General features: G+C 43.2%; 9 protein-coding genes across 13 annotated transcripts; 5 read left to right on the forward strand and 4 right to left on the reverse strand.

The window, feature by feature from the left end:
• Window positions 1-1,911: 1,911 nt before the first annotated feature.
• Window positions 1,912-12,346, reverse strand: LOC114768558 (hyaluronan mediated motility receptor-like). The gene is given in 19 exon segments (XM_028960912.1): window positions 1,912-1,937; window positions 2,023-2,173; window positions 2,649-2,824; window positions 4,768-4,892; window positions 5,024-5,199; window positions 5,331-5,476; window positions 5,798-5,933; window positions 5,986-6,165; window positions 6,210-6,514; window positions 6,856-6,907; window positions 6,909-6,931; window positions 7,014-7,079; window positions 8,475-8,586; window positions 9,966-10,052; window positions 11,035-11,223; window positions 11,335-11,412; window positions 11,490-11,563; window positions 11,713-11,808; window positions 12,179-12,346. Coding segments are annotated over 19 exon segments (2,226 nt in total). The 5' UTR covers window positions 12,225-12,346; the 3' UTR covers window positions 1,912-1,929.
• A 1,203-nt stretch (window positions 12,347-13,549) lies between these two features.
• Window positions 13,550-14,069, forward strand: LOC114768191 (insulin-like). The gene is made up of 2 exons (XM_028960349.1): window positions 13,550-13,736; window positions 13,830-14,069. Exons 1-2 carry the CDS (start codon window positions 13,550-13,552, stop codon window positions 13,970-13,972), a joined length of 330 nt encoding a protein of 109 aa, XP_028816182.1. The 3' UTR covers window positions 13,973-14,069.
• A 2,272-nt stretch (window positions 14,070-16,341) lies between these two features.
• Window positions 16,342-41,983, reverse strand: LOC114767991 (cytoplasmic FMR1-interacting protein 2). Of its 2 annotated transcripts, XM_028960002.1 has the most exons (29): window positions 41,771-41,979; window positions 35,006-35,154; window positions 34,237-34,326; window positions 32,784-32,861; window positions 31,779-31,880; window positions 31,187-31,368; window positions 30,342-30,438; window positions 30,051-30,179; window positions 29,843-29,947; window positions 29,644-29,732; window positions 28,716-28,953; window positions 28,168-28,460; window positions 25,946-26,093; window positions 25,356-25,509; window positions 24,989-25,145; window positions 24,399-24,495; window positions 24,229-24,305; window positions 24,045-24,153; window positions 23,815-23,934; window positions 23,523-23,722; window positions 22,844-22,931; window positions 22,356-22,499; window positions 22,149-22,239; window positions 21,475-21,605; window positions 18,971-19,043; window positions 18,732-18,826; window positions 17,943-18,181; window positions 16,996-17,143; window positions 16,342-16,509 (listed from the first exon to the last, which is right to left on the reverse strand). In XM_028960002.1, exons 2-29 carry the CDS (start codon window positions 35,120-35,122, stop codon window positions 16,342-16,344), a joined length of 3,759 nt encoding a protein of 1,252 aa, XP_028815835.1. In that variant the 5' UTR covers window positions 35,123-35,154; window positions 41,771-41,979. The 2 variants fall into 2 exon arrangements, with proteins under 2 accessions (XP_028815835.1, XP_028815836.1); XM_028960003.1 differs by lacking the exons at window positions 16,342-16,509; window positions 16,996-17,143; window positions 17,943-18,181; window positions 18,732-18,826; window positions 18,971-19,043 and adding an exon at window positions 20,205-20,878 and having other exon boundaries at window positions 41,771-41,983.
• Window positions 41,984-43,602: 1,619 nt separating this feature from the next.
• Window positions 43,603-50,198, reverse strand: LOC114768033 (tyrosine-protein kinase ITK/TSK-like). The gene is made up of 17 exons (XM_028960091.1): window positions 49,979-50,198; window positions 49,789-49,893; window positions 49,636-49,717; window positions 49,178-49,303; window positions 48,946-48,983; window positions 48,667-48,818; window positions 48,362-48,427; window positions 48,187-48,241; window positions 47,696-47,775; window positions 47,441-47,580; window positions 46,169-46,243; window positions 45,897-46,065; window positions 45,597-45,813; window positions 45,455-45,519; window positions 45,240-45,358; window positions 44,541-44,698; window positions 43,603-44,301 (listed from the first exon to the last, which is right to left on the reverse strand). The coding sequence occupies exons 1-17, from the start codon at window positions 50,114-50,116 to the stop codon at window positions 44,233-44,235; spliced, it is 1,854 nt and encodes a 617-aa protein (XP_028815924.1). The 5' UTR covers window positions 50,117-50,198; the 3' UTR covers window positions 43,603-44,232.
• Window positions 50,199-50,671: 473 nt separating this feature from the next.
• Window positions 50,672-52,488, forward strand: LOC114768363 (mediator of RNA polymerase II transcription subunit 7-like). The gene is made up of 2 exons (XM_028960591.1): window positions 50,672-51,005; window positions 51,567-52,488. Exon 2 carries the CDS (start codon window positions 51,576-51,578, stop codon window positions 52,338-52,340), a length of 765 nt encoding a protein of 254 aa, XP_028816424.1. The 5' UTR covers window positions 50,672-51,005; window positions 51,567-51,575; the 3' UTR covers window positions 52,341-52,488.
• An 855-nt stretch (window positions 52,489-53,343) lies between these two features.
• Window positions 53,344-62,986, forward strand: LOC114768362 (LON peptidase N-terminal domain and RING finger protein 1-like). Its single transcript, XM_028960590.1, has 12 exons — window positions 53,344-53,961; window positions 54,993-55,111; window positions 56,584-56,706; window positions 56,878-57,042; window positions 58,047-58,170; window positions 58,669-58,744; window positions 59,064-59,178; window positions 59,355-59,476; window positions 59,643-59,801; window positions 59,908-60,070; window positions 60,468-60,617; window positions 60,707-62,986. The coding sequence occupies exons 1-12, from the start codon at window positions 53,664-53,666 to the stop codon at window positions 60,854-60,856; spliced, it is 1,764 nt and encodes a 587-aa protein (XP_028816423.1). The 5' UTR covers window positions 53,344-53,663; the 3' UTR covers window positions 60,857-62,986.
• Window positions 62,987-64,229: 1,243 nt separating this feature from the next.
• LOC114768403 (neuronal acetylcholine receptor subunit alpha-7-like) lies at window positions 64,230-98,387 on the forward strand. The gene is made up of 9 exons (XM_028960665.1): window positions 64,230-64,449; window positions 75,049-75,188; window positions 78,792-78,836; window positions 80,470-80,579; window positions 91,202-91,449; window positions 91,624-91,818; window positions 92,999-93,085; window positions 94,683-94,792; window positions 96,064-98,387. Exons 1-9 carry the CDS (start codon window positions 64,380-64,382, stop codon window positions 96,655-96,657), a joined length of 1,599 nt encoding a protein of 532 aa, XP_028816498.1. The 5' UTR covers window positions 64,230-64,379; the 3' UTR covers window positions 96,658-98,387.
• A 13,603-nt stretch (window positions 98,388-111,990) lies between these two features.
• Window positions 111,991-114,738, reverse strand: LOC114768380 (uncharacterized). 2 transcript variants are annotated; one of them, XM_028960628.1, is made up of 6 exons: window positions 114,635-114,738; window positions 113,873-114,037; window positions 113,677-113,776; window positions 113,390-113,520; window positions 112,917-113,196; window positions 111,991-112,660 (listed from the first exon to the last, which is right to left on the reverse strand). In XM_028960628.1, exons 1-6 carry the CDS (start codon window positions 114,686-114,688, stop codon window positions 112,590-112,592), a joined length of 801 nt encoding a protein of 266 aa, XP_028816461.1. In that variant the 5' UTR covers window positions 114,689-114,738; the 3' UTR covers window positions 111,991-112,589. The 2 variants fall into 2 exon arrangements, with proteins under 2 accessions (XP_028816461.1, XP_028816462.1); XM_028960629.1 differs by having other exon boundaries at window positions 111,991-113,196.
• Window positions 114,739-114,822: 84 nt separating this feature from the next.
• Window positions 114,823-122,245, forward strand: LOC114768147 (small integral membrane protein 19). 3 transcript variants are annotated; one of them, XM_028960287.1, is made up of 3 exons: window positions 114,823-115,872; window positions 121,371-121,541; window positions 121,829-122,245. In XM_028960287.1, coding segments are annotated over exons 1-3 (303 nt in total). In that variant the 5' UTR covers window positions 114,823-115,741; the 3' UTR covers window positions 121,830-122,245. The 3 variants fall into 3 exon arrangements, with proteins under 3 accessions (XP_028816120.1, XP_028816117.1, XP_028816118.1); XM_028960285.1 differs by lacking the exons at window positions 121,371-121,541; window positions 121,829-122,245 and adding exons at window positions 116,144-116,268; window positions 116,372-116,745 and having other exon boundaries at window positions 114,831-115,872; XM_028960284.1 differs by lacking the exon at window positions 121,829-122,245 and having other exon boundaries at window positions 121,371-121,827.
• The last annotated feature ends 20,660 nt before the right edge of the window (window positions 122,246-142,905 follow it).

Below are 142,905 nucleotides of genomic sequence, written 5' to 3' on the forward strand. Positions count from 1 at the left end.
CGTATTATCTGGTCAGTTCCTCTGGTCACGACCAGTCTTTGGTCTAATGTTGTAAATATGGTGTAAAGATGATTAAAGATTCATAAACGTTACTGTCATTGTGTAACACAACACAGTTGCTTTAGTGACATTTAATTTAAATAACAATTAAAAGAAGAACAATAAAGACAGCATAATTCTCATTGAAACTATCTGTAGTCAAAATAGCACTTTTTCTGTGCAGACAACACAGACTGAATCAAAGTGTCATATTTTCTGTGTTTTTCCCAAGGAAAGATAATAAAATATTTACAAAAATGTGTGGGTACTGACTTTTGTTATATGCTGTATGCCACACTGCAAACAGAAGCGTGCATCTTTATACAAGATCTCCATGATAAATGTAGATAAAAGCACCATGCATGGGTGCCGATGCATAGGAGAAACTCTCACAGAGACCTCGTCTCAGTCAAACATGACTGGCACTAGCCGCCGAAAACTCAATTCACAAGCATTTCTTCTGCACTGCAGCGACGTCTAAAAGGCCAATCGCATATCCCTTTCAACACATCGCTCCTTGCGAAGAAGTAATGGCAATCTGCTATCAATTCAATCTCCAGGGTCATCATACATAATGGCATGTCACCGTTCCTGACACCAGAGCTATTCTCACCGTCACTGCTTTTGGGTGTTTTAAGGCGCTTGTGGGTCTATGCAAATGACAGATTTTAACTCTGTTTCACAAGTTACTGGGTGATGCAAGAGACAGCCTGCAAAGATGCACGCATCATGAAAAGCCCATTTCACAGAATTTGACATTTATAGCTTTATTTTTTCCCCTCTTTATGACTAGGACAGCAAGAACAGTCTCTGCAATAGGTGTGCTGAGAGGAGACATGAGGTCATGTGGGTCCAGTGCTGCATTAGTGACTGTCAGGCCTTGGACAGGGAGAGCGGGCACCCTGCTCATCGCTGAAAGCCTGCTGGAGCTGTGACACAGAGCACCAGGCAGGGTGGCACACACGGGACTCGTGTCCAAACGACCAACGAACCGCTGTGTTTGGTAGGGTCAGCGTGGCTCTGACCCTGTTTTCACATGGGCTGAGCAAAACGTCTCTACTGTGCAATTCAAATTAGACACCGCAATAATCGATATGCTTGTTTGTAGTTGTGCTGGCACAAAGAGAACTGGTCATTGCCACTGGAAACTCACTGCTGTACATTATGCCAGTCCTGTACTCCAACAAAAACCATTAGAAAGGACACAACAATGTTTCATATAAAACCCCAAAAGTTTCCAAAACTACACATAACTCTAAGGGTCCAGTAGTGTTCACAAATATGTTGTCACTAATAGTAAATGCTGGATTTCATCCAGAAGTCTTCTGCATAATGGACAGCCATTTTAATTGGGTTCAGCAAACCATTAAAAGTCTTAATTCTGAACCATGGCCATTAGCCAGACTAATGTAAAATCCGATATGCCTGGAAGAAACACTGAAAGAAAGAACACACAACAGAACAAACCCAGAAAATGATGCTTTACAGAGTATAGTAGTATAGTTGTGATATTGAAATCATTGTTAAGTCGATCCTTCACTACTTCAGTTTGATTAGAAGTATGAAAGAAGAAAAAAAGAAAAAAAAAAAAAAAACAAGCCATGATTCTGGTTTAATTGGTTAAACACACTTGTTTGCTAACATCAGAATGGAAAGATTTCATGCCAATACCACCATCCTCAAAACATAGGGAGACAAGTGAACAATAGTTAACAGTAACTGTCAGTTGCTCTACTTTCTGTAATAGTAAATACGTTGATGTCTACCCTTTACCAAGGCAAAATGTATTCTTTAAATAAAAAAAAAATAAAAAAAAACATAAAAGATTAAAGTACAGTAAATGCAACACAGCACAGCCAAGTCCTCCACTGGTTTCTCATAAGGCAGATTTCAATTTCCTACAAGAAAAAAAAAATTAACGTTCATAATAGTAAAATTTGGATCAGGCCAACTTAGCATGCAAGCCGGGAGCGGTGATCTCACCCTGTCTGACTGTGGAGAGGGGCTGTTGGTTCTCTTTATGTTCATGCATGAAGGCCTTGCTGGGATCAAACCTTGGAGGAGCCTGGCCAGCACAGAACTGCTGCATCTCCCTCTTCTGCTTTCCAACTTGGGTCCTTAATTTGGTCACCTCCTTTACAGCAACACAGCACGAAAGGTTCAATTAAAAAGGAAAACTGCTCAGCAAGTACAAAGATATGAAGACCACATTTAGGTTGTAGCACCTGCTTTAATGATAAGCCAACATGCAGCTGATTGCTAATAGTTGGACTAACAATGTGGGTGCCGGCCCGGTTTAACATGATGTTATGGTAACTGTTCAATACTGAGACAGTAGCTTTACATCACATCACAAACTCCTCATAGAGACCAGGGTGAAGGTCTTTAATGAGCTATTTGATTTGGCTGTATTGTTTGCTTATAGGCTTATCAATATGGAAGATCACTTTGAAACTTTGGGCCTTCTTATTTAGTGAAAAACAGCCTGTCTGCTGCGCTGTGCGTGTCAAGTAGCTACAGTTGGTATCGATACTCCTGCAAATGAACAGCCAATATTTTTTGGTATAAGAGTAAGGAGTTACACAAGGTGACAATATAGCCAGTCTAACCTGTTTGAGTTCAAAGTTCTCCTGTTTCATCTTCATCACGTGCTTGATTTTCTGTTTGTGGTTCTGGTGGCCGAGCAGGCGGGCGTACGCGTCCGACAGACGGCTCAGCTCCCCCTGGTGGCCCCCTTGTCCTCTAGTAGAGCTCGCCGCTCTGATGCAAAGCCATCCAGCTGCTCCTGCAGGGAACAGTAAGAAAAGAACTGCATTCAACCTTCACAGCGGTGCCCATGAGCCTCTGGGGCTTTTTCATGATGAACAGCACACTCGAATGAACCTGGCCTAGTCAAACTGCACAGGTCCCAATTAGATTTTTCATGAAAGGGCAATGATTTCTTACTGAAATGGCTATTTAGAGTGAGCAAGTTGACAGCCAGCTCTTTTCGCTAAGATTTAAGCTTAGTATGCACTCCAAGGCACAGCAGAGCGTACATGACCATTACATCCTAAATGGCTCTTAGAAGAGCAGAAATGCAATGAACTACAACTTCTCTCCAAAGAGGAGTTTGAAATAAATGGTTTACCTGGAAAGGCTGGACTTTAGAATAGAGTTCCCCTCATACAGGGTCTTCCATTTCTCAGCTTCAGCTTTAAACCGTGCTGGAAAAACATGGCCAAGAACAGTGTCAAGAATGGAAAAATAGACTTATCCAATTAGAAGAACGAACGTTTAAAGGCAAAAGAAGAAATTAACATGCAAAAAGTCAACATGCAAAATTTCCCCCAATTAGGAAAAGCTGTTATTATTTTTAATAAGTGCACTACAGGGGCTGAAAGGCTGGTTTTATATCCCACTGAAGTTGGACTAAGATATATAACATTAAGCAAAATTATGGACCATATTTTTGCATCAAGTTTTTTCCACTCTGCTGAGAAGACGTGTGAGCATATTGATATTTATGAACATTAAGTTCAAATTTGTGTTCTAATAAGAATATATAATGGCGGAGTACTCCTCTCTGGCCTTCTCCTGGCTCTGTTCTTCGTGTTGCAGTCTCTGCTGCGCTGCCACCAGCTGCTGGCTTAGCCTCGCCACATCATCCTGGAGGGCTTGTGTCTGTGACTCGGTCTCAGCCTGCTTCAATATGCCAGGGCCTGTTTGGTGCTGTGGGGAGAGCAGGACAAAACATGGCATTTAATTCACTAGATGCTACGAATGTACGAATTTAAGTAGTGTAAGTAACCAGGAGCGCCACACAAAGTCATGTGTAGGCACGCAATCGTTCTTGTGGCCGAGAGGAAATGTGAACATTAACCTTCCACTCAACATTGTCTCCAGCATGGAGGCATCTATGAGGAGCACCAAATTCCTCAGAGTTCACATTACAGAGGACCTCACCTGGACCAAACCAAAAAAGAAGCCTAGCCGCACCTGCCCTTTCTCTTGGCTAAGGTGGATTAATTTGCCTCACTGCATCAAAGCACAACCAGAGATGCTGGTGTTTCTTTAAAAGTATTGTATGCGTTTCAGGAAGCACAACTGTCTTTTGGGGTTGATCCTGGTTGTGAGGTTTCAGTTCTCCCTGCATAAAGTGACCTACAAGCAGTTGCTACAAGCATTGTTTTAGTGTGGTGTAAAATGCAACATTGACGTCTGATATTGCGCATTAGCAGGTGACGTCATGTCAACTCGACTTCATTACTGATTTGTCGTTCTGAAAAAAAAGTTGTTAATTGCGCTATTTTAGAGGACTGTGAACGCATCATCGGCAGCAGTTTGCCAAGCCTGCAGGACATTTACACCCCCACACCCCCACCAATGTTTCACACCCCTCCCATTCAGTAGACGATTCTGCAGCATCAGGACCAGGTCTGCTAGTCTGCACAATAGCCTTCTTCCCTCAAGCAGTCTGGATACCACGCTGCCCCCTCACTGAACAGTCTACTCCACACTTTGCTGCACTGTCTCTTCTCTTTGGTCTCAGTGCTGCCATTCTGCTGTGTTCTTATATGCACCTATGGTCCAGGAGGACTATATTTCATCCTTTGTATATGGTTAGGGGGCGACTATAAATCTTATTTACTTGGTGTATTATGAAAAAAGATGTATCCAGCCGCATGATATATGTATATACATACACACACACACACTTTTTGAACATTCATGGAGAACAGTAGTCACCTCTCCAGCTCAGTTGGCCAACTCTCCAATCTTGAACAATGCGCTGTTGTGCTTTCTCCTGTAGGCTCTTCATGGCGGCATCATGGGCTTCAACCAGCTTCAACTCCTTATGCTTCTCTGAAGAGCTGAACAAAAATATTAATCAGTGACCATAATTCACATAATATTTACATTTAATATGACACTAGAGAATGCTTTAGTGAGAATGTGATGTATAAACAAAAAAAATTTACAGGATTTGTGTAAAAAGCCTCACCCCTCTAGTTGGGCTTGCAGGTTCAGAACCTCTGTCTGGAGCTGGAGGTTAATGTTCTGGAGTTGCTCGATGGCCTCCTCACGTTGCCGCTCTTGTTTCCTCGAGGCTGGGACAGTTCTGACAACGCAATCCTCAGCCACATGTGTCAGCATATCTGCCATAGACTGGGCACACTCCTGAAAATGTCAAACAAGCCAAATCAAAGGACAAGACCAAGAAGAAGTGTCCCATAAATGGAAATCAATCATTGCAGTCAAATCCCACAATAAGAACAAACTTAAAGCTGAAAAGATAAAAATGCACAGACCTGCTCCTTCAGCTGGCTCGCCAGGGTGCTGCTGCTCTGCTTCAGTTCCTCCAGTTCTTCTTGTTCCATTCTCCTACTCTCCTCCAGAGAACTGACCTGTTTCTTCAGCTCCTCCACCTTTATCAGGCAAACCTCTTCTGCCCTAGCTGCATTCACACAGAATAGTTGAAATTGTTAAATATAATTTGTGCTGAGAAATCACTCGTTTACTAGTGTGTTTGCATAAATAAGGATAGTAATGCCAGTTTTCATATTTTTCAGCATAATTTTCAACTAGTCTTGTATTAACAACAAAAGAAATTCAGTGTCATTGGCATTTGCTACAGAGAGCCCAGTTGAAACGATAATCATTTTCTAATTACACACCATAACAATTAATTAAATAAGTTGGATAAAAGGATAAGTTCTTTCCATTTTTAGAGTTATTTTGTTTACAGGTACAAGGGATGGATACGTGAACACTTCACCTCGCTCCTTCTCCAAAGTCTGGCACCTCTCCGCCAGATTGGTCACTCTCTGGTCTAGTTCATCTTCAGTCTGCCTCAGCACCTCCTTCAGCCGTGCCAGCTCCTCTTCTTTCTGCTGCACTGCCTTCTGGGTAGCCTGCAAGTCCAGTGCATTGCACTCTTTCTTGCTTTTTCAAAGGCTCCAGTGCATCATGGGAGGCCTGCAGGTCGTCCTCGCACTGCTTCAGTTTGCTCTCAGTCTCCATAAGAGACTGTTCAGAGGCAATCAGCTTCTGTTTACAGTTCTGCAGCTCTGCATCCTGCCGTCTCAGGAGGTCCTGAGACTGTTGCACTTCCTGCTCAACCCGCTTCATCATCGTTTTCTCCATCTCCACAAGTGAATTTTCAGAGGCAAGGAGCTGCTTTTGCAGACCTGAAGTTCAGCATCTTTCTCTGTCAGCTGGTGCTGGGATAGCTGTAGCTGCTGTCCACACTGCTCCACCTTCCGCTCGGCCTCCTCCACACCTCTTTCCGAGGCAATCAGCTCCTCTTTGCAGTTCTCTAGCTCTGCATCCCGCTCTCTCAGCAGGCCCTGAGATTCTTGTAGCTCCCTGCTCAAGCTGCTCTGTTCTCCTCTGCAGCTCTGAAAGTGTGTTCTCTGAGGCCAACAGGTCCAGCTCACGATTCTGTAACTCTGCACCCCTCTCCCGCAGCATTCCTGGGATTCCTGCAACTCTGCTGCACATTTTTCCAGTTCTGCTCTAAATCCCTGAAAATTAAGTTATGCACTGATCGGTTTCAGCCTAGTATGTGTAAAGGGAAACAATTACCATATAATTACCCCCAACTTCTCCTCAGACACAGAAACTTCGGCGCTCCATTTCAGGTACATCTCGAATTTTAAATCGAAGGTCCTTAGGGAAGGATCATGCCATTAATTCTAGAACATTTTCTATTAAAATTCTAGAGACCTCTGTACATTAAGTTTATATTGGACAGCACATTGGAACAAAGCATCAAGCTTAATGTATTAAATGCATATTATAGTAGTTTTAATTCATGTACTGTTAATATCTTACCTGAATCTCTTTCATTGGCTATATCCAAGTATCCTTGTACAACTTTCAAGTCCACTCCTCAGTTCCTCAATAATAGCTAAATATCAAGAAATAAAACAAAAACCCTCATATTCAGTCAGCACATCGCACGAAAATGTGATGGGGATACGATCACTTACCATGCAGCTTATTTATTTCATTCTCAAGCTCCTCATTTTGAACTTTTGTCTCCTTATGGAGATCCTCTGAACGCACATAGAAACACATTTTTAAACGCATTAATACAAAGAAATGAATCTGGAAAAAAGGTTTTTAATTTGGAAAAAAGGTTGTTAAAACAAGAGGTGCAAAGTAACAAATTTAAAGTACTGACTCACTATGAAGCAAGTGCTGGGTCATAGAGCTGGTTTAAAAAAATATAAAAAAAAATACACACAGGCCTACACAAAATGCAACCTATACAGTGAATCCAGAAAGTATTCATAGTGCATCAGGTACTCCATATTTTGTTATGTTACAGCCTTATTGCAAAATGTATTGAAAGCATTCTCTCCTCAGAATTCTACACACAGCACACAACCCCATAATAACGTGAAAAAACTTTGTTATTGTTACTTGAGGTTACTTGCGGTTTTGGCAAATTAGGTAAAAAAAACTGAGATCCTTCTAACGTGATTGCTCAGTTTAGGTGGACAGTCAGCTCTAGGAAGAGTCCTTGAGGTTTTTAACATTTCCCACTTATGGACGATTGTCACTGTGCTCATTGGGACATTTGTCACCAGACATTTTTCTGTAACCATCACCTGATTTGTGCCTTGGGCAAATCCTCTCTTGGAGGTCTACAGACAATTCATTTGACTTCACGCTTGGTTTGAGCTTTGACATGAACTGTCCACTGTGGGACATTATATAGACATGTGTGTGGCTTTGCAAATCATGTAAAAACAAGTGTTTTTCCACCTTATGAACTTCAATTAAGCTGCAGAAACATCTCAAGGATGATCAGGGGAAACAGAATGAACCTGAGCTCAATTTTGAGTTTCATGGCAAAGGTTGTGAATACCTATGTACATGGGCTTTTCATTTTTTTATTTCATTTTTTATTCTCAAGTAACTTTTTTTTCATATTGTCATTATGGGGTGTTGTGTGTAGAATTTTGGTACAAGGCTGCCAACATAACAAAAATGTGATGTGCTGTGAGGAATTGAATATTTTCCAATAATAAATTGAATAGTTTTTCAGTTTTCAATACGTTTATTTTGGCTTTATTTTCTCTTTTTCATTGTAATGCTTGAGTTGGACCAAACAATTCATTTGGTATTTCTGTGGCCAACTGTGCTTAAAAATGTTTTATGGGGTGGTCTGAACGTGGTATAATATACAAACTGCCTAAAAAGTTCAAAAAGACTGTACTGGATTTATGACTAGTCCTTTGTTACATCAAGACATTGAAAGTAGCTAAGTAAATTCTACTCAAAGTGCATTTTATATTAAGTAGTTTTTTTTACTATTTTTAGATGTGTAGTTTTACTTGAGTAAAATTTAAGCAAAGTAAAGACACTTTTTTCCACCTCTGGTTAAAACACACACACACACACACACACACACAGACACACACACAAAAAGGAAATATTCTAACCAAGGTCTTGGTTTCTTTCCTTGAGGGCATAGAGTGTAGCCCTGCAGGCATCTAAATCTGTCTGCAGCACCTTCAGCTGACCCTCTGAACTTATCTGCAGAAAACTTAATTCCTATGGAAACGAGAGTAGAGAACATTTTAGATTTTTCTTTTATTTTACTCATGTAGTTGATGCCAAAATTATTCAAATTAAACCCACCATGAATTATGGAACATTTTTCTAAAGATAGTCCCAATGTTTGCAGCATTCATGAAACTTGATATAATCATTCACCAGTGCTATTAAGTAGCTTTTGGTACATTTTGTAATATAGAGGCTTGCTTTACATCAATTACCGTAAAAAAATGGGGTGGTAAAAAATATTAGCCCCATGTGAATGTTCGCTTTTAAAACTCACCTACAGTAATGAACCAATCAGTTTGGAACGCATACCTGCATCCTAATAACGTTCAATCAGCATAAAAAGACTCAGAGGAACAGCTCACTTGAACACTTGAGAGGGACGACTGTTGTATCACAAAGACAAAGGAAATCAGTCTGGAGCTGGAGACTGCCATCTGACTGCAAACCGCCATTTCCAAGCGATTCAGTGTCTAAAACTGCTGTATGTTGCATAATTGCAAAGTAGAAGGAGAACAAGTCTGAAGAAACAACCCTGGCTGTGGCCATAAGCAGAAGTTTTCAAGAACTCTGGAGTGGAAAATAGTCAATTGCGAGATGTCAGCAAGGAGCCCCAAACATTTGGAAAGATGATTATTGCTGATTATTGTGGTGGGCTTCAGGGCCATGGTCCTCGAAGAAGGCACATCTGAGCCAGAGTGAGTTTTGTCCGTGAACATGTGAAAGGTAAAGATGAGTTTTGGGAGACTGTGCTTTAGTCTGATGTGACTAAACTGGAACTGTTTGGGCACATGGATCTCGCTTAGTTTCTGGCAAAGAAAGGGAGAGCCAGGGAGAGAAATGGAGAGCCTCAGGCATAGGGAACCTTGTTCGGGTGCAAAGCGTGCATCCAAATTAGTCCAACGGTTCCTCAAGGATACCAGAACTAAGATCCTGGAGTGTCCTGCAAAGAGCCCAGACCTCAACCCTTTGGCGAGTGCTTAAAGTGAACGTCCATGCTCAGAAACCATGTAATTTGGACCAGAACAATTTGCAATGGAAGAATGGACCAAAATCCCTCAAGGGCCCTTTGCAAACCTAATAAAGAACTAATCTAAAGAGACTGGTGTCCACTGTGGCTCAGAAAGAGTATTCTGACTATTAATGACCAGGGGGCTAATAATTTGGGTTGTCTCGTTTTTTTTGTTTAATCAATAAAATATCCTTAAACTTATTGGATACGTATTTATAGAGTATTTGGTTTCCAAAACAACAACACTTGTTGTTTATGGTCCTTTTCATGGAGGAGTGTTCACTCTTTTCAAGAGTGTTCATAAGGGGGCTAATAATTTTGGTATATTTTAATATGATTAAGCTTCACCACAGCTCACCTTGTCTTTGACGTCCACCTTATTCCTTGCCTCCATAAGCTCTGCGGTTAGAGAATTTATCCTCTTCTTTGCACAGTCTATAGAAACCTACAGAATAACACAGAGTAAAGAGGGAGGGTTCAATTAGACACATTAGAGCAGAGGTGGTCAAAACTTTTTAGCTCAGGGGGCCACATTGACTTAACATTTGACAGATGGGCCGGGCCAGCACCATAAGCATACATATAAGACAAACATTAAAAAGGCATTACAGTGCTCATTTTTACACAATCAGCAAAGCAGAAAGTCAAGAACAGATCTCCTACACTGCAAACGATTGCACCCAAGTAATTATCCTTTTGTATTTCATGATAACAGTGGAATAAAATTTTGAGATATGTGCATTTTAAAGTGTGCGTGTTTAATGATTTGATCTGTTTCTTTATATCTAGTAGTACAAAAATAAATTAAATTGCATGTATGAAATATAGCCTCTTTCAATCACACAATAAGTATCTGACACCTAGTGAACATCGCCAAAGGTTTTAAAAGGCTAAAACCAAAAGCTGACAATTTTTCGTGATACTGACTAATTGCTGGATTGCTGGCTGCATCATTGGCAGGTAGGAGATCTGTCCTTGACTAGTGTGGTCTGACTTTCAGTGTTACGCATCGGGGCGTAAAAAGGAGTAAAAAGTGCAGTTGAGGGAGTATTCAGAACGGCGTTTCATTATTTATTAAAAGCCATATTTTAAGCCATGCTGTGGCAACCTATAAAAATGCATCGTGAACCTGGAGATTATTGGCCCTGACTGCTTGCCATACACATGAGTGCTCATTTACCGCGCAAGCCGGCGTAAAAACCCGTCGGGCTCGGGCGAAGATCTTCCACTCTATCTAAGCCTAATGCGCCACATGGTGTAATGCAAGGCATTACAGGAAAACTAATGCAGTTATAATTATGGGCAATTAGGTACCAGTCTATGGCGGGCCGGATTATTATAAAAAAAAAAAAAAAAAAAAAAGACCAATGAGCCAGATGTGGCCCTAGTTTGCCCAACCCTGGTTTCACAGACAGTTTCACACACACCTTGCTCTTCAGGAACTCGTTGACCTTCTTAACTTCAGCCAGTTGTCTCTCCAGGGAGGCTACGCTGGCCGCCAGGCCAGTCTTCTCCCTCACAGTGACCAGCAGCTTGGCCTCCAGTTTCTTCAGGTCTTCCTCAAGAGTCATGAGCCTCCGGTCCTGTTCTCCTCTCTGCTGCACCAAAGAGCGGATCTGGGGACAACGCAAATTCAAACGTTCCAAATGACAACCATTTCACGTTCCATCCCAGGACAATATAGAGCTGGTGCGCCTAATGGAAGGTGCAGGAATTCTAAAGCTTACCTCTTTCTCCAGAAGCCGTTGTTGTTTCTCATAGACTGAAATGCTACTCTTCTCCTTTTTAGCACTTGACCCTTCGGTCTAAAAGAACAAATGAAATTCTATCAGCCAGAGAAAAAAAAAAAAACCTTAAAAAAAAAGGTACCGGTCAGACTTACCAGACCGTCATCGGACACAGATCGACGTACTGGGAACTCTGGAGTAATATTTGCTGGCAATGACGAACCTGTGGCTGCCATTAAAGTTTTAAATAATGACAATATTAATAGTGATAGTTAGTCGTTCTAATGGATGATGTGCAGTGAACAGCAAGGCAACAACAGATATAAGGCAGAGAGGATTAAATTAAGAGCATTAAGAACATTAACTCAATAACACAACCTTTCTGGGCTTTAAAACGCTCAGCTTTATGAAATGAAACTGGGCCCTTTGCTTCTCCCGGCTTCAGTTCGTAAGTGCCAGGAGCAGGAGCACAACCTGAAATCCAAGAAAAATCTTATAAAAGCTTTATTTTTAGGAAAACTATTGCGGCCTGCCTACAACAAAAAAAGAAAGACTAATGAACTTTTAATGAACGATTGGAATGAATTCAGTATATTAATCCAGATCTAGACGGGGACATGTTTTGTTTTGGTCCGCCTGGGAAATGTCATTTACGCGCTGCTAACACATGGCTCATATCTCGCTGAATAAACTCGGATTTTTCTCATTTTTAAATATGATTACTTCCTACCGCTTCGTTTCGTAAAAGCTGACATTTTATGAGCTTTTTATTCTTACCAAACTCTAAAAACGCTTACACCTAAGGGAGCTAACACGGACAGGGAGCGATTAGCGCCACACTTACCAGTGTGTTCATTGAAGCGCTTCAGAGGAGCTCGTGAGAAAGACATGGCTTTATATCAGTTTCGCTAAATAACTAAATGTAACTTTTACTTACGTTCTTCCCAAATAGCTACCTAGTTAAAATACCTTCGCTAAACACTCACTGAGCTGGCTAACAACAACCCGAGTCCGCCCGCTAAACGTTTAAACTAAACGTTGTGCCCAATCGGTGCGAAGAACCTCTGCACTGGCGCGTTCTGACCAATCAGAAGCCTTGTCTGTTTGACTGACAGACGCTCAGCCTATAAACATCACGGAAATGTTATCGGCGTACAGACAGTTTATATTGTCCGTAAGTCTGGCCGTAACACTACTCTGGAATTCCGCAAGAGGAGTGTTACCTACATGTCGTCTATTTTTTCTCACTATAAGCATTTTTTAAAACAAGAAACGTACAATAAAAGCTTTATAAATATTTTATACTGTCATTATTTCCGAATATTAGAAGCTGCTGGAGCAAGGAAGTTAAATTAATAAATATAAATATATTAAATATATTTAGCCCATATTTAGCGTATATTACCCAATGAAACAAAGAATGAAGTCATGTGAAGATTCCAATTTGTATTTGTAACAAATGCACACAAGTGTATTTGCATGTATTTTTGGTGTATTTCTTTGTTTGAATACAAAAAAAAAAAAACTGATGGCATGGCGACTGGGTAATATGAGTTCATTTTGGATTTGTCATGGACACACTCATACAACTTAGTTACTGCCCTACTTTCGAGCTGCAAGAGAGCTTTGGTATGCAACATAGTGTATGCAATTGGAATCGTAAGCTCATGGGTATTAATTAACAGCAGAAGTTGTCAAATTAGACAGCCTCTGAAAAGGTTCTTTTTAAACCTGAATGCGAATACAAGGGACAGAGAGACTTTTTTCTTTGTTGCACAGATTATTGTTTCTGCATGGAACACTTGTGCTCGGTATTGCACTGTAGTAACCTTTAGAGCCGTCATCTCTCGTCACCTTTACACTCTCCAGCCCAGGGAGCATGAAACACCATCAGACAGTTGTTGTCTGAACTCTTTCAGATTACACATCTTATGTCCCTAATGCCACTTAGCAAGCTGGGCGTGCTTAAAGAGCCACAGCATTACATGGGAATTTATGTTTTTCCGCTGAGGCCGTCAAAGGCTCGACTGTGCCCAATGGGTATAAATGGAGACTGAGACATGCGATTATACCATCCTTGTTCTGAGCCACCGTTGCCTCCACAGGTAAGGCTTATTGTCTGACCAGAGCATCCTTTTCTTGCCATTGAACCAGGTAGTCTTTGACACGTGCTTGAAAGGTTCTGCATGCATCCTCTTTCTGCTCAGTCTCAGCCATGGTCCTGTTTTTCCAGGCAGCCGCTGTGCTGCTCCTGCTCGTCACCTCCTGTCCAGGAGGCTCATCTGATGCTCCCCAGTACCTCTGTGGTTCCCACCTGGTGGATGCTCTCTACCTGGTCTGTGGGGCACGAGGTTTCTTCTACAGTCCCAGCAGAACTAAGAGGGACCTTGATGATTTGTTTGGTGAGATTATTCATTTTTTTCCTCAAAACTGATGCATTGAATTAGGCTGTGTCTTTTCTACAGAACATCTTACAATATGTTCCTTCTCAACAGCTTTCCTTTCCAAGGCCTCTGGGCCTGAAAACATGAAGTATCCCATAAAACTAAAAGGAGACGTTAAGATTAAGAGAGGAATAGTGGAGAAATGTTGTCACCAACCATGCAACATCTACCACCTGCAGCAGTATTGCAACTGAGTTCACGAACTCACCGGTACCACTGGACCATCCTCATTCATGCATGGTAGATAATGCTTCCAATGTGTATGCAACTAATAAATTCCTGTTAATGTGAGAGGAGGTTGGCTGTTTTTGTGTGGTAGTGGACTCTTATGGTGGTTCTGCACTGCCCTCTACAGCTCATAATTAGATCAGCTTGAAACGTTTACTTTATTTGATCCGGCCTAGCCCTGACTCATTGAACGACTGAACAAATCAGTCATCAGGTTAAATGGTTCAAGGGTCATTAGTCTATATTGTTCAATGGCCGAGGTCAGTTTTCTGTCTTATTAGCATGGATCTAACTGGAATTGGATGGAACCAAACAGAAAGTGTCGGGACCGTATTCACTGGATTGTATTATTAAACTGCATTGTATTTATGCATTTTCTAAAGAAAATGTATGGCATTAGAAATTTAAAGTGCTTGTTTTGCTTTCTTGCTTTTTTGTGCCAAATTGGCATTGATCTAATACTGACTGGTCAATAGACATAAATGGCCTACATTGAAGCCCTATTAAAGCTATGGATATGTGTGCATATGGTGCTTCATTATTCAATGTTTATTAGGAGTGCATGAGAACAATAGGTAATGTGGAAAATGCATCCACATTCAATTTCTGTGACTTCTACTAGCATACATGAAAATAGTGGCATGAACACTCCCGCAACAGGCGAACCATAATCCCAGTGCTGTGCATCAGTTCAATCAGCTTATCGTGCCCCAGGCCTTGGTCATGTACCGCTGCTTTAGTAGTAGTTCATACTAACGTTTGAGTTTGCAGTCTCTAAAAACCTTCACAAAGGCGACCCTCCAGCCATCAATCAAAAACTAAAATTGTAGTAAAATGCATGTACAGACCAATCAGTGGTTCTGTAAAAACTAGTGGTGCTCTCATTATAAACATCAACCGTATATTAATATTAATATAAATGAATAAAATGGAGAGTGTGGTAGTAGTTAGATCTTTTTTATTTCATGGAAATACAACATTACTTAATTTCCTTTGCAGGACCATTTGTTGTACATCTCTCACCTTTTTTTTTTTTTTGTATTTCAAAACATGTTCACTTGTACAACAATTTCAAGAACCAAAAAAAAAAAAAAAAACTCATGTCACAAATAGAGCCATGATGACAATAAATTACACCAGTCATGCTAAGACTTTAAAAGAATTCTTCGTTCATCTTTTTTTATTTCATTTTTTTTAATAATATCAACGTTATTACCTGCAGGAACAAGGGAGTTTCATTTTATGCATGAGTACAGTACCAAGTAAAAGAACAAATACTGTACTGAAAAAAAAAAGAGACAAGAAAATACAAAGCTTTTAAATAAAAGAATGAAAAGGTTAAAACTGTCAATGTGAGTGTAGGTTCATGGGTATTCATTTACATTAGCAGCTGTCATATTTAACAGCTTCTGAAAAGGTAACTTCACATGAATATAAAATAATAAAATTCATAATAAAAGACGTTTGCAAACACTGAAAAAGCAAAGAGCTCTGAATACTGAAAAGTACCCCCCCCCAGTCCCAAGAGGGTATTGGTTTGGGTTCAGAGATGGAGGGTGAAAACAAGGCTGATCAATTAACCACTGATGGATTTCATTAAAAATGCCCTCCTGGCAGTGCAGATCTGCACCAGACTCACACAATGCAGACATATTTTATTAGATGTAAAAAGTCCTTCCAGTTATTTTGCACTTTTAAGCGCTTTTACTGTCATTTTTCCCCAGACATAAAACTAATCAGCTGAGGCAGAGATAGATCACATTTAACTGAACAACATTAATGTGTTTTTTATGTTATGTTTAGTGTCTAAACTAAACTACCTCTTGGGAATTGAGAACGAAAAAAAATATTATTTAAAATTAGAACAAAAAACTGGGACTGAGATTCAAATGAACCAAAATTTGATAATAATGAGAAAAAACAAATGATCTAACTTTAACACTCCTCAATGGTGTTATTTTCATCTTGGTTAACATTTTGGCTTATTATCCTCTGGATCCAGTTCACTAGAACAGAACACAGTAGTGCTTCATTCACATTTTTAGACATGTGCCCTGGGCTCTAAAATTGGATGAAAAAAATGGCAGCTTATTCCTAACACTCCAAGATCACAATATGTAATTCATAGACATAGACCTCCATAAGGAGAGCATGTATATGAAGTAAAATTTCAACTTTTTCTAATTTTCGGTATTACGTACCATTACCAAGAGGTGTTAAAGAACAGTATGCTTCTGTCGTATCAGGGTCCAGAATTTGGTCGAGGGCCTGGATTTTGATGGAATCTTTAGGGTTGAAGAAGAGCAACAGTGTGACGGATGAGATGAGGCTCATTTCAACACGTGGTGGCCAGAGACTGATGTATAGGTGGCTGGAAACAGCGAACATGCTCTACGGTGGAACTGTCCGTCTCAACTGCCTTCATGTACTTGTTCAGGATTGCAAATATCTCATTGTTGAGTATCTGGTACTTTCTGATGCGATCAGCCATCTTCTTCAGGGGCTGTCAAAACAGAACAGGGAAGAAGCTGTTTAAAAGCAGCTCGGGGTCATTTTTAGAAAAGAATCTCCATGACTTTTCAATTACTCCAAGGCAAATTTTCATGACCATACATTCTATGTGTAATATTTCTCTGCAAATGTGAAAAAAAAGAAGTCAAATGTACCAAAATATTGTTCAACTAAACTTATGACAGCCCTGAAAAGATTAACTTAAACGAAAGCATTTCCTTCCCCCAAGTTCACGCAAACCTGACTTTCTGGAATATGGAAGAAACTTGCTTTTAAGTGAGCAAAGATACTACTTACCTGAGTTGTAGTTATAAACAGAGAAATGTTTCTCGCACAGTCTTACAGGAACTATGTACTTTGTTATACATTCATGTGACAATTTTTCCTAACTTTATATGTTTATTTCGTATTCTAAAACTTTTCAAGGCAAATCTCCAAGTTTTCCAGGTTTTTACAGGGGTCCAAGAAAAATGCTAACCACATTCTTGATGATTTCATCCTTCCCGTCTTGTCTCTGGACCTTCAGGAGATGGTAGCAGAAGTCGAAGAGGTCGAATCGGCGCTGTTGCCCCAACAGAACAATGATGGCACAGCCAGCCCAGTTCAGTCCATCTCCAAAGCACTGTCTGCATTAACAAACCAACAATGTTCATGTTCATGTTTTGTAACACAATTAGTTCCGACCACTCTGACTGGTTTAGTGCAATTCCAGACATCAGAACTTTCAGAATATTTCCATCATACCAACATCATTACTTACCATGCTTCATGAGACAAAATATGAAATAACAAGTATCTGATACCAGACTATTTCATCCAATGTTGTTGCTTAGTAACGACACCAACAACAATTTTTTTCAAGAAAAAGCATGTGTTCCAGAAACGTTGATACATATTTGCACTTATGACACTTCAGGTCATGCTATAACACAGCCTTGTGTTTATAACTGTAACACACCAGTGGCAACATTCAGTTTAGTGTGTAAACTCTGTTTCCATGAGTATTTGCCAATATACATTACATTACATTTACGGCATTTATCAGACGCCCTTATCCAGAGCGACTTACAATCAGTAGTTACAGGGACAGTCCCCCCCTGGAGCAACTTAGGGTTAAGTGTCTTGCTCAGGGACACAATGGTAGTAAGTGGGGTTTGAACCTGGGTCTTCTATACAGTACAATGCACTCTTCAGCTCCAACCAGGTATTCAGTGTAAGCATAGTTTTTGAATATGTTTCTGTATTCTGAATCCTATTGTAAGTGATTGCAGGTACCATTCAAAGAATTTGAGGCACTGGATTTCTGCATCTTCAGCAACTATCAGACAAAATCAACCCAAAACTGGAATAAGGGATATATAACCACTAGCAGTAGAATGTGTTTACTCTTAAAAGGCACAAGAAGCAGAAAGGTTAGGCACGTACTCTGCGGTGAATTCGTGAGTGCCGACTGGGATGCAGTACACAAACTGCATGGCGCTCCACAGGCGATGGAATTCCATGCACTCGTCCACGTGCATGACGCCGTTGGTGGGCGGAGGGCCGCGCCACACGCTGTCCTGCAGGAAACTGCGGATGCGTGTGAGGATAACCTCAAACATGGACAGGCCGCAGCACAGGCGCTCCTTCGTCAGGAGATCCCCTTCCCGAGCGATGGCAATTTGCTGCAGGGACAATGGAGGTGAGTGAGGAGAAGGCAAGCTGATGAACAGGTATAGCATGGACATCTTCCATTTTTACAGAACACAAAAGGATGCTTTAGCAAACGGGCTAGGACCGTCCCTGGCCGATACAATCCCAACAAAATCCTGAATGGACAGTCGAATCACTGGGATGCACACGTAACTTCAGCACTTGTTCTAATAGTTCTCTAAATAAATTCTGACATATATTTTGGTTCAAGTCCCAAATGATTTTATCATAGAGGCACTGACAGTTGTCCTTTGTGTGAATCTTGAAGGATTCTAGCAGTTTTTCCTGGTAAAGGGACATCAGGGCCGGAGACTGTATGTCTCACACATTCACCTTGGGCGTTACTCTTACCGCCTCATCTGACTCTCGAACCTCAGTTTTTCCAGGTAAAAGTCAGACAGTCTGCACTCTTCTGGTTGGCCCCACTCAACTAACAGTCAACAAAAAACTTGCTACGTTGATTTAGCTCCATGTGGAACAGCAGGACAACACACACATCAAGACGTTGCTATGGGAGCTCACCTGTGGGGTCCCCAGTCTCTCAATTAGAGGCACCAGATGCAGAGGGGCGTATTTAGCCTCCAGTCTTTTCATCCTCACCTCCAGCCGCTCGCCCTCTGCAGAGAACACATTCCACTTATCTTACAGGCACTACGACGTCCCGCAACCCCCCCCCCCCCCCCAAAAAAAATATCTTATGTCACCCAACCTGTGACGAATGGGGGCCTTATGTTGTAGAAGATTGTCTGAGAATGTGCTACCTTTAATGTAGACCCTGGGGAGGATGTTCTGGAATGGAGCAGCATGAAGTAGGTCACATACTTCCTCCTGGGACTGTGTTTAAAAAAAAAGCAAGAGAAGAAGTGATGATAAAAAAAAAAAAAATTAAACTTACACAACTGCTGTTGGCAATGTGTATGGTGCACGGGTTGGCGAAGGACGTAAAAAAGTAAGAATGAAGAGAATTGAGAGTTAACTCTGCTCACGTTAGACATGCAACCACTTAAAAAGAAAGATCTAGACGGAACACCACTGAAGAGTGACCTCAACATAAAGAAAAATGAAGAACGTGTGGAGTCCAAACAGACCAAACTGCTTGCCCACGAACACAGATGCATCGCTTGAAACCCTGTTCAGACAGATCTTGCACTAAGATCTGATTTGGATGTGCCAATCATGAGTTGAGAGCTCTGAACGTGGCTGATCCATCAATTATAAATGCGTGTTCGTCTGTCTCTTCAACAGATGACGTCTTATGAGCTGTGATCGTGATCGGATCACGCCGATCAGATCTTAACGCACGGTGTGAGAAGCGTAAGCGAGTGGCGGATCCACCAGTGACAGTGCAGATCGTAGGTTGACAAAGCATCATCACTAACGTGATGACATAACGACTCATTAACCCCAGTATGACCCGGGAAACGCTAAACGCTTAGGCGTTGTTAGCCCACGATTATCATAGTAATCTGGGTTATGCGCTCGCTGTCCTAACACAGTCTGAACCTTCGCAGTTTCGCTCACGCAAGTTCCCCGTGACACTGCCTATGACGTAAAATCAGCCGCAGGTATGCATCTGCTGCTTTCTCTACATACAGCACGTGTCAATAGGTATTTTGCAGAGGTTTGCAGATAAGCGGTACATACAACCACACGGGATGCAGCACATCACTAATGTCTGAAACAGTGGACATCAAAACTATGGACCTAAGACATAAATTTCATTTTGTACCAAAATCTCTAAAAAAGTTATTTAAAAATTACACTGACACAAAGCTAAATAAGCCAATGAATAAATAATTACAAAAAATAATTACAACGAGAATTCAGAAGTACCTATTCCAGTGAGAGATTAGCATGCAATGAGCAACCACAACCACAAGTACAAATAAAAAAAGAAAACACTGAGAGAAAACAGACTCTTTTTGGAAGAAAAAGAAATGAAAGAGGGCTGGAGGGCTTTCCTCAGCCAAAAAAAAAAAAAAAAAAGAACGATGTTGCATGAAACAGGACAAGCAGCGAGAAGAAGACGTGTCTTCCACTGCCATGGAAACAAAGGCTCACATAGCACTGCAATATGCAAGCTATGAAGAACAATTTTCTCGAATGCATTAGTGTGAAATTAATTCATGCATCTTACATAATAGAAAAGGCCTTCCTTAATACAGTGGGGAAACCTTGAAAACAGGTGGGAGGGGCCAGTGTAATATCCTAATAAAGCCATGATCTTTATCATTTTTTTGTATATTCTTTGATGAGGTATGCAGTAGAAGTGGGACAAAAAAATCAGTATATATACTTTCTTTGGTGAAGTAAATTTTTGTCTAAGCAACATTGTTTTTATGGCAGAAAAAGGGAGCTGAACTGGAGCTGATCCAGTACGTTATTCTTTAAAAAAAAAATGCCATGTCATGACTGTATCACTGGCAACTGTCCTGCACTGTATTGAGTGTCAATGTGCTGAGCATTGCATAATGTTTTGTGCGTTTTCTTGTATTTTGCACGTTGAAACCTTTGTGTCGATGGCAGAGCAGCACACAGTGAGTGAGTGAGTTAGTGAGCGAGCGGAGAAGAAAGAAAAAATATTTTTAAAAAAGAAATAAAATAAATCAATGTGCGGTCGATCTGTTTGTGCATTGGCGTCACATGGACAAGACCTAGTTCCTTACCACCTGAAGTTGTTGCCAGCGTGTAATGAGAAATAAAGTTGCATTTCAGAAATAGCAGTAGCATTGCCACCCCACCAGCACCAATCGACACACTCAAACACAAACACACACACACACACACATATATGCAAGACAACTAGCATTCTAGATCCCACACTCATGTGTGAATGAACGTGGTGAGCTTTACTGATGCTTAAACACTGTGTAGTGGAGTCCTGACACCTTCAGAAGGTAGAAACCCAGACGGTTCAGGTGAAGAGGACAACGACAATCAGAAAGCCTGAAGCATGCCGAAAGTAGAAGGTGGCAGCTGAGCGTATGGCATTAGCATCTTCTTTCAATGCTGTCAGCAAGTTAATACTGCTTTGTGTGAGAGGCAGCCACACCAACATAAGGAGCTTCTGATCCTCATGTCGAATCAGGGCTCATAAGAAGCTCATGATGATGGTGGAGGTTAACGTAAGTAAGGCACCGCTTTGCACATAAGAACTGAAAAGGTAGTGAGTCAGGCAGAGACAGAAGAGCCAGGGACAACCCGTGTGCCCCCACCACGGGACAATGGTCATGGCAGAGGCCGCTGAGGACTGTGGGAGTCTTACCAGAGCTTGCTCGATGAGCAGGCAGAACAGGATGGCGTTGCCCACCTCTCGCAGGCTCTGAAACACATCCGTCTTCAGCTCGGCATACTCAATAATGTCCTTCAACTGGTGGTGGAAGAACTCCAGGATACCTGGAGAAACAAATAAATGCAGGGAACATTAAGAACTGCATCAAAATACAATGTTTCAGGGTGCCACCTGCTTAAAAAGTCAGCAAAAGATTAATATTTTTTCAGAATGCTTTTATGCTGCTTAGAGGAGCTCATGGCTGTTGATTTTAGGGGCTAACTGGCATCTTCTGGCCTTTCCTAAAAATTAATGTGAACAAACAATAACCCAATAAGCAAAATAAGTTCACTTGAGAAATTTAGTTTTTGCATTTTTCTACAAGAACTTTACTTTTATACTTTTTGTAGATCACTTCATCATCTAATAACTTAAGCATTCTTTTGCATGCCACTGTATAAAGTTTATCTGTAGTGTTTCATCATGCAAGGTAAGACAGATTATGTGTCGGCATGCTGACCCAGTTTCTTAATGTTACAATGGGCCCAGCAAACCATGCAGGCGTCAGTATCACATCAGGAACGTTGTGTACTTTGCCACTGAGCCCCAGCCGAGGCTGCAGTAATCTCAATGAGCTGTAATCTGAAGAGGCGGCTTTACAAACTCACCTGGAGATCCGTACTCGTGGCGTGGCAAGCGGCAGATCTTGGGCATAACTTCTATTAGAGTCTTCACGTACTGCAGAATGGTACCTTGCAGCTATTATAATGGAAAGAGTAGGAAATACATGAGGAGGACAGTGAATAATGGCACTTGTGACGAAATTACTGATGAAAGCCCTAAAACGCTACAATAAGCACAAAATACACAGATACCAAGCTCTTGACAATCTTGAGCAGCTCCTCCATCACCACGGCAATGCCCTGGTAACCGAGGAGGCGGCAAATTGTCTTGAAGTGTGGGGGACCCACAAAGTTCCTGTAAGAGCTGTAGATGTGTGAGTAGGCAATGTTCAGAGGCTGCAAGGAGAATAAAATAATCATGCATCAATCAACGAACAATTTCATGATGATTCTCAATAATTATTAACAATTTTCAGAAAGAAATACACTGGATCAAATAAACAATGTCATAATAGGAAGCACCACTGGACAAAAATATGTAAATAAGTGATATGATTTAGAAATGTTATGCAAGGCCTCATACAAACGTACAATAAAGTGAAGTATATCTGTCAATAAGAGAATTATTCCCACCTGCGGGACTCATTAAAGGATCTTATCTTATCTATTGTATTGTTTTGTATTGCATCCATTCTTGAGACCATGTATGAAAGTGGATCAAGATTTTGAAAAATATTAACCTTGGAGCCATACAGGTAGTACGGCTGAACATTGGCTGGTTTATCCCGCTGAGGCTCCTGCGTAAAGGGAATGGCTGTTCGCACAAATCTGCAACCATGAGAAACACCATTGACCAACAACTGGCTTTAATTGCAGTACATTAGGGCTGAACGATATATAGAATTTGAACAAATTGCAATTTGAATAGTTTGAAGTTTTTTACATACACATAGCATAGTGAATATTGAACAGATTCCATTTTTTTTAATTGAATATCATTCCGCCCTATAGGACATCAAAAAAAAAAAAATACGCTGTAACAACAGCAACTGTTCATAAGATTGCAATATGAGGTAACACCATAGCACCATGCCTACAGTTAGAAATGGAGCAGTTCTGTGTGTATTACAGTAGTTCTCTCAAGCAGTACAGCATAGAATGTCTTGTTTCCGACTTTCAATTGGAAATTTTGGTTGGAGATGCATCAACTTGATCCAGTTGTGATTCAATTGTATAGATTTAGTTACAATCAATTACAATCACATGTTCAGTATAATTGTGTATTATTTAGAAATAATGGCACTTTTTAGGTAAATGAAGCACAGAGGAGTAAAATAGTTTTCTATGTAGTTATGTATTCAGTTTAAAATTGTGTGGAAACTACAGCATTTCATAAAAAATCTAATAAAATGCACAGACCGGTTGGTGGAGCCGTTGTAGCAGTAGTTGGGGAGAAAGTCAAAGTTGAGCTCCCAAAAGACGTGCAGGGTGATGCGGCCATAGGGGGCAGAGACGTTGTGGTTGGCCTCACGGAACATAGCATCAAAGCTGTCCAGGGTCATGTGTTTCGACAGCAGCCTGTGGGTTAGCCTGTTCACCTCTATCAACCACTCTAGCTCCTGAGGGACAGACAGAGTACAAGAAGACTCCATAGTTGATATCTTTAATGCAGAAATGTGGTAAATATCAGGAAAGAGGCACGTTCCCACACCACAATGGAAGTGAGGTCTTCGCTCTCAAAGCGGCTGATGGCCTGGTCCAGAGATTTGTACATGGCAGCAGAGATCCTCTGGGTGATCAGCCTGTTCAGGTCAATGGAGCGCCCCAGCAGCTGTAACACGAGAACAAGGGGTGGTGAGATCTCCTCAAACCGCCACCTTTACAAAATAAACATTTCCCAAAACTGGACGTCTTTCATCAGCCACTCACAAACCACCTCACCTGTACGTGTCTCTGCTTCAGTAGGGTCTCATAACGGTTGGAGGGAGGGTATGGGATGATCACACCATAATTCTTGCATTCTGCTCTGAAGCGTTTATCCAGGAGAACACTATATAAAAATATATTAAGATATATTAAATACATACACACACACACATGTAAAAGCAAACAAATGACAAATTACCTTCCAGCCATTGCTTTGTAGTAAGCAAATATCTGATCTGCCAGTTTGTAGACAAACTGGTCGAAACATAGATTGACCTGAAAAAAGAGGCAAAGCGTAAATTCTGTGTTCAGCCTCAAAACGATTAAATGACACAGTGATAGGTTCAGACTGTGCTGACAATTACTGACCTCAGCTTCGATCTCATCATAGAGGAACTGTTTCTTGAACTTGGTCAGGGCGTAGTAGCCGCTGTCATTGTACAAATCCAAAGGATACAACACATACCTGTAGAGCAAAGAGATCCACTCAAAGTGAAAAAAGGACCATTCCTGGCAGGGTGAATAGCCTAGCTAATGTTATAGACTCTTGGTTCTCAAACTGTGGTACAGAAAAAACCTCAACAGACAGGATCTGAGCTTATTGTAAGTATTCACCTCTCCTGAGTCTTTTTAAATATCCTTAATACAGTGACTTGCTGTGTGTTGACAGTGTTTACATTGAATGAAAGTCAATAATAAATTATGTTCATATATAATAGCCTAGGCTATTGTATTTTAATGCATGTCATAATTCTGGTAATTGGAGAGCCAAATATTTTTGGAGGTGGTACAAAACTTGGTATACTATTCTAGACCAAAGATTTATGGTATTTTTAATTTATCTAGTAATACTTGCAACCAGCATGTGGAACAATTTCTACATCCATCAGGCCACACTGACGCAGAAGGCAGGAACAGCAATTTGCTATTGAATCACATTCCATTGATCTAACACTTACTCCATCATTGAAGGCTCCTTAGTTTCCAGGATGTGATCGGTGAGGATCCAGGGCATGGACATCTCAATGGGGAATTGGATGCGGCGGCCCATGGTGAGTTCCAGAAAAAACTCCCGGAACCAGAGCTGTGACAGGTCACAACACTGCTGCAGGGCCTCTGGAGACCATACATACACCACAGGAATTTTAACATTATTGCATGCAAAAAAAACTGTGCTGGGCCAACAGATTTTCACATTAAATAAGTCCAGTTTATCTATGCAGTTATGTGTTCTGGTACTATGAATGTACCCATTATATTTTATATGTCTCTTATATATTATAAGAGACAGTTTGTACACAGACTGGTCTGAATTTGGTGTCTCACCGCTGAAGTTGAGTAAGTGTGTGAAGAAGAAGGACTGCTTGTGGAAGTCCTCTATGGCCTGAACGATGGGCCCATCTAGGCTGCTGCGGAGAGTCTTCTTGGAGCCGCTCTTGTCGGCGATCAGGGACTCCAGCATGGTGCGGACCATGTACAGCTGCAGTGGACAGACTGTCTCAGTTACAGAGCAACACAGGCACTGCTGGGCGGACAACTGTCCTCAAATCAGAGTGTTTGTTCATTACAGAATTACTAGGAGAGATATGTGTTTAACTGAATCCATAACTCATGATACTCAGTTGGTGATTGCCACATTATCAATATGTTTCAAAAGCCAACAATGTTAAATTAGTAGACCTTGAAAAAAAATTACAATAATTGCTTTTGGAAACCACAAGGGAGTGAAATACACTAACATATCAAGTTACTGTGATGTGACAACTCTTTACAATCAGATTCACGATCAGATATACATATCAATAATCTTATTGAAATGTTATTGATTATCAACTTATAAAAAAGGTACCAATTCCAAAATCTAGTATTTCTGCATCATTAATAAAAATATTCAAATTAGTTTTCAGACTCCAGACCTGTGTACTGGAAGGGCCGACAGCTCGCCGTGGGACTTTGATGTCAAATCCTCCTTTGGGGTCCTTTTCACCCCTCAAGCAGGGATCGTTTGGTGGCTCCCTGCCACCCTCCCAGTCACAGATGGTTTTCCGAATGGCCTGAAGTACACTGACAGAAATGAGGAAATAAAGTTAAAAAGAAAAATTACATTGCATCAATACAACATTTCCTAGACAAGTAAAAATCTATTTCTGAATGCCTCTGACTGACAGACTGATACTCTGCAGAAAGTACAGGGATTGGACTAATGAGGACTGGAGTAAAGGCATTTTCTCTGATGAAGCACCTTTCCATTTGTTTGGGGCATCTGGAAAAATTATTCTCCTGAGAAGAAAAGGTGGGCCAACAGTAAAGCATCCTGAGACCATTCATGTGTGGGGCTGCTTCTCACCTCAGAACACAGCCATGAATAAAGAATGGTACCAAAACATCCCAATAAAATCCGTATAACACACCAAACTCCTGTATAATCCTGTATTATAGACTCGAGAGATTATAATCCTGTTATATAGACTCGAGCTCAGGTTGGGTCTAGTCGGCTCGAGCTTGTGCGGTAAATGATCAATCAGAAAACAAGAACTTTCATTCTGTAGTGTTTTGCATGTTGTAAATGAGTTTTTTTTAATGAAATCTTCATTTGATTTGCAATTATCAGCCAACTTCATCCACACATTTCCTTTCCTGATTAGTCTAGCGCTCGTGGCCGTGCTTTTAAAAAGCTGTACATTGCAAGAGCTCACAGGGTCATGGCTGTATGGAAATGTAGCTGTGAAAACACTGACTGTGTGAGTTTAATTTATTTAAATGCAGAACAGAGCATAACAGTCGAGTCTGGTCTGGTCCAATTACTGATTACAGCTCTAATATAGACTCTATATACCCTGCAGTGCAAAACAAGGAGTTGCTGTTTTTTTTTTGTTGTTTTTTTTATAAAGGTTTCTAATTAATCATGTTATTCTTTTAATACGTGTATGCAGAAAGGAATTAAGATTGGGGGGCTTCAGGGAAGAAAGATTGGGAAACACTTATTAATAAGGAATTTAGAAGATATCGAGATATATATTGTACAGGCCAAAAGTTTGGACACACCTTCTCATTCAATGTGTTTTCTTTATTTTCATGAGCATTTACATTGTCATGAAAATGTGATTCTCACTGAAGGCATCAAAACTGTGAATGAACACATGTGGAGTTATGTACTTAACAAAAAGTGGAGACCTGACCTCCACAGTCACCGGACCTGAACCCAGTCGAGATGGTTTGGGGTAAGCTGGACCGCAGAGGTAAGGCAAAGAGGCCAACAAGTGCTAAACACCTCTGGGAACTCCTTCAAGACTTTTGGAAAAGCATTTCAGGTGACGACCTCTTGATGCTCATCGAGAGAATGCCAAGAGGGTACAAGGCAGTAATCAGAGCAAAGGGCGGCTATTTTGAAGTAACTAGAATATAAAACATGTTATTTCACCTTTTTTGTTAAGTACATAACTCCACATCTGTTCATTCATAGTGTCGATGTGTTCATTTTGATGCCTTCAGTGAGAATCTACCAATGTAAATGGTCATGAAAATAAAGAAAACACATTGAATGAGAAGGTGTGTCCAAATTTTTGGCCTGTACTGTATATTGTGTATTGCAATATAGCGTAACAATATCATGAGATATGTCTTAAGACATATCACCCAACCCTAATATCAAGTCAAGTCAAGTCCGCTTTATTGTCAATTCTGCCACATGTACAGGACATGCAGAGAATTGAAATTACGTTACTCTCTGACCCATACAAGTAACATTAAATACAAAAACAGTAACAGTAACATTGAATACAGAGTATAAATACAATTTAAAAAAAAAAAAAAAAAAAAAAGGCACAATATACAATTTTAAAAACACCATATACAAATAAGGGCACATGGTGGAGAGTGCAAAACCAGGAGAGTGCAAAACCAATAGTGCAACAGAGGTAAGTTTAAAGTGACGAAGTGAAAGTGAGGTAGTTGGCAGACCAGAGCTGCACAGAGTGACTGGTGCATGGTCAGTTTGTGTGTGTTAGAAAGTAAATTAGATGAGTATATTAGATGAGAATGGATGGATTAACAGGACATTCCCACACAACATGCCTAGTAGTGAAGCTGAAGTAGACATACATCTCAAAGTTTGTGCAGGAATGGCAATGCTTGCTACCTGATAAGGACATTCTTCTTCTTGCGGACGGCCTGCCTCAGCGGCTCCCGGAGGGTGACCTGCGCAAAGTCCTGCAGCGCAGCGTAGATGGTGTTCCTGATGGCCTGGTTGAAGACGCTCTCCATGCGGCCCATCAGCACCTGCAGGCCCTTGATCATGGCGATGACCTCCACCAGGGCGAACTTCTCCTCGCTGGTGTAATTGTAGCGGGTGGCACGCTCGTACTCCTCGGCCGTGCCGGGACAGTCTTTGTTGCAGAACTTATCTGTAGGGTGCACCAGCTTCCACGAGTACTGCAGGGAGAAAAGGAGATGTTAGAAAATATCGATACAGCAATATATCGCAATATTTTACATGGTGATATTGTATCAATGCAGGGACAGCAAATATTGATATTTTGTATACAGATTTAGCCCACCGGGTGGTGCTGTTGAGCGTTTTCTTTAGTGAGCTCAGCAGAGATGAGAATCCTTAACCGCTAGGCCAACACTGCCCCAAACTGAAGGGGTGGAAGGGTGCGATGGAACCAGGCAGGGGCTGCAACTCACCACTTCCATGACGTGGGTGCTCCACTTGGACAGCAGCTGCAGACCCCTGAGCGCCAAGTCGAACAGCTCCCTGTACTCCTCGTCAGACTTCTGACTGTCCAGCCCCGAGCCGGTCACCACCTCGCTGTTGCTGTAGCGCGCCAGCTCCGAGATGAAGCGGATGTGGTCCTCCCGGATCTGGACCATCTGCTCACACAGGTTATACTGTGGGCTGATGCTGCTCTGAGTGCACGTCCACCTGGGGCCACAGAAAAGGTGTTATGAAGGCACGGAGCACAACCTCAAAGAATGTGATGTAATGAACACAGCCGTCATTTACATAGCTCTGAGGGAAAAATGTAATATAATCTTTACATCTAATATCAGACGCCCTTATCCAGAGCAACTTACAATCAGGAGTTACAGCTTAACTGTTCAGCTTTTCAGTTCTCAACCTAACAACTGAGGCAATTTGCCAGTCATAACTGAGCTTGGCATCAAAGATCACACCCAAGTGGGGATTAAACCTGTGACTTTGTGGTCTTCTGGTTCCTAGACGTGTGCGATACCCACTAGGCTACTACCATCCCTTTTCCATGAATTTTAGCACCAACGCACCTCCTTCAAGATGAGCTCAACCAAATCTCATCAAATAAGGTAAGACAACTGGAATGTGGTTTCAAATGGCATCAGTGGTGACATGTTTTACTCATTCGCCGGTATATGGGTGGAGTCCATGATATTTAATCCACTAGACCGCATGATGTCAAAATTCAGAATTTTGGGGTACACACATGAAACAAGGTTGGCCAAATTAGCTCTCATCAAAACATCAAAATAATTTATGGGCCATTAGTTAATACTAAGAAATCTAACATCAAAAAGCAAAAGCAGAACTAACAACCACTTTACTGGTGAGGTAAAGTGCTAATTCCCTCGGGGCACGTACTTGGACTTATTCTCCTCATAGTGGGCGCTGGTTTCGATGTAGCGTGACAGTTCAATCTGCATGTCCCCAAACAGAGGCACCACTTGTAGCTGCGGAGGAAAGGAGGAAAAGAGGAACCGGTTACCAACGGCAACCAGCAGGAAGCACTACAACCAAAACTGTAATTTTTTTTGTCAGTGGTTGGTGCGCACATACTAACCTTAAAGAATTTATCTATTTTGCTCAGGTTTATCCTCTTCTTGGCATCAAGCTTATAGATGTTACTGACGTTGCCATCCATCAGGTAGAGGCCAAATCCCATAACCTGGATATGAGCAAAGTGCACAGAGTCCAATACAACATTTTTGCCCAGGAACTGAATTGCTGGGGCGTCTTTCATGATTTCAAGATAAAAAAAGATTTTCCACCTTCAGCAGCATGTGTTTCTCACTGGGTGTCAGGTACATCTTGTTCTCATAGTAATCCACACAAATGTTCACAATGTCTGCTAGCAGCTCTTCATAACCAGGGATCACTTCCAGTTGCTGGTGCAAACACTGCAAACCCACAGAATCAGCATCTGATGTAATGTTCGTGCAGAAACCTGATTTGCCTATGGTTTATTATAAAATCACCACAAGGTGGCGCCTTTGCACTACAATAGCCCTTTCGTAACAAGTCGCAATTCATTTTCACACGTGAGCAAGTGGGCCACCAACCTGAGTGATCCTGTTGTGATTGGCTAAAAACATGGAGAGATTCTGGGACTCTTGGATGGACTGTGGATCTGCCATCTTTCTTAGAAACTGTGCAGCTCTACACAAACAGAAAAAATACTTTATATTCAGTGTTTTCTCATGAATTTAATTTTTTGTCTTTGATTAATCAAACACCTTCATAGGATATTTTTCTGTGTTCCATAAAAACCAATAGTGCAGAAATGGCAACGGAAGCCATATACATGGTTTAATCATGATTTATTTGCAGTTTTAAAATTTTTGATGCTATGGATGCCTGTGTAAATGGTCTTATTTGGTCCCGTGAATAGTAAAGTGATTTCATTAAAGGTCCCATGACATGAAAATTTGACGTTGTGAGATTATTTAAGATTAATACGAGTTCCCCTAGCCTGTCTATGGTCCTGCAGTGGCTAGAAATGGTGATAGGCATAAAGAGTGCTTTGGCCATTCAGCTTCACTGTTCAGAGAGTGGCAGCTCAGATGGTAGGATCTGAAATTTGGCCTCTTATGACATCAGAGGACCAAAGGTTACCATCTCGTGCTTTGCCTCCCATCCCATAAAAAATGTGCTCCACCTACCATCATGGCTACAAACGAGCGAAGCATTGCAGTTGCTCAGTGATTGGATGGAAAATTAGTTTTTTCAGTTCCATGACACAAGATTTTCATTGTGGGACTGGATCAAAGTGGCTATAATTCTACACCAAGGCTGAATTTCGGAAAGAGACTTCAGACACAGTATTGGGGGAACACTAAGGCCTATATAAAAGCAAAAAAATTTCAAAAATTCACGTCATGGGACCTTTAATGAAACGTGGTCATACCTTTTGTACGCTGAGTGGTCATTCTTCACACTGCACTTCATGTTCTTCAGCTCATCCAGCACAGCGAACATGTTAATGAACTTGCCCAGGGTGAGCAGATAGGCCTCCGACACAAAGTCCTTCCTGCGTTCGGCGTGGCACAGGCGCTTCACCTCGCTGCAGAAACGCTCAATGGCCTTGCGCTGCGGAGCACACGCCCTGTTATCGCTCCTGCTCCTGAAACGCCCACACTTGCCCAAAATTCACCATTGCAGTTAAGGTCCTTTTCTGATTTAACATCTCACGGGATGTTTCATGTTGGCATGTTGGTATGTTAGACTCACTAGTTTGTCAATCAAAGTACTGATATTAATGAGGAAGTAGATTGTGTGAGAGCTATCAAACATTTTATAATTTTTAAAACATGGGTTTTAGACATAAATACACACCACCCTCAATAGTTTGCTTGTCATATCCAATATTAAGATAAAGAGCAAGCACAGCTTTCTTGCTTGTACATTTCTGTATATCTTGAAAAAAGCACTTTAGTGTTGCACTGCTTCGATTATAGCATGAAAAAAATCAGACCCTTATCTGAAGCCCACTTATTTACCTGGAAATACATGAACTTCATAAGCTTGGTGACCTCCGGCTCTAGCACCTCCACAGTCTTCTCGTAGATCTCCACACGGTTGGGCTGCTCGTTGCACTTCACCTAAAGCAACCACATGGGGGCGACAGTCACACCGAGTTTGGCGCGCCTGCATTCCCAGCATGCATGAGTGTGTGCGTGAGTATTTCTCTTTGCATATACAGCTGATCAACAGCTGATCAAACGTTTTTAATTGGCATAATAAATAAAAGATAATTTACTATTGTGCTGGTTTTATTTTGTTCTTCTGTCTTTCTGTGTTGTGGCAGTTATTACATAGGCAATTTCCCTGGGATTTCAGATTCTGAAACTGATCACATAGATCATTTCTGCCAGTTGTTCTCAGCCTTCCCACTTTGTTAGTGATTGGGTGATTTCTCTTTTCTCTTGGAGGAATCACCCCCGATTTCCACTGTTCCCCTGTATTATTGTAGCCTTTGACTTGTATTCTGCGTTTCAGTCACATTACTGCAAAATCACTTGAATTTGGTGGGTGCTAATGTCAATCCCTGGAAACTACCGGCTGAAACCTGGAATCGTTACTATTTTTGTACATTTTTGTAGACCTCCTACACTAGATGTGTTGAAATGAACCTCATAATCGATGCATCGTGATGCAGACGTGGCCGATGTACTTTTTGTGCTGAGCTCCACGGCAAGAGCGGCACGGTAAGCTCAACTTGCTGTTTTTTAAAAAGAATTGTAAACCTTGCACTGTCTGTAAGCGCCTTTACATTTGCTACAATGAGCAGAAGAACTGTCAGCTTCCAGCCTGCACTCACCATGAACACATCATGTTAAGAAATGTAAAAAAAAAGTTGATGCATCAATAAATGAGGCACTGATATTCACAATAAAATCGAATCATGAGACCAGTGAAGGTTCACACCCTTATCCTACATACGTACTGCATAAATAAATAAAAAAATCATGTAATAAGTAATAAACATGTGTGTGCGTGTGCACCTGGGGTATAGCGCGGGAGCAGCTCCTCCAGGTGTAGAGCATAACTGCGTACTCGTGCCCCTCTTCCAGCATTTCATTCTGATGAAGCGTCGGAAAACAAGGGGAAAGATACTGAGACAAAACCATAACCAAAAAAATCTAACAATTCCTTAACACAATGGTCTTTCATTTCAATATTAAATTGCGCAAATAAAAATCCAAACAGCACAGAATAAACTGACACAGATTAAACCCCTCCTAGACTAAATTACCCCCTTAAAGTGTAAATTCTGTATCTTCCAGCAACATGTTATATGCAGAGCTTGTAGATCATTTGGAAATTCTGTTTTGATATTTATACTACAGGTCAAAGGTTTGGACAACCCTACTCTGTGGCGGTAATAGAGCCATTTTGATGAAACATATTTAGTATTTCCCAAGCATGTTCATTTCCTGACAAGTTAGGCCTTATCAGGGCTCTTTGTAACTCAAAATCTATAGAATTGCTGGTGTCTTCCTCTCGTAAGTAAAGTAAAGTAAAGTAGTATTTTGTATCAAGAAAAAGTGAAGTATGTTTGATGAATCAGTTTTTTCTGCCTGCAGTATTGTCGTCAATACACGCTGCTTCATCACATGCTCATTAACATGAGTGAATGATAAGAAAGTGTTCAGCATAAACCTTCAGGAGCGTTGGAAACCGTCCCCGAAATGCTGCCATCACAGCGAAAGCTTCCTGCTCTCCAAAGCCTACCTAGTGTATGCCTACTCTGGTAACACTGTGAACTCAAAAAGCCATGTAGCCTCACAGCTGCTTTTGGAAAGGAAGTAGAGGACGTGCTTCTTCTTTATGACTAAGTCTACGGGTTTATTTTGAGTTAAAGAATACTTATTTTTACCATTCAACAGAAGTTCAGCAGAACCTGTAGCTGCAGTGAATTTAAAGGGATGCTTTAGGATGAATTATGCGTGAAAACAAAATAATATTACTGTGGCCCAATGGACGTTGTTCCATTTGGGGCGATCCTTGAAGAAAAGAAAAAAAACATTTATGTGCAGAATGCCAGCCTGAGGTTTTAATCTGTGTCAGTCGAAATAAAGACAAAAATATTTTACCCCGTAAACTCTGGTTTGAACCTTAAAACCCAGGAAATTCTATTTGCCAGTGAAAGCACATCCACCATTCAAATGCATGAGGAAGAGCTTGGCTAAAAGCTCCGATTCAGCATCCTATAAGCTTCCCCATAACCCCAGCCAAGGCCAGGGGAGGGGCGACATTAACCAAAGAATGGCCGACGAGCAACAAGGGCGCTCTTTGTTCCGGAGGTGTTTGTCTCAGAACGTCGCCCTCCGTCTCCCGGACCGCTTGCCAGCGGTGGTGGGACTCACTCGGGGCGCTGATGGACACAAACTGTCCCCTTGATTTTGAGAGACAGAGGCCTTCCTGTGCTTAACACACACTTGTCAGTTCTCTTACCATGCTAGAATGGACTGTGGCCTGTTCGATGTAGCGGGCGATGCCGGTGACAAATGCGTTCCTGTCCTCAAAGTTGGTGTCGAAATTTGCCTGGTGAAGAAGAAAAGCAAACAATTGGACCGAATGATGAAAAGGGTTATGTGGAGCAATGGACTCTCAAATCTGTGGACTTCTTGCGGCGCATTTTCATTTGAGGGGTAGAAAAACAAAACCTTTAGAATGAAGTTTTTTGAAGGTCTTATGGGACTGGCAGCAACTCAATGAAAGTGAAGAAAATCTCAGGTTTAAGGAAATGAGTGGAAATTTGCTGGCTAGTGGCCAATCAGACTGTTCCCAACGAACTGCTATTCCAAAGGAAGAACTGCTATTCTGTCCTCTAAACACTGCCTTATGTAACGTGGACTGAACATAGAAACGTCATATTTTATACTTTGAATACGTATCACTGTTACATATATACCATTGCATCCCAACTTGTAGCAGGTTAGGTTGCTCCTAAAAAGAGTCCTGGGATACGTACAGAACCAGACCATTAAGCCTTATTTGATCCATGCAAACTCACTGATATAAACGTGGCACAGATTAAATAGATGTTTTAGGACATTAGGTTCCTAATCCTGCTCATAGATGGAAAGTTTTCATTCAAACCTTCTGTGCTTCCAAACTGCCATACGCATTACTGGATCCTAATTATGCAGTTATTATCCATGTTAGATCACTTAATAACAGGCTATGCACGTATTAATAATAATACTCATAATAGTCAGACCTGGTACATGATGGAGGAGGGTGGGGGCTCAATACAGGGCTGCTGGTCTGGGAGTGGCAGCTCCTCCAGCAGGTCCACGTTGGACAGCGCATCCTCCAGGGTCACGTGGGTCGTCATGGTGATGTGGGTTCACTCAAAAACAGCCCAGTCTGCATCAGATGTCACAAGACAACGTTCACACGTCTCAGAGTGTTTGCATGCTGCAAGTTTATTCCAGATTAGAGGGCATCGACCTTCAACCCCTAGGTAATATATTCCACTTCAGTACACAGGTTGTGACACAGACGGACCTGGTGGCTGTTTTGGGACATTTTTTCAGGACACCCCGGATATTTTCTGCCTGTTTTTGAGTCACATGTGAAACTAATGCAGGTAATTCACACCCTATGCAATGTCTCACTCACACACACTAAGCACAAAATGAAGGTGACAAATAATATCCTATCGACTGGACGGGCGACACAGACTCGCAAGTTTCTGTCTGACACCACAGCCTTTAGTTCCTCTTGACCCTGCAGTTTCAAGAGCCACAGCATGAGAATCCCCATGAATCATGCAGCAGAGAAAAGAGCGCTGCAATGTTCCCACCATGGTGGTATAAGGAAGAGAAACCAGGTGAAAGACAAGGACTCGTCTACTGAAAAAAGACTAGAATGAGAACTCTTACCTCAGAAGACAGATACAATTTACAACATCAAACTAATAATAATGTGTTGAGAAACAACACATGATAGATCAGAGGATCTTCGGTTGCCTTCTGTTCCCACTGAGAACTGAGAAACGAACAAACTCAAAGCTCCTTCCCACACTGGACATCATCTGGTTGACCCATAAGGTCAACGACATACAGACTTGGCAGGCTTTTGGAAAGCTTCTACCCCAAAGCCACACAAGAACTGAACACATCATCAGCACTGTAGAAATTAATTGTATAATCGTGATTGTGATGCAGACGTGGACAAACCTGCATTGATGCAGTGCAATAATCGATATATTGTAATGACGTTGCTTGGTGATTTTCTGGTTGCGCTATAAAAATTCTTGTTAAAAAGTAGTGCCGGTATTGACTGTGGCGGCCTGATCTGGGTACAGCGCCGCTCCAGTGAGGAGTTTCACGCTGCCTTGTTCACTGTATGTGGTCAAAGTTGAAATTTGTTGAATATTGACCGCTGCACGCCATGACGTATTTTCACACGACCCATTGAATCAAAGCAGGCGAGTGTTCTTTCTGCCACTTTGAAACACACACAAGCTGATCTTAACAGTCTCTGAGGTGTTGTAGATATCTTGAGATTATCATCTTACCGTGAGTTCAGAAAACCACACATATTTTTTTGCGTGCGGTCTGCAGATTTTAATTTTCTCCAATAAGCAGAACAACAGTCTGCGTTCAGTCCACACTCACGTCTGAACCAGCCGTTTGTGGAATCAGGTTGTAACGGGTTTGGGTCGGTGTGGAGTGAATGAAACTCTGGTGAAGCATGCAGAGAAAGGAGGCTCGCCGGGAAGAAAGAGAATCTCATGCCGCTGCTGGGGTTTCCATCACGCTCTCTTCATCAGACCCGGGGCAGATGACTAACTCCGCCCACAGCATAGTGACTACCAGTATATACAACTGTTACAAGGTGAACGACGACATTGTCATCATGTGATAATCGTAATTGAATCGAATCGTGAGGCCACTGAAGGTTCACTGCAATCTACTGTCGGAAAAAAGGGGAATGCACTTCCCAGAAATTATTATTGGGTATCAATGAGTGTATATTTCCCCTATATGTCAGTTTATAGTACAATCACTTGCCTTATTTGGTATGGACATGCTGGAGTACCGCTAAAGGAACAGTAACGTACTTTATTCGCTGAGCGTGTACTTGACATTTGCACAATTGATTGTTTGCATTTATTCCAAAATGCATAATGTCTCAAAGTGCAGAATGTCAACAACATATTAATAAAAAGGTTTAGGGTTTAGTTTTTAGTCTTTTTGTTTGATTTTTATCAGAAACATACGGTGGCCCTGAAGTGCAAATCACAACGACAAATTGAGATATATTGTGATTCTCAATTTGTCGTTGTGATTCTTCTTTTGTCGTTGTGATTCTCAATTTGTCGTTGTGATTTGCACTTCAGGGCCACCGTAGAAACATGCTAAACACAGTTTCATAGTTCCACATACAGTAGCTAATATTACAATTCAGTGGTGGGCAATGTAGCTGCAAAGGTACTACTGCACATTAGAGCTGGGAAATATGGACAAAAATATTAGCATTATCTTTTCCCATATTGACAGATTTCTTAATACTAATATTACATGTTTTCATGAGTATCATAATACAAAAATCAAAAAGATAAAACAAAATACACACAATTTCCTTATATTTTTAAAATGGGATTGCTTTTCAACCATTCAATTATTTGCAAGTAGCTAAAATCTACTTCTATATGTATTAATAGTCCTCAAATGAAAATTATAGGACAGTAAACAGTCCAGAATTTAGGTTAAAGTGCGAATATAAAGTGTGTGTGTGCCAAGTCTGCAGACATAAATGAAGCACACATTTGATTGCTACAGATTTTTTGCTAAGAAAATGAGCCTGTTCACTTCTCCAGGCTTGGTAGATGTTCTCCTGTTCTAAAAACCCTCTCTGAATGTGAGCTGATGGCAGGTATACAGAGGTAACTCTAAGCCAGGAGGCTCATTTGAGGGAAGGCACTTGCATCAACTTTCCACCATTATGCAGGACTGCTTGTGTTACCGGCTCCGACCTGGGGGGCTACCCGACCCGGCACAAGGTCCCACATGCTGGACAGCACTGTGGCTGATGATGAGGAGACACGGAAATTTACTGAAGCGTCTTGCCGAAGCATATTGTTGTTTAATATCGCAAGCTTGAGCAAAACGTCTCCCAGGCAACCCAGTGACACACAATGGCACCCTCTAATCCAAATTCAAAATTTGAATTAGAATTACACAGTCATACGTGGTATGATTTGCAGTCAAATGCTTTAGCGTTGATGATGTGATAGTTAAGTTAGTTATAATAATAAGGCTGTCAGTTACCCATCTCATGCAGAGGCCAATTAATACCCAATTATACTTAAAATTTTTGCACAAATTGAATTAACCGTTTTTTTGAGCTGCTTAAACGTTCGTCATGTCAGGGGCATCCTACATGCCCACTTGCCATAGTGGATCAGTTCCCCCACCCGCTCACGCTAGTCCAAGTACTGCTAGCAACCTGCTTACGCTAGTGGAAGTACAGCAAGTTCAGCCAGAATTTTCATCCCCTCCATCACTCACCAAGTTGTCCTGATGAACCGACATCTTTTATTACACTCGCGACCACTTTGTTTACCATCGAAGGGTAGTATCCTAGTGGGTAACACACTCACCTATGAACCAGAAGGGGGCAGTGGTGACCTAGCGGTTAAGGAAGTGGCCCCGAAATCAGGAGGTTGCCAGTTCGAATCCCGATCCGCCAAGGTGCCACTGAGCAAAGCACCGTCCCCACACTGCTCCCCGGGCCCCTGTCATGGCTGCCCACTGCTCACCAAGTGACGGATTAAATGCAGAGGACACATTTCACAGTGTCAACGTGTGCTGTTCTGCTGTGTATCCCAATGACAATCACCTCACTTTTTTAACAGAAGACCCAGGTTCAAATCCCACTTAATACCATTGTGTCCCTGAGCAAGACACTTAACCCTAAGTAGCCCCCGGGGGGAACTGTCCCTGTAACTACTGATTGTAAGTCGCTCTGGATAAGGGCGTCTGATAAATGATGTAAATGTAAATGTTTAGAATGCATGTACCTAATATGTGTCTGTTGGGATGGAGTCTCACAGTTTCCATTGGCAGTTTATAGACACTTTTTTCACCCGAACAGCTGGTCACACCGGTGCGACCTCCATTTTTTTCTTTATTGAGAAATTAGGTCGCATGTGTGACCAAATCGGTTGCACTCATGTGCTCTGGAAGGGGAGTGGCATGTGAGTAGTGGACGACCCTGAGTAAAGCCCTATGTAGCCACAGCATTAATGTGCAAATGGTGGCCAAGCGGTTAAGAAAGAGAACCCCTAATCAGAAGGTTGCCAGTTCTAATCCCGAACTGTCAAGGTGCCACTGAGCAAAGCACCCACACCCACAAACTGCTTCCCTGTCATGGCTGCCCGATGCTCGCTGAGGGTGATGGGTTAAATGCCGTGTGCTGTGCAGCTGGGTTTCACAACGACAATAACTCCACTTTCACAATAAACAGCGTTCATAGGTGAGTGGGTTACCCACTAGGCTACTACCACCCACGCTTCTGTGCTTTTTAAAATGTATTTTGATTTGCAATTACATCACATAGATATAAAACTTTGTCTCTGCATTAATGCCAACGCCACTGTGCCATGACTCTTTTATGTGTGTCTAGTCAACATGATAACAGCCTAATTACACGGTAATTACAATTAACACATTGAAATTAACAGGGTCAATGAAGTGTCCAGTTCCCTTCAGCTCTACTGATCAGATTCCCACATTGGACTGACAGGAAGATCTTCAGCTCCGGCCTGGTCACGAGTCTGATAATTCCCACTCGGAAATCCAGAGAGCCACTTGAAAGATCACGCGGCCTCCAGTGAGATGTTTCTGCTCCATCTCCCACAGGCTGGACAGCTGGACAGCTAGCTAGGCCTTCAAACGAGTCAACTTAATAATGCCTCTGATTTCAATCAAATAAGCCTATTAAAGCACAAACAGGAATGATCATGAACAATGTGAAAACAGGTTATACTACAGATCATGTAGAAGCTCGGAGGAGCTTCCCCAGTGACAAACTGCCTCTTTGGAGAAGAAAATAAAAGGTTTACCAGGGCCGGTGGTGTGAATGTGAACGACTCAGAATCCAGAAGTCAGCAATGGGCAAGAAAGCTCATCAGTGGCACCATTAACCATTCATAACTTGTGCACTGAGAGAAGTCTTGCAGGGTTATGGTAGGTGGAGCTTCCTGTCAATTCTTGCACCAACTCACCCCTGCGACTGAGCTTAAGCTATTCAAAGCACAATTCAAAACGTTTTATGTGAATATACTGTTACAAATAATGATGCTATAATAGAACTAAGGAGGCCTTGTGTTGTGCATGTGTACTGGTCCTGCTCACTGCAGTCCAGTCCACCCCATGGGCTTTCTTAACTCTGGAAAGGCCTTACTGCTTCAAGCAGACTGTCATGGGGGGCGGTGGCGGTTCTGATCTTCGTACGTTCATCTGTGCAAATGCTACGCCGATGGGGCCAGAGCAAACTTTCCCACACTGGATCTCCCAAACACAAAGAACCAGGGGGCTTGCTGCGAGAACATTCCTATATATTATGTGTGCATGAAAAAACGGCCATATTTAGATATGCTTACAATTCCCCGCGTGTACAGGCCTCGGGCCTAAATACGAAGAGCGATAGTTTGTTACGGTTTCTGATGCTGCAATAGCACTGAAACAAGGATGTAATTTACAATTTTGAGAAATGGGTGAACGTGACACCCATCTGTACTTACGGTAGGAGCTTATTAAATCCATGTAATATGATTTGTAGTAAAGAAAAGGGAAATATACAAGGAAGCCAGTAGTGCAGAAAGTCAGCGTGGGGAAGGAGAGATGCCACTGTACGTTTTTTTACGGAGCCGCTTCCATTAAAAAGTGTGTCATTTCCAGGTCACACAACTCATTTATTCCCTCAGGCCAGGTTCGCAACGTGTTACACTGCCATCCCGAGCTGAATTGGGCCGTACCACTAACCGAACGAGAAACGTTATATAGCTAGATACGACTCGATCCAAATACAATTCATCGTTATGTTTTCAGTGAGACACAATGTCAACCTCAACAAGCAGAACACCTACAGAACCCACACGGAACCCGCATGTCCTTCAACCCAAATGTGCCCTTTTCTCTGCAGAAACAACACTTTTTTTGTCCATTTGGCAACAATGGTAGTGGGTTACAACGCACCGCAGGAAGTGAGAACAGAACAAGGGTGGTAGTGGCCTAGTGGGTAACGCACTCGCCTGTGAACCAGAAGACCCAGGTTCAAATCCCGCCTACTACCATTGTGTCCCTGAGCTAGACACTTAACCCTGCGTGTCTCCAGGGGGGGACTGTCCCTGTAACTACTGACCGTAATTCGCTCTGGATAAGGGCGTCTGATAAATGCCGTAAATGTAACACAGCCCCATCACGAACCTGCCGTGGGTTCCCACCAGCGTCTGGCCACTTTCCCCCATTGCATCACTCATCCCCACCATCCCCATCATCATCATCGATTCGTCCAAAACCCGTCGGTCCCGCGACGCTTCCTTCCGATCCGAATCGTGTAAAAAAGAAACCAAAAATAAAAAAAAAACGTCCAAGTTCGGAAGCAGCCGCGTCGAAGCCTGACATTCGTGTCGACGACATCCTCCCCCTCACCCCACCCATTTCAGGGTAGGATGCTATCAACCGTGCACGCTGCTGCCAAGAACGACACCGGAGCGTCGTTTTGCATCAGACGCTCTAAAAAAAAACGGGTGGATGAGAGGAAGAAAGAAGGAGGAACGAATTAAAAAAAAATCTCGCAGTGCGCGCGATGCACCGGGCAGGTTGGTGCCGCCATCGCCGCCTCGCCTCCCGACCATCAGCCGAGGCGCATCTCCGCCGAAATAAACCCTCACTGTATATATATATATATGTATAAAAAAAAAAAGGATAAATACCAACAACAAAAAAAGACCCCGGCCCGCTCTCACCTGCGCGTCCGCTGTGCGACGAGACGGCCGGCGAGCGGGCGGCTCTCCCCGGCTGAGCAGGCGGGCGGTTCTGCTCCGGCTTCCTCCGCCGCTGATGCGCTCGCCTCGGTCTGCGCCCGTCCGCTAATCCGCCCCACACAAAGAGCAGAAAATGGCTGCAAGTGCATTTCCTTAAAGCGACAGCCACCCGCCGACGAGCCGCGCCGCGCGTCACGTATCGCGACGTTACAGTCACACGTATGTTATATATGTATGTGTGTATGTGTATGTGTGTATATGCGTGTGTGTATATGTATATAAACTATGAATGAACGCAAAGGGGACAACCTTTTTTCTCCACTTTTTGTTAAGTACATAACTCCACATGCGTTGTGAGTGGCCCATCGCTCATGTCTCTGATGCATGAGAGCCACTTAACACTCCATCAGAATAAAAGCTGGGTTCAGCATGATCATTGTGGTTCTACAGATCCAGTTAAAAAAATCTGCCAAGAGGGTCACAGCACCAGAAGACACAGCACAGCATGTCTCTCAGATTCCCCGAAAGGGGGACAAAATAATTACCACTAAGTTGCAGACTGGGAGGAGAGTTGCTGAGTGTCACTTGAATTCTGGCAGTGGGAGTCTCATGTCTGCATTGTATGTGCATATATATATATATATATATATACACACACACACACACACACACAATGCAGACATGAGACTCCCACTGCCAGAATTCAAGTGCAGCATCTCGATTGGGTTCAGGTCCGGTGACTGTGGAGGTCAGGTCTCCACTTTTTGTTAAGTACAAAACTCCACATGTGTTCATTCATAGTTTTGATGCTTTCAGTGAGAATCTACCAACGTAAATGGTCATGAAAATAAAGAAAACATATTGAATGAGAAGGTGTGTCCAAACTTTTGGCCTGAAATGTATATAACAATTATATATCTTAAATCTCCTTCCAGAATATCTATTTCAACATTATTAACAACATTTAAAGACCCAGCATCCAATTAGTGAACAGTTATAGAAATAATGTTGTATTTGATTGTATAATCAAATCAGTGGGCGCCTGTCATGGCTGCCCACTGCTCACTCAGGGTGATGGGTTAAATGCAGAGGACAAATTTCACTGTGTGCATCGTGTGCTGTGCTGCTGTGTATCACATGTGACAATCACTTCACTTTTTATAATGAATATGAAATTAGTTAAATCCATTCTAATCACCCTTCATACAATGCATACATGAGACTCCCACTGCCAGAATTCAAGTGACACTCAGCAACTCTCCTCCCAGTCTGCAACTTAGTGGTAATTATTTTGTCCCCCTTTTGGGGAATCTGAGAGACATGCTGTGCTGTGTCTTCTGGTGCTGTGACCCTCTTGGCAGATTTTTTTAACTGGATCTGTAGAACCACAATGATCATGCTGAACCCAGCTTTTATTCTGATGAAGTGTTAAGTGGCTCTCATGCATCAGAGACATGAGCGATGGGCCACTCACAAAAACACCAGTATAAGTCCACAAATCAGTACTGCATGTTTTTAGAATAAAGTTCTAATATCAATAGTGCAAAATTTCTAAGTAAATAAATCTGAATTTAAGATTACAATGTGGCCTACTATGTCCTACATAAAAAACACAGATTCTGTGTTGTAATTTAATGGTGCAGATGCTACGAGACTAAGGTGGAACTGATATAAATTCAGACAATATGGCCATTTAGTATTTCATTTAGATCCTATGAAGTTTTACCTGTGTGGACAAGGTATCAGTCACTAATAATGGTCTTGAAAAGGTCTTAAAAAGTCTCCAGAAACCAAATACCAGTTTGCAATACATATAAATCCAAATGTAAAAAAAAATTATATTTGTTTGGTGAAACATTCATACACTATTGTACTAGCTTTAACAATGGCATAGTATTTATCATTTCAAGGTACATCAGCGCTAGCAGGAGAGGGACTTGTTGGAAAGCGATAAAATAAAACATGATGGTGGCAGTGGGCTGCCTGCGCCTCCGGCAGTTATCCATGCTCAGCCTATTCAGCCCGGCAGGTTGTCACAGTAACCACAGAAGGCATGTGAGTGTGAACCTTACATTCCTGCACCACCAGTCCCCGGCAATGGGGTCTGCAAGTCGCATGCACATTAATGTGTAATGATGGCCATAATGGAGGAGCAACAACGCGTGCCTTCACTAGGCATGTTTAATATGCACTACCTTTACCGAAAAGAGTTAAAGTATTACCTAATCGACACAGTAGTAATGTCCCTCTGCACATTGTGTGTGTATGCAGCGCACGCCCCCTAAAGGACAAGACTTTTTTTTTTTTTTCAAATCTTAAACACAGAGAAATCAGCAAAATTCATACGAATATTTGTACAATAAATATGATATAAATATATTATACACAATGCATATTACAATATCCTTTCATTAATTGTTTTGATTTCCTCAAAAGATGACAAGCTATTTTGTATCTATAAGAGAAGCCAGATCGTGCAGTAGCAAAGCAAAAGTGGGTCGATCCTCAGGTTTCTGGAGAAAGAAAGAAAAAAAATATATATATATTTATATGTGTGTGTGTGTGTGTGTGTGTGTGTGTGTGTGTGTGTATATATATATTATTCATTTGTTCATTTCAAATCAATTTAAGCTTTTTGTCAAAATGACAACACTGATTTTCAGAACAGCAAGTTAATCTTTATCTTTTCTTTATATTCTTTAAATTTCCATTTCAGAAGTGTAGTTTTATTAACATATATAACAGAACATACCTCCTTCCAGCACCATTGCATGAGCTGGTACACGTCATCTGGTGCCAACCTCGGCCGAAGCAACCGCATACCATCATTGAGCTGTTGCACCACGTCCTGGTTTGTCTGGGTCTCATATGGCAAGCGACCTTCACTGTAGACCTCCCACATCAAAACACCTAAAAGTAGGAACATGTTTGCAAATTACATTATTTTAGACAGAAATTACATTGTGGTTAGTTACATTCTTGTGTAATTCAAACTTTTTTCAATTATTAAATATTAAAGTCAACATATAAATAATGTGAATATTACTTTTTGACCTTACATGAAAGTCACTATGTATAGTCCCATAATAAGGCAATAAGGTATCCAGATTTGTTAAATAGGTTTCTCCTACATCAGACCCTTTTGCCTTGAGATTGAGGCATGAAATGAAATAGTGGCGTTTTGTGGGTATACGTGTATAAACTGGATATAACTTTGGTTTAACACACAATGACTCCCTTATTAGTGCATGATGGAAAAAAAACAATGCACATTTGCTTTGGTGACCTGTAACATTTGGTCACCCTACATGTTAATGATGTTGACGGACATGTAGAATCTTGCAGAGTGTACCTTTAATTTAAAATACACCTCATTATTGTGGTAAATTGTAGATACAGTTGCCAAGTGTGTGTGTGGCAACAACTTTGTACAGAGCTAATGAGTGCCTACCAAAGGACCAGACATCTGATTTGCTGCTGAATTTTAAATATTGGATGACCTCCAGTGCAGACCACTTTACAGGGAACTTGGACCCTTGCGAACTGGTGTATTGATCATCTAAAACAAATCTGTAAAAGAAGAAGAAATGCACCTCGCAAAAAGCAAATTCCAATATATTTTATTTGATTTAACAAAATCACTGCGTCCGACTGGTCCCAGCTTACCTGGCCATTCCAAAATCAGAGACCTTCACCTCCATATTTATGGACACCAAGCAGTTTCTTGCAGCCTGTATTGAACAATAATTTGAAACAATCTGATGTGCACCACAGGCTTGTCATTAAAACCACAAACATGTGACATTACCAGATCCCTGTGGATGTAATTATTGCTCTCCAGGTACACCATGCCTTCACTGACATCGACGCACATCCCCAGCAGGGTGTCCTTGGACAGGGTCCCTCTCTTCCCACGAAGGTAGTCCGTCAGGCAGCCGTTCTCCATGAACTCGAAAACCAGACAGATGGGCTTTCGCTGCATGCAAACCCCAAGCAGTTTCACCAGCTTGCTGTGGGACAACGTCCTGAAAAAAAAAAGCATGCACATTTCCGCCAGAACAATTTCTACAGATGACTTATTGAGCTGAGCTGAATTCAACAGACATACTTCATGACCATGGCCTCATCTTTGAATTCTTCTTCAGACATGGCACCTTCACGCACTGTCTTGACGGCCACCTTCTGACCATTCCACTTCCCCTGATACACCAGCCCAAACTGTCCACTGCCCACCTCCTCCATCAGCTCCAGCTCCTCTGGGTGCAAGTCACACTTACCTAGACAAAAACCACAAAAAAGCTTACAGCCTTTAGAAATAGGCAGAAATAACAAGTGTTTGATATGATAATACATCTGTATACAGTCTCTTAAACTACATACCCAATGAGGACTCTGAACTGACTATGAAGTCTTCTCTCCCTGGAAACACACAGTGCCGCAGACGGGTAATTAAACCTGTAATAATAATGCACAGTCAGAGCCGGCATCCAAACAGACACATCTTTATACTACACACTACTACAGTCTAGCATACTATACAATAATGTCTAAAATCCTGAAAAACTGTACAGACGATGCTCATAGAATAACACATCTTTTGGCATGAAGGTGGATGAAGACCATTTCTTTATACTACACACTACTACAGTATAGTGTAATATACTATATTACAGCATCAGAAATCCTACAACTGTACAGACGATGCTCATAAAACAACACATCTTTCGGCATGAAGGTGGATGAAGACCATTTCTTTATACTACACACTACTACAGTATAGTATAATATACTATATTACAGCATCAGAAATCCTATAACTGTACACACGATGCTCATAAAACAACACATCTTTCGGCATGAAGGTGGATGAAGACCATTTCTTTATACTACACACTACTACAGTATACTATAATATACTATATTACAGCATCAGAAATCCTATAACTGTACACATGATGCTCATAAATTAACACATCTTTTGGCATAAAGGTGGATGAAGACCATTTCTTTATACTACACACTACTACAGCATAGTATAGTATACAATACTATAGCATCAGAAAACTTATAACTGTACACACAACACTCGTTATAACACATCTTTTGGCAAGTAGGTGGTTGAACAAAGGCTGATTACATTTTCTACTTGAACTAGATTTTTAGCCTTGTTAAATGGGGGTTCTGGTGAAGCCTAAACACAGGTGACCTTGCCTTGTTGACAGGTATATGTCAACACGTGCTATATGTATTGTAATATTTTTTGGTAGACTGTCCCATTAAGAAGGTGATTTCATTTGAGATTAGGTTTAATCTGTGTCTGTGAAACCAAACCATAGTATTCAAACTGTGCATATTTTATTCCGAATGTTCTTATTCAGAACGGTAATTGACATTTACCCCTTGTGAGTGTCGCTCTTATGTTCTGATTCATTATTTATTTCATTTGCAGAGCCTCTGCTAATGCAAGCAAATTCTACAAAGACAAAATTACATACTTAAATGCACCATGGAAAAATGTGTCACGGCTTACATCGCTTGCAGTGAAGTGCAAAGCTTTTTGCATAAGGGCTTTTAAGAATCAGCTTTTTTTTGATGATGATGTATTTGTGTAACACTAGCTTGTTTGTGATATAGTTACAGAGAGTATCTCACCTGCAGCATTGTGCTGATGGTATTGAATGAGAGCAGGAATGGTGTTGAACAGGTATTTCTCTGCCAAGTAGAACTTTCCTGATTCTGGAGACTGTCTGATCTGGTAATGCTTCACTCGAGGATTCTTTTCTCCGTTCGACCTTCATGTGAATATAGTTGACCACAAATGCACTTTTATTTTAGGAAATGTGTTCAGCAAGGGAGAGGGGAAGAAGTAGGAAAGGTTTTTGTGTGTGTGTGTATGTAGGAATTTACCCTGGAGCCTTCGTGAACACTGACACTGTATACACTCCCGCATGCCTGGAGTCTCGTACTATAAAGGCTCCCTCCTTGTTCTGTAAAAGACATATTATTTAAACCAGTCTAAACCCATCAAAGCATCTTAATTAATTAACGGATGTGAGCCATCATGTCACATGGTGTGGCAGTCTGGGTCACTGCCAGGTAGAGGGAGACATGGAGACCTGTGAGCAAGGCTTGATCACTGTCAGCATGCATGTGACAGGATATCCTGCAGTCCCTGGTTTAGAGTGTCTGATGCTGTGTGTGTGTGTGTGTATGTGTATGTGTATGTTTTACCGTGTGTTCACATCCTGCCTTTGCAACCTTTGCAACTTTGCGGGCGAAAACACAGAAAAAAAGCCACCAGACCAACATGATTTCGCTGTACTAAGTCTGTTTATGTGTAAATGAATGTAAATTGGTGGAAAGTAAACCACGATTCACCCATCATGTCCAACTTGTACCTCTTTTAACAGAAGATCCTCTGCCTCTGCCCGCGTTGTGCCTTTGTTGTACCAGCTGAAAGAGTTAAAAGTCCAACAATAAATTTCACCAAAATGGTTACAAAATGACTTCAGTTGTAGGAAGAAAATCAATATACAATATACATCTTAATAATACTTTAATTATTGTACTCACTTAAATCGTTCAAAGTTGTCAGAGGCTTTCTCAGCAATGTAAGTGCAGGGTACAAACCCAATGTTTCTTTTGGGAATAACATCAGGAAACAGTGATTAATAATATAATAATAACAATACATTATCCAGTGCAGATTATGTGAAGGCTGAGTCTAAAGATTTTTTTTTTTTTATTATTTACGTTGTAAATGGTTCTAATGATGCTTTTAATTAAGCATTGTTATGTGTGTCATTGGTTATTAATGTAATTTGTCCATATCCTAAAATTTTGAAACTATCTATCAAGATAGATAGTTTGATATTAACCCGTCTTTGGCTCGAACGGTCCACCAGTTGGGCTGAGAGTCGTCCATCACAATATATTCCTCATCTTTTATCAGACGCAGGTCCCTGTCCTCTTTAGGACTGAAGTCTTTCAAAGCCACAGCAACCCGTTCACCTGGATCTGAGAAGCGCCTCTGCCGACAGAACAACGGGCAGGTAAGAAAAATATCAACAAAGGTTATATATATATGATATAAACATATGAACCTGTTAAATAAGTTCAGTAAAGGAACGAGAAGACCTTTGGACACAGGGCATTACCTGCGGATCTGGTGTTGGGGGAAGAGGTTTTTTGGAAGCTGTGGGGATTTAAAAAAACATTCATGAATGAATCAAGCATGTTGTCAAAATGCACATCTCGAACCCAAAGAGCACCGATGTTGTGGTGTGCTGAACAACATTATGGGGATATCAGATCATCTGTTTGATAAGGTCACAAAAACCACTACTAATAATTTTCACGTAATGTACACTTGCATGACATGACACACACCACACAAACTGGGATGGTATTCGTTGCAACCCTCTGCCATCTTCTCCGTTTGCTGACAGCATCTCCAGCGGCCTTCTGACCAGAAATCGGGATGGTACGCCAGGAACAAGTCATTGTTTTTAGTTTCTTTCAAAAAAAGACAATTTGTAAACTTTTGTTACAAATCCCAGTGTCAAAATATCAAATAATACATCTCATTATGTTCTTTTGTAATCCAAGATGTACAAAATACAAATAGTTGCTTTCAAAGTTGCTCCACAGATAAGTTTGGAGATGTTGCTGGTATAAATTCAACATCAAATGGCATTTCAAACCAATGGCAATGCATGGCATGTAAATATGAGAATTTAGGTTCAAAGGTAGAAACTTACATTTTGCCCATTGGAATATATATACTAGTAAAGCTACTAGTAACTACTAGTAATGTCAATTTATAGCCGAGGGACATAAAAACTCACCTTCTTTGAGAGCTCTCACCCACTTCAGGCGGCAATCATTGTCCGGGGCAAATAAGTAAAGGTAATAATTATCATGGACAACCTGTGAACAAATTAAATGACTTTTTAAATGGAATGTTAATTTCTGGGTCTCGTTCTTAGTCTTTTGCTCACCTGAAATGGGTATTTGTTCCTGCAGGGTATAGGGGCCTCGGTACGCACAACCTCCACACATTTGATTTTGGAAAGCAGAACACGACCCTTTTCACATGGCTTTTTCTGAAAATGCAATAAAAAGGATGCAAGTTACTTAAAATATCTTTATTTTTCTTAAAATTTAGATTTGTTCTTTATAAAAACTTACCCCTGCTCGTGGTTCAGAATATACTAGTTCTTCAGTGTTCAGAACAAAGATTCTCTCCTTGAAGTTGCATGGTGATGTCCTTCGCTTTTGTTGGGATTTTTTAATCAAGATACCTCTTAAAATCACTCTTGGGTACATTGCAAAGTCTTGCTACCTTCCCGTCATTGGGAATTACCTGTACGGCAGACTGACTTAGAATAAGTGATGGCTCAGTTGCAAGTGTGTTAGTCTATGCAATGATGGTTTCCGGAAGAGCGCGCTCACTTCCTTACACACACGCACGCACGCACACACACACACACACACACACACACACACACACGCACACACACTCTGTCACAATCAAAATGTTTTAAAATTAGTGACTCCACAAGCCAAAACTGAATTAAATCAAAGTCACTGACTAATCCAAGACTAATTTGTTTAAAGGCTTTTAAAGTTCTCTGAGATAATTAAGCATTTGGGAATCTCTTTAATTTTAAGACAAATAATTATATCAAAAAAATTATTTCATACATTTTTGCTTTTATTTAATGGGTGTATTTGGCTGTATAGCCTACTCTCTTTCAAGTCACTCAACAACCCAGCCTGGCTGTTTAGAACACGCCTCTTGAATCCGCCCAACCAATGAAATTGCCTGTTGTTGCTGGGCGTTCCAATTAGCAGATGAAATATTTGAAATTTAGGATTTAGACATGCTGCCACGTTCGACTTATTGCAGTGGAATCTATGTAGCTGTTGTATTGTTTGAGAGTGGCGGTAAATTTTGCAATTTTGCATTATGTCATTAATTGTGGCCACATATCAAACTCACCATAATATAAAATAAAGCGAGTTATTTTTGCGTGTTTGAGTACTTTCTACTTGTGCTTGAGCGGCTTCATTCCAGCGTACCTGGCAACCTCGAGGAAGGAAGCAGACGGGCAAAGGACCTTTTTAGTGGCAGAAATTACTCAGTTGTCTGAAAATATCGGATGAGCGTTGGATGTAATTTCTTTCAGCCTTTGTTAGAAGGAGCGATTCGGAGGTACGTTTTCCATCCACGTTTTGTTACGCGTTCATTTGTTCTCACCCTACGCGTTATTTAGCATTCGGCTAGCTGTCGCGACTCACGTTAGCTAATGCTAACTAACATGTGAACGTTGCAGTTTATTACTGTTTCTTAAATGTTATGTTCCCACGTGCTTCGGTACAGGAAAATTAAACGAATATGTAAATGATACATGTAAATATAAAATGTGAGTTAAAGTCGTATATGATTCCTTTAAGCAATCTGTCAATCGATTGGAATCGTAAGTTAATTAAAAAAACTTAAAATATAGAAACGATGTACGTATATAATTTAAAAATGTTTATTTGTGTACGCACTGAGCAGAGGCTTGAAGTAAGGTTAACGTTGCATTCTCTTTACAGAATTATTTTCGCAGGACATGGACTTGTAACCTTGTATGTGCTTAAAAATGTCTGCAGTTTCTTCGTTTAAAACCGGGTCGATTATACTTTCTAAAACAAAAGAACAGTGCATTGGGAATAGGGAATTCTGCACACGGGGTTCTGCTTCGTAATGATCCATTTTCTAATTCCTCAGGCCCGCAGGATGGGGGAACCCCAGCAAGTGAGTGCCCTCCCTCCTCCGCCCATGCAGTACATCAAGGAATACACTGATGAGAATGTGCGGAAAGGCACCACGCCCAAGCCTCCTCCCCCGATCCGGGACAGCTACATGATGTTTGGCAACCAGTTCCAGTGCGACGACCTGATCATCAGGCCGCTGGAGAGCCAGGGCATTGAGCGGCTGCACCCCATGCAGTTCGACCACAAGAAGGAGCTGAAGAAGCTGAACATGTCCATCCTGGTGAATTTCTTGGACCTGCTGGACATTCTGATCAAGAGTCCTGGGAGCATCAAGCGGGAGGAGAAGCTGGAGGACTTGAAGTTGCTGTTTGTGCATATGCACCACCTCATCAACGAGTACCGCCCCCACCAAGCGCGGGAGACCCTCCGCGTCATGATGGAGGTTCAGAAGCGGCAGCGTCTGGAGACGGCCGAGCGATTCCAGAAGCACCTGGAGAGGGTGGTGGAGATGATTCAGAGCTGCCTGGCCTCGCTGCCCGACGACTTACCCCATGCAGATGGCTCCGCGGCTGGCGCTGGAACTGACGCTAGCGCTGGCGGGGCTGTGGCAGCCTCCTCGGGGGCTTCTGGTGCGCCCAGGCTGAAAAGCGAACCCATGGATGTAGAGGAGGCGAGCGGGAGCTGTAGCATGGCTGCTGCAATGGACAAGAGCACGTCCTCCACCAAAAAGGAGAAAGAGTGGGACAAAGATGCAGCCATGTGCAGCATTATCGACGAGATGACATGAGTTATTTGTTACGTCTTTGTCTCTATGTCTGTATATAATTTTTTTTTTTTTTAATATACTGTTTAGTTCGAAAGTTTATTATCCCTAATTTCTTAGTCAGCTTATGCAGAATAATATTCCTAATTTTGGCCTTAATAAAGCTGCGGAAAATCCAGGCTGGTATCTTCTTGTGGCATCTTTACTACGTAGCGTCTGCGAATTCTCCTTTCCGAAACGGCATGTAAAATGTTTGTATGAACTTTTCATTGCTGAGATGATTCACCTTTCTCAAGTTGTGCAAGCTGAACGTTTCTTGAAGGCCGCAACAGTATTTGATGTGTGCTGCATACAGGTAAATACGGAGCAGGCGCGCTTCGCTGAAACAAGTTCCATTACCTTGTGTAACACTGCAACACTGTCCCAAGCTTAAAAAAAAGAAAAGAAAAGTAGCGTGCTGGGTGTGTTGCTGCAATGACGTTCGCACCGATGCTTTTGTAAGATGCCCTTCTGGTGATAAAAACCTTGTACAACTTGCACCGAGCTTGCAGACATTTATTGGAGCTGCAATCTGTTATATAGACACATGGTAATGGTGCAATGTAATGGTGCCTCGCTTGCGCCTGTTTTATGTTCAATGTTGAAACGAAAGGTGTTTCATGCAATTTTAGTTTCGGAAAGTAATGCCAAATAAGAGGACTGGGATGAGTGACTATTTGTTTTTGTTGTCATCGTTTGGCTCAGATTATTCTTTCTCTCAAATTGTTATAAGCACACATGAGCTCCTACTGTTTATGAAACCAAAATGACATTATATACAGCACTGGAAGGGCTGTATTTTTACAAACAGTATCTACAAAAAATACATGTAAATTTGAAAGAAGTAGGTCGCTCAGGAGCGTGGCCTACATGGCGACGCGCTGTAAATTCAGCGTTACGAAACGCTACGGAGCCTGTTTCACAACAGGGCCACTCGCCAGCGCCGCAGCCAATGGGAGCGGCCCGCCCGCGTCACGTGGTCTTTATTTACGTAACGCGGCGGCGTCGCGTCGGCGTCTCGCCGCTCGTGTTGTCAAGCGCGGAGCCTCAGTTCGCGTCGCCGTGAAGTGCCGCGCCGGGGTTGATGGAGCTCCGTGGGACTCTCAGGGCGAAGGGAGCGACCGCAGAAGTGACGAGACGCTACTTACCACACAAAGACCCAGAGTTGCGTGTGACAATGGCTGACCGCGTTTGAAAGAGAATACGGTGCGTGTTTGCCGCGTCGTCACGTCAGCGATGAGGAGTAAAACGCGCCCGTAGGCGCCTCGGCTTCACTCGGACCGCTCGGCCGCGCACGGAGGGTCCGGCATGGACCTGCTCGGGTGCCCGGTGTGCCGCTTCCTCATGTGCGAGCCGGTGACCCTGCGCTGCGGACACTCCTTCTGCAGGCGGTGCGTGGGCGCCTGCCCGCCGTCCAGGTGCCCGGGATGCAAGGAGAAGCTGAGGGCCCGCGACGCCAAGGGCGTCCGGAACAACGTGCTGCTGTCCGGCGTGGTGGAGAAGTGCTGCCCGGAGGAGAGCAAGATGAAGTGGCACATCCAGGAGAAGATCAAGGCTGGCGAATTTGGTGAAGCTCTGCAGATCGTGCAAGAGGGCTTAGAATTAGGTAAAGGTCTACATGTTTCTGGATACAAGGCTGTTGGTGTGTGTGTGTGTGTGTGTGTGTGTGTATGTGTATATATATATGTATGTTTTTTTTTTTTCAATTTTATTTATAAATGCGCGCAGATGGCAAGTCCAGCAGAGATTTTTTTTTCTTTTTGGTGATCTTGTCACAACAGATCCGTGTTTTTTTTCCCTAAACGTCCAGGACATTCTTCCTTTCCTTTTGATTCATTTAAAAAGAGCTTTGCAACCACGGAGAAACCCAGTTATAATGATGTACAGTGTATTTATTGCTTATTCGTACAGTATGGATTCGTTCGTTCATCGGCATTAAAAAAAGACCATAGACCTACAATAGACCTACAACTGGTGTAGTAGGGTTCAACGTCAAGTGTGTTCCTGTGTCATTATTTGATGACCAGCCTATGAGCCTTTAATGAACATAAACAACTGAATTGCTCGCATGTTTGTTGATACAGAAGATGATACATGAATGGTTTAATGTTTTAAGTTCTACAGATGCTATATCTTAAACATTAATCGGACCCTGAAGTACACTTTGAGCTTGTACAGTTACGTACCTTATTTATTTACCACAGGGTGGTAGTAGCCTAGTGGGTAACACACTCGCCTGTGAACCAGAAGACCCGGGTTCAAATCCCACTTACTACCATTGTGTCCCTGAGCAAGACACTTAACCCTAAGTTGGTCCAGGGGGGGACTGTCCCTGTAACTACTGACTGTAAGTCGCTCTGGATAAGGGCGTCTGATATGAAACTGTTCAGTCACATCTGTCCGCTTTAATCCAAAGTACAGTTTTCACAAAACAAATTTTGACAGTGAAATCTAAATTCTGTGACCATATCCGGATGACTGTGTGTGTGTGTGTGTGTGTGTTAATTGTGTCCCACATTGATACAATTTGTGCAATTTGTTCTAAATCATTCTGACGAACAGCCAATTAAAATGTAGAACCGATATCCATTCAGCCGTTGAATGAAGGCCGACTTGCCTCCTTTCCTTTCACGGCAGCTCCTGATGACTTGAGCCTGAAGCTCTACCGCTCTGAGGCCAACGCAGGACTCTGTCGTTTCGCCGAGGCGCTTTGTGACCTGGATGACCTGTGCTGCGTTCGGCCCGGGTGGCCGGAGGTAAGGGCCTGGACCATTATGGCAGCTTTAGGCCTATTTCAATGTGGCCTATTTCAATCCGAATGACATTTACATTTAAGACATTTTATCAGACACCGCTTCCCAGTTATCAGTTGTTATTGGGACAGTCCCCCAGGAGACACTCAGGGTTAAGTGTCTTTCTCTGTAGTAAGAAAATCTTTCTCTTGTAAAATGTAATGTCTTGACACCTCAAATATTTTCTATGCCAGGTGCTGCTATGCTGATCGTATAAGGACGGTCTGGCTTATCATCTCCTGATAAACAGTATTACCAGGAAAACTATAAATAATTTGTCACTCGACATGGAGAGCGACCGTCGACAGAGTTCATCAGCGTTCTGGTTATGTCAGCTGGTGACATAGTGATATAACCCATCATGTGATGCCTGTGGTTTTATGTGTTTGCTGCCGTTGTTGACACTGGAGGTAATTGCTTCTCATAACCACTTGTCCTGGGCGTTACGTCACCGCAGCGCCGTGCCAGGGGGAACGCGCCGTCCGGGACGCTATAGCTGCACAGGAACTGCTTCTTATAACATTAAACTGTGAACCAATCTGTTCGTTCACAGCATTTCTGATCATAATTAAACCCTATTTACAAAATGTTTTAGCTTTAACTTATTATAAGGTTTCACCAGCTTCGGTGGAGAACTGAAGAAAAACACGAATGCGGGAATTTTCGTAGGTTTTTTTTTTTTTTTTTCATTTGGTGATCATTCCGGCTGTGTTGGAGCTTATGGCATGAATTTCTCTAGGAAATCTTATTTTTAGCCAGATTTTTTACTCTTAGATGTCATCCATTCTCTGGGTATTATTTTGCACCCTGTCGCACTCTTTGTGGTCAAAAATGTACATTCACAAAACCCTCACTCATCAATAAATAAACCATTTGGTTAACTTAAGCCCTCTACCAAATGATAACATTCAACAATTTTCAGGATTTTCACCCTTTATATGCCAGTATAAACATTTGTATTTTTGATTATTTTTTTGAAAGTGAAGTGAGGGTTGTCCTGAGGAATGGGGCACGAGGGTTAAGAATGTAAAAATTCCACCAGCCGGGCCAGCTTTTCCTGACAGCGCTGCTGAAATACTTTTTGACATCATGTTCGCAAATGAATACGGATTTGCACAAAAGCTAATAATTCAGCTACTGCCAACAAATGTCTTTAGATTAAACAGATTAATTAGCCACATATTAAACGTACATTACGTATCGGTTAAGTGTGAAACTAATCAACACAATGCATGGATTGATGCAATGATCTACCACACAAGGCAAGTTTACCCATCATGCATCACTTTAAACTGTGGCACAGTGCAGGGACTGTGGGATCATGCCTGCAAAAAAAAAAACACACACATAATATGTGTTATGCATTCACTTCAAAGGAGCACTGTTTTATTTATTATATTGATGTATTTTAACGGTGTATTGCTCTTTGTGGCCAGGGTTTCTTTCGTAAAGGGAAGGTGCTGCTGGAGATGGGCAGGCACACGGAGGCCTTGACTCAGTTTCAGCGCTGCCTGAAACTGCAGGCCGACTTCTCCCCGGCAAAGGCCCAGATTAAGATGGTAGGTTTCATGTATTACCACACACTTACATAGGATCTTGTGTAACCAAATTTACCTACATTTTGAATTAATCTTTAAATTTTGCACGTAATAATTACTTCAGACTACACAATTTTAAACTTGATTACTTATCATGGGGTGATGTGTGTGTGTGTGTGTGTGTGTTGTCAGATCTTGGAAGCTGAGGGCATGGTGGTGCCAGATGACGTGCCACAGATACTGCAGCTGGTCTCAGAATTCTTGTCAGGCCCCTGCCCCGTCACCAGTTTAATGCCATCTGCTCAGGGAGATGGAATCAGATGCCCCACAGAGGAGCAGAGGGGGGCTGCAGAGAAGGTGGGTCCAGAACAGGGGTGTCAAACTCGCGACCCGCAGTCCACATGAATGCTTTATATTGATCTATTATTATGGCCCGACGATATGATATGAAGCCTTGCCGAACGCGATCTTTTATGCTGCGGTGGAATCTGCAGTGTCCACGTTGACCAAAATGGGTTGTGAAGAAGCTCGAAATTCAGCTTTAAAATAACCAAACATTTACCGTTCATGCGAACTTTGTGTGTAGTGCGCTCAGTTTGTCACTGTGGGGCAGTGGTAGCCTAGCGGGGGAAGGATACGGTCCCATAATCAGAAGGTTCGAATTCTGAACCACTGAGGTGCCACTGAGCAAAGCACCGTCCCCACACGCTGCTCCACGGGTGCCTGCACACTGCTGACCAGGGTGATGGTTAAAAAGCAGAGGACATATTTTGTTGTGTGCACAGAGTGCTGTGCTGCAGTGTTTCTCAATGACAATCTCTTCACTTTTCACTTCACAGCAAAGTGCGCACTGCATTATGGGATCTGTAGTTTGTGTGTAATCAGCACTTATTGCTGGGCTATTATAATAGATCTATAATAAATATGATGTTGCGGGATGTGGCAAATGTGGTCTAGAATATGTAAAATGTTTACATTAATTTATAAAGCACACACACGATGGGCAGGTATGGCTTTGCATAGGTGTCATACTAATTCTGAAACTTGTGAAGAAAGGTTGAACATGTGGCATGCAAATATTTAAAAGAAGCTTGATTGAGTGTGATAATATAAAAGCTCCTCAAGTCTCATTTACATTTACAGCATTTATCAGACGCCCTTATCCAGAGCGACTTACAATCAGTAGTTACAGGGACAGTCCCCCCCTTGAGCAATTTAGGGTTAAGTGTCTTGCTCAGGGACGCAATGGAAGTGGGATTTGAACCTGGGTCTTCTGGTTCATAGACGAGTCTGTTACCCACTAGGTTACTACGGCCACAGGGCCACAGGGCCATCTAATCGATTCTCTGTGTTCACTGCAGACTGGAGCAAAAGTGAAGTCTGGTACGGAGTGCTGCCTGAGCCTGTGCCAGGCCGTGTCGTTCCTCCCTACAGCTGAGGACGATGAGGAACTGATGATGAAGAAGGAGGAAAGGCCAAGTCAAGGTCAGCCACCAGCACATGCCTACAGTACGCCTCAGAGATTACCGCTCCGAGATTCTTTTTCTCTCGCCTATAATGCAAGCATATTGTACCTTCTACTAGTTTGAATCGACCCTGAGATTTTATGTGTAAGCATCTTTATAGACTCTATATAGCCTACAGTGTAACCTAACCTATGTTTTTGGAAAAAAGTTTGGCAACCACTTCTTTAGAGAAGGTTTGAATAAGTTATTTCCAAAGAAAAACAGGGAAAGGATGCAGTGAATCTGTACTGCTGTGATAAAGACATGTAGTGGGTGTTTTGATGAAACTCTCACATCCATTAAATGACACTTTCCCCTGTAGTTACAGTACACTTCAACAGTTAGACCAAAAACATTACATAATCCTTCTGGAGCATCAGCATGTATTATTATTATTATTATTATTATTATTACTATGGCTTGTGGTATAGCTATCTAATGAGGTTTATTCATTTATCACTTAATGTTACATTGTCAGGCTGTTACTTTGTGGACCAAGGAGCATCTTTCAATGTTCTCACCGTGTCTGACTTCGAGTGTCCCCTCTGCATCAGGTCAGTTCCGTCATGTATTCAGCCCGTCAGTCCCCATCTGTCAGTCAGCCACTGTCTTTTGAATTGTTTCTATTGCAATTAGGTTTTTGTAAAAACCAATCAGTTTCACAAATTCTTCTTAAACGTTCAAACTTCTTACAACCAGGTGCAAAACATTAAAAATGTTATTTATGTTACTGATGTAATAAAAATACAGTTGAAAGTAAAATACACTAGAAATAGGATAAAGGAATTTGTTTGTACCTAATGGAAATGAATGCACAACAAAATAAACTAATTGAATATATAAGAAAAAAAGAAACAAATACATATTTTACAGGTTGTTCTATGAGCCAGTCACAACCCCCTGTGGCCACACCTTTTGCAAGAACTGCCTGGAGAGGAGTCTGGACCACAACCACCGCTGTCCTCTCTGCAAGCAGCCACTGCAGGAGGTAAAGCAAACCCTACGTCCCGTCAGATAAGGTCTTTACTGAGAGTGTGTAGTGACCAAAGTGTAAATTATTCTGATTACTTTTTAAGATCTTAAAAAAGTGTTGTCTTCTATAAAATGCACTTTAGAACAGTTCATAAAACCACATTAAAAATGTTATGTTCTCTCGATCTCCAGTACTTCAAGAGCAGGAAGTTCCACCAAACAGTGCTGCTGCAGCAGATCGTGTCCCGCCTCTTCCCCCAGCAACTGGCCGAGCGGGAGCAGCTGCACACGGCCGAGATCGCCGAGCTCTCCAAGTGAGTGACCGACACCATGGCAATGACTCTGTGCCTAAAAAGAGCGAGAGCCTGGCTGGCTTCCATGTCGGATCGCTCGCGATCAGAAGATAGCGAGCTGTTCGGTGGTGTTCAACAGGTGACCGATGGACATAGCTGACGGGCGACTTTTCCTCTCTGTCTGCAGTCTGACCCAGGACATCCCCATCTTCGTGTGCACGGTGGCTTACCCGGGCATCCCTTGCCCGCTGCACGTATTTGAGCCACGGTACCGCCTAATGATGCGACGCTGCATGGAGATCGGCACCAAGAAATTTGGCATGTGCTGCTATGAGTCTGGCAAAGGGTAAAGACATGGTCCTCAGGCCATAACACAGCTCAGTAGAGAACATCCAGGCTCCTGTAGATGTGGGGTTAAATGTAATGAATGTCTGCATTCCTCTCCCGCCCAGGTTTGCAGATTATGGTTGCATGTTGGAGATCTTGGACCTTGACCTGCTCCCAGATGGCCGTTCTTACGTGGACACGGTGGGGGGTAAGCGCTTCCGGGTGCTTAGGAGAGGACTAAGAGATGGATATAACACCGCTGACATTGAGTACCTAGAAGACCACAAGGTAGGCTTTATTTTTTTTGTTTATTTATTTATTTTTCTGCAAATTAAAAATTTGTTGGATCTGAATACACACAGTATTTGGAAATGCAAAGTGTATTTTTCTTCAATATCTTTATTAGAAACCTTCTTTGTTATCTAGTTTTGTGTATGCATTCCATTAAGTGTTGGGGTGACTGTCATTATTAGGCCTTTTAAATGTGCAGAAATATTTTTTATTACACCTGTCAACACTCTTATTCAAATACAAGCATGGATTGAACACATGCATGGATGCTGTTGTGCACCTGTGGAGAAAGTTCAAAGGTTTCATCCCAGGTTATAGACACTGACAGTATTAATTATGCATTAAAGGATGTCATTTGACTGTTTGTGCATGTATGTGTGTGTGTGTACCACAGATTGATGGTGCGGAGCTGGAGGTGCTGCAGCGGCTGCATGACAGTGTATACCAGCAGGCGCTGGAGTGGTACAACCGCCTTAACAGCCGCTTTCAGGATCAGATCTGCAGGCAGTACGGCACCATGCCGGTCCGAGAGGAGAACATCCAGGTGAGGGATGTGTGTTCACACACATTCGCCATTCAGGTTCATTCCATTCCATGTGTTAACTAAGGCTTTATTTGTGTGAATGTGTATAGGCCTCCAGCAATGGGCCAGCCTGGTGCTGGTGGCTGATGTCGGTTCTGCAGCTGGACCCTGCCTACCAGACCACTTTGCTCTCCCTCACCTCGCTCAAGGACCGGCTTGGCCACCTGCGCATTGTGATGGAATATTTCTCTCAGAGATAGATGTGCGCGCACACACACACACACACACACACACACACACACACACACACACAAACCAAAAAAACTGTTTGCGCACATGCATGTGTTTACTGTTAATCGCACTGTCCAGCTTAACAGTGTGTCAGGTGCACAGCACAGTGGTTCACTCTTTGCTTTCCAGTTTCTGTGAATGGTAACAATAGGTAAATTAAACTGTATAATAGTTTATACTCATAGTTTAAGCATATTTAAAAGTTACTGAGTTGTACTCCACACACACCTGACCTGTTTTTAATTTTTTAATTTTTTTTGTAAAGGACTGCAGTCCACTCCGCTTGTACATATGATCGCCTTTAGAACTTTATTATTGCCAGTTGCTCTGCTGTCTGGAAGCTGAGGTGGCAGTAAGACAGTCGGAACCTTCTTACTGATCCTTACTTCACTTACTGAGTGAAACTGGGATGACGAGACACAGAACTTGGCCTGGATCAGGAGACCCTTTCCTTCTTGCTAAGGGCTTAAGAGTTTGTTGCGAGCTTGACTTGTAGCAAACAATAAAAAAAAATGCTCCCAGCTATGTGGTGGAGGGATACAAATAGTCCCTGATCCTTACAAAGAAAGCAATATAGGCTGACTTATGTTTTGTGCAATTGCAATGACTTTGTATAGATAGATTTCCAATTCTGCATTAATCAAAATATAGTCAACTTAAAACACAGAAAATTGCACTGCATTAGAAGAAAGTCAGTCAAGTAGGTTTTTAGCCATCCACTAAAAAACGTTTAAGCTTTTGAGTTCATATTAGTGGAACCAAGGCCAACTGGGGATTGTGGGGCATGTAGTGCCTGTATCCATTACCTTTGCATTGCAGTGCATTCTGGGCCTTATATATATGCACACACACACACACACACACACACACACACACACACACACACACACACACACACACACACACACACACACACACGACAGACTCTTAAAATGCACAGCATGGATCAGCACATTACCAGACTTTCATTACAAGGAGGAATTGCACTTAAAGTTGCAGCTTTTAAATGACGTGTTTTGTGTGTGTTTCAGCGAAATGCTGATATGTGCATTTTACATTATTTAAACTCGTGTAAACACCTCAAGCCAATTTAACCGTGCCATAGCACTCGTACGCATGGATGTAGCTTTTTCATTTTTTTTTTTTTTCACAGTCACGATCACTGTTGCGTGGGTGCAGTAACAACATGCAGTAAGCTTTGTGGTTTTAAATGGATGAGACATGTGCAGATGTGAGGAGATCTGAGCCGGTCCGATGCCTTCTTTTCACAGACATTTATGGGCCATATTTAACGCACAATGACTTGGAAAAAGAAAAAGAAATAATACATTTGCAACCCAACAGGGGAAAATACGGGCATGTGGAGCATTTAAGTTTTATCACAATGCTTCAGCAAACACAGCTATTCACAGCTGATGTGGAAAAAGGGAGCCTACTCAGGAGTGATACTTGTAAAAATTTTTCATTTAGAATTCATATGTAAAGAGCATAACCCTCTTCTGAGTATAGTTCAGACACAGGTCCTTCTAATTCTTGTATGGTAAATAAGGTAAGATGAAGAAAAATCAACACTTTACTGAATACTTTTTTTTTTTTTTGGTCCAGTCCTATCATCCAAAAGAACCTTCATTTGTTTGTAATCTACAATGCGTCTGCATGTGCGTTGGGTTTTTCCCCCCTGTCTCTTTTGTAACTTTTGCTTCTATTACGTTTTTTATTGGATGATCTGTTATGAGTGCACATACATTGCTGGTCATAAGAATACTGTACCCAATGTAATGGTGTGATAATTGCAGTCTGAAATACATTTCTGGCAGACTTTAACTTTGGTATAGTGCAGAAAGAAAGTTGCCTTAAAAATTCTAAATTGTTGTTAATATCTGGTCATTTTCAATAGGATTCTATTCTCTCCCTGTTGCAGTTGCTGTTCTTGGAATGAGATTATTACTGTTCTTTGCAGATGGACACACACTGTATGGAATTGCACGAAATTACATGAAAAATAACATTTTGTTCCAATTAATTCAGCCACTGATAAACTGGTGTTCCTGGATAACCTTTCTGATTAAATCAAATAAAAGTTCTTTTTTTAATGCACATTTATTGTAATGGCATCAGTTTGTTTTTAGGAATGAATGTGGCTCCATGTCATGATGCTTTACTGTGGAAGTAAAGCCCAAAATCATTAAAGTTGATCAATTAGAGCTTGACTAACTACTAACGAAAGCGAAGTTTTGACTTGATCCATCGCTGCTCCGCCTCCATACTCCGCCAGAGGGCGCTCCGGGTGCGCCGCCTGTCGGACATCAGAACGCCCGTCTAATTAAGGTGGAGAACTTTACAAAGTTTATAAAGCGGCGTGCAGCGATGAGAACCTGTTGTAATAATGGAGGGGGGAAAAACGGGTAATTCTGCTACAAAAATACGTGGTTTGACTTCGAATGAGGTAAAATCTTCACATTCCATGCGTGTTAATGAAGGGCGTCCATCACATTATTATTACTGGCCACACGACAGTATTTGCCGATTGATTGCTGTGTTTTAAAATGTCCGTTCGAATCGAGTGTCTTGTTTCAGGACGCTGGACAGTTCCGCGCATGCGTCCGAGCGCCCGTGAGGACTAAGACCACGACGTTAACGTCAAAAGCACGCCATTATTTATTATTTCAGGCGTTTGCAAGTAGAGTTTCTGGGATTTGCACATACGATACGTTTCGAAAGGGTTATTAAGGGTTATTGTGTGTTATTAAGGAATAAACGACCCTATAATATTTTAGTGCTTATTTTTATTTATGCTCATAAATGAATGTCTGTCTCTCGGTCTCTCTGTGCACTTGTTGTATGTCTTGTACATACATTGTATGCACATTGTATGTCTTCCCCTTCTGTGCAGTTGAAGCATAAGCAATTTCCTTCGAGATTATTTTATGTTTAAAAATATTTTTGGTCAATATTTGGTTGTTGTTTGCAAAATTGGCATATTGGGCCACTTGAATACTTGCAATATGAGGTCGATAGCAGTCGCAAAAGCATTTCACTGCATATCATCATACCGTGTGACTGTGTACGTGACAAATAAAATTTGAATTTGATTAATAATGTTTTCTGATTTTGATTCTGAATATTATTGTTTTTAATTGGAAACATTATAAAGGCATCGAATGGGTCAAAGCTCCGGTCCAGACGTCCACACACACACACACACACACACACACACACACACACACAGAGAGAGAGAGAGAGTGAGAGAGGGAAATCCCTGCAGCGCGCACATGGTGTCTGGATACGCGTTAAAAGAAGCGCGCTCACACACACACACACACACACACACACACACACTGCGAGGGAGAGAGAGAGAGAGAGAGAGAGAGAGAGACATTCCCACACACTCTGACCCCCCGACGAGCGCGCGCGCCCGCGCCCCACACGCGCCGCGTCTTCCACGGAGAGCGCGCGTCCCCGGAGCGTCGGGATTCCCGTTCTGGCGAGACGATGCCGGCCCGGAGGTTCTGGGAAGGCGGCGCGGTCGGGATGTGTTTGTGGGTCGCGCTCCTGTCCAAAGGTGAGATTAAAGCGTGTTTTCGACGTTTCTTCTCCTTCGCTGCGTGGCGTGAAAGTTGGGCGACTCGCGCCAAAATAAGCGCAGGCAGAGATATTTCCTTTATTTTCCGATTTAATCTGAAATCGTCCAAAGTTAAGTGGTTCAGGAGGAAGGCGCAAACACCAATAATTCAACACACCAAATGTTGCATCATACAACCCAAGCAAAATTAGAATATAATGGCTGTATGATTATTATTGGCACAATAGCTCTCCATGTAGGAGTTTGTGGAAGTGCGAATATATGTATATGTGTGTGTGTGTGTGAATGAATGAATGAATGAATCTGGGTTTGTGTGTGTGCATGAATGAATGAATCTGGGTTTGTGTGTGCGTTAAGGAATGACTGTGGGTTTCTGTGTGTGCGTGAATGAATGAATATGGGTTTATGTGTGTGTGTGTGTGTGTGAGTGAATGAATCTGGGATTGTGTGTGTGTGTGTGTGTGTGTGAGTGAATGAATCTGGGATTGTGTGTCTGTGTGTGTGTGTGTGTGTGTGCATGAATGAATGAATCTGGGTTTGTGTGTGTGAGTGTGTGAATTAATGAACGTGGGTTTGGGTGTGTGTGTAAATGAATGAATGTGGGTTTTCTGTATGTGTGTGTGTGTGTGTGTGTGTGTGTGTGAATGAATGAATGAATGTGGGTTTGTTTGTTTGTGTGTGTGTGTATGTTTGTGTGTGAGTGAATTAATCTGGGATTGTGTGTGTGTGTGTGAGTGTGTGAATTAATTAACGTGGGTTTGGGAGTGTGTGTGAATGAATGAATGTGGGTTTGTGTGTGTGAATGAATGAATCTGGGTTTGTGTGTGTGTGTGTGTGTGTGTGAGAGAGAGTGAATGAATCTGGGATTGTGTGTGTGTGTGTGTGTGTGTGTGAGTGAATGAATCTGGGATTGTGTGTGTGTGTGTGTGTGTGTGTGTGTGCATGAATGAATGAATCTGGGTTTGTGTGTGTGAGTGTGTGAATTAATGAACGTGGGTTTGGGTGTGTGTGTAAATGAATGAATGTGGGTTTTCTGTATGTGTGTGTGTGTGTATGTGTGTGTGTGAATGAATGAATGTGGGTTTGTGTGTGTGTGTGTGTGTGAATGAATAAATGTGGGTTTGTGTGCGTGTGTGTGTCATTCTCCTGACACGTCACCCCATTTCCCTCCATATAAACATGACATCTGTGGCGAGAAGACACTGGCGCAGCTGTGGTTCCGTCCTGAAGCCAGAGGCGGCCTGGCCTGCCTGAAGGCTTGCTGCACGGTAGACTGAAGTGCGTTTTGTTGTTTTTGACTATTATTATTATTACTTTGAACACGTTATGCGTCACATCTTCTCCCTGTTCTCGGTTCTGGTAACCACCTTCACCTTTTAACCATATAATGACGTATTCTTATTATAAAAAAAGGATTTTGATATTCTGTAAAATTCTGTGAAATATTTGCAGCCATCACATCTCTTCTTCCTAGAAAACACCATTAGCAAGTCTGTCTAGTGGAATAACATAATTACAAAGACTAACGAATGCCACAATTATTATTTTAATGCCATATGGAAACCTTCTGTGGTCCTGGGATTTGCATACATTTTCGAATTTTTTCGAGTGAGACAGGCTCTGCGCTATTTAGTGTTTTTTTTTTTTTGCCCTCTAGAGTTGAAGGTATGAATTTGCAAATCCACAAGCACGCATTGAAACATATATCTACAAACATTGGATCGGTTTGTAGGTCAGGACAGTCTTTGCTCTTGTCCCCATTGTGGCATCACTTCCATTTGTGTGTTTAAAAGAGGCCAGCGATGACAGATGTCTGTGTACCCGCGTTTTTTCATTCAGCGCTGGTAAAATCTGAGCCGCCCATCACTCATCTGCCTGTGTGGCTGGTGGGAGTGTTAAATAACACCACGGCCTGTCAGGGCTGGCTCCACGAAGATGTTGGAGCTGAAGTTAAAGGTGCTTCGACCATCAGTGAGGAGATGTGGCGTGGACAGCGACGAGGCTGTTGTGGCTGGCGCGAATGGCTTTGGACGTGCGGCGTAAATGCATTACGACGGGCGGCTTGAAGTGGACATGGCTGTGTGCTGGAGGCCCTGCTGTCGCCAAAAGGCGTCTAACCACGGGAGACTTCAACAAAGGAGCTTTGTCACGGCGAGCCTGTCTCCTGTGACCCTCCATCCGTCCTACACAGAGCCTGGTTGGGCTTTTCATGCCGCTGCTCCCTGCTGTTGCGCAGCTTGGATAGACGACTGATGGCCCTAATGGCTTTGGTCAGTGGACTGACACATGTAAAGTAACCTCTGATCGATTTAAACATATTTATGCCACTGTAAACATTGAGTCAGGAGCTAAAATCTGCCATTCAACAGGTATGGAGGAATTGATTAGAAGTAAAACAGAGTGATTTACTATCTCGGTTAACCGATTTAGTAACCGATTCTAGGATTGTTTCAGTACAACGTGCAACGTTCATTTACTGTAAGTGAAAGGTAAAATGGAGTCAAGCGCACACACACACACACACACACACACACACACACATAATCTTAAATCAGAGATTAGGATTATATCAGAGAGAGAGGAGCCATTAAAGCAATATGAGCCTTTAATAACAATAAAAACCCTCCAGAGGCCCTGTTTTGGATTAGTACTCTAACAGAACCTCACTCCATTATACTCGTTCTTTACCACCAGTATAGTCAGTCTGGAAGACCTCACCATTAAACCCCAAAAATGTTGATGTATTTTCATATGATCCATCTGTCATTATCATGTTTTACAGTTATGGTTCATCAGATAATTTTATCTGTCTCTTCATTTGCACCAGTGCAGAATCCCTTCCCTTTATAGAGTGAAACACAGAACATCACCCTGTGCACACAGTGAAATATGAATAGAATATGAGTAGAATATCTGCTTTTAACCCATCCCCTCAGGGATCAGTGGGCAGCCATGACAGCTGGGGAGCAGTTCAGGATTCAAACCGGCAACCTTCGGATTTTGGGTTCGTATTCTTATCCGCTAGGCCAACCACTTCCTCATAGAGGATATGGAGACTATGCTGGAAGGTCTAGAACAATCTTATACATGAAACATGTTTACCTTTTTAGTAGGGGCAGTGGTGGCCCAGTAATTAAGGAAGCAGCCATCAGAAGGTTGCCGGATGGAATCCCGATCTGCCAAGGTGCCACTGAGCAAAGCACCGTCCCCACACACTGCTCCCCGGGCGCCTGTCATGGCTGCCCACTGCTCACTCAGGGTGATTGGTTAAATGCAGAGGACACATTTCACTGTGTGCACCGTGTGCTGTGCTGCTACAGTATGTATCAAAAGTGACTCACTTCACTTCACTTACATGTTGAAAATCCTACAATGAAAATCCTAGTCACTCATTACTAGCACTCAGTGTTAAAGAAGGATTGGTTCAAGGCGAAACCACAAAACAGGGGAGCTGCTGAACCAACATGAATAACTTTGTAAATCATTATAAGGATTTTGGAATGACCTTGAAGAACTGAGCCACTTTACAATTGTCACCTCTGCCTTTTTAAATCCTCTCAGTGTCCAAAAGCTGTCATTTCTCACTGATCAAACAGTGATCAAACTGTACTGTACTCAGATTTTAAATGTGCAGATTTGAACATTTTAAAAATATTTAAAACAGTATCACTATGCTTATTAACCTGCACTAATTTGTAATCATTATTTCATTCCAAATCCTCCAAATCTACAATCAGTAAGAAACCAGTACCACAAATGTGATTACTGTTGGACATTTTTCCACAAATTTATTTCCACACTTTGTTGTAATGTACTATTGTATCAGTATGATTATTAATGTACACCTTAATGTATCTATTATTTCATTTCAAAATGGATCATTTAAATCCACAGCCCTGCTGTCCAGCAGGTAGCTAATTTTTTCCTACTGACAGACCATGCAAAATTTTAAAGTCACATCTATTTCCAGCTTCACACTTTCACACCAGATTCCATTTGATGTCTAAAAGCTGGAATGGAATCAAATCTGCACTAATTGTTAAATGAAACCATGTGTGCAGGAGCGCTGGCACGGGGTTCACACCGTATGTGAAGAATGTGGGCTATAGCGAAAGTAGCAACGCAGTTGTATTAAAACTGAGCTCCTGCCCTGTGGCGCACACTGACCTGTACTCCACCGCAGTGGCTTTGATCTACCTCGCAGACACATCAAATATTAATAATCTTAATGCAGCATTGTCCCATACGTGGTTCCCAATGCTTCTCAGGGTCTGTGTTCCGGTTTTAGTCGTCTCACGCCTCTCTTAGTGGCGCCGAACTCCGAGCCTGTGGTGTGTAAATACATTTCATGTTCGATTTGCTGGTGACCATGCAGTAAACACAGTGATAACCCCCTCTGATTGGTATTACGCTGATTCTCACAGGCCCCAGTACTATTTCAGAAAAGACAGTCACATAATTCCCTGTCTACCCTATTGATTTCGGCACAAATGTGGCGAATCTGTTTAGGGTTGTTGGTTTGATGCATCTTTTGAGATGAATGGAGAACATACCGGAGAGATTGCTGTGGAATGACTATATGCATGTTGAGTGCAACATTGGCCACAACGTCTATCTAGGACAGCCTAGGTGAGATGTTCATACGAGAGTGTAAAAGTGAAAGCAATTTTTTTTTTATCATTGTGATACAGAGTAAGCACAGCACACGGTGTGTCCTCTGCTAGTAAGCCTTCACCCTTAGTGAGCAGTGTGTGGAGATGGTACCTTTCTTACAGGGCAAAAAAGACTGACACGGTGTCTGAGTTCCATAGCAGGGGAGCTCTGCTCCTCCATCTGCTAAGAAAGGACACCACATATATATGTGTGTGTATGTGTGTGTGTGAATTAATTCACATTCAGCAGATGGAGTAGGAGAGCTCCCCTGCTTTGGAACAGCCTTCCTGCTAATGTGTGTGTGTGTGTGTGTGTGTGTGTGTGACACACACAATTGTGACCAAAAGCTTGAAGAATGACACAAATACTTGTTTTCACCAAGTTTACTCCTTTATTGTTATTAGAACTTTTTGTTACTGGTTTCTGTGGTGTCTTGAAGTTACAAGAATTGTATGATTACAAGAAGTTTCAAAGGCTTTTATTGACAATTACATCAAGTTTATGCAAAGAGAGTTTTTTTTCAAGACCTCTGCAATTCGCCCTGACAGGCTGTCAATCAACGTCTCGGCCAAATCCTGACTGATGGCGAACCGTTCCTCCATAATCCGTGCTGGGATTTTCTCAGAATTTGTGGGTTTTTGTTTGTCTACCCGCCTCTTAAGGATTGTCCACAAGTTCCCTGAGCCACTTAGTTCTCACTTTGGCCTTATGGCACGTTGCTCCATCATGCTGGAAAAGGCATCGTTCTTCACCAAACTGTTCTTGGATGGTTGGGAGAAGTTCCTGTCGCAGGAGGTTTTGGTACCATTCTTTATTCATGGGTGTGTTCTTAGGCAAAATTGTAAGTGAGCAAACTCCCTTGGCTGAAAAGCAGCTCCACATATGAATGGTCTGAGGATCTTTACTCTTTGGCATGAGACAGGACTGATGGTAGAGCTCACCCTTTCTTCTCCAGTCAGTCATTTTTCCAGAAGCCCCAAACAAACGGAATATCAGTCGGTCCTTGATGTTTTTCTTGGAGAGAAATGACACCAAGCCATGCACTTGTGGCACCCGCCGCTGAATCACCTGTAGGAGACTTTCTTGGTCACCCTGAAACCTTGAACCTCTCTCCTTGAAGTTTTTGGTTGATATGGGCAGCAATATCCTTACCAACGAACAAAATGTCCCTGTAGTGTTCCGGCTTTCTTGTACTTTGTCACCCCTCTGTATTTTATGCATGTGACACGGCTCTTTATTTTGGCTGCCTTGAGATGCTTTCTCTCAGGCAGAAAATAAACAGCCACGCAGCACTAAAAGAGACAAATGGTGCCCATTTGTGACCTCCATCACTTGCCGTTCTTGTTGTATCTTGTGAGTGTGTCTGTGTGTGAGTGACGGAGAGAGAGAGAGAGAGAGAGAACGGACCGGGGAGTGGGGGTGGGGGGGGGTGGGGTGTTTGTTCTTTCTGTATGAAGGTTTTTTTTAGGAGAGGAACCTTGTGTTCTGCATTCATGGTCGAGCAGCTGATAATTGATTTCCTGTGAGGTGGGGAGGTGACAGGGGTATGAAAGGTGTGAAATGTGTGTGTGTGTGTGTGTGTGTATTTGTGCTTCCTCCATTTCATATTGTAAATTATAAAATAAATAGTTCTAGGATATTAAAATGAAAGATGCTCCATCTTCATGTCAGAGTTCAAGTATGCAAGTACAATGCTTGTATTATTCCTCTTTGGCTATATTTTGACGTTTGAAAAGGCATAACCATCAGAAACACACATATGTTTTTCATATGGACGCATTCTAGTTTACCTTATGAGTTTGTGTGTGTGTGTGTGTGTGTGTGTGTGTGTGTGTGTGTGTGCAAGTACGTATGCGTGAACCGGCAATCTGTCCTTCCGGAGTTTTTGTCAAGCAGCAGAAACTGGAGAAGTGTGGTGCACTGCTGAACCTCTCACATTCAAGGGGCTCTTTGTGCGTTCCATTCACACAAACGCGCAGACACACACGCACCACACACACAGTTCTATTAATGACGAGACCACATCAGTCTGGACCGTCACGAAGCCACCTCAATGTAAAAATTGCAGGGAAACGTTAACATTTTTTATAATATATACATATGTACAAAAAACATATTTCAACATGTTCAGCTTAGATTGGAAAGGTGCTTGATTTTTTTGTCCTACGTGATGACTGTCGGTGAAACAAAAAGAAAGCACCACGGCATCTAATCAAGTTAGATGAATGAGTTGTGGGTGGTGAGGAATGAAGGAGAGGCCGAGGTAAAATGCAACACACTCCATCCCTCTAATCAGAACCAAGCTGAATTGATTACAGTTGTTCTGCACATGAGTTTTTGGCTTATGAAAAATTGCAGTTCATTTAGAATTGCTCTTAGCTGCGCTTGATACTTAGCAGGGTTAAGGTGACTTTTTATTTTTTACAATTTATTCCCACTGCATCTAAATTTACCCAAGCTTCACTGAAATTAACATTAATTCATATGCTGAAATAATGTTAATGCGTGCCATGTGCAGAAATATTTCTGATGTCATGAATGGAGTTCATTAGGCATGAGACTGGGTAGGGTTGATGGTTATGATTAAATCATAAATATATAAAACAGAGGGTATGCATGGTTTTCATTGCTTATGATTCGCGTTTGTTATTTCATAGAAGGCCTAGACAAGTGTTTCTATAGGTTGGAGAAAATGACTTCATACAGAAAACATGAACTCAGTCATGTTAATATCCATTCATTAAGTCTGATGTCATTTCTGGGTCCAAAAAGACACCCTTTAAAGCCCACACCTTGTACCAGGGGTGCCTGCTATATTTTCTCTTCATTTGTTCAAGACTTGCAGCAGATGTATTGAATAATCTGGGACAGAACAATATATTTATTTTAAACTGAAGAGCTTGTAAGCTGTTTTTGGTAGCTTTGATGTCACAAAGCATTTCAAAATATATACGAGGCTTCCAAAATTTAAAGTTTAATGTTTGTATATTTGAAAAAGTTTAAATCATAGGAAAGTATTACACTGCATGATATTCATAACTCTCTCTGCTGCATTAGTAAAATACATCGAAGATATTTTCAGAAATCACAAGTCCAGACTCACCATTTCAAGGAATCTGCTTATTTAAATGACACCACTAGAGCAGAGAAGAACTTCTTTCTTGGTCTTGGTCTTCTGTCTTACCAGGAATATCTTCCATTACTTTGATAGGCCAGTGAGGTTGAACTTGTCTGTGTTTGTTGCTGTGCTGTGTGTCATATCCACCATTTTTTTATGCTTGTCTCTGGAAGCCCTAGTCTTGCATATCAAGCCATGTCCTCTGATTTAGGGGAAGCGTTCAGTAAACGGGACGGGAGAACAGGGAGCTGGAGCTGAAATTCATGCACAGCATAGTTGTATCGTGGTTACAAATGAGATTGTCTCCACTTATCTTTGATCACATTCTATTATTTTTTATAACGAAGAAGTAAAAATCTAAGAAGTGTCAGGAATGAAAACAGAGGTATCTGTACACTACAAATTGTACAAAAAGGGTTGAGGAGATAAATATAGATGAACAATCTTAGAACAATAAAACAGAGGGAAGTGGTTTGGCATGAATGAGAGCATTAGGTGGATAAGAGGCAACAGAAAAACATCAAATGGAAGAAAACACAAGTAATATGGCCAGAGAGCTGAGAGCTGATGGGACTGCAGAAGAAGGGTTTGGAAATCCTCTCTGTGTGTGTATGTATGCATTTAATTAAATTTCTCTAATGTGTAAGGTGGGCCTCATTAGTCTCAAAGAGAATTGCACATCTGCTAGCCCCTGTGAGGTTGCCATAAAAACACACGCATCCATACTCGCATGCAATCGAAAAGTACTTTAACTGCACACACACTGAGCATGGTATGCTTCAAGGTCTGAAGTAATGCTTTGTGGCAGTATGAAAAAGCCTATCTGCCTAGCATAGGAACAAACCCAAATCCTGTTAAATATGGACCAGCACCAACAACATTAACAATTTCCTCAGCTGTACGTTTATTCATTTTCTTCAATAACCAAAGGGGAGAATGTTGATACATGGAACTTGCATGGAAGCTGGTAAAAATGTGCGCCTGGTCTTGATTTTGGCCAGATGTTGTGTTCTCCTCACTGTACACATGGTATGGACAGCAATGCAAATGAATATAGACACATGTACATGCAGTTGATCATGTAATCATTCTAACTCCCCTACTCAGAACACCTAAAACAATTAAATGAAATCAATGGAAATTCAGCAAAATGGGGATCTTAAGAATAAAGCACAATGCAAATAGTTACACATTACAATTGGGCATGGGTTTTTCTGTTGGCCAGCGTTCTCATTAGCCATATTTTAAACAATCAACCTATAATGACAGCCTTAAGCACCTCAATTGCTCAGTTAATTAGCACAAATTAAACCATTCTCAGAACTCAAGGTGCATGAGTCACGTCTCTAATCTGCTCTGCCATCGCACAATGCAGTCTGCCATTAACCACGTCACAACTACATATACTTACAAATGTACTTTCTTCTCAGGGGACATCTGAGATGCCAGGTAATGAACAATTGTGTGTCAGTTCTTTACTGCACATGAAAGTTAAGAATATAGATGAAAGCTTTTGGGTCAGTTATGGGTCAGGGGATCAGGAACAGTATTGAAACGGTAATGTGGAAACATTTATTAAACGCAAAGGAAAACGGCACGAGGGCCGAAAACAGTGGAAATGAAGGGGAGAACAAAAACTAACCCACAGGTTAACAGTCCACAAAAAATGTTGCAGCCGCAGATGGGCTGCTCAACAATGCCTTATAACCGATCTCCAGGATGGTTCCAGGTGCGTCTCCAGGTGAACCCAATCGAGACACAGCCCCCCTCCACAGGTTACATCCTCGGAGCCCCATCTAATTAGCTAATTATTATCACTTTTGTCTCTGGGACCTCCACTCTAAACCCATCAACATGTAAAGCAGCTTTTTTTAGGGATTATATAATAAATTTGAGCATGCAGTTGGTAAATGAGTGTTTGACTAGTCACAGATTTCAAATGTGGTGTTCATCAGGGATCTATCTTTGGGCCAAGTGTTTTTCACTCTTTGTATGTTTCTTTGTACTTTTTATTCAGGAACTTTTGTTATCCACATGACACTCAGTTAAAATAAATAAAAATAAGCCCCCCCCCAAGTACTTTTGCCCACTTGAACACATGAAATTCATGTTGTCTGCACAGGATTATTAATTTCTGTATTAACAGTATTCCTTAGAGCTTACATTTAAAGCTTTATAATAGGCATTTCTGTTGTCCATACAAGACATGACATTATGTGCCAAAGCCTAAAGAGTTTTTATGAATTCCATTCTACCTAATGGAAGACAGCCAACATAATAAGAAAGATGGGAGCAAAAACTTTTGGCAGGAATGTTTTAGGATGACAGCAACTAGGGCATCTCCCCCTTTGATCCCTCTCTCTTCACCCAATTCTTGTATCCTAAACTGCACCATCCTGCATAACTCAGATAATGATGGAGATTGCAATGCCGGCCAAAAAAAATTTGTCTGACCCCTAGCTTATCAATTTCCCTGGTTCTTTCTCTGTTCTGCTCTTAGTCTTATGTCCTCAAATCTTCATTTCTTTTCACATTCACTTAAAAGTCACTTGTCATAACAACGATGGCTTAAAATGGAATCGAAGAGCAGTTACCTTCAACTTGCCCTTTACTTAAGCAGGGCTTATTAATATGCTAAAGTTCTCCCAGAAGTGTCCAAGAAGAACTTTTTGGGACTGTGTACAGTGTATATATGTGTGCTGCAGTGTAGGTATGTGAATGTTTTAAAAGGTTCACTCTGGCATAAGTGTGTCCAATGACAAGCTATAATCTGAACATTAATTGAGAGAGTATGTCACTGTTTTTAGGTTCTTACCAAGGGGAGTACCAGAGACGTCTGTACAAGGACTTGATGGAAAACTACAATCGCTTGGAGAGACCAGTTCTGAACGACTCCTCAGCCATACTGGTGGAGCTGGGAATGACGCTGCTGCAGATTATTGACGTGGTGAGTGGCATCTGCATGTGCGAGAGATGCTCAGACAGCATTTTTCTGGCACAGTGACTCTCCCCAAAGTGGGGCTGTGCACTTCGGCGCAACTCTTCACTCTAACTCGCTCTTAATCTTCCAAACTCCATCTGCCAGTGAAGCCCCCCGCTGGCCTCCATCACCAGGCCAGGTCGTTTCCCTCCACAGCTGACACAGATGGCATCTCCACACTTTTGACTCGCCTTGTCAATTGCTCAGCTTTTGTTTTTATCTGAAAGAGTCTCATGCATGTAAAAGCTAGACTTTTTTTGTTGTTGTAAGAAACACAAGAGTTCAGCTTTAGAACTCTTAACAGCCTCATCACTTCCAAAGAGAAGGCAGGTCCTGTTGACTTTCTTCATGACCCAGATTGGGTTGGATTTAGCGATTCTGTTATGTTGTCATACTAACTTTATTGGTTAATAAATCAACAGTTACGGTTTATCAACATACTGATTAAAATTATAATGTTAGTGGGATCATGATATGAATGATATATAAATGTGGCACTTTTAAAAGCTCTTATTCCCATGTGGATCTATCTATGCTGGAATTTGTTCTGTGCATGTACTCATAACATGTGCGGCTGCACATCAATACTTCATTGACGGCCCCTAATATCGTATGAGCATGTAATGCAATGTGCGTCTGTGTCTCCTGGTCCACTGTTTTTCTGCAGCTCAGTTTTGTTCGGCGGGGCCCAGATGCTATGTGGTGCATGTGTGGCCTGTTGGGTCCTGGCGGGGGCAATGCAAACGCATCGCTTCCTCTTGATAAAGCACCACAGTCACAGCTGCCACTGGGCTGGGGTATGCAAAGAAAGAAAAACACAATGGAACTGGCAAGAAAGAGAGATGTAAAAAAACAACGTGATTGGGGAATGAAAATTGCTGGGTGTTAATTGGATTTGAAGAGATGCTTCTAATTAAGCTGGAACACAAAGGTCACCTGAGAAGTCCCCAACTGTCAAAATTTAGTTAAAGGTCCTTTTTATGAAAATTTCACTTTGTGAGGTTATTTAACATTATTACGGGTTCCCCTAGCCTGTCTGTGGTCCTGCAGTGGCTAGAAATGGCGATATATATATATATAAGTATGCTCTGCCCATTCTGCTTCACTGTTCAGAGAGCGGCAGATCAGACAGTCGGATCTGGAATTTGTCTCTTATGTCATCATAAGGGAAAAGGTTACCTCCCCTTTCTCATGCTTTGTCTGCCCAGAGAATTTTGCACCCCTCCCCTAGAAAAGGAACTCCAGTGACCTTTATGGCTTCTAAACGTGTGAAGCATTGTAATTGGTTGGCCCTTGGATGAACACAAATTATTTTTTTTAGTTCTAAAAACTAAAGACTCTGAAGACTCAGAGACTCTGAAGAACCAGTGGGTTAATTAATTAATTTTTCTGGGAAAATGCCAACATGATTTACTGTTGGGGCCAAACAGGAAGTGTTGATGACATCATTGCCTGCTCACTTCTATAGGCTGCTCTCCTCCTCATCCCTCCTCTCTCCTCCTCATTGGCATTTACTGCTAAAGACACCAAAATGGTGCATCCTGGGGAAATCTCATTGTGTGACTTGCTAAAAGTGGCTGTAATTTTGCACCACAGCTGAATTTTGGGATTAGACTTCAGATATATATTATTTGGGGATCACTAAGACCTATGTAAAAATAATAAGGGGCCTTTAATAAGTGAGAGTATTAGAGAGCCAGAGTGGAAGAGAGCTGATTTTACTTAATATTAGAAATGTGCCAGATGGCTGGTGGATGAAATGGAAAGGTGGCACTAGGTTTAAAGCAGCCAGATTTGTAAGCAGTGGCGGAGGTGCAGAGGTTTGGCTTCGTTTGTCAGCCATAAAATCTCCATTATGCCTGGCTGACAGCAGAGGCGGGCTCGCCATTTATTGCAATTTGTTGGTTTTCAACTTCGCCCTTCACAGCAGGCAAGTGGTGAATTTACCTCCAGAATTCAGCTGCTGCTCAGGTGCCAACGGTGCCATGTGTACCTGCTGTGTTGGGGAATGTGGTTTTTGCCTGACAGTGCCGTAGAAAATGTTTTACACCACTACTAGACTAAGCAGGTTGAGAAATTGACCTTAAACGATCATCAGAATAGCAGTCCTGCTGTGCAAGAATGTCCTGCTTTGACCCTAAACTAAATAAAATAAAATAAAATAAAATAATATATATATATATATATATATATATGTGTGTGTGTGTGTGTGTATAAAACTAAATATACACACATACATATAAACACACACACACATACACACACACACACACACACACATATATATATATATATATATATATATATATATATATAAATCTTTTTTTTTTTTTAGGTTTTATATATATACATATATATATAAATGAGCTCAAGGCAGAGCAACCTTTAAGCAAAAGCAAGAAAGACCACATTAACTGCAGATTTAAGGGCCCTCCTTAGGGACCTAGTATTGCTTCCTTCTTCACAGGGTATACATAGAGCTGCATAAAGCTTTAGAATGAAAGAGAGGCTTTGTAAGCATTGCCCAAAGTCCCTGGGGCTATCGTTGAAAACCCCCGTTGACATATATTGGATCTTATGTATCATTTTATTGCGGCAATCAATGGGGTTCAAGCGTGGGCAGGGTCTATTAGCAGAAAAACTAACGGAGATAGGGCTGATCTGCTATCCCTGGTCCACCCTGCTCAAGGATATCAGATCGCACCTGCAGATATCTCTTCTGTCATGTGAGTGAACCCTCATTCAGCAAAATAATGCGGAGAAAGTATGTGAGCCTAGTGGCCCACTTACATCGAATGTATGCGTCCTGCAAAATGGATCCTGCTCTCAAGTTTTGTGAAAAATGAGGATATCAAAACAGACTCTACAATTTCACCAGGCAGACAAAGGGTGAAAATAAGTGAAACCAACACCTGCTACAGTCAATAGACAATCTCTTCATCAGGTCATCTTCATCGCGCAGTACAAAAACTGGTTTCAGAGGAGTAACACTGGAGCCGCCTTCTTGGTTATGGACATTACCAAGAGAGTAGTAGTGTGAATGTATGTGCATCTTCTAATTTCTGTTCATGTGTTTTGCATGCACTCACAGCTCTCAGGAGACCCCGTGACCCAGTTTATACTCGCAAAAACTTAGGGCCAGTTGACCTTTTCACTTTATTGCCTGCTTATAAATTATAAACCAGCCCACTGCCCAGTGAAACAGCCAGTCAGCAGATTCGAGACACACACTGCAAGTTGTCTATTTTGGCTCAGCCAGTGTGTACCCGCGGCTGTAGAGAAGGGTTTTGTAACCGAAAGATTTTAATAACGGTTTCGGTGGCCTTGTTGTTGTTGTTTGGGATTTCAATGAGGCGAATAATGTGTGCTGTGCCTCCCTTCGACCCAAAACACGGGAAAGTGAGTTATATAAAGTCAGCTTTCACAGCTATTTCACAGCCCAGTTTCCTCATGCGCATTAGCAGCAACAAACAACAGCCACACACAAAAAAAAAAAAGCACATCCACAGCCCCTCCCGAGCTCTGCCAGGCTGAACTGAAGCGTTTTCCCTTCCATTGTTTTCACGGCAGGATGAGAAGAATCAGGTGCTGATCACGAACGCCTGGCTGCAGCTGGTGAGTCCCCACGTCACATTCTCTTTTCTTTCCGTATTCATTTTTTGCAATATTTGCGGCAACCTACACCCCAATGACTCCCTCACAAGAACCTGACAGGGCCTCAGAAGGGGCCTTAACCACGTCTGTCACGGGTCTTTTTTTTTTTTGGAGCAAAGAAATCAAATGTGACTCATCAGGCACACAACAAGCTGGAGGCCACAAAATAATAAAGTCAGACCTCTACATGGGCTCATCCTGGAGCTTGAAACTGAGATATTGAAGACTATCGCAGAGCAACCAGGCCTTCTCTTATCCATCCCAGCCCCTTTGGTGCTGAGGCCCTTTTTGATAAAAATCCCTTTGTTAACAAATAATAATATCTTATATTATATGACCAAACATTGTAATATCCATCCTATAAAGTGTCAAGAATTCAGCAATAAATGTGAATGTATCCTGGTATTTTACATTCAGAATGCCATTTAATCACATTTTTGGATACAAAAGAAGGCAGTTTATTATTAATCTTCCATCAATCATTTCATTAGAAATACAAAATTACCATTTGTGCCATCTATGTTTAGTTTTCCAATCTCTTAAAACATGGCTTTCACCTTAACTCACATTTGGCCCTGGAATTTTGTCAAGGAAATAAAATCTGTTTCTGGCACAGAGTCAAAGAGAAGTTAAAAGTTCTGTTAGAATGAAGCTGGATGGCTTATTTATATGAAAACTGGAAAATGTCAAGTCATTCATTGCATGCAATTTATTCCTAAATATTTTTGTCATTTTTTCCATATGCAATGTAAAACACTTTATCTTTACAATTTCATAGGCACCTATGCCAAAATCCAACCACTTTTTACTTCCATCAATGCCTGAGTATAGATTGCTAAAATCTGTCATCTCCTTCCTAGCCTCAGTCTTCAGGCAATGTTACATCCACAAAGAAGCACTAATCTCTCTTATCACAGAATAACAGCCATTCTGGAAAATGTTATTACAGCACCCCCCTGAATAGGAATGTGATAAAAGAATTTTAGTGCAGGTCATACAGTATAAATTTAAAGGGGCCAAGAGAAAATGAGCAACACGTGAGACTAAAAGATCAGAATGAAACTTCTGATTCCCTTTTACACTGTGCTGCTTTTATAGGATCAACATGCCTGTTTTATGCGGATGTCTCAGTTTATTCGTAGTATTAGTATGAACTAATTTCTTTTTTTTTTTGTGATCACTATAACAACCATTTTGTTTTTTTTGTGTATACAAGCCAATAAATACAGTGGCGGCCAATAGTGGCAGTGGTCGAGACGTCGCAATAGTGTGTAGCATGCAATCAATGAAATAAAACAAGAAAAAAATTCATACAAACAAAACATCAATCCATGTTGTCTCAACATGATGCTCCAAATGTGCACAAAAATGAGTGAACACAGTCAACACAGTTCAAACATGTTGAAACTATACTGCTATACTACTATACACAAATTTTTGCGTTCGCTTCAAATTCCTCCGGCTTGTTTTATTTCCAGGAATTTCGTTGTGTCTCAAAAGACAACTGAAATTTCATATCTTTCTGCCATGCATGTTAGAAATCTCAATATGTGAATGCATATATTTTGTGTGTGTGTGTGTGTTGACCTGCCAGTACTGGACTGACGTTTACCTCACCTGGAACCCAGAAAACTACCCGGGTGTGCAAAACCTGCGGTTTCCCTCCAGCCAAGTCTGGACACCTGACATTCTCCTCTATAACAGGTAAAAACCTTACATTTCTGACTGTGACTGTAGCTGCCAACACATTACAGATATGTGCTGGTTTAAACACTTCACACTTGCTGAGACTTCAGGCATAAACATTATTTCTTGCTTTGCTGAACTGCTGCCCCACAGTTACATGATGCCCTATATATTATAGACCGATGTCTGGAAGGCAAGGGAATGTGTGTGTCTCTTGTGTGCTGGGGTGTGTGGGGTAAATGAACCCTTGGACCTTCACTCAGTAGCCCTGCAGGTGAAGTATGGGTAATGACCCGAGGGAAAGGCCAATGAAGGGTCAGATGAAGGGTCACCGAGCTCCACTGAGAATATCTTGGGGAAGGCACTTGTCATTTGTCCGCTCAGGGCTTTAGTCTGAGTTTATGATACAAGAAATATGGAACAACTGCAACAAGAATATCAGAGATTAGAAAACAACTATAATTTATTTTTCCAATTGTCCCATGTTTTGGAAAGATGGTTTCTCTTTGCAGAGTAAGAGAGAACCAGTCGACCATCTGATCCACCATCTGATCCTTGGTGATCCTTTAAGACTGTGGCGTTTTTGCGTTCTGATCTGTATATAAGCAAATTTTATAAATTTTTTGGAGTCTAGGAGCAACATGACAGTTAATAGTATTACAAGTCTAATATGCACGGTAGGCAGTTTAGATGAGGAATGTGACTAGAAAGCTAAAAACTGTACTTCAATCAGGTAGTAGGCGCAGTAGACCTGTGGTGAAGAACACGGGAAGGTACTACAGTGTACGCACAGCTAAAGACTATACAGACCTTAAACATAGAGTCAATGCATTTCAGCACGATTAACAGGGCTTGCAAGTTAACAAGACACCCACTCATTTTGGTACACAAGCCTCTTTTCACAGACTCTTTGGCAAAGGCAAAGGAAGTCCGTTTTTTTTAGAAGCCAATTATTCAGCACCATCACCTAATACTGTAACGCCCTGAGAGAGAAGAGGCACAAACGTGTGCAGTGTAAGCTGATTAGACCTATATGAATGAAATGTAATTTGACATAACACGATGCGGTCCGTATAACATTTATAAAGTAGTCATTGATGCTGAACACAATATTTCATTCTCTGTTCTCTCCAAGTTTAAGATTCAGATCTTGCTTGCCCTGTCTGCTGTCTCCTCTACATGTCCTCTGTCAGTTATTGTCACAGTGTGTGTGTGTGTGTGTGTGTGTCCCTGGCAGTGTGTTAATAATGGAATTTCCTTCGCTTGCTGGTGGAGGTCAGGAGAAAAGCCGATGTCACTGCATCCATCAGGGGGATAGAACGACTGATCAAATGCCAATTGATTATTTGTGCCAACCACACACACATTAGATAGATACCAACATGAAAAGGATTAAGATCATGAATATGTTTTCATGAGTGTGAAAGTGCAAATTGGAGTCAGATCATCCATTAATCAAGCGTAGATTTTAAACAAAGAAATGCAGGCTTTGATTACATGGATTAAGCATGAAACGATCCTCATGTGATGCTCATGTGATACATCTCTTGATATGTGCAAATTTGTGCATTTGGAACTGAAATTCTGTGGCATATGAGAAGACAGATCTGGTAGTAGATGTTGGCAAGTTTTTTCTTCTGAGTGCTTTCAGGACAATGCCACCCAGTGCACATGTGCACATATAGCGCACACACACACACACACACACACACACACACACACACATTCAGAGCAAACCACACATTGTTAATGGAATAACACACATCAGTAACCAGGTTGCCAGTGGAGTGTGCAGCTAATCACATGCTGGTCTAACAATGAATAATAAAAGGGAAATTAGCTTATTAAAGAGCTTCTCAGTCTGCACTGTGCCTTTTATCAGTTATCATTACTGCACTGACTGAAATGAGAGTTTGATGGCACCATGAAATGTTTGTGACGCCCATTATTTCGACATAAATTCACAAAATATTCGTCCTCACAATTAACGGTTGCCCATTTAATTTAAGCCTTCTGTAATGTAACGTAGATATTCCACCCTCTTTCATGCTCAAACATATATCCAAAATATCCAACAGCAATCTATGATCTTAAATTATGTGTGAAGTCCCAAACCAAGGAAGTGAAAATCGCAGCAGATGGCCTGGGATAAAAATTATGACACGCATGCTTGTTTTTGCACTTTTTCTTCCTATAGCTACCCTTGCCGTGCTCCTTATATAAGTGTGTTATACAGTAACAAGATGACAAACATGCACATGCACTGCTCCATCCAGAAGTATTTCATTCTGAAAAAAGTTTCTCATTGGCACTTTTCAAAGTTTTGATCATGTTCTTTGTGAAAATGCTATAAATTGATGGTTTCGAACACAAACTGTGGTGATTTTCCATGTACCACTGCTGTACTCTCTCTGTCATGTCACATTGGTTTATTGAGGCACAAGAGCAAGGCATCTTTGAAAGTGGTGATTTTTTAATAAATGAAAGAGTAAATGACGCAATGGCCAAAAACACAGACCCTAATGTTTCCAGCCATGGTGTCATCCCAGTTGTTCTGAACAAGGCACGGGTGGGCCCAGGCAGCACCCCTTCTTTCTTCAGGAACGGAGGCGGGCCCGGGAATTCAAGCAACACCCCTTCTTGCACCTGTACCTGAGCTGAACTAAACCCAGAAACACGCAGGCCCTTTACCTGGTTGTTCTCTCTGGTGGACCCAAGAACTGAAAGTGAAAGTGAAGTGATTGTCACACGTGGTACACAGCAGCACAGCACACAGTGCACACAGTGAAATTTGTCCTCTGCATTTAACCCATCACCCTGAGTGTGCAGTGGGCAGCCATGACAGGCGCCCGGGGAGCAGTGTGTGGGGACGGTGCTTTGCTCAGTGGCACCTCAGTGGTACCTTGGCAGATTCGAACCAGCAACCTTCTGATTACGGGGCCGCTTCCTTAACCACTAGGCCACCACTGCCCCTCGCAGGCCCTGTCCCTTTGTGTAATCTTGGAAGCTGGGTCTGAAACATTGCCTATCATGCCCTCCTAGGTGCTCCAGCCCCCTTGCCCCTCTGCCTTCCAGGCCCCACGGTTGGAGCCCCTAAACAACACTGTGCCCCCCCAACAAAAACATATGTGGGTTGAGCATGCCCCTCATCCAGGCTTTTAATACAGACATCCCGGAGACACATACACACATAGACAGAAAAAAGTGGGTCTTGTGTGTTTGTTCCTGGAATTCCCACTGGATCCTCTGGAGACAGGGTCAGGTGAGGTGGAGTCAGGACCCGTGGGAGTAGAGCTGGCACTGGGTGCTGTGCCATGACTGTTCGACTGGAGCCATCTGGTTGATGCTGGGGAGCGCTTGGGTAGTGGGGAGGTGAAAACGGGACCAAATTTGTAGAGGTTGTCTTTCCCAGCGGTCTCTGTCTTCCTCATGGCCACAAGGGTGACATGAGACAGAGCCGAGAAAGACAGACACTTACTTGCAGAGCTCCTGGCAAGTAAGTGCTGGCACTGGGGGGCGCACCAGCTGCATACCATCCAGCCTCCTTGACGCTGTCTTCCTTGCCTGCCTCCGCCTCCCTCAGCCATGGGTCTGGTTTTTCCAGAGTCTGCTCATGTGGAGTCCAGGGAAAATGTGCTCCTTCCCTGGACGTTGTCTTGACCGATGGGGATGTCAGCTGCAGCTTTCTTTGGGTCCTGCACTCTGTCATGCCACATCAGGTGATTGAGGTCCAAGAGCACGACTTCTTGCAAATAGTAAACGGTGCAAAGGCCAAAAACACATACAAACAAAAACGTCACAGCAGCAGGACAGAGCAGGAACGATGCATTCACACTACTACTCACAATACAGGGGATTTTACTTGAAATAGTGCACAAACTTCAGGTCGTAACTTAAACATTCACATACAATGACCTGGCAAAGACTACACAATTGGACTGCATTTATGCACATACAAGCAGGTGCACACACTTCATCAGGCCAACAACACCCATCCAGAGTCAGGCCTCTACAGAAACCCAAGCCGTTATCACAGCATACAGGGTCAATGCAGGACACAGGGGTGTGGGCGTCGTGGGCGACAGGGTCCTAGTCACTCATTGTCACAGCCGTTGTCCCACCAGCAGGCCCACTGGAGGCGCCAGTGGTCTCAGTGACCCAGAAATGGAAATGAGCATATGGGACAGTGGCAGCCACTGGACTTATTGCGTTTGTTGTTCATTTTACTTTGGATTACGTTTTCTGGATTTGACTATTTTGCCCCTGACTATTGTTGAATGCCCCCTGAACTGCTTGCTTCCTCATGATTACATCGACCCATCACTCTGTCCCCAATTTTCTGATTGCCTCAGGCTTTGATACAACATCCGCCCCTATGAATGACCATCTCTCCCTGACTCCTCTCAGGTCTACTGTATACGCCTACACCACGGTAACCCAAGATTCCTCAGTTGTACCCGATTCACCAACTCCTGTTGCAGATCTGCACACTGCACCAAACCGTGCTTTGGTGCGCTCTCTCTCCCGGCATCGCTCTCCCTCTCCCTCTGTTCCTCTGCTGCTTTCCAAGCACCAACGCTCCATGCTTTTCAAGCCTCCTCCTGGTTCCCCAAGATTGCATTCGTCCACTTCTGGCCCCGAAGCCGCCTTCCTGACAGCCATTCATAACAGTCAGAAGCTGAGGTTGATTAGGACCCAGCACTCATGTGAATGGGTGGCACCTGGCTAGCCCTAAGCATCACACTCTCATGCTACAAAATTGGACCTCCCCATAATGGAACTCCCCATCTCTTAAATCACTATTGTTATGTAGATACTGGTTTCAATTTAGAACAAATGAGTGACCGTAACAGCCCAATAGTGAAAGTAAAGAGTTTTTCATTGCACACAGTGGCACACAGTGAAATGTGTCCTCTGCATTTAACCCATCAGTGACCAGTGGGCAGCCATGACAGGTGCCCAGGAGCAGTGTGTGGTACTCAAGGGGACCTCAGTGGCACCTTTGGTGGTTTGGAATTTGAACCCACAACCCTTTTATTTATGAGTCCACTTCCTTAACTGCTAGGCCACCACTGCCAGTGAGTTGCTTCTTTCAATAAGTGAAAATGTAAATATAAATGTCTGCATCTTTTTATGGAGTCATACACCAAGGCAGTGTGTCATCCAGAGATACATAAAAGACTTTTTTTTTTTCTCTAATCAGGACAAAGAAGTATTAGAGGAGCCAGTTGTATCACTATCACAGACAAGAGCAACATCTATGTGCAAATCCTGAATCTAAAACCACTCCAGTGTGTCCTATAGGAATATGGCATGTCTCTGGGTGTGTATGTGTGTGTGAGTGTGTGTCTGTTTAAGAGTGCATACGCCTTTGACCCAGCTGTGTGGTCAGGACTCTGGAGAGTGTGAAATTTGTTTGTGTGCGTTTGATGTGCAGGGTCACTCCCGCGTACCTCTTCCCCTTGGTCTGTTGCTATTTGTGTTGCTTTGGGATGTTTTTGGGAACATTTGCACAACTCTGATTATTAATGAACAATAATGAAAGGAGCAAACCACTGTCACGCTTGTCTGTCTTCAAATTCAGCTGGGACAAGAAGTCAAATATGCATGAAATATATACATTATATATAAATATATATTTTCCATTATATATATAAATATTTTCACATATACTATACAACAAACCAAACAATGTGAAATGATAAGAAGTAAACAAGGGCAAATTTGTCCTTCTGTCTATTTTCTTCCTCTTGTTATTAATTATACTTGGCCTGATGGAGAAACATATTTTTTCCATTTCCCCCGACCCTCATTCCGCTCTTCTCTGTATCCCTTCAGCTGTAAGTGCTGGCAGATATTTTCCAGATTTCCCCATGGATGCCTCTACGCTGTGTTGAAAGGATATTTTGTGGTCCGTTCGTCTACAGGCTGGACTGAAATCAGTCTCTGATGCTGTGTTCCGTCACATTGCAATGCTACTGTTTTCACCCTTACAAGGGCTGGACCTTTTGCACAAGCTGGTCGGGATGTGGCTGACCTGTTGGAGATCCCTGCCTCTTCTCCATCTTCCTGTGTCCTCTGCTTTCATTAGCTGTAGCTGGTTGGCAACATATTTAAAACAATGACCATATAATCATATATTTACTGTAGTATGATATCTTGTTGCATTTGGGGATGAGTCTGCAACATGTACAAGTGGGCATCTTTGACAATGTTCATGATTGCTGTAGCCTGAACTAGTCTTTAGTGGGAAGGTCACTGCAGATCAGTAGATCTTTTTAGGATGGCGATCATTGTCACTGAATTATGTAAATTTGTCACGGCCAACATACCACGCCTGACTGATTGTACTTTGTGACCACAACCTTTGCTTGTCCTTGACCCTGAGTTTGCCTGCCGTTTTTGCTAATACGATATTCCATGTTACCCAACCTTCCTGCCACCCAAGACGTCCTGCCGTCCACCCTGCGCTCCCAAATGTCCTCAAACCAGCCGTCTTCCTCTTCTCCTCTGCCCTGGTCCACCCCAGCCTCATCCCCTTGCCTCCTTCCCCACGGTTCCCCACGGAGCCAGAGCTCCCTCTCCACCAGGCTGCTCCACTCTCGTTCCCACTCACCTTCTGCCTCCCTCTCACAGACCAAGCGCCTCGGGTCCAGCTCATCCAGTGTCCTCTCCCCGTATAACGACTTGTCCCCCCGCCCAAAGCTTGTCTGCAAGTGCGTCCACGAACTCACACGTTGACAAAATCATATGCTCTACCAGGTCTCAGCCCAACTTCACCCACACCGGGCAGGGGACATGGCCATTGACCTGCTCCTGGGCACAACACCACCCAGAGGACACCTATACATATTTTCCAAAAAAAGAACAACTCATCATAGAGCAGTTTGTGTCGGAGGCCCTGCAGGATGGGACAACCTTCCACCTCACCAGCTGTGGCAGTGTTCTTCTTTGTATCTAAGGGGGGTTAAGGCCCTGTGTTGACTACTGTGGTTTCAATATAATCACCATCTCAAACTGAACACCATTAGCACTCACTAACACTGCCCTCGTTGCCCTCTTGCAGCCTACCAAGCTGGTTCTGCACTCAGCCTACAACCTTAACAACCTGGAAAACTGCATTCATCAGTTGGAGAAGTGTGCTTTCCACCAGTGCTCCAACACGTTCCTGCGCGGTCTCTGCACCCCTCACTGCTCTCACAAAGACCACAGCCTGCACCTTTCACATGACCCCGGCCATCATCCAAGCCTTCCAATCCCTTTCCCACATCTTCACATCAGCCCAAATCCTTCAACACCCTGATCCTACTTTCCCCTTCATCATAGAGGTGGACACGTCAGACGTGGGAGCTGGCGTCTAACTATTACAACACGGTCATAACCAAAAATGCCATCCGTGCCCATACTTCTCACATCAATTCACGCTGTGGGGTACCATGAACAGCTGGCCATTAAGTGGTGGCACTGGTTGCAGAGCTCTTTCTGGTTTGGACCAACCACCAAACTCTCTCCATCCGGCAGACTAAACAGCTGAACCCCTAACAGGCATGGTGGGCCCTCTTCTTCGAGCAATTCAACTTCCACCTGAAGGTTGCTGGTTCGAATCCCGATCTGCCAAGGTACCACTGAGGTGCCACTGAGCAAAGCACCGTCCCCACACACTGCGCCTGTCATGGCTGCCCACTGCTCACTCAGGGTGATGCTTAAATGCAGAGGACAAATTTCACTGTGTGCACTGTGTGCTGTGACAATCACTTTCACTTAACATCAGATGAGTGTTTTAAATACTGTGCTTGTGCAGTCTATTTTTCTTACTGGAGTATGTCAATGCCTGTGGGGTGTGTGACCAAGCCAAGTTGTGCCTATGTGTCCTGTGTTCCTTCCTGCCATGCCAATCGCCGTTGCTCTGTGACAAGCGTGTCTCCATGTTGATTTTCTAGTTTTAAACAGCTTTCTAGTTTTATTACATATAGGCATATGATTTCCTCTGATTTAATCCTGTTGTGGCTGTCACCTCTGGCACGTTCATTACATTCCTGCATTATGAAAGACAGTGGAATTGAAATCTTATTTATCACTGCCCTGCTTTCAGTGGTTGCGGCTGTCTGGCTGATATCGGAACGCTCTAAGGAGCACAAGTTTTCTAGCATTATAACGGAGGCTGAATTATTCATGAAGTCACAGGCGCTCGCAAACACACCCAGAAAACCCATATTCTGCTGATAGGTGAAATGGCACACTGAATTAATGTCTATGGGAAAATGGAGGTAAATATCAATTTAACCTTAATGGCCTGCCTCAGATGCAGGAGGCAGGGGGTGAAAGATGTTTCTGTTTCATGTTAGGTGCATTGGTAACCCTGACATATTCACTGTAGCCAAATGTAAGTCATGGTCACAGTTGGCCAAATCTAGTAATTTAGAGCAAATTTAAAGTTCTTTTTTTAGACTTGCTAACAGAGTCGCTTGTTTGAGTTCAGATATGGTTTTGGCTAAAATTCTGGTCTGGTTGTCAACACCAAACACTTAAATATGACCAGCCTGGCAAAGAGATATAGACCAAAAGATCCTCAAAACCTAAAAACATCATGTCGAGAGCCAAAGAAATTCAGGAACAAATGAGAAAGAAAGCAATTGAGATCTATTAATCTGGCAAAGGTTTATAAAGCTATTTCAAATGATGAATGACATCCTACCCAGGAGTGGCCGGCCAACCAAATTACCACAAGAGTTCTGGTCAGTGCTCATGACGCCACCATAAGAAAGAGACTGGGCAAAAATAGCCTGCATAGCACAGTGCAAACCACTGCTGAATTTTGACAGAAAGGATTTTGATGATCCCCAAATTTGGGGGAAAATACTGCACTGATGAGTCATAAGTTACCTCTGCCCCATTACATTTGGTGTAAAAAAGAATATCTTACCAACAGTAAAATATGGTGGTGGTAGTGTGATATTCTGCTTCAGAACCTGGAAGACTGGCTGTGATAAATGGAACTGCTGTCTACCAAAAAATCCTGAAGGAGAATGTCTGGCCATCTTTTGGTGACCTTAAGCTGAAATGAAATAAAACACATCGGCCAAGCTCTGATTGGCTGAAGAAAAACAGAAAGGAGCGGCCTACTCAAAGTCCTGACCAGAATCCTACTGATATGCTGCTGTGACATGACCTTACAAAGGTGGTTCCTGCTTGAAAACCCTCCAATGTGGCTGAACTACAACAATTCTGCAAAGATGCAAGTTATTGCAAGTTATCGCAAATGCTTGATTGCAGTTGTTGCTAATAAGGGTGACCCAACCAGTTATTAGGTTTAGGGGGCAATCACTTTGTCACACAGGGCCATGTAGGTTTGGAATTTTTCCATTAATAATAAAATCTGCATTTGGTGTTTACTTGACTTGTCTTTAACTAATATTTAATATTAATATTAGATTTTCTGAAACATTTAAATGTGATAAACATTTCAAGATGGAAAAAAGGTAAGAAATCAGAGCAGCTACAACAACTTTTTCACACCACTGTACTTGACAAACTTAGTATTACTAAGTGCTGCTGTTGTCGGGTATCCTTTCCAAAATTAGGTAATGTGTACCTATAAATTATGAAAATTAAAACTTAAACCTGCCAAGAAATGTGTCTTTTTTTAAAAGTGTATCATGTGCTTGTGGATGTGTTTGTGTTCATAGTGTGTGTGCATGTATCTGGAATTGGAAATGGGGACATTAAGAGGTAAAGCAGACATTTCAGAGGATGAAAAATGATCCTTCCTAGGCAGTACATCATCTTGAGTGTATTGAAAATGTACTTAAATAAATAATGCAGCCAAATAATGTGAGTTATGTAATCTTAATTATTTAACCATGAAGTCCTTTACTTTCATTAATACATAAATGCAGACAAAAAAAAACTTCAAAGAAACCCCATTAAAACGGAGAGAGTAAAGGGAGACACAGAATGTCAGATCGAGAAGACGATGAAAAACGCAGCATGCATGGTGTCGGGGTCGTAACTTGTGCCAGGGAGTGTGTTAGCGTGCAAATCGGTGTTACCCTTGTTTAAAGGGTAAGTGATTCATGCAATGAGCAGCGCTGCTGCTGTCTTTTTGCATGGTTATCTGTGCACCTGGCTAAATGGGTGAAGTCGATGCTGCCGGGCAGCGCTGTGCAGGAGTGTGTGAATCTGTGTGTGTGCGCGTGTGTGCGTGCTGACTTTCATGCTCACGATCCAGAGGGGATGGTTTTGACGGCCCGAGCTGAGGCAGCAGACTCGACCCACCCATCCATCCCATCCCTGAGATGTTCACATGCAGCCCTGACAAGCTCCGTCTCCAGCCCGAATTATACTCCATACACAACAAACGCTGTTACCAACCCAGACAATCACCCCGGTCCCAGCACAAAACACACAGACAAACCTATAACAGACACTAAACCAAACCAGGGAGAACAAAAAAAATCCAGCCAAGCCTACACACATTGCAAAAAACGGAGGCTGACTTTCCTGCACTAACGCACTTAGTGGAGGCTAATTGTGCTTAAATTCATTATAATCCCCGGTACCTGATCTTAATTTCTGCCAGGTGTTCAGATGTCATTTGATGTGCTGGTAAAGATGTCTTTTTTGCAATTTTGGCCCTCCAGTGCAGATGAACGTTTTGACGCCACGTTCCACACCAACGTCCTGGTGAACGCGTCTGGCTACTGTCAATACATCCCCCCTGGCATCCTGAAGAGCACCTGCTACATCGATGTGCGCTGGTTCCCATTCGATGTGCAGAAGTGCGACCTCAAGTTTGGGTCCTGGACGCACAATGGCTGGCTGCTGGACCTTCAGATGCTTGCCGTCGATACGTCCACCTACATACCAAACGGGGAGTGGGACCTTGTGGGTAAGACTCACACACACAACGTACCAGTCAAGGGTTGAGATTCTTCCGGAGTGTGTCTAGTAATGGAGATGTTGAGAAGGTCAGATTTTAGAAACCAATGGCTTGTGTGCTAGAGACTTTGTGACACTTTGGTGACAATTTTGCGATGTGTGTGTTTTTTTTTTTCAATTGCAGGCGTGCCCGCCAAGCGTAATGAGCTGTATTACGAGTGCTGCAAGGAGCCGTACCCTGACGTGACATTCACAGTGACCATGCGCAGGCGAACCCTGTACTACGGCCTGAACCTCCTCATCCCCTGCGTTCTGATCTCCGGCCTGGCCCTGCTGGTCTTCCTGCTTCCTGCCGACTCGGGAGAGAAGATCTCACTTGGTGATCTCACCCAAATATCTGTCCTTAGTCTAGAGCTTAGTGTCCATGAAACTTAAAGAAAGTTAGGAAGGTTGAAGTTGGCATCTTTTAATCACCAAAAAAAACTAACTTTAAAAGAAATTTTGCTATTAAATAACTCATACGAGGATAGAACATTAGGAAAGCATTATTGGAAGTCATTCAATCTGGACAAGCCACTTTAAGATGGAACTACTCGCACAGCAAAATTAGACTAGTTTTGCCGCATTAGCATACCAATTCAAAGAAAAACAAAAAACAGAAACAAATTGTAACATAAAAGATTTCTGCAATTAAATTAAAAGCGATGGGCTCAAGCTACATAGTGGACACTACATGACATATATTTTAATTAATGTTATGAACCATTCTGATATATTGTTCTTAATGAAGCAATTATGGCTCGGAATTGCTCCTTGATCCAAATATACAGGCCAATTAGATCACTGACATTAGATATGAAAAGGAATAGTCCCATTTTAAACATCTCCCAACATTTTGATGCTTCTGGCTGATTTCTATATGAAAAGCCTGACCAAATGTGTTAGGCTGCATCTGATTCAGACATGGTCTCTTTGGCTCAAAGTCCGTATGTATCATCAGAGTCGGATCAGGCGGATTTTGCTTTTGATGTGTCTCAAAATGTCAGATCTCTAGGCTTCAGCGCACTGCTGAAAGCTAACTTAGGCTCGCTGCTTCTGGTCTTAAGAAAACACCCATACGCTCTTGTAATGTATTAAATGAAGGAAATAATAAATGCTTTACTTCACCTTTACCGTTTATTAGCGTGTATTTAATAAGTGAGAATGAACGGATCATGAGAAATGAACGGATGCCTATGATTAACATTTTATTGGCTAGAAGCAGCGATGTTATTTGGATGCATTTTATTGCGGTACATTTTCTACAAACTAACAATTATTGTTATCTCAAGTAGATTATCTTCTCCAGCCTGGCAGGGTTGGGGATCCTGTCAGTTTACCTGCAGATCTGCTGTCTGCAGCCTGTCTCTGAGACAAAACCTGTCCCTTTTTTTTTTTTGTGCGCTATCGCTTTCTGCACTCGCTCCCGCCTCCTCCGGGGAGCTAAACTGTGTCAGCTTTAGGTTTGGATTAAAACCCATATCACATCTCAGATCGGCCGCTCTCCCCCTCTTTTTCAGGTATAACAGTCCTGCTGTCTCTGACGGTGTTCATGCTGCTGGTTGCTGAGATCATGCCGGCCACTTCAGACTCTGTGCCTCTCATTGGTGGGTTTCTCCTAGCGTTGTCTGTCTCGTGGTTTTTGCGCACTGTAGTATCATATCTTAAGTAAAGAATTTTTTTTTTTTTTACAAACTGTAAAGATTTAAGTGCAATGAGATCAGCCTCTTAGCACGATTAGTCAGCACGGTTCTGAATATGGAGATGTGTGTATGACGGACTGCTTGAACCCAGAGGGTGTTAATGGTTGAGAATAATTCAAGATCATTAAGCAGTAAACTGACATTTATGAGTCAGATCGAAGGGAGAAGAGCTAGGCTGCCAACCTTGGACAGTGGGAGACATCACATCTCCCTACACATGCACGCACCATGTGCTAAAAACTGATATCCAAACTGATATCAAATAAGCCTGATTTTTGTTTGTCAGTCCAAATTCAAAATTGACCTGTCAACACTGGTCCAACACTGGTCACTGTCTCATTGATTGAAAATAATTGAATGACTGATAACATCGTAATGTTGTAGCATGTCCTAACACACTCGCCTACTAACCAGTCACAGGTTCAAACCCCACTTACTACCATTGTGTCCATGAGTGTCTCCGGGGGGACTGTCCCTGTAACTACTGATTTTTAGTTGCTCTGGATAAAGGTGTATGCTAAATGGCATTAACATACAACACAGAAATAATATACTTTACGATCTAGTCTGGCGATGAACACCATATGTGAACAAATGGATTAAAGAATTATACTGGCAATAAATCTGGCATGAGGCCTTTTGTGTGATCACGATAGCATGAGATTGATGCTGACAGCCTGAGTCTTTCACCAGACGCGTGAGAGTTGGCAATCCTGGGCGTGTTAGGCCAGAGCTGCTTTGTATTTCTGTCTGTCTTAATGTCTCTAGTGCATTTTATGGAGCCATTTGTCTCACTAAATATTTGCTGATTACACTCAGGGAATAACAGTCTGTAATTCCCTTTATGCATTGCATTTTGTTTGTCTGATTGAATGCCTTGCATCACGTCAGTGATGATGACTGTAGACCTGTGATTCTGTTGGCATAATATAAATCTGTGAATTGATTGTGGTTTCACCCACTCATTTGTCTGTGTAAATTTAATTGAGTTTCTTCATTCTCAAAATCTTTGAGAGTCAAAATTCTTCCTGTTAATATGTATGTTTGCGTGTGTGAAGAAAGCAAATAACTATTGGTCAGTCTTATCTAGGAAAAACACAAGAAGACATGAAATGGAGAGTGATCAAGAACAAAGTGTCATGTGGAGTGTGCCCTTTACACAGTTGGCCATGTCAAACATTTGCTCACGCGCACACACCCGGCTTTGTATTGGAGCCCAGCACTGTGCAATGTTACTTTTGGGGGTTGTGCGCGACTGGAGCTGTGATGCCATTAGAAAGGGGGCTTGTGGTGAGAAGCCCTGTGGTGTGTCTCTTTAATCCCCTCTTCAGCACTCTGATGTTGTAGCGTTGATGCCGCAAGCACGCAACTTTCTGGAGCATCAATCTGATCAAACTGTTCACTTTCATGCAAGCATTAGCAATGAACTTTGAATGGACTATCATAGTAATAGGAACTTGGAATCATCAATAATAAACTTTGTGTGTGTTTGTGTCTTCAGCCCAGTATTTTGCGAGTACCATGATGATAGTTGGCCTGTCGGTGGTCGTCACAGTTCTGGTCCTGCAGTTCCATCATCATGATCCCCATGGGGGAAAGATGCCCAAATGGGTGAGTGCCAGCTCTAGATTTATGGGTGTTGATATGGGGCATGGCTTTCTATGCCAGCAAAGAAAGAAGAAAGAAATGGTTTCCGGAGTGATGCTTTAAGTGGCAACGGAGGTAATGGCAGTGATGATTATTGTGATGGATGGTAGTGGTTGGAGGTGAAGGGAGTGATATCCATTGCTTTACTTGTGACAATCATCATACTAATAATATGGATTTTAATGATAATGCTGATAACAGTAAGTATAAATAAAATCAGAGAGCATTTTACGCTTAACTATATAACAATTATTTCAGATGTGTTTCTACATATCATTCTGAAAGTGTACTGATTGTCATTGTGATACACTGCAGCACAGCACACGGTTAACACAACGAAATGTTGTGTCACCTCTGCTTTTAACCATCACCTTTGGTGAGCAGTGGGCAGCCATGACAGGCGCCCGGGGAGCAGTGTGTGGGGACGGTGCTTTGCTCAGCTGCACCTCAGTGGCACCTTGGCGGTTCGGGATTCTTGAACCTTCTGATTAGCGGGCTGCTTCCTTAACCTTAAGTGTGACAGTGACAATTCAAATGGAACTAAATATTGTCAAAAAAGTAATAAGAAAATATTAAAATATTGCCCTGTATGTCATGCTGTACCATTGTTCACCTCATGGCATGAGGCCTATGACTGAAGTATACGACTGCCAATATCAGTCGTGTATTACTATGTGTAGTGTATTACTATTGAATTTTTTTCCCTGTTACATTCAAGCATTGGGAAGTATGTAAATCAAATATGTTCATTCTTAAAATTGAGACTGCAGAGGGACCCTGCTCAGAAATAAGAAACTCCACTTACTACCATTGGGTCCCTTAGCGAGACACTTAACCCTGAGTCCCTGTAACTAGTGATTGTGATGCTGGTTTGACATGGCGAGGCAGGTGATCTTGAACGATGACTGGACATGACGAGAAAGAAGGACGCATTCGCACGACGTCATGAAACAGGGGTTTAATTTGTGATGAACAGGACAGGGAAGATATCCAGTAACCTGTAACAATGACCCGATGGTGAACAGACACGAACTGGGCAGCTTTATACAAAGCATACAGGTGAAAACAATCAGGAAACATTAACACAGGAAGAACAAAAAAGAACCGGTCTGTATCCCGGACCCGGAGTAAGCCCTTCCGGAACGGATCATGACACTGATTGTAAGCTGCTCATGATAAGGGCATCTGATAAATGCTGTAAATGTAAAATCTTCCACTTGTTCCTCTGCACCCAGGTGCGTGTGGTTCTGCTGAACTGGTGCGCCTGGTTCCTTCGCATGAAGCAGCCTGGAGAGGGACGCAAGCAGCTTCCTGGTTACAAGTACCGCCACCCGCCTGCCCACCACTCCAGCGCCAGCAGCATGGAGATGGGTACCATGTCCAGCCTGGCCCACACACTGCACCCCACTGGCCCCTCTCCCATACCTGGAACCAGTAACGGCACCATGAATCTTTACTTCAGCTACCACGCCCTGGAGTCCTCCCCGTTGTCATGCCAACCGCCCAGCAGTGACTCGGGCGTGACTCTCGGAGGACGCTGCATGGATGAACGGGACGTTTCTGCATCCGCAGCTGCGGCCGCAGCGGCCACGCTGCTGGCTGAGCGGTCGCCGGAGATCAGCCACATTCTGGAGGAGGTGACGTACATCGCCCAGCGTTTCCGCGAGCAGGACGAGGGCGACGCCATCTGCAGCGAGTGGAAGTTCGCGGCAGCGGTGGTGGACCGCCTCTGCCTGGTGGCATTCTCCCTCTTCTCCATCATCTGCACCTTCACCATCCTCATGTCCGCTCCCAATTTCATTGAGGCAGTGTCTAAAGATTTCACATAATTGAGGGGGGAGGGTGTCAGAGTTGGAGAGATGACGAGATGGTGGAATAGCTGAGCGTGCTTAGGAAAGACGGAAGAAGAATTAAATTTGTGGATTTTGGGATGTAAATGCAATTGTTTGTAGGTCTTGGTACTCTAAGACATGGACTCTGATCTAAGGATACCGAAGACTGCTATAGATGTGTCTGGTCATAAGATAAGATATAATTCCCTCGATTGGGAAATGTGCATAGTCATGGCACAAAGTGGACAGTAGAAGATAAGAAATTGTTGTAAATATTTGTGCCCATGTATTAAGCATTATCCCTGCAGGTGGTTTGGAAAGGTTTGCACTGCTCAGTTTGGCTTCCATAGTGTGTAGTGTGCACCTTATAAACACATCAGAAAATCTGATTTACAGGATAGACATCTTAGTGCATTTACACCAAACTGAATTGTAACCTATTCATTCCTAGTACATGGTCAGTAGGTCTGTGCAATAATCTCACATCCCGAGAATGATATATATCACAATTTAGCACCTTTTTTGTAAATTCAGCAAATTAATAGTTTTGTCTTTAGAACGTCTGGTCAAATGTTTAAGAATAAAAAAAAAGGTTAAACACGTAAATGTAAATATATAAATGATTACGTAAATGCTTAATAAAGGTTTACCCTGCTGGAAAAAAAACAGCATTACCAGCTATTGGACCATCTTATATGCCTTCGCATAGGTAATACCAGCCTTGACCTGCCAGTTGTACTTTTTGTGCTGGTCATGCTGGTCCTTCGGCTCAGACCACTTACTCTGTTTTTCAGCTGGGTAAACTGTGGCAGCAATGTGAGCTTCACAGATACAAAAGTACATGGAAACCATTCTTCAAGTAAAACAGTTAGTTCATGGTGCATTGGATTGCCACAGTCTTCATTTTACTTTTTTCTCAAACTTATTTCCTTCTAGTGTCTCAAATTCTATTTACCTGAAATGTACAACCACACACATACACACACACACACACAAACACATGTATTGTGAGGTCACAATCTTTGCTTTTCAACACTGTAGCTCTCTGGTCATCTGTGATCCGTATCTGTGTTGGTGTCTTATTTTTATAAAGACGTTTTATGTATATGTTTGATTCAGACATACCCCATCTGTGTGTTGAGGATTATATTTTTTTAATTATCTATTTATTTTGGCACAGTTTCCCATCCTCTAAACTCACACACATCACTGACCTTCAATTAAAAGCTCAACCAGCTTTTCATTCTCAAGATGATACCGCACGCTCTTGCTCTTGCAAGATTATACAGTTTTCATTTCAATTCTCACTTTAAAAAAAAAGACAACGCAGTAAATATGAGACAGACAAGCTCATCTAATATTCAACTTGGACAATATTTGGACAATGCAACATGGCCGTGCACAACACAAACATACCCTGTGAAGAACCGCTCAGGTCACCAGGGGCCAACTAGGGTGAGTTGTGTTTTCCGCAATGAAACAATGCAAATAACAATGGAGAGAGATGGGATTAAAGAGATATTCATTCCAGAGAGTCCCGCATTAACCATGCGTCTCACATTTGCAACAATGCCATTTGGTCATCATTAGTAATCCTGAGAACTAATCCAGTGAAATTCTACGTGATATGAACATCAGAGACCTTATGGGTTATTACTCAACAAAACCAACCCCAGGAAACATAGAAAGTGTTTTTTGTCCTAGTTTATCATTTTAATAAAACAGTTTTGAAGCAGAATGAGCGTTTGTCTCTGTGCGATCATGGCTGGCCGAAGCCTTGTGCTCCAGACCTGTTTTTCACTACTGAAGAATAAAAAAATTCCCATTATTTCTCCATAGTGAATGTGCCAGGATGGTGTGAGATGGAGACCATGGAACAGAAACAGCACAACACTGCCGGGGGGTCGATGTCCCATCACTGGAGAACATTGTAGTGAGCCATTGATAGGGTGCCACATATGTTATGGTGGAGCTCACAGGCTTCCCTTATAATTTATTTTCCATACATATGCATAACGTCCATGTTAAAATTTTATAAATAAATAAATACAATTTAATTATTGCGTTATTTAAACCAGACTTATAAACTACAAATGAATGTGTTAGCCTGACTGAAATTGTAAAAAATGTCTCTTCCCAAAAAACATGCAGGTACTGAGTCACTTTGACTGTTTAGGGATTTTTGGAGGTCCTGCCAACACTCTACAGTTCTTCCATCCCACATCCTAAAACCATGGCATTACAGCATTTTGTATTCATGCTGTATTTTTCCACAAATACAGAGAATCGTAGAAATTCTTATTCATAAGAATCCCAGTCTTGGGATTTTTTTTGTATTCGTATCTACCTCTAGTGGACGAATATATTAGACCAAAGTCTTCATTTTCAGGTGAGCTGAGATAATACACCGCGTCCCTCCAGGCCAACGTTTTTCTGTTTATATACTTAGCAGTGGCTGTGGCTCCCTTCCGTCCCGGCCAGGCCGCGCGGTGCTGACATTGTTTGTAATTGAAGTTGCCCTCCGACCTCAAGGCTTTTGTTTTGATATGCTACGTTTGATGGTCTGCATGTATATGTCGGTGCGTGTGTTGTATAACCCGAGCCCTCCTGGCCCTGTCTGACTCAGCAGCCATATGTGTGTGAGGAAATTCTCTGAGACGGACGAGTCTTTCCCACTCACATCACACACACTTGCAACACCACACAGCTACAGTCTGGACTGTGACCCTGCTAACTCAATGTCCTCTGAAGACCTTCTAAAATGGATTTCACGCAAACGTGTATAACTTAATCCGTTAGATTTTATCACACTTCGGTTGTCTCACTGGAGACAGCCACTTATTTTAAGATTTTTGCCTAAATTTACATCAAAAGAGTGGTTTGGAGTTTTGTCTATAGAGACATTCCATTACTTATTAGTAATGGAAAACTGGTATGCTCAATAAGTTGTATGTGAATCCTGCAGAACCACATTGCCTATATGTGCTTTATGTCTATAATTTACTGTATAGTTATTAATATGGATGGCTCTGAGGTGGTCTGGCACCTTGCCCTGAGCGCGTCCCTGTCCTTTGCCCAATGTCCTGGGAACATAGGAATTAGTGGTAATGGATAATGAGTGAGTGAATGAGAGACCGTCCCCAACACACTGCTCCCTGGGCGCCTGTCATGGCTGCCCACTGCTAACCAAGGGTAATGGGTTAAAAGCAGAGGACACACTTTGTTGTGTGCGCTGTGTGCTGTGCTGCGTATCACAACCACTTCACTTCACTTTAACTAGCTGTTTAAAGATTGTAGGCGTTGAGCAAATTTCACAGGTGTTTCTCAGTTGACAAATGCACTGAAAGACAAGAGGCTGCTAAATCAGTGCACCATTTGTATTCCTGCCGCCTGCTCTGTCTGGGTTCCCCGCTGTACACGAGATTACTTACTAACAATTCAGACTCTGACACATGCAGCACAAATCTCTACGTGAGGTTAAAAAGGAGTAGCTAATATAAAATGTCAAATTAATGTGTAAATCACTGCAATGAAAAAACACAATTTTTTTTTAATCACAAGTAATGACATTTAAATCATCGCGTGACGGGACGTATGCTTCCACCTGAGTGTATGTCTCCTTTAGGCTGCTGCAGTGGGAGGAGCTTCCTGATGACCAGCTGAAGACCGATATGCTGCCACAGGACATAAAAAGAGACCCTAGTGTAGTTTCAGGAGGTCTGCTAGAGATCTTGCCCCCGGTGGTTTGGTTGTGTAGTTTTGATTATGTTGCTCTGTGTTTCATTGACTATATGTTGATTTGTTGTTAGTTGTTCAGTTTAGTTAGTCCACAGTCTGGAGATAAATTGGGGGTCTTACATTTACATTTACATTTACAGCATTTATCAGACGCCCTTATCCAGAGCGACTTACAATCAGTAGTTACAGGGACAGTCCCCCCCTGGAGCAACTTAGGGTTAAGTGCCTTGCTCAGAGACACATATGTAGTAAGCTGGATTTGAACCTGGGTCTCCTGGTTCATAGGCAAGTGTGTTAACCCCTAGGCTACTACCACCATTAAAGCATGAAAAGTCATGGACCTGGAATTGTTCTTTGTTGGACCTTGTTGTTCAGCTTGCTAAAATCTGGCTGCTGTGCTGCTAACTGACTCTTCATTTCTTGCACTTTTGAGCTGCATCTGGCTGTTTTAGCGGCATGACTTTTGGGCATCGTTTTGAAACACTGCTCATTATTTGGTAAAGCCGTGGATTGCACATAAGACATATAGACCTATCCTATAAAATTACCCTCTTTCCACTCTGATAGAAAATGATAAATTTTTACTCTTTTGTTTGTTTTGTTTACAGTAGACAATCAGTTGCACGCTGAAAAATGGGCGTGTGCAAGTGTGACTCACTTTGCCATCAATTGAACCCACTGCTTTAACCCTTTCGGCTGCAGGATACAGCGTGGCCAGTCTAGCTCCGACATCCGAACATATCGGCAAAACATTTGTTAAAATGTAACTTAAATTGTAATTATGAGTATTTCAGTAAGAAACTAATTTAATTTCACCTTTTCCTATAGTAACTGTAATGGTGTACAAATACTTTTTTGTAATTACAGACATAATTTAAAGTTGCCAATCCAGCTAGTGTGGACAGTGGGAAGAAACTGGAACAAATGCTTTATTCTTTAATGAAGTTGCAGTTGACTTTATTTTACGTGTCAGACGGTACATAATCAAACGAAATGATGTTTCTCCGGAACCTGGTGCTACATGTAACATTGAACGATTTGAAAGTTACATACTGACACAAAGTGCTGTTGTGTGTGTGTGTGTGTGTGTGTGTGGGTTGGTTGGTGGGGAGGGTGAGTGGGTTAGAAACCTAGTGGGTAAAACACTCGCCTATGAACCAGAAGACCCAGGTTCAAATCCCACTTACTACAATTGTGTCCCTGAGCAAGACACTTAACCCTAAATTGCTCCAGGGGGGCTGTCCCTGTAACTACTGATTGGAAGTCATTCTGGATAAGGGCGTCTGATAAATGCTGTAAATATAAAAATAGATAATGTTCAAATATAACAGAGATAGTGCGAGTGTGTGTGTCTGTGAGTGTGTCAGTCCTGAGTGTTCATGTGTCTTATGGCCTGTGGGATGAAGCTGTTGCAGAGTCTGGCAGTGAGGGCCCGAATGCTTTGGTACCATTTTGCGGAGGGTAGGAGGGTGAAGAGTGCATGTGAAGGATGTGCAGAGTCCTTCACAATGCTGGTGACTTTCCTGATGCAGTGTGTGCTAAATGTCCGTTATGGAGGGAAGAGACACTCGATGATCTTCTCAGCTGTCCTCACTATCCGCCGTAGGGTCTTGCGGTCCGATACGGTGCAGTTCCCAAACTAGACAATGATGCAGCTGGTCAGAATGTTCTCAATGGTCCCTCAATAGAAGGTGGCGAGGAAGGGTGGTGGCAGATGGGGATGTGTGGTGGGAGATGGATGGGAGATGCATTACATTGGTGAGACTACAGAAAACTATATACAGAAGTGCAGGAACAAACGGATATACATTTTCAGAAGAAAGAATGCACTGAACAAGAAAAGAACAACCATTCTACAAAACGCTGACGTAATAAAAGATTGGGTCTCTAAGTCCATCTGTGATGACTTGTTTTGTGTTCCACCAATCCTCTTTTTCTGATTCCCTTTTGAAGTGGCATTACCGTTGATGGGTGCTCAGGCGCAAACTCCACCAGTCGCTTGTCAAAGGCTGACAGCCTTACAATTTCAGCTGCAATTTAAGTCAATCATACTTTAATGCAACATGACTTCATAACAGCTATGAAATAATTTTGCATTAAATCCACTTTAAATCCATATTAAGAGACTCCAAACTTAGCAGAAACCAATTAAAATCAATAACAATTGAGAGCACATTATTATGTAATCATAATCAGCGAATATGAGTCAGAGCAGGCAAAAAGATGCAGATGTGCGTGCCACTGCTAATAAACTGAAGATAAGCTCAAAATGAGTTTTTTTTTCTGCACATGAGCACGCCGTATCCAATCAGGAGACAGCTTCGGATCTGATGCTGTGATTATCATGGTTATTATTTCTGGGTAGAGATTATGCAATGGCACACACCCTGAATATTGTGTGATGGACCAGTCAGATGGAATCGTTGCAGTTCCGTTTGCCTCCGGGGGAGCGCGTCTTGCGTTGTGGCCAGTGCATTGTTCCAAACGAAGAGGATGCAACCATGACACGGAAATACTCAGCACCGTGCAAGCACCGAGGCTTCACTAATGTCATATGAAATGCAATTATAATAGCAGACATCGCAGATGCAACCAAAAGATTAACCTACTTCCCCTCGATTCAGGAGGACTGCTCAAATCCCTTTGGTCTCCAGCACCCAATAAATCTTGATAAATCATTTACAGGAAGTGTTGGCGTCACCCCACTTATCCTCTTGTTGTATTTGCACACACATTTGCAGGAGTGTACACTGCAACACTTTAACAGGAGACAATAGCAGTAACTGAGATGCCTTCTGTTTCCCAATGGCCAGGCTGCCTGCAGGGTGCCTCCACAGCCGGACAGATCTTCCAAAGCCTCTGGTCCGGTGAGGAATCACAATATAAACACATCAAGGGAGAACCTCACGATCAAGGAAGAACATGGCTCTTGGCATTTTGAGCTCAATTTGGATGTTTATGCTGTAAATGAAGTGGATTTGGGCACGCAGACACTGGGGCTAGCTCTACGCTCTGGCAAGAGGTTGCAGTGCCCTTTTGAACAAACGTCCTGCCCCCTTAAATCAAACTAAAAAGTTGAGAAAGAAAATACAAAAAATTACCCACAAACTGCAACAGGATTTGCAATAGTAGTAATCAACTGGAAAAAGGCACAAATGACATGATGGGCTTCACTTCGTTGTTCGTTCCTTCCCTCAGTCCTCTGTTTGTGCTCAGAGATCCCCCGCTCCCTTCCCCCAGCTAAACAACCAATCACTGTTAGTATGCAAATGAGGTGGTGTCAGTAGGCTTTTTAGAAAGTGAAGTGATTGTCAAATGTGATACACAGCAGCACAGCACATGGTGCACACATTGAAATTTGTCCTCTGCATTTAACCCATCACTCTTGGTGAGCAGTGGGCAGCCATGACAGGCGCCTGGGGAGCAGTGTGTGGGGACGGTGCTTTTGCTCAGTGGCACCTCAGTGGCACTTTGGCAGATCGGGATTCAAACTGGCAACCTTCTGATTACGGGTCCGCTTCCTTAACCGCTAGGCCACCACTGCCCCAGTAGGCAGTAGACCTGTAAATCTTGGGTCGGGTCGGGCTCATTTTCTATCATGAGGTTGCACGGTAAATGATCTGTCAGCAAACACAAACCTTTCTTGTAAATTAGTTTTATTAAACACACATAAACACACATTAAGTGCACAAAAAAAAGCAGCCATGACAGGCATCGAGGGAGCAGTGTGTGGGGACGGTACTTTGCTCAGTGGCACCTCAGTGGCACCTTGGCAGATCGGGAGTCGAACCTTCTGATTACGGGGCCTCTTCCTTAAGCACTTGCCTACCACTACCCATTGTACAGTCAGTAGGGGAAAAGCCCATTGTTCTTCTCCCAGTTTGAGTCTGGACGAGAAGTGTTTCTTTTTCGATCCCTCCACAGGCAATGTGAGCCTGTCTGTTGTATAAAGCTGACTGGAGGACCTGTGTCGGTCAGACCCCGACACAAAGCCCTGTCCCCACTTTCAACATTTTAGTATAGAACTTGTCCTACCCTTTTAAGTTTTGTTAATATTGGTAAAAGTGAGAAGTGTTGTTGTTGGGCTTGAATAATAAAGGGAACAACACAATGTAACTCCAAGTCCATCACACTTCTGTGAAATCAATCTGTCCACTAGTGGGTAACACACTCGCCTGTGAACCAGAAGACCCAGGTTCAAATCCCACTTACTACCATTGTGTCCCTGAGCAAGACACTTAACCCTGAGTTGCTCCAGGGGGGGACTGTCCCTGTAACTACTGATTGTAAGTCGCTCTGGATAAGGGCGTCTGGTAAATGCTGTAAATGAATTTCACATGCTGTTGTGTAAATGTAATTGACAACAGGTGGAAATTATAGGCAACTAGCAAGACATCCCGAATAAAGGCGTGGTCCTGCAGGGGGTGACCACAGACAACTTCTCAGTTCCTATGCCTTCTGGCTAATGTTTTGGTCACTTTTGAATGCTGCTGTTAGGTACCGAGATGAGATCCTCAGACCCCTTGTGAGACCATATGCTGGTGCGGTTGGACCTGGGTTCCTCCTAATGCAGGACAATGTGGCTGGAGTGTGTCAGCAGTTCCTGCAAGATGAAGGCATTGACTGGCCAGCCCGTTCCCCAGACCTGAATCCAATTGAGCACATATGGGACATTATATCTCGCTCCATCCACCAATGCCACCAATTTTGTTGTCAGCACATTCAACTATGTAAAGAACCAAGTAGTTATTAAGAATATTTAATTCATTCAAATCTTATTGTGTTTCCTTATTTTGAGCAGTGTATTTGATATTAGTTATGTAAATAGTTTTTGTTATAATCTGATGAGAAATTATTTATTAAAATTTTTTTTGCCTTTTTTTTTCGTGGTCAGGGGGGTTGCGTGTCTCAGTGAACGTAAGAGCAAAATTGGCAGAAGCTCAACCTTCAGGTGGGACACCCAAGTATGACAGGTCTTAGGGAAGAAGCCTGACAAAGTGCAATCCAGTTACATGACAAAAACAATTATCCTTTTCCCGCCTCTGTCGCCTCTATGTGCCCCTTCACATTTGAAGTTGTCATTTCAGCTATAAACGTGTTAGACAGTACATAGTAAAAAAAAAAAATGTTTCTCCGGAACGGTGAAATTAATAATAAATGTGCAAAATAAAGTAAAATAGTGCAAATATTGCTGTGCAAAATGGAACAGACAGATAATATAACTCAATATAACAGAGGTAGCATGTGTGTGTGTTGTGTGTCAGTCCAGAATGAAAAGTTCCTGAGGCTTCAGGTGTCTGATGGCCTGTGTAAAAGTGTGGCAGTGAGGGCCTGAGTTTCCGCCTGCCTCCTCACATATGCCTGTCTGCAGGCGGTGTGTTTTTGATAGTTGCCAATTGATTCATGCACACAGGGGAGACGTGCTGGAAGACTTATTAAATTTTTTTTGGCTGTTTGTGTCGTGGTCAGGGGGTTTGCGTGTCAAAGTTGCTTCAAAGACTTTCAACAGTATCAATTCAGACACATTAATAAGCGCTGACAAATATTTCATTACCACACTACCTAAACAGTTTCTTACTGAACTAATTAAGTCATCTTGGTGACTTGGAGATTTGATTAGGAGCGAGGAATGCAAATGTGTAAAATCTGAATTATAATGATAGATGATGCAAGTTGCTCTGTGTTATTAGACAGAATTTGCATGGGCTCTTTATGTAAATACCATTGTTAGAATAATTTTTTTTTTGTGTGGAAAGAATTAAGATTAATGATTCAATAAATCATTTAAAATATTTTCCCACTTTTAACATGACCTGAACAACTCATTTGAAAACAAACACATGTGTTAATAAAATGTAAAAAAATCGTACAATAATTTGGTTGCATGAGTATATAAACTAATACTTTGTTGAAGCATCTTTGATTAAATTACAATATTTAGTCTTCTTGGAGTCAGCATGGCACATCTTGACTTGGCAATATTTTCCCACTTGTCTTTGCAGAAGCGTTCCAGATCTATCAGATTGCAGGGTCCAATGTTTGTTCTAATGGTGTGTGGTTGTGTGTAGAAGTGTCCCCTGTCAGAGTGAACCTTCCATTTTCTCGTTTCCACGTCCCCTTCCCAAAGTAGATTCCTTTGTGTTAGTTCCTGTAATAAAATGTTTTGTATCCCACTTGCGTCTGGGTCCCACGTTTTCCTCGTGTCTTGACATGGATGCCTGCTTGGGGTCATTGTTAGGTTGTTAGGTTGCTGGGATTGGTATAATGCTACAGTTCCAACAATGTACACAGCAGTAAATCTATTTTCGCTGATGCACAACGAGACAAATGAGACAAACTCAAATGGCAAATGAGTTAAGCGCAGGAACCGAGGAGAGAGGAGTTGTCATTAGACACGGGTCATTCTGACTTTGGAGAACTTGAGATGTCAGGAGGGACAGAGGTTCTAAAACGTGAACTCTGTAATGCGTACCTGCTGTAAGGCTATTCAGAGAAAAAGTTGTTCACCAGCGCTCTGGAGTCTAAAGTGGCTCAAAAATTACCTTTCCTCAAAGGGAAGCTGGGGATTTGTGACCTCAGGCCCTGGTTCCTCAGCAACATCTGAGGAACGGCTGGATGGTTTTGTGGTGGTTCCATTTCAATTTCAGGCAGACCACAGACCAGATCAACGTGTGTATGTGTGTGTGTTTTGTGTACATACCTGCTTTAAAGTTAAACCAGATTTTATTGTTCACGCACCAAATATCAAAATGTACTTATTTGTGGAGAAGATATGCACATTAAAGGAGGGGGAGATGTGTTTACAGAAGGTCTGTCAACATTTTTTATTAATTAATCACACATTTTGCAGTTAATTAACAATGATTCATTGTAGTTCATTCTTAACATTCAGGCTGTAATGCTACACTCACATGTACATTGAAGGTGCCAGAAGAGGCTCTTCCCCACATTGGAGATCATTTTGACAGCTGTAGTTTAGTGCTAAGCATCATTACAAACAAAAAAACTACAAAAAGCCTATATTAACAGGTCATAAAATAGGTCATTGGTCATAAAAAATACCTCATAAATACCGATAAACGTGAGTACTGGATTGGTAAGATTTCCCCAGTGCTGTATTAGACATGGCGTGCATGGAGAGTGTCAGCTAGTGTCACATCATGAACGGCTCCAGGATTTACAGAAACAAACAAGATACAAACCGGAAACGACTGCTTGCTAGCTCTCTATCTCAAAATGAGATGCTACCTAACCAGCTATTTTTTTGTTTGAGTACCATTTTTTTCTCTCTCTCGCCCCAAAGATGTTTGCGTGAACAAAGTTTGAAAGGGGGAGGAGCCCATTGCGATGACTGGCACACTTCTGATCTTGCGCTCTCAATTCTGTACGATTGAATCCCCTCGTACCAATACACCACATCCTCCATTTCAGCCTATTTCTTTGCCCCTATAAATCTTGTTCATGAGTCAAACCCGGACATGCAGATGGATATCGGTGCTTTAATTCTCGCATTCTGATTGGTGAACTGATAGGCCTTGTCCGATTATCCGATCTTGATAACGATAAAATTCAGCTCGATATTGCCGAACAGCTCAGGGAATTTTTCACTATCACGATAAAAGTGGCATTTTACATTACTTTTAAACAAAGACGCGTGTCTGATGAGGCGCTGGAATATGGAAGCAATGCGTGTGGCACCACTTAACACTTCATAAAGCTAACAAAGAGTGAACTGGCTGAAAACTGAGCCGATACGAAACTAGAGTAAGTGGGCGGGAAACTGATCCACTAGTGCAAGTGGAAGTGAATGAGCGTGTAGGATGCTAAAGACATCACAAATGTTTAAGTAGCTCAAAAATTCAGATAATTCTAAAAACCTGGCCGCACATAATTTCCAGGTCTCAAAAATGGCCAATGCGACATGGAGCTATATATACGATTACATTTTTTTTAATTGGCATTTGACAATTGACAGGGACAGGGTGACGAGATCAGGGAGTGACAGCAGGTGAGGGCAGACAGGGCTGTTGAACTGGGGGTGTCTTATATAGCACCTCCAATATGGAGTTTAAATTGACGTATAGCACATCAAGTCCACAAGATGGGTATTGTCTGAAGCGACTGACTGAAGCCCACACACGTACACACACAGAGGAATGAAATGTACTCGTGACCTTATCGTTCACGGGAGGATGTCAAACAGTAGCTTCTCAGCATCCTCCCCAGGTTTGTGTTGCCATGTCAACAGCTGAACCCCTCCCACCACAATTCCCCTGTTCTGCTAAATCAGATCGTCATTGCCACATCTTAATGAGATGCTAATGGGCTAATGGCAACAAAAAAAACATGTTTCATTTGCACGGTTCAGCTAATCCCACAGATCCTGCAGATGAACGTTAATTTGCGATATGCACTCGTGGACGGGGGATGTGCGACTCCGTGAAGCTTTAAAACAATTAAAAAAAAAAAAAAGTCAGAATGCTCGTTGCAGCCAAGTTGCCCCAAGGTTAAGGCCCGAGGGAAATGGTTGCTAGCTCATAATTACCTGGTCTCCCACTGGAAGTCACCATGTTGCATTGCTCAGTGTTTGCTTAAAATAACCCCAAGAGCCTATTATTGCACCACCCTTTTGGCAATGTCAGGGTGGTAGTAGCCTAGTGGGTTACACACTTGCCTATGAACCAGAAGACCCAGGTTCAAATCTCACTTACTACCATTGTGTCCCTGAGCAAGACACTTAACCCTAAGTTGCTCCTGGGGGGGACTGTCCCTGTAACTACTGATTTTAGTCACTCTGGATAAGGGCGTCTGGTAAATGCTGTAAATGGCTAGTCTCCAAGTATGAATATGGTTGCTGTAGACTCAGAGCTTTGTGGGGTGATATGATGTCTGTCTGCCTGTCCCGAGCACCACTGGGACAGTGAGACAGCAGAAGCAGGGCGAGGAGAAGGAAAGGTGTTAATAAGGTGACATACTGTTAGTGTGTGAGGCTCATTCTCCGTCTCTCGCGCACACACACACTCGCACACCTGCCCTCTCCAATAGTGGGACAGAGAGAGAGAGATGGGTCTGGGACGCAGCAGGTGAGTGTGCCGGCTTTACCAGAGGGCTTCAGCTGTAGGTTGTGGAAGCTGTGCTGAAGCGTCTCAGGTCCTGACAGACAATTTCCAAAACACATCTGATACATCAATACATTATTATGTCACAAATTATTTATGATTTATAATTTATTTGATTGTATGATTCTTTTGGGGTGGGGTGAACAATTTCTATATAAAGACAAAATATAATATTGGTCCACTGCACTGAAGTGTAGGTGAAGTGATTGTCATTGTGATAGACTGCAGCACAGCACATGGTGACACAACGAAATGTGTCCTCTGCTTTTAACCATCACCCTTGGTGAGCAGTGGGCAGCCATGACAGGCACCTGGGGAGCAGTGTGTGGGGACGGTGCTTTGCTCAGTGGCACCTCGGCGGATCGGGATTCGAACCTGCAACCTTCTGATTACGGGGCTGCTTCCTTAACCACTAGGCCACCACTGCCTAGTGGTTGTCATTGTGATGACACACACACACACACACTGCTTATTTGCTGTAGCCTAATCAGCGTCTGGAATATGGTGGACCTGGGGGACCCACCCAGGTCTTTCACGGAAACCCTTCACCCACCATTCACTCACACCTACGGGGAACGTAGTCTCAGAAATTCACTTAGTGTGCATGCCAGTGGGCGGCATGAGGAGTCCGGAGGATGCAAACTCTGCACAAAGAAAAGACAGAGCCGGAATTCAAACTCATGACCTCAGAGGTGTGAGGCCGCAGGAAGGGATTCTTCAATGATAAACAAGACAGGAGACATGGCACCAAGCAGGCAAACGCCAGACAATGTATAAAACTCTGAGCACGTTGTGCAGTCAAGGGGTACAGAAGGACGACAAGACTCAAGGAGCAAGAGATAAAACACTCATGACACATGGAGTCAAGACGGATCACAACAGAAAAACATGTGGCTCTGACGCCCTCTGGTGGCCACATTAAAAGAGCACGGGTTCTATCTCAAAATATGTCAGATTTAACACAGCAGAAGCAGTCATCCGGGTCTATTTGCATGCACAACCTGGGTTAAAATGCCCGTTGCTGTATGTAGCTCAGGGGAAGGAAGAACCCTGAAAAGAAAAATAAATTTTAATGTATAGGTATAGGCCTACATATAAAATAAAAACTACATTTTGTGTACATTTGGAAAGCATCACAGTTTTTAATCCTGTTTATCCTCGCCAGCTTTTTCAAGATTCTTGGGCGCGGCTTTTTTGAGATTCACCCAAAGCTTTTAATTTCTGACGCAACATTTGGGGTCTCTAGTATACAGATACGAGTCAGGCAGAGATACGCACGCACACACACACACACACACACACACACACTCTCTCTCTCACATGGGATACACAGTACATTGTAAACCTCAGCTAAAACGTGCACACGAACCCACACTCAAAGCATAATCCGTCACACCCACTTACACAAACCTGCGGTGAACAAGCAATGGTGCCTTACATCCACACACATACAGAGATATCAGACGGAATACGTGCCAGTCCCGATATTGCTACAATTGCTTGAATGATAATTTTTTTTGTACAATCAACAGGCGTCCACATTCACACAATGACATTCGTTATGCTATCTGAACGCTGCACAACTTGTACATTTTAATATGACTAATTAACTGGAGATCATTTATGCTGCAGCTTTATGTATGTTTCTTGATCATTTCCGAAATGAGTGAGCAAAGCACACCGTTGAGAATCCTGCAAAAATTTATTGCAACAAACAGTTTGATTAGAATATTCTTTTAGTAACATACATATAGATAAACAATGCTACTACGAGGGTCATGACAGCTCCGCGGTTTTGTAACTTTGTGCATGGTCTAAATCACAGATTATCTGCCAATAGCAAAAATCTTCATTTTCACAGGTCATTCCAATCATATAATAAAGTTTCATATGTTCCCGCCCAGGCCACCATCAACTGAAACATTGGATGGATGAGAAGATACCAACAGTTTGGACATTCTATGAGCAAAATTAACCGGTCTTGGTAAACGTGTAGCTCGGGAACAATTAACTCTTTAAATATATATATTTAATGTTTGGACACAACAAACTTTTCTTTATTTTCAGGACCATTTACGTTGGTAGATTCTCACTGAAGGCATCAAAACTATGAATGAACACATGTGGAGTTATGTACTTTGGGACCTTCCTTATTTGGAATAACTGAAAACATGTTTTATATTCTAGTTTCTTTGCTCTGATTACTGCTTTACACACTCTTGGAATTCTTTCGATGAGCTTCAAGAGGTCGTCACCTGAAATGGTTCTCCAAAAGTCTTGAAGGAGTTCCCAGAGGTGTTTAGCACTTTTTGGCCCCTTTACCTTCACTCTGCAGTCTGCACTCTGTTCAGTGAGAATCTACCAATCTAAATGGTCATGGAAAAAAAAAAAAAAAAATTGAATGAAGATGCATGTGTGAGTGTATAATATATATATATATATATATATATATATATAGAGAGAGAGAGAGAGAAGGAGAGAGACACACACACTTATATATAAATACATACATATAAATAAGATTTAAGGACATGCACGCACAGACAAAAACATTCATGTATATCACAGTAAGGTGCAACATGTTTACAGAGCAAAATCTCCATATCTGCTCAAATATAACAGCTTACACTACCAGCCAGAAGCTTTCACCCACTCGCAAATATATTTTTGAAGTAACAAATAAATGCTATTTTGCTTTCCCAAAATTGATGACTTAAAACAATATTTTATTGTCTTTAGTAACACATTATTTAGCCACAAAGGCTCGAACTCGTGGTTGTCTGAACAGGACAAATAAGGAGTGTGTTTAGTAAATGCTAGGAGGATTTGGACAAGTTACTACCAAATAATAATAATAAAAAAAATAATAATAAAATTGCAGGAAAGAAAATGCCACCGGGTGATTATTTTGATGACTGGTTGAAATCCTTCAAGAACTAAGCCTACTGTTTTCCTGAAATACAGTTACCAGGCCTGTTTGCCCAGAGCACTGGTTCCTTTTTGTACAAACCTTTCATGCTATCGTACCACGACCACTGGGAAGAGCGGGAGGTAAGGCAGGCTCTGCTGGGTCTACATTTTGTGGTTTGCTGGCATTTTCAAAGTTCCCTCTGCGAAATGCTGTTTTGAGTACAAGTGTTGACCTGAGATCAGTGTTAAAGTTTGCAAAAAAAAAAAAAAAAATTGTGAGCAAATATTTTCCTATAGTCTCTCAGACACAAAATGTGTTAAAAATATTTAGATAAATTTTTTTTATGCCAGTTACCTTCCCCAAAAACCTTCTTGAGGGGAGGGGGACTAAAGTGTGAAATGCTAAAAAACTGCGCACATGAAGACTGAATTCTGCTTTAATTTAGGCTTTATGTGCGGCCAGAGCATTAGCTGCCTACGTGCTGCCACCTTTGTCTCCTGGTGCGCCACCCTTCTCCCGGGGCATCCTGCCCATGTTGTAAAACTCCGCGTTGGGCCTCATGCCTGTAAGGTGCGCCAGGCGGTTGGACATGGCGAAAAATGCGGCGATGGCAGCAATGTCCCAGGCGTCCTCGCGGTCGAAGCCGTGCTCCTCCAGCTTCTGGAAATGGTGCTCCGTTATGGTGTCGCTGCGGCACACGGCAAGGGCGAAGTCGAGCATGACGCGCTCACGAGCGCTCAGGTCGGCGGTCAAGTAGTTAATGGCCACCTGAGGGGCAAATTCTCCACATCACCACCACTTTCGTCCTCATCGACAATAAAAGCCGCTGCATTTTACCAAATATGTAACATTATCTTATTATAGGTGGCAGTGGCCCATGCCTGATTTGAATTCAGAAGCATGTAGGCAGGCAAATATTTACCCAGTGTCCAGACGGAGTAAGAAAAGAACACACACACACCTGGTCTGCTTGAGTGGGCTTCTTGGAATAGATACGGTGCAATGCACTATGGGAAACGACACAATACAAGCAGTTGTTGTGGGCGCTGGTGGCAACGACGACAAGCTCCCGGTCCGCCTTGGACAAACCACCTGCAGCCAAAAGATAGGATTCAGCACATTTTGAGGCGATCGGCCAAACGCTTCAAAAATAAATAAATAAATAAATAAATAAATCGCAGAAATCAAAAAATAATTCAGTGATGTAGAGTCATGATATGAAATGATGCAAAAAAAAAGGGATCTCACCCGTTTCTTTGTTCATGAGTGCATTGTAATAGGCGAAGAACGCCCGGAACTCGACTGGACGGTGAGACAGGGCCTTGAAGACGTTGGGCAGGAAGCCACCCTGAAAAGGTCAAATTCATTTTCATTGATTTCCAATCGACATTAAGTGTATATGAAATATGAAAGAAAGAAAAAAAAACAAAAAAAACACCAAGACCTTTGTCTCGACCTCTGCCATCAACTCCACTATATCGTACGGGAGGTCTTTTCTGTAGGGTACAGGGTAGCGGCTCGCTCTCTCGCAGTTGTCGGTGGACGTGCAGTACCTCTGGACAGCAGCTGGCCCTCTCTGACACTTGTCACCGAAATGACAAAGCGAGGCCTGGGGGAGACAAAGTTGCAGAGTGAAAGTGAAGTGATTGTCATTGTGAGACACTGAATCACACAGCATGTGGTGACAACGAAATGTGTCCTCTGCTTTCAACCATCACCCTTGGTGAGCAGTGGGCAGTGTGTGGGGACGGTGCTTTGCTCACTGGCACCTCAGTGGCACCTTGGGGGATCGGGTTTCGAACCGGCAACCTTCCTTAACAGCTGGGCCACCACTGCTTCTAGTCTTGCAGTGGGAGCCAGCGAGGACTGGGCCGACTTGGCAGACTCCACAGGACCAAGGTGCAGCTTAACGTCACGGTTTTCAGTTCTTTTTAATGGCAACGTAGCAATTTCGCTTTCGACGTCACTCGTGGCACAGTTACAAGCAGAAAGTACGTCATCGCGGTTTTGACTTGGTTTTGATTCAACTACGTTTTCATGAAAAAAAAAAAAAGTTTCATTATGCGCGCTGCAGACAAGAAACGCGCAACCCCATTAACAGCAGAGGAGGCTTTCTGGTAACATGACGTTATACGATTCTCAGCCGTTTCTCGACGGCTGCCGACAATATCTGTCAGACTATATGAATAAGACACGTTCCCCTTACCAGATATACGCGTTTCGAAGAGCGGAGCAACTTTAAAACGCCGCCACACGCCATCGCGCCGTCCCTTCCAAGGCGAAGTGGGACGCGTGAGTGAGAGCGGGTGGTGCCGTCGCAGCCAATGGCCAATCGGATTTCGTCTTGCTTATCGGCTGGCCAATCGGAGGAGGCGTACGTGAGGGCGTCGGGGGTAGAAACCGATTGCGCGTTCACGCCCCGCAGTGGAGTGTTTCATTTCGCAAGCGACTGTTTGGCACGGAAGGTGCAAGACGGGACGCAGATAAGATAAAGATCGAATCAAATCGAGTCGGAGAAAGTAAGACGACGAAGCACGGCACGTGAACTTGGCGTGGCATTGCAGGAACACGTGCTCGAACGCCCTGACGTTCCTTCAAATCTACGTTTGCAACTTTTTTAAAATTTGTTTGTAAATGTGGTACATTTATTTTCTGAATAGGGAGCCATAGCGTGTTGTGCAAAAGTTTTAGGCAGTAGTGACACTTTCTTTTTTTGGTCAGTGACTGATTACTGTTCAGGAATTAAATAGTGAAAGTGGCAATGATTTCATTTGATGAGAAATACTTTTGATATCTAAAGACCTGCTACGAGAACTCCCAACTCTGTAAGATTGAATGATCTCCTTTACTTTACTTGGCAGACGCTTTTATCCAAAGCGACATACAAGGAGAAGATACCAGCAATTCCCATTCCGTTCCCATAAATTGTGAGCTACAAAACTAAGAGCCCTGATATGACCTAACATGTCAATCTCCTGGTATACAGTCGAAAAAATAGATTATATTGCTGCTCAGAGAATAATAGACACATTATGCAATTAATGAAACCGTGGAAATAAATTGTTTGGGCAAATCAAATGTATTAATTTAATATGAAATATAAGTTTTAAATAATTAGACTTTTATTTTGGATTCATAGCAGGCCGCCTTTAAAGGCTTTTATTGTGGCGAAACTAGTTTGACCCGGAAGTACAATTTTGTAAATAATGTCCCTTCCATTCTGAACGTGTAGCTTCCAGCTAGTGTCAGATCATTTGAGCTGTTATTACTCTATGGGATCATAAGTAACAATTACAAACGATTTCGTTGTGTAATGGGTGGATACGGGGCCATGGCGAACGAGGAGTCTCTGGATTACTCCGTTCACGAGGCGTGGAATGAAGCCACCAACGTTTACCTTTTAGTTATTTTGGTCAGCTTTGCTCTGCTGATGTACGCCCGGAAGTGAGTAGAGTCGTTTTTTTATTACTCGATTTTGGTGTTTAAAGAAAAGTGAAGGACTAAATGTGTCTTCTGCTTTTAACCTATCGCCCTTGGTGACGGTGCATTGCTCGGTGGCGCCTCGGTGCAGGATTCGAACCCGCAACCCTCCGATTACGGGTCCGCCTCCTAACCTGCTAGATCGCCACTGCCCCGATTAGTCGGAATAAGGGGCGAGTCGAATTGCTGCCGTGCGGGTTATAGATCACAGTCTGATCGCAAGTCTCGCCGACAGAAACAAGCGGAAGATCATGCGCATTTTCACGCTCCCCCCCGCGGCGGGGAGCTCAGCAGAGCCCAACTTCTACGACAGCCTGCAGAAAGTGCGCCTGCGCCAGCAGCTGGAGATGTACTCCCTGGGTAGGCGAACGAATAATAATTATTGAAAATGAAAACAAAAACTCAATACGCAGACGCTCAGGCGTCCCTGGTTCTCCCCCATTTTCACCCCCTTCTGTTGCAGCGCGGAAATTCGACCAAGCGCAGCAAGCTCAGGCGGAGAGTGTGCAGCTGTCCATGGAATGAAGTCCAGCGGGCCGCGAACACGCAGAATCATGTCGGCATTCCACAAACTTTTAAATTCTGATTCAGTGTTTGTTCGTCAGTTTTTTTTTATTTTTTTATTTTTTTGTGACTTTGTCTCCCTCTAGCGGTGAATATTTGTTCCATGTTTTTACCCCCTCATGTTTCTCTGCACTTTGTGAACATCCATCTATAACCATACAATTTCCCCGGACCTTGTAATTATTCCTGGATGATGTCAATAACATGACCTACAGGCAGGCCGAATGAACTGCTTCTGTAATTAATGAATAAAATCCTCTACATGTTTTTTCACTGGGTTGTAAAATTACATTGACGCATTTTTTTGGGCTGTGAGGAGCCAGGCAGCAGACTGTCCAGCGAGCGAGTTAGTTAGGAGCGAACAAGGAGTGGACAAGAGGGGGCGGATGACATACGTAATATCTGTGAGCTTGTCAGCTCTCGGCTCACGCTCACCTGAGATCAATGGGTATCATGGAAGATATTGATTCCTCCAGCTTTTTGTCAGTGATATCAGATGATACCGGGCCATAAGAGATATCGAAAAGCGAGGGCCAGCAGCAACAAAGCACATCCGAGAGAACCTTTCTATTATTTGAAAAGGATTGCTTCTCAGAGCTGAATTGATGTTTCAGGTGAGAAGTTGGCTTTGATAGCCAACGAAGTCTAAAATTAGATTTCACGCTGTAGTGTGGCAATGTTGGTATCAGTAAAACCTTTTTTCTTTTTTCTGATATTTATTATATCAAGGTGCCCAGATGAGGCCCGGTGTTCATGGACGTGCAGATTATACATTTTTTGTTTCCTAGAAAGAAAAAATGTCAAATGTTTAACCATCTGCGGCCCTCGCTGACCCCATGCTATAAAGCAGCATTCTGCCCCCCCCCCGTTATTAGATTGCAACGTCAAGAAAAAGCAGAAAGGACACTATTACACCCAGAGGTCTTCGGACTTCACTTTTTTTGGTAAATTTCTATCACAATCATCATAGTCCAACTTTCCTCCTATGTTCTGGGGGGGGGGGGGGGGGGGGGGGGGGGGGTCTGGCCCTGAAAGAGTGTTAAAAGAAGTCGACATTCTGCATCTGGAGGCCAACACAAATATTATTCGCCTAATCTATCACAGGACGAAATAATGCAGGAGTCAACCTAAAAGCTGCGGCACACGAGCACAACTGAGAGACTGCCGTCCAAACCGGAGTGGACGTCCTCGAAAAATTCTATTGTGCAGAAATTATTACCTTCCTGTGCTGCAAAATGGATCTTTGATTAAATGCATCAATGCATCAGCAGTGAGCTTGTCCCCGGCCCGGCGTGAGCCGTGCAAAAGTGCTTTCTGCTCGTTGCGTGCACCCTGCCTGCACATATTTTTTTTGTATGATTTAAATAATGGAAAAAGGCAAACAGAACATATTTTTTATGCCGTGTGCTGTAGCTTTCTCACTGCACTCGCTGCTCCCTGAGCTGCATCCGTACATTGAGCGCCTTCAGAATTCCGGAAGCTGCGTTTGTTTGTTCCTCAATGACCATGGCGTGCAGTTACATCGGCCGTAAGAATTCGAATGGAAGGTCGAAATGGCCTTATCCTCTTTCCCTGCCCCAAACATTACACCCTTAAAATACATAATCAGATATCGTGCATTTCATGCATCATGCCCCCCCCCTATCGCAAGTGTACAGTATTACACAAGGCGCTTGAAATTTGCACTGGAGAGAAAGCTGATTTATCAATGGCATCTGTAATTAGATAATGTTCCTTCCAATTAATCTTATAATCAAATCTTTCATTTTACTCATTACAGACTGATTAATATTTAACATGTGGAATCCCATTGGAATTCAGTATTCATGGAAAGCATTAGTCAATACTTAATTTGGAGTCAATTGCTTCATTACCAATTGCTTAATAAGGTTGTTAAAAGGCACAGAAAGAGAGACCTTTCAAATAGCTGCATCAAGCAGCAACTGATTTTCAAGAAATGAGGGGGAACGGGAGGCTGCAATTCTTTGGATTTGCATAAAATTAAAATTGACATGTCTCTTAAATGAATTTAATCCAGAATTCCTATTTGGTTTTATCGCTGGTCTGAGGAAATGTTTCTTATTTGTTTCAAATTAAATGACAACAGATATTTATGGATCAGATTTCATTGTCTGTGTATCTGAAGGCAGCATTTGTGATGGTAGAAGTGCATTGTGTATTCCTTCAACTGCACTAACCCTTAGGTGCTGAATGCAAAAAAAGTGTAAAATGGTCAAAGCATCTCACAACACACAGAATTCACACAAGAGCGCTGAGGAGGAAAATGCAGTTATGTTCACAAGGACAACAAGGTTATCAGCTCCAAGCCAAACAAACCACTCAACTGTGTCTCAAAAGCTGCAAATGGGCATTGAAATATACTGTATAGCGAAGCCATCCTCACATCACAAGCTCCTTTACAACAAACAAATTCTAATCCATAGTCAGTTAGTGGCAAATACATAAACTGGTGGTAATGAGCACAATAAGATGCTGTGTTGTGCAAGTTGTCAAATGGCAAATGCCAGTGGTAAGAATAAAATGAGTCAAACTAGCAGTAACTGTAGGTTTTTTTCCACAATATTAAGGCTAAAGGCACCCTCAGGATTTATAGAAAAAAATAGATGAAATAGGAAATATCTCTATATAATGTGTTATTATTTATGTCAGCCTGATCCCATTCCCACATGATGTCACAGCCCAGGTGGGAATGGATATGGAGTCGGGTGTCAGTGATTTAAACTTAAAAATGCAACATGAGGCGACACGACAAATTTGTATCAGCACCTAAAACATCTCATTCATATCCAGCGGCTTCTTTATACTTCTATATGTGGTACAACGTTTTTTAATTGGACCTGTTTTTGAAAATTCTTATTTGTTACTTATTTTTATTAAGCTGTATTATTGGGAAAATATCATTTGCAGTGATGTAAAGATTTAATAGCTATTAATTTGATGTGAGTTTTTGTTGATAGGCAAGCAAAGTGCCATTTATCATATTGCATATCACAATATTGAGCTCAGTAATCGGAATAAATATATGCACTTGATGTTGGAGTGGTGATGCCCAGGGGCTGATTAAGGAGCCCTGGTCGATCATAGCTGAGCCAAATCCAGCCTGATTGAACCAAGAAGAGACTGCAGCCGAGTAAAGACGTGGCTGCATTAATATGATCGCTGCTTACCTACCTAGTGTTTGTCTTGCTTTCAGTTCAGACACATGCCTTCGGGTAGTTTTGAGTTTGTTTGTGTTCCTTTTTTGGCTGTCGAGCCAGTTCTTTGTAATTAATAAATCATTGTTTGCACCTCAGTGTCATAGTGGTGAGCTGTAGTGGATGAGCAAATCTCTGGCCTATAGTGTGTGTGAGCCCTGATGCAGACCCTCTATTCTCGCACTCAAAATGACACAAATCATATGTGATCATATTATAAAACCACTGGCAGGGGTTTGTAGGAGGGGGGGGGGTCACCTCTTGACCTCTAGGCCACCACTTCCATGGAGTGGTTGTATTAGCAGCTACTGCAGAATCTACAGCAGTATTCATAAGCTCAGAAATGAAGGACTATCCAGGCAGACCTTTCACCCCAACGGACATAAATCCTGCCTGCGTCTCTAACCAGTCCTCAGAGTCCCCCCAGAGGCAGTAGAGCCAGAAGGGAGTTTGGGGAAGGAGTGAATCTTGAAAACTGAAACGGAGCGCGCCTCGGCAATGCTTTAAAATATTGTTTCATAAGGTGTAATTAAAATGGGTTTATCACGTGCTGGGAGACGGCCTCCGTAATGAACTGTCTGCAGCCATGCAGAAAACCATTAATACTCAACGGCGACGGAGAGAACAGAGAATGCAGAACAAGAAACGCAGGTGATGGAAGGATGAGGGCACAACATTTCTATAGTAGTTGGATTTTCGAGGGTCCTTTGCTCTTCACAAAAAAAAAGAAACAAAGGATGAGGATGCTGTTAATGCACGACCATACATCACCGCAAACGCTTAATGAAATGCCGAAACTGCCTCAATTACTCAAAAAAAGGGCCCGATTACATCTTACGCCCCTTCCTGGATCTTTCTCTCTCTCTAGCTCTTTCTCTCTCAACTTCTCTCCTTCCCTAAGTTATTTATTATCTCCTCATATGTTTGCTGAAGATATGAAAAGCAAACTGCACCAAGGATTTTCATAATTCACCTAATCTGATCTACGCACAAATGACATTCTCACCCTGTTTACCCAAAGGCCCGGGCTCTGCCTGTGTGAATACGTCTAAGATGGGGGTGAAGAGACAGATAGGGAGAGCCAGAAAAAGAACTAAAACGACAGGGGGTCTGGAACATTCAAAAGTGTAGGGCTGGGGCCATTTAAGCGGTTAAGGAAAAGGGCCCCATAATCAGAAGGTTGCCGGTTCGAATCCCGATCCGCCAAGGTGCCACTGAGGTGCCACTGAGCAAAGCACCGTCCCCACACACTGCCCACTGCTCACTCAGGGTGATGGGTTAAATGCAGAGGACAAAGTTCACTCTGTGCACCGTGTGCTGTGCTGCTGTGTATCACATGTGACAATCACTTCACTTTTTTATCTATTGCGTTGATGCAAAAAATAAAAAATAAAAATTGACCGCAAAATATACGTGGTGGTGCTTTGGATCTAAAACAGAGATGGAGGCCCCAATAAGTAGCAACAACACGATTTTTAAAAGTGCAAGAAATGGGATCATATTTCAAAGATGTGGGTGCACTTCAATGTAGAAATAAGTTATTCCGTAATGTGAACTTTGTACCCGATGTTGGAGGATATAAGAGGAAAACTTATTGATACTTGATACTTGCGTTGCTGACCTGTTTGACCTCCTCACCTGTTTGTGTTTGACCTTGACGCTCTTCGACCCCTGCATTCCCAGTGACATTGCCTTTGCCTTTGCCTGCTCCACGGATGATCCCCGCTCTCCGGGTGTGACCTCTTTCGACCTGACCACTCTCCAACTTCTGGTCCTCCAGTCTCTGGTCCTCCAGCCCGACCTCTCCGGCAACTCGACGGACCATGCCTTCCCCACCAAGCGCCAACTGTTCTGGTGCTACATTCAATGCTACATCTGACATGATTTTGCACTTGGTTAACTTAAAGTTTACTTTTATTTAGATTTTTTTTGTTAAAGAGCAGTAAACATGTAATGTAATGCCATTGTAAATTAGAGTGTATAAACTGCTATAATAGTCAATTAATGTGGAAATGTGGACATATCGTAAGATAAACCGATTGTGAAATTGTAAAAAATAATATCTAGATTCAGTGTTTAAAAAAAGAATAGATTTACCCAGCTCTAGAAATCTTTTTAAACTTTTTTTTTCTTTTTACAAGAACAACTGTTTCAGGAGAAACTGCTGGGCTTCCCACAGAGATTGCAAAATCACGGCACACAGCCACTGAAGACAGCGGCGTCAAGCGGCAACACCACACACACGAGCACGGGTGCCTGCTTTGCATTCTCACATTCGTCTCCTTATTCCAGCGTGAGACGCCGTGCTGATTTTACTGAAAAATAGCCCGAGTCATCTTTCATTAAGCGAGCGCTACAGAGGTGTGCATAATAAGACACACAGCATTCTCAGTCCTGCACATAGGAGGCCTGACTTGCCTGCAGCCAGATGCCTTCAAAGCCCTGACAATATTACGCACGTCCGAATGCCCCTTTTGTCTTCTTACAAAACACACACAAAAATGAATGTAAGGAAACCGCACAAACAACTCATTATCATGGTTTATATTAAAGAGCCGGCGCCGGGCGCATTGCTGTTCAACAGGAAATAAATATTTCTAATGTTCTCCTCTACAAAGGCTGCAATTACTGCTTTTTTTTTTTTTTTTTAATGGAGAGAGGGAAGGAGAGCCCTGGGCGAATCACTTACTCCTCTGTCTGCTGGAGAGCGCCCCTAAATTGCTTCTTTTATTCTGCCCCGTTCGATCTGAAGGGTCTTTAACGGAATGCGCGGAGGGGAGGTAAAGTGCGGAATATGTTAAGCCTTGTCTGGCTTCAATGACACCTTGAGCTTCCCGTTCGGGGTGCCTGTGATGTGAATTCGCACGCCCAGAATGAGATTGGTGGCTGGAGGGTCGGGGAGTGTCACTTTTTATTTCACTTTTGTCTCTGTCTCCCTTCTTTTTTTTAGGATGAGACCATGATTACAATCACAGATAACTGATTTTTCTTTCTTTTTGTTGCCCTGAAGTAATACAAAAGATGTAACAGCGGCATTATTATAACACTAATGCTGGCTAATGCTATTACGTCATATCAAAAGGTCCATTTAGGTTTCCTTAAATACAAATCAATCTCAATGCAATTAAGTTTCTGCTCAGAGTTATGGCTATTAAGTCATAACTCGATAGAAGCCATTTGTATGTCAACACTTCATAAAGAAGTGACACGCTGAAGACGATGATGCCACTTTCTTGAATTCCAAGAGGAGCCGGGAGAGAATTTATATTGTGGGAGACAGGGTCATTAGCGTTAGCTCATTAAAGCATTTGTGAGTTAACGTACTTCCCATTACTCCTAACAGCTGCCCACTTCATTAACACGAGGGATCCAGGCGCCTTAATGCCGCCAGACTTCATAAAGGAAGACCTGGACTCTCATTATCCCACACTGGGGTTGAGGTTGGAAATGGTTTGTCCCGCCTTTCGAATGCAAATCCCAGTACAAAAATGCTGTTTATCTTTATGATCAGGGTTATGAGCAGTCTGGGAAAATGAAAGTTATATAACGATCCATTTAAAATGATGAATTAAACTATTGAAATGAAGCTGATCGCTGTCCGGCTATATTTAAAATGCATCTTCTCACATATCATGGCCACACCCCATCTTTGTGCATGGACTGCATCCTTTTTCATCTGCACCAGATACAGCCCATTTTAGGTATTTATTAGGCGCTGTAGGCTGAGGGCTGTGCCAGAGGACAGCGCTTCACACTGAAGAGAGAATTCAGTGTGGAAAAAGCCGGTGTGTGCTCATAGAGCGCATGCACCATTTTCCGGATCAGAAGGCTTTCATGCAGATTACTGGCGTCTAGGAGCTGCTGTACCAGGCTGTAATGTCATCCATGTTTTGACACTTGCAGCCCACGTGCAAAGTGATTTGCCGCAGACAGTGGCTTGTCACTGTGCCACGGCCGCTCTGGAAAATTGTGACATGAAAATATGGAAAAGATTTTTGGGGAAGATATTAGATGAGTAACGTGTTTCTGCTCTCTTTCAGTCGTTGCCTAGTCGGCGTCACCTTCTTCCAGCCTCCTCTTACTGGAAAATAACTCAATTAAAGTTCCATTCACACTCACTCACTCGCTATCCATGACAGCATGACCCACACCAGCACGCCAACGTTCACCAATCCACCTAATGTACGGAACCAGCATCCGATGCAGAAAAGACCTGGTTTACCATCATTTGTTTTTTTTTTAAAATGCACTGGTTGCACTTGCTTGTTCATTAAACTGATTCACGCATTAGCTCTTCACAAAATGATGAACCTGTTCAATAACCAACACTGTAAGCAACTGCCATGCTTCTAACTTACCAATAAACATGGTGCAAATGGAGAAGGACTTGTTTATTGCTAACAAATTTGGGGAATTTGGGGAATTTTTTCTTATTTTGTATTTATGTACTCAGTACATAGTCAGCGAATTTAACTGTTTCTTTCTTTACACAAATTCTCCTTCAGTAGTAATAAAATTTTTTTTTTTTTCTTGCAAATTCTGTCGATTGTAGGAGCCTAGTGGGTAACACACTCGCCTATGGACCAGAAGACCCAGGTTCAAATCCCACTTACTACCATCATGTCCCTGAGCAAGACACTTAACCCTGAGTGTCTCCAGGGAGGGACTGTCCCTGTAAGTACTGGTTGTAAGTTGCTCTGGATAAGGGCGCCTGGTAAATGACAGAAATGTAAATGTCTCAAGTGACAGCCAGGCAATGTAAATAGCAGGTGAGTGCTCAGCAAAATCACGGCCGTCAGGCTATCGCCTAATTCCCCTCCACCTTCCCATCCAATCCCATCTCATCTTTCGCTCTCCATTACACTGGCACACCACCCCCCCTGAACTAGATTCCTCTCTCAACAGAAAATAACGCGCCGGTGTCCTCCCTCCCCCAAGATTGCCCACAGGACCATTCTTCAGCAGCAGATACTGGATAGATCGGATCATGAAGTGCCAAAGTCCATTAAAAGTGACAGATCAGACAAGATAAATCCAGGCAGAAAAATGGATGCCGGCCCCGAGAGGAGCAGTTAGCGATGGTTTTCCCGGTGACCTTTAAGGATGACATGATGTAATGTCTTGTGTTCGCCACAGAGGGAGCGCGCCGTCCACTAATCCCCAAAGGGCCCGCACGGCTCGCTCGTCATTTTTAAATGTCTCATTTAAATCTGGGACGGCGGACACGTTCTGGGACGGATCGTTGCCCCTTCCCCGCTCTCCTGAATTGGCTCCAAGCTTTCCTGCTTTCCCAGCTCGGCAGCCAGATTAAAGCATTCCCTTTTGGGCTCATTTTCTTGTGAATATTTCATCCGCAGAAATTCATCAGCTGTAATTCGGTTAAGACAGGCTAATTGCCCATTTTTTTCCCGCACCGAGGATCTGTCTCACCTCACAAAAATCTGTGGCACTGTAAAAAAAAAAAGATCTTTTTTGGAGTCATGCTTCCAAGATAGAAGTGACGCTGATGGTGTTTGAAACTACACGTTAACAGCTAGCAGATCTTCCCTCTGCTGTCCTCCTAAACTCAAACTCAGCTACGCCAGAGCGAACCGTCGAAAGGTCGAGAGTCGGTCACCCAAATATATTTAACCCTCAACAAGCATGCAGAATCACGTCAATCAGGATGCGGTTGCCGTGGTGACGTTCCGCTGAGTGTGAACGCAGTTGGAAACACCTGATGGGACGTTTAAGGGTACGACTTCTTCACAGCCCCAGTGCACAGAGGAGTCCCTCAAAAAAAAAAAACCACACAGTTCATTTACTTGTCTTTTTTTTTTCTTGTCCTCGTTCTCCTCTGCCTTGCTATGTTATTTTTTTTTTTAGGGGGTGAGGCATAATTCAATTACCTGTTGGACAGAGGCCGGGCGGGAGGTGGGGAAGACGTGAGGGGGCTTAACCAAGCAGAAGAACAGCGGTGATATGAGACAAAAAGACCATTATGCCTCTAACAAGCCGCCCCTAAGGAGCCATTATGACGTCCAGTTCTCTGAAACAAAATGAAGGCAGAATACAGGATAACAGGCTGTTCTTTTCTCCTCTCTTTCTCTATCTCTCTCTCTTTCTCTCTCACACACACACACACACACACTCACACTATCTGGACATACTGAATACTTCCCGCTTTTTGATACAGTCATTTCAGTCAGGAGTTTTTTTTATATTATAAACCTCACAGAACTAGTTAATATGGAATATGGTCTAGGTGCTAGATTTAAAGTAAAAAAAAGTTTGCGTCAGCGGCACTGCAAAGACCATTGTTTTTAACAGTAATGTATATTATGTAGTCTGTAATATGTATATTGTGTATTCACAGTAAATAATATTCTTATAGTACCAGTAGTTTTTTTATGCTGTATTTGTGTTGCTTGAGAGACATCATGGAAGGTGTAAGTTACCATGCTTGTATGTATACGGGAATCATGGCGGATCTTCTGTTTAAAAATGGCAGTGAATGACCATCAATTTTCTAATAAATCTAGCCATGGGATTACTTTTCTAAGGTACTGTTACTCTAAAAATATTTCTATTATACTGGTTTGTAGCGGTAACAGTGGTATCTTGGTGACATTAGGCCCAGGCCCAGTGGCCACTTGCCACACACCTCCCAGATTTTTGAACATCGCATGTGTGTGTCTTAGTTACTTCACATGGTCACATGCAACAAGGTCTATCAAGGAACAGTTGCATCTACTGACCCATGTCCCATCAGTCCGCTGTTGCTGCTATGGCAACAGGCAAAAGGCCGGTCTTATTTCCTTTCTCCGGGCATGTGATAATGATATGCCCTGACTGGCTGAAGGCGAAGTGACCCATGGCTGGTTATCTGCAGGAAAGGGTACAGATAATATCACCCAGCGTGGCACATGCTTAAATTTAGGCGGTGTGGAGGGTATGGGAGTTCATCATTCTGACTTCATTCTGAAGTTTTTTTTTTGATGCAATAACGGAGCCAGACCTTAGAGGGCACTGTGACTCTATATAAAACTGCAGCCTATTAGCCATCCTGCAGTTAAACACGCATGTACCCTCGCTGAAGAATGTGTCAGCGCGGTACATTTACAGTGTGTGCGAGGTTCAGCGTGTGTGCATTACATGGTGTGTGTGTCCGCACGGCAGAGAATGGCCAACAGCGGGTGTGTTGAGGCAGCTCGCTGTAAAATGCATTCAAACTGTAGCACCAGGTGTTTCCGTTGTGGAAAGGTCGGACACATTGATTTTCCTCATAACATAGTATAAATGCTGGACTAACTGTGCGCTGTGTGTGTGTGTGTGTGTCCCACAGGGCTCGGTGGGGCTCTGCTGCCATTTGATACTCCTACAGTCCATATACACGCACAAGCAGAGGTTAAATATACTCACACCATTTCCCCTCTGTGGCCATGTCTCTTCCAAATACAGTGTCATTTTAATACAATATATCATCTTAGATTTTAAATTTACTTTTCAAACCTGCTCCGGGAGCCTAAAGTAAGCAAAAGGCTGTTAATATCTAAAATGTTTTTTTACTCGTACTTCATGTACTGCTTTTATAAAACGTAGCTGTTCCTGCTGAGTCAACCTGAGATGGTGGCATTTATCTACACGGCTTATTCCAGCCTGCATTTCAAAATTGATTTTGAAGGAAAAATGATTGAAAACAAAGTAGTGGGGCAGATTAATAAATAAATGTAACATCTAGTCACTCTAATTAGAATTAAGTCTGTGGAAAACAGTGCATGCTGCAAATAGCAGGTCGTTATGGAAATGAGAAGAAAAATAACGAAGAAAGTTTGACGTATGAGTAAAGCTCAGTCTTCACTCTTCGCTGGGCTATATGACCCATCCTCCCCAAGGATGGCATGATTTTTTTTTTTTTATGCTGAAAACATACTCCAGGAAAGCGCTGTCTTTAGAAAATTACGTTTCAGACTTCGGGCAACAGGAAATGACATTTGCTTTAGAATTTCAGCTCAATGTCTACACACACACATACACACATTGTTGGGCATTAAGTCCTGTGCAGAGGTGGCTGGTGGCAGGGTCAGGAGGTCGCTGCTATGTCAGGAGGTACCTACGTAGAGCTTTGTGTGTGAGAGAGTGTTTATTGGCGTCGCTCCCTTTCACTCTGCATGGCGAGGGTGTCTGAGGTGATTAAGCACTCGCGCAAACAGACGGCGCCGAACCCCAAGCTATTAGCCATCAATTCCCTACTAACTCGGCGAAGACAGGAGCGAGACAAAAGGGAGGGGTATGGTGGGGATCAGGCAAAGAGGAGCGAAATGGATGTCCTGCTGGTCTAAGAATCAAGGAGATGAATGGGCCCGGAGAGAGGAGAGCAGGTGTGACGGCGTTGACTTGCTAAGGCCAGAAATATACTTGCTGTGAGCTACGTATGCGTATCCGTACACAGTAATCTGTAGTTTGTTCTCCTTACCACTGGGAGTCAGTGTCAAGGCCGCAAACCAAATAAAAAAATGGATGTCTGTATCTTAAAATCATCATCTGCTGAAGGCTGATCTGGCAACACTGCCCCTATAAAATGACGCAGGTATTGCATCTGTATCCGTAATGCATTCCATTGATTTTTGAGTATGTGCACAAAAGCAGACACAAAAACACAGGATACAGAGTGCGGCTGTATATAGTTAACAGTATATTTCTACCCTGGGGTTTGCATGCTACGGCTTCTCCCAGTGCAACATACACATACACACAGAACATGGAGTTTCCTGTAACTGCTTCATGCCTCCTCTGGTTGACAGTGACAGTGGAAGTTGCAGGATGCAGTGATCAGACACCATTTTGGGAATGTGAACACAGTGAAAGTGACGTGTATTTATGTTAATTTTCATAAGAGTACATTCCATCCAGGTGAAATGGTTTGTATGGTTTGGTTTCACTACAAAGTGATAGAGAGTGATGACATGTATCCTATGATGAAGCACCACTGAATGAAAATGAAACCAAAATACTTAAATGTACAAATACTATGTTTGTAATATTTGCACTTTTACTTTTCAAATTATGTGCAACATCATTTAATTTCAAGTTTGGGAAAATGTGTGCATTCACGAGAGAAAATCTGGAGAGAAAGAGCCATGAAAAGTAATGTAACTACATGTGCAGCTTGTCGTCAAACTGTGAGGAATAACTCCTCAATCTGTCAAAGAATATCGTGTATGCATGCATAGTACCATCATTTGTTCAGGGAGAGATATTTAGTTTTTTTGCAAGCAGCTAGGTCACTATTATAAAGCCCCTGAAGTCATTATCCTGTGTGCACAAGTTTCTGTTCTACAGTCTGTGTGCACACGTTTAGAACAGTTATTTAATATTTCTGAAGTTTATATTAAACAGCCCCAAATTCTGTAGAAGAAAATGTATTTAAATTGTCTTCAGTTCAAGGCAAGGGATCATAACTTACCTATGTCCCTGGTATAAGATAATATGAACATCTTTCTGGTACATCCCATCTCTTTCCCTTGACAAGGTCTGATAAAATGGTTATAGGAGAGGATTGCTGGGAATGTTATTTTCCATCAGGCCTTGTAACTATGACAAATCTGGGGGATTTTGAATAAGAGACATGTGGACAATATAATTGAAAAGATAACATAACAGATAACACTTTACAGCAATGCCCTTTTTTTCTCTACAGTTGATCTGAGTAACGTGATGTCTGTTCTAGTCTGTTTTCGGTCTTGCTCTTGGTACCATCCAGTCTTGGCAATGCCTTGGTCTCTGTCTGGACGGTCTTCACTACAACACAACTACATTGTGTCCTCACACTTGTTCATAGTTCTGAATACTAGTGATGGCGATAAATTAACTTGTGTTATTAAAATGTCTTGTGCATCACATACAGAATCGTATAATGGATGTTGAGTATGAATAAAAATATGATCTAAATCGAAATGAAAATTGATCACAGATGAGACTTCACTTGTTTGTTTACGATTTAAACATCAAATGCTCATATAATATGGCTTCTATAGATGCAACAGTACTGCCAGCCATGTTGGGTGTTGGTGCATGATCCATACTAGCTACCCAATCCATTTTGTGAAGAATTCGTCACATTCTCAGAACCCATTTCCATTGAACCTCAATATATTACTGGAAAGTGCAAACATGAGCAAAACCGATCAAGCAAATGGTACAGATCACAATGTAGACATGATGCAGCAAGCAGTCAGAGTCAACACAAGTTCACCATCAGATTTTGTTCAGCATTTGTTAGAAAATCTGAACATATTCCCTCCTGTATAGGAACAGATAGTAGAGGATCTGGGACAAGAAGAAGTTCTTTTGGTGGCTTGTGGTGCTCAACACCTTGCTAACACACTTTTATTTCTTGCACGTATCATTTGAAGATGAGAAAAAAACAAGCAGTGTAAAGATCAGAAAGACGTGAAGAAAACCCACCTGCTCACCTACATTCTACACTCATGTTCCTTGCAAGCCCAGCATTTGACAGGTCTAGACTTTAATGTAAAGCATGCCGCGCCGCATCAAATAAATGAATCATTAAAGTTCAGCGACTCGTTTGTATCCGCAGGATTTCTGACACATAGCTACAAGATGGTTACAGCCATACTTCTAATAAGGCCATGGGTTAATCATGCATGCGTTCGTGGGCGTGTGTGAAGACGAGTGTGTGAGAACCCTGAGCTGGCTAGGAACATGAGGGAACGCATTAATTGACAGAGGAGGATATCCGCCCGTACGTTTTCTCCTCTAAGGCCGTCTGTATGTCTCAGCCATTAAATTAGAAACTTGCAGAAGAGGCTGCGAGGAGAGCTCCGTGTGAGGGCCATCGTAAATTCTAATGGCCGAACGCTTGAACTCCAGCCATCAGACAAAAACACTCCTCTCCTCCGAGCTCGGAAGCTCTCATTAAGGCCCCAATGATGGAGGATAGAAAAATGGAAAGAAAAAGGAAAAGCCTTAAGAAAAGCCAAGGTCTTCCTGTGACCTAGGGAGAAGAATGGTGTACCAGGGAAACAACACTTTTCACTACGGCACACTTAAAGCATAAGAGTCACACTTGAGTGCCCGTTTTACTCAATTAATGCAGGAGGGGAAACTGCAAAAAAAAAAAAAAAAAAATTATATATATACATAATAAAATATATAAAAATATATATAAAATAAAATACAATTAATTATAATAATTTTTCTTTTCCCATGTTCACCTCCTTGTTCATCTTGTTACTTAAGAAGCCCTTTGGATTGCGACTCAAATCTCCTTGTTTTATCTATTTATTCATGTGAATCGTGAGGTCGCCTCACATTTCACCAGCTGCACTTAGCACCACATCCAAAATAGTGGCCAATGTGTATAAGTTACAGTAAGTTAAGTGTTCTGTGAAAAATATGTGACTTTCTTAGATTACTCTGGTTTATGCGACATTTCACATTATCATTCCCACTACTAAATGAAAAAGGTAAAGCTAAACCAATTTATTTAATTTGTCTATGATGAACTTTTAAATCGTCAACATTGACATAATTTGCAAGCTAGCTCTTCTTGCTAAAGTTAACAATGTTGTAAACATTACCTCGTCCTCATTCTGTGTTCAGTATTTAAATAATTATGGCGCTTTAAACGTGACACTATGAAAGTGTGGACAAGGCAAAGAATCCAAAGGTGGGAACAGCATCTTATGCCTCACATGCGTGGAGGTCAAAATTGATGACCATGCCACGCCTATTCTGCCAAAATTTATGATCGTGCCACGCCCCGTAATCAGAAGGTCGCCGGTTCAAATCCCGATCCACCAAGGTGCCACTGAGCAAGGTACAGTCCTCACACACTGCGACCCCGGGCGCCTGTCATGGCTGCCCACCGCTCACCGAGGGTGATGGGTTAAAAGCAGAAGACACATTTCATTGTGTCACCGTGTGCAGCGCTGCAGTGTTTCACACTGACAATCCCGTCTCTTTCACATGCAGGAAAACCATCATACCAGCAATACAACAGACTTCTTTTTCAACGGCTAATGAATATTTATTCTTTCTGCCCCCAGTCTAGAACCATATCTGGCAGGAAGTGCTCAGTTATTGCACAGTACTAACTTATTGCCCTACGTGACCTTTCCTTCTCTCCAGAAAAGTAGAGCACAGACAGACAGACACTCGGGGCAGCCCCTGCCTGGAGCGGGTACAACCTATTCCCATCTATTCCACACTCACACGACTGTAACGTAAAGGAGCTCAGCTGTAGCTGTGACAGCAGGGGCCAGAGGTTTCTGGGTAGGAATGAATGTGCTGGAACGGCGTGTCGCATACCTCAGGACCGGGGGCGTTTCAGCGGTGCACAATTTCAAAATCGACCACAGACACTAAAAGGGAGCCCACTTCAGACAAAACTAAACATCAAAAGGCTGACATACTCAGAACAGACACACACACACACACACCGTACAGTACACCGCAGCAACTCCTGCTGCAATGCTGTGACATTTTTTTTTTTTTCACACTGCACTTCATCACAGATGTACTGTCAGCAAGAAATCCTGGGACCAACACACACACACACACACACACACACACTGAAGAGGAGGCGAGTGATGAAGCTGATCCTCTTCCCGCCCTATCCGCTCTGTTTTAGCACATTTCGCTGTCGTCAAGGTCGCATACGTCGTCTGTGTCTCCGCAGAGACAGGTGAGGACAGCGGAGAGTCTCACAGGCCGGGTGTTAATGTCGAGGAGTCACTGCAGGCAGGGGGATCATGGGAGGAGGAATAAAGAAATAAATAAACCATTCACACACGACATCCACACTCTCGCCAACCGCCGCCCGCGGATTGCCAGTGAGGCGCCACGAACTTTAACAGCCGCGGGAGGGAAAGAGGGTGAGAAGGAGCGGGGCAGCCGTGGGTACGAATGATACAAATAAACACGCTATAAGTCATTTGGAACCTATTACCGTCCACGTGGTGTGCGTGCTGAAGTTCCAGTCCTGCCCTGACGGGGGCAGTGTAACCCTTTCGGATCTTCTTCTTGCTGTTCCGTCCCGATGATGAAACGCGATGATAAGCCGAACGTATTATACAAAAGAAAAAGGAGAAGAAAGTTGCAGATATAAGTTTCAGGTTTTTAGCGGGGAAGAGCCGAAGCGGGGCGAGGGAGAAGCTCCGGCTGATGTGATGGAAATGAGTTTGGAGAGTTAGGCGAAGACGAGACGAGGTGGCGGGCAGTCAAGAGGGGTCAGATTGCATGTCGATATTCCGACGTCCCCACTTGTCCCGTCTGCGAAGTGGATAGCGCTGCAGGGGAGCAGACGGAGCTCTGAAGGTCTGAGGACCACCTCTTGAGCGTGTTGGACAGGGAACGGAATGGAGCCTCGGCCTCTCATGTTTCAGACATGCTGGCGACTGGTTTTGGGAGGTGGAGGTGCGGCCGTCGACAAGGCCAGCGGGATTTTGAGGGTCAATGCAGCAACTGGGACTGGCGTGTAGCAGTGAAATGGGAGAGACGGACATGCATTATTAATATTGGGTGTCTGTGTCTGGCTGGGTGGGCTGATGACAGTGTCTCCTGAATGAAAAACCCCTGGCCCTCTGTGATCTCCCCTTTTGTTCTGGGGTGGTGATGCTGTCGCGGCGGAGCGGATTTTCATCAGACCCCTACCCCGCCCTCCGAGCCGCCCTGCTTTACTGTGACACAGACAGGAGGGCTGGGCCGAGGAAACGGATAAACTGAAAATCAGTGCTCCTCTGGGCTCTCGGAGCTGAGAATGGAGGATGGGGGAACCGCGACCCAGGCTCGGGGGCCTAGAGGATCCAGCGCTTTACAGATAGACAGATGGATGGAAGGAAGTCAAATGCATGTTGAACAGATCACTTGTCATCCCCTGTGATCCCTGATTCCCTGGGATCTGTGATACCCACATGCATACCCACTGCTGTTCAGCTGAGATCTACATGTATGAGACGTTTAAAGACCTATAGAAGCATATTTATAAAATCGCATGATATTGAATAGGTGCTATTTCAGAAAAAGTCCCTTCTTTCTGGTCTACGTAGATTCTGGGAAGTTTGCACTGGTTTTTGCCTCATAAGAAGATAAATCAGTGTGACGTGTCTTGTTAAAACAGTTGAAATACGCTTATTAAAAAAAGCAGCAAGATGAATTGTATATAACAGACAACATCAATTCAGTTTTGTGATAGGACAGCTACGTTAAAAAATAAAGTAAAGCCAAGTACCCTGTTCGTCTGTTCAGTGTGATCAACGACCACAGACACTGCGCCATGTGACCTCAGAGATGCTGCGGTAAGCAAGTCTGAGGAAGTAAAAAGGGCGAGAGGGACCCTTGCTGTGAACAAGAACCCCACATCCTACCTGCAGCTTCAAACACCGCGTTCGGTGATGAGAACAAAGGCCTCTTCCTCCTTTGGGGGTTTATGTACAAAAAAAAAAGTTTAAGCTGCTTTATCATCATTTTTCATCAATCCAACATTAGACAGAACAGACAATTGCATTTTCAATATTGTTCACATTACTGGTGAACTGGGAGCTCAACTCAAATATGTTTACCCCAGGGCCATCTTAACTTCCCTTTGGGATCAATAAACTTTGGCTTTTTACACGTTCAGCCTTGTACCTGATTGGACAGACGTACCTGGATGGCTATGCCCCGCCCATCTCTTGAACTGACCACAACGTGGTTGTTCGACATGCTCTTTATTGCTTGCGTACTCATTCCATGGGGTTTACATTTCAGTAATAGTACCTGCTGTGTGTGTGTGTGTGAGTGTGTGTGGCCTCTGGAGGCCTTTTTTAGGCTCATCATTAAGAGTAAATTAGCTTCTTAGCCCATGATGGAAGGGCGTGAGCTGAGAGTCTGTGGTTAGCAGCGGCTCTGCCAGTGGCCGCATCCCCCTCACCTCGCACCGTGCTTAATTGCCGCTTACGAGTTAAACTGCCAAAGCCCAGGGGGTACGGCATGGGTAAAAATATAACGGAGGGGGAGGTAGAGAGAGTTGAAAAGAGAGGGAAAGTGGGGTGACATGAGGTGGAGAGTGAAGGATGAAGACGGAGGAAAAATGGGGGTCATGTTTACGAGATGCCACGCTGAAATCCTTGGCACGATTTACAACTCCTACAGTCGATTTCAGGTTTTTCCATTTTTTTTATTACGCTGTTACATCATTATGGTGCTTTTTATCCAGACACAGGCGGCGTTCCAATTGCGACAAGGGAAGTGACAATCTCCCTGGCTTCCGGCTTAAAACAAGCATCTTATTAAATGTGCTTTATGAGTGAACACCATGATGGCACACACACACACACACACACACACACACACGCACTGACTCTTTTTCTCTTTCAATGATTTATGTGGTTGTTCTGAAGGAAAGGCTTTTGCTATAAGTAGTAAAACGCCCGTCTGAAAACGGCGAGGTGATCAGAGCCAATTCGGAAGCTGCCACTTCTTCTTGGATGTGAGGGAATTGAAAAAGTCCCAGCTAACTGAAAGAATGTCTGTAAAAAAAAAATGGCTCAATTGTCATGGGTGTGATTTTCCACCTTGATTTTGTAACCAGTTCTAGCTGGCGCTATCTGACTCCCAGAATTGAGTTAAAGTTTAGCTTAAATCGGGGGTGTCTTTTGAGAAAGTAGCAAGGCCTGGTGAACCAACCAGAACCAGCGAAAGCATTTTCCAGCAGTCCTCACCAAGCAGGAGGTCATGAAATGCGTGTTTCTTTTTATGAACATTTCTAACAAAATAAACAAAATTAACAAAAATCACATGCATGTGCCAAAATGCACCCCAGTTTTAAGAGTTTTCTCTGAGGGCCTCCATGTCCATCCTTCCAACGCCTCTCCTGCCTTTCTGCGTTTCTTTAACTCACTCCCACAACTAGCTCCTGGGACGCAATTATAGACATTGGTAGAAGGCAAAAAAGGAACGTGAGAGAGAGAGAGAGAGAGAGAAAGACAGAGAGAGCCTGAGGAACATGTTACCATATTAGGACCGTATTTTCATCATGCAGAGCTTCAGTAGAGCATTTCCAGGTCTTTCTCTAAGCTTCTCCTAATGCCTGCTTCATACTACGTGATTTAAACCTTGAAATTGCTGGTTGAAATATATGTGACCTTGGTCGGTGGCGCTTATTGATAAGTTTGAGCCAATGAGAGCGCAGGACACAGGGACCTCCAACTCTGAAGACACTAAGTTGTTTGTTTCTTTTTTGGGAATAATAACTGCGGTAAGAACTTGTAGAGCTTTTTTTTATATAAGAGGGTCACATCATTTCCCATGTCTTTTCATCATAGATTGTTTGGAGACCCAATGGACCAGTTGAGGGTGAAAGATCTTTACTGCACACAAGGTGCATCATGGGGTTCTTTCACCTACAGTCAAACAAGTTTTATTTTTTTATATTAAAAGTGAATAACATCCACAAGGTCAGCTGTACGTCTGTGCAGCGTGCTGCATCCTAGGTTTCCTTCAAACATCACTGACTGTGAATGAGCCGGTCAGGCTAACTGATGCAATCATTTCAGCCTGCTTCATAGGCACTTTGGCGGGAAGAAAGCCCTGTTATCCTTGAAAAGTGTGTGGTGAATTTGATGGAGGGGGAAAGTAATAACTAGGGACTCAGACAGCAAACATGGGAAATGGCACCACCTCCAAGTCATTGCTCCATTTAGACCCCTATACAAATGAAGTGGCCACTGTGAGTGAGCAAGACGATTACCGTTCTCTCGCATTGCCACGTGACATGGAGCACCTTCTCCTGAACCAGTACGAAATGTCCCCCCAACAGCCTCTCATTAGTGCACAGTTCATCTGTAATACATTCCACTGCCTCCACTGCTCATCTGGTCACATCAGAGGCTGATGAATCAGTTTGAACGCTCAGTTCCATCATTTATTCAATTTGAGCTCATGAAATGGAGAGCTATCACATCTCAGCTGCAAACATTTCTGGTGTATTAGGCAAGATTATTTGTGTTGCTCATTATTTCCACAGAGGTTATTCGCTGTACTTTACAACTAGAAAAACGGATCAAAAACCATGGGTGCGATTATTGGTGGCTTAGGGGGTAAGGAAACAGACCTGGGGAATCATACAATTTAAAGCACATATGGAAGAACGTACATCAGGGATCATCAACCCTGGTCGGTGAAGGGCACCACCACACCTCATTTAAGTCAAGAACTGGGTAAGAGCAATGAGAGACGTTGTGTCATGTCTGTTAAGGGTAAACACCAAAATACGCAGGGTATGTGCCATCCAGGACCCAGGATGGGCCAGTGTAGTGTTCAGATTTTTGGTTTACCTTGGTTTACCACTCTTTTTAGATTTCCTTTTAGAGTTCACCATAATGAACATAGTTTGGCACAAAGAAACAAAGATGTCATGAAGCGTGTCTGCAAAAACAAAGACGTCACCTCATTGATACATGAAATCAGCCTCCAGCATGGAGGTGGTGGTGTGTGTTCATGCTCTCAATCCAAAACCTCACTGTCCTTCCACTGTCTAAACTTCCAGTCTGTGGTACTTCCACATAAGCAGAATTGTGATGAACGCACACCATGTTCACATGGTCATAAAAAAGTTCGATTCGAGTCACACAAGAGCAAACTAATTTGTCCCTCCTTCGTCCCACATTTTTTCAACAGTGTGAAAGTGGTCTCTCTATTAAAACAGATACAAATTTATGAAAATGAAGTGATTGTCATTGTGGCACACAGCACAGCACACGGTGCACACAACGAAATGTCTCCTCTGCTTTTAACCCATCACCCTTGGTGAGCAGTGGGCAGCCATGACTGGCGCCCGGGGAGCAGTGTGTGAGGACGGTGCTTTGCTCAGTGACACCCCAGTGGCACCTTGGCAGATCGGGATTGGAACCGCAACCTTCTGATTAAGGGGCCGCTTCCTTAAACCGCTAGGCCACCACTGCCCCAATTAAATGTTAGCACAGTCTCAGAAGTGATTTGTGTTTTATTCTCAGCTTGTGCAATGATTGGTATTTGTTAAGCAGGGTGGAATGAATTTAGAGACAGCGAGGTGTAGGGGTAACACTTGAATCCATGCAAATTGGTTGCGCTAATAAGGTTAGACATCAGTTTACACAGTCAAAAAAACAAAAAAAAAAACAAAGTGAGTATAACAATTAGCATTACTCTTCGGATGCATGCGATCCAGCAGTGAACACATTTGTGTTTTAATTCTGTTTAATACCGTCAGCCTGATGGAACGGGCCGTGCTTCATGCACAGATACACACTTTAATTTAGCCCCCTCTGGCCACAAACAGGAAGCTAGGAAGTAGAGCCTGCAGGTAAACTGTTGGCCTGGGTGCTGAAAAAATGCTTAATTTATTAATTTTATTAATATTGTCAGTTTTAACAGTTGCCAATGGCAGAACATACATTGAAACATGTCTATTCTAAGGGTCGAGTTGCCAAAATGCATAACTATTTAGAATAATACAGTCTCAAAAAAAAATGTGGCACTGCATAACGCGTTTAAACTAGTTAAGATGATAGACCATCTTCAGAGATGTTTTCAGACTAATCACAACAGCCAGAATTGAAGAACCCAAGTTGTGTTCTTGGTTTGGTCATGCTGTTATTTTTCAGAATTCAGCAGATGGTGAGAATCATAGGAGTATACAGTATGTATAACACTTTCGGTGAAATTGAGTTTCATATTACATTCAAAACTTCTCACGAAGCTCTTCCTACTGCCAGGAACGGACACAAATTATTTTGGAGTTATTCAGAGATTGTAATGAGACAGTTTCGGTTTGGTTAAATGTCCCTTCTTTGTCATCTTGTATTGTCAGATACACCTGCGTTTAAATTGAGCTGAACTATGGTTATTCTGTGAGTGTGTGTGAGAGAGAGAGTCTAATAAGGGACATTTATTGTGACGACGGCAGTTAATATTGATGGGGAAAAAAAAAAACGAACAGGTTCTGAAGAACAGCAGGGTGTCCAGAGGCTGGGTTACACACGCAGACACACAGACAGGGTGATGTGCAGCAGACCCGGACCCACGCTGTGCGATACTGTACTTCAAGTTGAGTCTGCAGAGACTGATGTTAACACTGATGTGGCGAGACAGAGACGCTGCGCATCACTGTGTGCTGCAGGTATTAGTTTGGACGTTCTGAAGAGATGGAAAGCTGGTGAGAAATGTCCAGAAGACGCGCAGACGTGTTTCAAAGGAGGTTTTTTTTTTTTTTTTTTTCTTCAAACACCCACACAGCAACGGTCTGTGATTCCTGCTATAAGAAAATGAGAGGGAGAAGAGAGAGACAGACAAACAGACAGTGATTATTTTGTGACTTGGTCAGACTCTTGGGATCAGGAGACATCACCTTCTGTGTGTCAGGATTGCCTGCAGCTGGGCTCCACACCTGACTTTAATCCTGACGCCCCATAAATGCCGGAAGTTTCCGCCCGTTCGGGGTCGCTGGCATTTTCGTGGACTCTGCACGAACTTGACCTGGTTTTGTTTTGAGTGTTTTGAGTTCTGGCAATCGCCACACGCCTACGGGTTAGTTTATGTTCGTAATTTAAGTTAAATTGTTTTCGGCCACCGCGCCATTGTTTATTTGTATTTCGTTATTGTTTGTTATAATAAAACCCCCTTCCCAGCATGTCAGACCTCTGCGCTTCCTTCCCCCGTAAGTCCGTAGTCGTGACAGAATGCCAGCGACCCACCCAAAAGCGCAGAGGTGGAAAGCAGAGGAGAAGAAACGCCGCGAAGGACGCAGCCCGGCGCGGCGAACGCGGACGCCAGGGGAGAGACGCGCCGCCCGTTCTGGTGGAGCGTTTTCTCCCCGAGAAGCCGTGGTACGCGGCGCCGAGTGATGACGTCATCCCCGGGAAACTCCGCGAAACCCGGAAGCGACAACGTCGGCGGGTGAGGGGGCGGAGCGAGGACGTTGGCGTCGGCAGCAGCGAGGAAGTGACGTGGGCAGCGAGCGCAGAAGATGCGACCCCCACGATCTTCGCCATGTCGAGCCAAGAACTCTGCGCTCTGCTGGCAAGGCTCCCCGTGGACTGGGACGACACGGACGACGACGAGAGCACGGGAGACGAGAGTTGGGCTCCGCCCATCGCACCAGTCTGCGATCGTCGCAAGGTCCGTGGGGACCCACGTCACTTCCAGGGGGGTGAGAAGCGGCAACAACAACGGCGGCGTTCCTCCAGCGAGGAGGTGGGCAGCCTCCAGCCCGAATGGCCAGAGTACTGCCCATGGGAGCTTATCGCGCCATGGGTCCAGGATGTCCGCAGGGTGGACGACCCTTGGAGTCACCGGTGGGAGGACACGGATGACGAAAGCGATGATGACGTGGATTTTCGGTGGGCGGTCGGTGCCGGGATGGCTCCGCCCAGCGTGCGCGTCCGAGATCATCGCGGCGTCCGTGATGACCCATGTGACTTCCGGGGGTACGAGGTTGATACGGACGACGACCAGGATGACGCCGTTTGGGCAGGCGGTGCCGGGATGGCTCCGCCCATCGCGCCCATCCAGGAGCGTCACGAGGTCCGTGGAGACCCACGTCCCTCCCAGCAGTGTGAGGAAAGCTGGTGGAAGAGGGCGACGGGAGGTCGCCAGCCAGCAACTGCGCTGCCGGGGCTGCCTCGCAGGGAATCCTCCATTCCTGCTCCAGTCGCCGACCCGCCTTCCCTCTGCCCGGACGTTCCCCAGCAAAATGGCAGCGCAGCACCAGCGTCCACACCTGCTGGAGAAGACGTCCACCCCCCTCCACACCACACACCTACCACCATCTCCAGCGACGTGCCCAGCCCCGTGTGGGACCGCCCAATTGTCCCGGGACCCTTCAGTGGGGCAGCAGACACAGACGAGATCACTACCATCCTCACGTGTCTGACTGGATCAGCATGGGGCTGGAGCACAACCCTCTGGCAGCAGGGAGAGACAGACAGGAGTTTTCGGGACTTCCAACAGAGACTGAGGGCGGAGTTTGATCGGCCTGAGCCAGGGATCGAACTCTGCCCCTCCACCACATCCAGTGCCAGTCAGGATCCGGGGCAAGAAGACCCAGCACTGGTGGGCGACGAGAAGGTCGCTCCTCCCGAGATCCTGGCTGTGCCCCCTGAGGAGGTCCCGGAGAGCCCAGAGAGGGAGCCAGACGACCCTCTCTTCTGTCTGTCTCTGTCTGTGTGTGTCTGTGTGGCATATGTGTCCGTATGTCGCCCCCACTTCCCCTCTTTGTGTCCACCAGATGGCGACCCAGCCGCGGAGCCGAACCCCAGGGAGGAGGTTCCTGACCCGAATGTGCTGGTCCAAGGCGAGGTGGACAAGCCCCAAGGTACCCCTAAGTCCAGCCGGGGGGGGTGCTCCCCCAAAGAATTTTTTGGGGGGGTGCAGTTCGGGTTGGGGACTCCTCCTGAGGGGAGGGGAGGTGGGGAAGCGATGGAGCTGGGTCCTCCGGTAGCCAGTGAGGAGGGCGGGGCAGGCATGGGCCTGCGTCTGCCTCCAGAGGGGTGGAGCGCCATAGAGCCCCCGGGTAGGCATGAGGACCCAGCTGGGACAGGCACGAAGAGGGCCTGCTTGTCCCAACGGACGCAGAAGGGGCTAGCCGGATGGTCTGGCAATGCCCCCCCCTTGGCACCAGGGCCGGGCAGCGAGAGGGGCTGCATAGTCCCAGAAGGCACCAGCCTGGGGTGCCTGTCCCAAAGCCTCCGGCGACTGTTCCAATCTCCCTGCGCGGTGCAGGGGGTGACACAAGATGTGTCAGAGGGGACATGTGGAGACAGGGCCCACACGTACCCAGATGGATCGGCCCTGATTATTGTGTGCAGGTACGGGAGTCCGGGGCCGCCAAGCGGGACCACGCCGGGGAGCCAGGCCGAGGGTCCGGGGCCGCCAAGCGGGACCACGCCGGGGAGCCAGGCCGAGGGTCCGGGGCCGCCAAGCGGGACCACGCCGGGGAGCCAGGCCGAGGGTCCGGGGCCGCCAAGCGGGACCACGCCGGAGAGCCAGGCCGAGGGTCCGGGGCCGCCAAGCGGGACCACGCCGGGGAGCCAGGCCGAGGGTCCGGGGCCGCCAAGCGGGACCACGCCGGGGAGCCAGGCCGAGGGTCCGGGGCCGCCAAGCGGGACCACGCCGGGGAGCCAGGCCGAGGGTCCGGGGCCGCCAAGCGGGACCACGCCGGGGAGCCAGGCCGAGGGTCCGGGGCCGCCAAGCGGGACCACGCCGGGGAGCCAGGCCGAGGGTCCGGGGCCGCCACGCCTGACCACGCCGGGGAGCCAGGCCGAGGGTCCGGGGCCGCCAAGCGGGACCACGCCGGAGAGCCAGGCCGAGGGTCCGGGGCCGCCAAGCGGGACCACGCCGGGGAGCCAGGCCGAGGGTCCGGGGCCGCCAAGCGGGACCACGCCGGGGAGCCAGGCCGAGGGACCGGGGCCGCCACGCCTGACCACGCCGGGGAGCCAGGCCGAGGGACCGGGGCCGCCACGCCTGACCACGCCGGGGAGCCAGCCCGAGGGACCGGGGCCGCCACGCCTGACCACGCCGGGGAGCCAGCCCGAGGGACCGGGGCCGCCACGCCTGACCACGCCGGGGAGCCAGCCCGAGGGACCGGGGCCGCAGGGCAGGGCAGGGCAGGAGCCCTGTGGTTGCCGCCGTCCACCCCGCCGCCTCCACTGATGGTACTGTTGGGGCTCCGAGGACGTAGCCCTTGGAGGGGGGGCTCTGTCAGGATTGCCTGCAGCTGGGCTCCACACCTGACTTTAATCCTGACGCCCCATAAATGCCGGAAGTTTCCGCCCGTTCGGGGTCGCTGGCATTTTCGTGGACTCTGCACGAACTTGACCTGGTTTTGTTTTGAGTGTTTTGAGTTCTGGCAATCGCCACACGCCTACGGGTTAGTTTATGTTCGTAATTTAAGTTAAATTGTTTTCGGCCACCGCGCCATTGTTTATTTGTATTTCGTTATTGTTTGTTATAATAAAACCCCCTTCCCAGCATGTCAGACCTCTGCGCTTCCTTTCTCCGTAAGTCCGTAGTCGTGACACTGTGCATGTGTGTTACATTGTGAATCCCCCAGTGGAAGTGTAGGTGTGCGGCAGGTGTTTGTGTGTGTGTGCGTCCTATTTTAAATTTTAATACAAGCATGCATTAATATATTCTCTAAGTGTGGGCTGCGTAGGCTCTGCGTTTTATCTGGGAAAAAAAAGGGAAAATAGAGTAACGA

This window comes from Denticeps clupeoides, chromosome 18 (assembly GCF_900700375.1).
Source record: "Denticeps clupeoides chromosome 18, fDenClu1.1, whole genome shotgun sequence".
NCBI classification, from domain to species: Eukaryota; Metazoa; Chordata; class Actinopteri; order Clupeiformes; family Denticipitidae; genus Denticeps; species Denticeps clupeoides.

Excerpts from the sequence above, each read along its gene's own strand:
- LOC114767991 (XM_028960002.1), bottom strand. The coding sequence starts at position 35,122 with ATGACGACCCACGTGACCCTGGAGGATGCGCTGTCCAACGTGGACCTG. Across the intron at positions 30,180-30,341 it reads ATCACAACAGGATCACTCAG|TGTTTGCACCAGCAACTGGA; the intron begins GTTGGTGGCCCA and ends GTGGGTTTGCAG. Across the intron at positions 19,044-21,474 it reads TGCTCATCGAGCAAGCTCTG|TCCCAGGAGGAAGTATGTGA; the intron begins GTAAGACTCCCA and ends TTTTAAACACAG.
- LOC114768362 (XM_028960590.1), top strand. The coding sequence starts at position 53,664 with ATGGACCTGCTCGGGTGCCCGGTGTGCCGCTTCCTCATGTGCGAGCCG. Across the intron at positions 57,043-58,046 it reads AGAGGGGGGCTGCAGAGAAG|ACTGGAGCAAAAGTGAAGTC; the intron begins GTGGGTCCAGAA and ends TGTTCACTGCAG. Across the intron at positions 59,179-59,354 it reads GCAAGCAGCCACTGCAGGAG|TACTTCAAGAGCAGGAAGTT; the intron begins GTAAAGCAAACC and ends CTCGATCTCCAG.
- LOC114768191 (XM_028960349.1), top strand. The coding sequence starts at position 13,550 with ATGGTCCTGTTTTTCCAGGCAGCCGCTGTGCTGCTCCTGCTCGTCACC. Across the intron at positions 13,737-13,829 it reads GGACCTTGATGATTTGTTTG|CTTTCCTTTCCAAGGCCTCT; the intron begins GTGAGATTATTC and ends CCTTCTCAACAG.
- LOC114768363 (XM_028960591.1), top strand. The coding sequence starts at position 51,576 with ATGGGGGAACCCCAGCAAGTGAGTGCCCTCCCTCCTCCGCCCATGCAG.
- LOC114768403 (XM_028960665.1), top strand. The coding sequence starts at position 64,380 with ATGCCGGCCCGGAGGTTCTGGGAAGGCGGCGCGGTCGGGATGTGTTTG. Across the intron at positions 78,837-80,469 it reads CGAACGCCTGGCTGCAGCTG|TACTGGACTGACGTTTACCT; the intron begins GTGAGTCCCCAC and ends TTGACCTGCCAG. Across the intron at positions 93,086-94,682 it reads AGACTCTGTGCCTCTCATTG|CCCAGTATTTTGCGAGTACC; the intron begins GTGGGTTTCTCC and ends TTGTGTCTTCAG.
- LOC114768033 (XM_028960091.1), bottom strand. The coding sequence starts at position 50,116 with ATGTACCCAAGAGTGATTTTAAGAGGTATCTTGATTAAAAAATCCCAA. Across the intron at positions 47,776-48,186 it reads AGGATCTTCTGTTAAAAGAG|AACAAGGAGGGAGCCTTTAT; the intron begins GTACAAGTTGGA and ends TGTCTTTTACAG. Across the intron at positions 45,814-45,896 it reads GATGAGGCCATGGTCATGAA|GACGTTGTCCCACAGCAAGC; the intron begins GTATGTCTGTTG and ends TTTTTTTTTCAG.
- LOC114768147 (XM_028960284.1), top strand. The coding sequence starts at position 115,742 with ATGGGTGGATACGGGGCCATGGCGAACGAGGAGTCTCTGGATTACTCC. Across the intron at positions 115,873-121,370 it reads CTGCTGATGTACGCCCGGAA|TGACATTGCCTTTGCCTTTG; the intron begins GTGAGTAGAGTC and ends CTGCATTCCCAG.
- LOC114768380 (XM_028960628.1), bottom strand. The coding sequence starts at position 114,688 with ATGGCGTGTGGCGGCGTTTTAAAGTTGCTCCGCTCTTCGAAACGCGTA. Across the intron at positions 114,038-114,634 it reads CTTCGAAACGCGTATATCTG|GCCTCGCTTTGTCATTTCGG; the intron begins GTAAGGGGAACG and ends TGTCTCCCCCAG. Across the intron at positions 113,777-113,872 it reads TGGCAGAGGTCGAGACAAAG|GGTGGCTTCCTGCCCAACGT; the intron begins GTCTTGGTGTTT and ends TGACCTTTTCAG.